Source organism: Oryctolagus cuniculus, chromosome 2 (genome assembly GCF_051225735.1).
Source record: "Oryctolagus cuniculus isolate XC-2025 breed Fujian yellow rabbit chromosome 2, ASM5122573v1, whole genome shotgun sequence".
NCBI lineage: Eukaryota > Metazoa > Chordata > Mammalia > Lagomorpha > Leporidae > Oryctolagus > Oryctolagus cuniculus.
In genome coordinates, this window is record NC_142868.1 from 11,285,741 (window position 1) to 11,428,150 (window position 142,410).

Below are 142,410 nucleotides of genomic sequence, written 5' to 3' on the forward strand. Positions count from 1 at the left end.
TCCAGATTTCTCTCCCGTCCTCTCTTCCAAGCTCTGGATGACTCACCATTGTAAGCTGTCGAGTGCTTTGGGTTATCCTTGGAAACGAAAATCCTCACCGTACAGGGATGTGGGGCCCAGCGAAAGCAACGGAGACCTTATGAGAAGCAAACTTAATGTGTCACGGTGATCATGTCATAGTGAATGCTTGATGTATATGAGGGAGCTTTTACAAAGGTTATGGAAAAATGGGAAGGTTTGTTTTAGTATTAAAAAATCTGAAATTCGAGCAGTTCTTTCTAATACTCATTTCCATGAACTTTTGGAAGACCCATCATAAAAATGGATATCACAATTTTTTGTGCCAACATAAGCTTATCTTTCATGCTATTTTCCACGAACTTTTTGAAGCCCATGCATATTTTTTGGAAGTTCATCTGCAGCAAACTTCCTCTGAGCCCCCGTCCAACAGTGCACTGCATCTCCTCTGTGTCATCCCACATGAAATCGTAGGGTCCTCTTGGTCTCCACCACTTCGGTGAGCCCCTGGGAGGCGGGATCTGGTGTGTTAGCTCAGTCTAGTGCCCGGAGGATAGTAGATGACAAATGAGTGTCTGTACCTAATGTACATAGAGACTCCTAGTAGTTCTCAACCCAGGTTTCACACGAGAATTCCTTGCAATACACTCCCGAGATTCTGATGTAACTAATCTGCAGCAGTGTTTCCTAGCCTGGGCTTCACATTAGGGTCACCTGGGGAAATTTAAAATCCGACATACACTGGCCTTATCCCTGACAGGTTACATCACAGTGTCTGGTGGGGGAACCTGGGCATCAGTGTGTGTACTAAGTTCCCCCAGGTGACTTCATTGTGTAACTGGGACTAGGCACTAATGATTAGGTGAAGAGACGACTTGTGTACACAAAAGTGAATTACTAATACATTCTTGTACAAAGACAAAAATAAAATTAGGAGGAGAGTGAGTCACTTTTTTGCTATGACTAATAAAATTTTATACTCTGCCCTTTCCAACTTTGTTTATTTAATTGAAAGCTGAGTTTGCCGGGTGGCCCCTTTCCAAGTGCACTTCTCTGACGTCTTGGCTCTTTGTTGTTGCTATGGGGTGATTGTGCCAGGTTGGATAGCATCCTCTCAAAATGCATGCCCACTAGAACGCGTGAAGATGACCTTATTTGGAAATAGGGTATTTGCAGATGTAATGCAATGAAGACAAAGTCTTTCTTATTTAGGATGGGCCCCGGTCCAGTGACTGGTGTCCTGATAAGAGGAGGGAAATTCGAATAGACACACAGAGGAACACGCCAGGTGAGGACAGAGACAGAGATCTGAGTGATACCTCTTCAAGATAAGGACTGCCAAGGACCATCAACAAGGGTAATGCATGAGGGGAGGGGCAGGGGATGGACCCTCCCTCACGCCCTCCAGGAGGACACCTTGACCTCAGAGTTCCAGCCTCCCTCACTGAGCGGGGGCGCATTAGTGCTGCTTCAAGCCTCCTGGTTTGTGTGATTCCTGAAGGCAGCCCTAACAAAATAAGAGTGACTCAGTTTCTACCTCTAGCACCAAGGTATCACATCCATTAAGAGGGCTGAGTTACAGTTCTACAATCATTCTTTTATTTCTCACATGCATAGCTGATGTTTATTGAGCTTTCTCTAATAACAAGCCCACGTTACCCCACACGAAATGAGGCCAATCCGGGTCTTGTTCCGAAGGCTCAACTGGAAAAGAACGAATGTGTGAAAAGTTTAAACATTCACAGGAGGTTCGGGCCGGGAGAGCCAAACTTCTACGGGTGAATTACAGCTGTGCGTGCTTGTCTCTCTTGCTGCTTTAGCACAGGCTGCCTGTGCTGCCATGGAAACCCCCACACTTGAGAAAGGCCGTGTCTGTCCCAGTCTTCGGAGACCCGGTGCGTCCAGACCCGTGTGGCTGGGGCTCGCTGGAAACCAATGACTCCAGGCGAGAGCCCAGCAGCAGGGGACCACGGTGCTCTGTCGGGGAGAGGCCAGCTCTAAAAACAAAGTGTGAGAAGGTCACTGTCAAGTTGTCATGGGCTGGGTTGCGTCCCCCTCCACAGTCCCTATTGAAGCCCTAACCCCCAGCACCTCACAGTCTGCCTGTATTTGGACAGCGGCTGTAAGGGAGGCGGTGACGGTGGAATGGGGTTGCGAGTGTGGCAGAGAAACCAGTACGACTGGAGTCCTCACAGGAGGTTAGGATGCAGAGAGATCGAGGGAAAGCAGTGAGCAGGCGGCCGTCTGCGAGCCCAGGAGAGAGAGAGGCTCAGAAGAAACCAAGGCCTTCGCCACCCTGATCGAAGGCTCCCAGCCTCCAGAATGGTGAGAAAAGAAATTTCTGTTGGTGAAGCCCCCCTTGCCCACCGCACCCCCCAGGCCTGTGCTGTGTCGCCGTGGCAGCCCCAGCAAACGAGTACAATGTCAATGTCCGGCGCAGCTCTGCTGCAGACTGGAGGCGCCGTTTGGCGCTTGGGCGGCCTGTGGAGCGTGTTTGGAAAGGCCAGCGTGCTGGTGTGCAGGCAGGCGGGTGAAAGACACCACTCATCTCGGGCTGGGGACACTGTGGGTGTGGGGTGTATGTTTTGAAAAAAAGTCATTTTCGGTTGTATTTTTTAAAATTACTTATATGTAAGATTTGGTTACATTTTAAAATACGCTTTCAAAGAAAAGAAAATCAGCACAGATCTCTGCTCAACAGGGATGAGCAGTTTCTGGCTCTGGCATTCCTTTGCTCCTCTGGGACAGAACTGGAACGTCACCCAGGCAGACTGCCTCCAGCCAGAGCAGCAAACCCGAAACCAACTCTGACGTAACAGCACTTCCTGCTGCGAATTTATTCTATGGTATTAGTTATCCACGTGACTTGTTATTAGGAAATCGGCTCTCTTTTGCCCTATTTTTCTTCCATAGATAAAGTGAAAACCCCCAGAAGCTCTTTTTTAAAACAAAAAGTGCAGAAATAAGCATAGAAATCTGGCTACACTAACTCCTTTCTGGTGTCTAAAATTAGTGCAAGGCACTGCTTTTAAGGAGAGAGGTGAATCCTTATTTTCACAGGAGAGGAAGTTTGGTCTCCAGGAGGCAGTATTTGGAGGTGATTACACCTGTTATTAACTTGATCTCTTTTGCAGTGAAGGCTTTGAGAGCTGTGGGGGAGACTCAAGGGTGCTCGCCCCATGCCTTCCTGCCTGCAGGGCTCCCCCACGCGAGAGGGACACGGGCAGCTAGAAGTCTCCCAGGGACTCCTGCACCAAGGCCCACGAGCTCCGCAGGGCTTGCACCCAAGTCTCCGGTCACCCACGAGCTGTGTCTCCCTACGCGGGCTCCAGGACACCCTTCTCTTCCACAGTCCCACTCTGCATCAGATCAGGTGTGGCGAGTCCCACATCTCCCTGGGCCCTGACCCCTGTGCTGTGTACCTAGTAATAGCGCTGAAAACAATTCAAGGCGTGGGGCACACACCCTGAACTGTGGCAAAACTCGGATGCCCCACAGGTAACCTCTGGTCTCTCTCACCCTGGCCCCGCCCGGCGCGGTAGGAAAAGCCTCCACCCCGAATTCCAGCCTTCCAGGTTGGCGCTCTCGCCACGATTCTCAGCCTCAGAGGCACATTCAGGTCACTTGGGAAGAAATTCTTTTTCAGGTTCACGCTCCTGTACCCCCACCGTGGCGACACTGGTAAAATGGCCGGGGGGAGGGGGTGGGGAAACGGGCCTGGGCATCAGCATTTTTAAAGCTCCCAGGGTCAAGTGCGACTGTGGTCTGTGATGTCCTTAACCTACCTCCTCCGCTCTGCAACTGAGAGCCTCAAACCCACCCTCCAGTGCATGCTGAGCCCCCGACATGGTCAGAACAGCTGTGAAGGCAGCTGGGGGCCCCTTACCTATCTCTGTAAGTGAGTTACCTGCGAGGGGTCCTTCATTCCGTCACCCTCGGAAGAGACTGATGAGAAAGGCAAACACGGCCCGAAGGGGCTCCCAGAAGAGCTCTTGGGCCATCTTCCCGGCTTCCTTGTCCCCTCTGGGCCTGGCTTCAGGCTGGGTGGCCTTGGCTGTGGGCTCAATGGTGGATTTGGCTTTTGCCAGCTTTTCCTCCGAGCCCTGTCCCAGCAGCATTGCGTTAGTGGGTTTCACAGGGACCACGGGCTTTGGGGACGGCTCCTTGGCCTCAGCTGTCTGGGGGTGCTGGCTGGGAGCTGGGATGCTCTGCAGGCTGGAGGCCATCTGCTGCAAGTGTGCCTGGGGCCCAGCCTTCCGGCACACGGGTGGACTCAGCACCGGGGCCTCCTGGCAGGCGTGGTTCAGGTGCTTCAGCTCCTGCAGGGCTTGGGTCCAGTAAAGCTTGGGCTTGGCAGTGAAGGCTGGACACAGGCCTGGCTGGCCACTCCACTCACACCAGTACACCTGGCCTTGGCCTTGGCAGTCGACTCGGAGCTGGAATTCCCCAGCGCCTTGCCCCAGGCTGCTGGTGCGCATGGTGCAGGAATCTCGCCCTCGGGTCTGGAAATGGAGTTCCTCCTGCGTGTGTCCTTGCGTTGGCCTCGGGGACTGTCCCCAAGTCCCCAGGCTGCACAAGGCCAGCAGCAGGAGGCAGAGGATGGACTTCATGGTGAGGAGGCTCCAACAAACCCGCCTGCAGCTGGAGAGCCCAAGGGGGGTGAGCCGCCCTTTAAAGGGTGCTGCACAAAGGGCCCTCTGTGGGGCTGGGCAGGGTGCCCTGCAGAGAAAGGAAAACAGGACACAGACCTCAGACCTGTCGCATTTGACGTGGGTGGAGCAGCCACCAGGAGCCACCCACCATAGCACAGGCAAAGGGACCAGCTCTGCCAAGCACGTCACGGGGCCCTGCCACAACAGTGCCTGTGTGACACACAGAGCACCACCCTCAGGCCTGGGGTGGGGGTCGGGGGGCTTATGTGTTTCCACACTTAGGGACCTTGCTCTATACTTGGCCCTTGTACAGGAATAGCCTTCTTTGTCATCATGGGGGATGTGCCACCGGGTGGCAGTGGAGTTCTACAGACAGGTGTGTGGCTTGGAGCCTGGGGCTGCTGCCTTCTTCCCCTTGGGGGCCCTCATTGGGCGAACATTAGTTTTGTGCATCCAAAGAATGCAAGAGTCTTGGGAGCTTAAGCCTTGTGAGATGGACTAGCAAACATGAACGAGACTGAGACTGACAAAGCCAACAGCTGTGTGTGTGTGTGTGTGTGTATACACAAGGGACACAAACAGCCTCATAGCCACGGGGCTAGCGGGTCACCTGGCCTGCCTCTGGGGCACGCCCTGCCACCTCTGTGGTCACAGCGTCCACCACCCACTGAATGATGGTCATGAAAGCCAAGGCTATGTTGACACTGGTATTTAAAGTCTACTTCAGACCACACATTCCATTTTCAGTTCAATTGAGAAACCATTGCATTTTAATTTATTGCAGGGAAAAATGGTTTTAAATATTACCATTATATGAATAAAAAGCACAGGAAGTTAAAAATAACTCAGTTCTATCTCAAGAATCACACGTTGGTACAGCCGTAGCCGTCTTTCTGTGACCCCTGTGAGGGCACGGGAGAGCAGACTCAAGGTGACCGCTTAATGCGGGGCAGGGTTAGGTTAGGGGTGGGCCGGCACCGAGCACCCAGGCTGAATAAGAGAAACTGAGTCTTGGCCTGAACCCTGAGAAGAGACAGTGGGGCTCAGCCAAGTCCAGGTGAGTGGTGCGATGGGTCTCCCAGAAGAGGGCGCCACCCCAGCCTAATTGGGAAAGGGGGCAGATGCAGGGAAGAAGTCAGTCACTCGGGAGGCGGGGGAAGGTAACGTTTCCTAGGCAGCGAGAACACTGGCTGCAGAGCAAGGTGTTTGGCTCAGCAGTTAAGACGTGGCTTGGGATGCCCACTTCAGATCCGGCATCGTGCTAACGCACACCTGGGAGCAACAGGTGATGATGGCTCAGGTACCTGAGTTCCTGCCACCCGTGTGGGAGACCTGGGTGGAGTTCCTGGCTCCTGGCCTCAGCCTGGCCCAACCCTGGCTGTTGTGGGCATCTGGGGAGTGAACCAGTGAATGAGAGCTTTCTCTCTCGCTCTCCCCCACCCTCCACTCCATTGCTCTGCCCTCCAAATAAATGTTTTGAAAAATTATTTTTAAAAAAAGGAGGGAGAAGGAGTGTGTTCCTGGAGTATGGGCTTGTGGATGGCAAGATGTCAAGGGGCAAAGAGGCAGTGGCTAGAGACGGGCTGGAGAGGTGACCGCAGGTGAGGCTCCGCTGTCCCTGCACCCACACACATGGCCTCAGGGCTCAGCCTTAGTGTGCTCCAGGACCCAGGAGCCTGGCTCCCCCTTGTGGCCAGAGGCGAGCAGGGGGTGGTCAGCTCAGATCCCTTTCTCCACGCACAGCTGTCTTGGGCAGGAAGCCACCTGCCTGGCCATCCTCAGCTGCCCTAAGGAGCTGACCAGTCTTTCCTGAGACCCTAGGCAGCTTGATTCTACCCTGCATTGGAAACACACCAAAAGGGAGCTCTAATGTGCTTTTCCTTTCTGCTTTTTGCAAGCCTCGAGGCCTTTGCTCTGTTGCATCCACTGCCTGGAACCCTGTCGTCTCTCATTGTTGCAGGCTGGCTCCCTCCTGCCTCTTCCCTGTCTGTGATGTGAAGGAGCGCTTCCATTATTCTGCCACCTCGACCTGCTTTAATGCTCTTTTTTTTTATTTTTTATTTTTGACAGGCATAGTGGACAGTGAGAGAGAGAGACAGAGAGAAAGGTCTTCCTTTGCTGTTGGTTCACCCTCCAATGGCCGCCACAGCTGGTGCACTGTGGCCGGCGCACCGCGCCGATCCGATGGCAGGAGCCAGGTGCTTCTCCTGGTCTCCCATGAGGTGCAGGGCCCAAGCACTTGGGCCATCCTCCACTGCACTCCCTGGCCACAGCAGAGAGCTGGCCTGGAAGAGGGGCAACCGGGACTAGAACCCGGTGTGCCAGCGCCGCAAGGCAGAGGATTAGCCTAGTGACCTGCGGCACTGGCCCTGCTTTAATGCTCTTAAAAGCTGTGGCTTTTGCTCGTCTTTGCTCATCCATCTTCAGGTGGGGAGTGATATGATCCGACTTGCACTTTAAGGACTTCCCTGACTGCCCGGCTGGAAAAGGACAGGGGATGCCGCAAAGGCTGTGCATGTGGACTTGAGCGGGCAAGCAGGTGAGTAACTGACTTGTATATGCTTGAGCTGCAGTGGCAAAGACCCTCTCTCCTGAGATGGTTGCCATGGTTTCAATGTGTGCCCCACAGTTCATGTGCAAGACACGTAATCCCTAGTGTAACAGCGCTGGGAGGCAGTTAGGGCTCTGCCCCCGTGAGAGTCAGTGTTACTGCAGGAGTGGTTTAAATATCTTGGGAGTGTGATTGTGACAGCAGCGAACAACCTCTTCTTCACTCTCTTCCCAGCACTCCCCCCCCCCAAAAAAAACCCTTTTATTTAAGGAATACAAACTGCATGCATTTCATAAGTACAACTTTAGGAACATAGTGACTCTTCCCACCATACCCGCCCTCCCATTCCTCTTCCTCCTCCCTCTCCCATTCCCAGTCCCATTCTCCACTAAGATCCATTTTCAATTAAAACTTTATACACAGAAGACCAACTCTATACTAAGTAGAGTTCAACAATCTGCACACACACACAAAAAAACTGTTCCTCAACAGTTGAGACAAGGGCTGTTCAAAGTCATTGCATCTCAAAGTTAATTTTACTTGTTTTTTTTTTTTAGAAAATTAACTTTAAAGCACCTAATAATGATCCATTTCTTGTGAGTGCTTAGACATAACTGTAACTTATGAGACATAAGAATATCCTCTACTTAATCCACTAAAATAAAATAAATCTTTGAGAACAAGTTTTACTGTTAACTCTCATAATCCAATTCTTTGAGGACAGAGGTCCTGCCTGGGAAGTTAGTGTACAGAGACTCCCTGTTAACAATTAACACTCTTATGTATGACATCAGTGACCACCCGAGGCTCTTGACATGAGCTGCCTAGGCTATGGGCGCCTTTTGTCTTCTGAGAACTCTTACCTGCTGTTTCCCACCATGGGACAACACAGCAGAAGACTCTCACCAGATGCAGGTCCCGCAGCGTTGGACTGCCCAGCCTCATTAGTGTAAGCATGAACCTCTATTTTAGTTGAACTCCCCAATCTCGGGTTTTCTGTTACAGTGATGCAGAGTGGACTAAGAAACCAGTCTCCCAAGGTTCACACTACGTAGTTCTTCCTACTTCACACACAGCTTCCAAGAGTGGTCTGCTTGAGCCATTTCCAGGAGAGTCCAGGATGAGATATCTCACCCACAGGCCCCTGGCTTAGGTCGAGTTACAGAGCCACAGTGAGCTAGCTGCAAGGGAGGCTGGGACATGTAATGCCTACCCAGGCGGTTTATGCCCGGCCAGGATGCAAGGAGCTGAAACCTAAAAGGGACACGTGGGGAGAATGGCCAATAAAAAGCAGACACTGGGGAACCAGAAAGGAGGTAGCAGCAGTGGGGCTGGAGAGGAGAGCCTGGGACCAAGGGCGAGAGGGAGGGAGAGAAGCAGCAGACCTGGATGACTCCCCTGGCTCAAGTGCCACAGTGAAGGTGGAGCAATTCCAGGTGGCACTGGCCATGAGAATGTGCATGTGTGTGTGTGTGTGTGCACCTGCACGCATGTGCAGAAAGGGTAGGAGCTTCAGGCAGGGAGCACTGAGCTGTGACCCACAGGGCTTGTTTTTGTCAAGTTTTCCTTGAACACATCCATTCCCATTCTCTCCCAGGCTGTCTGTGGCTGCTAGGACCGTCAAAGGAGCTCACCACAGACAGTATAGTCTGGTGACCTCTGGGTCAGGACACACAATGGGGAGGAGGCTTGCAGTGGGCACAGGGGTCGCTGTGATTGGAGAGAGAAGTAAGGAGGACCGAGAAAGGCAGGGGAAGCCAGGCTCACCCAGGAGAAAGCAAGGGATGAAGCAAGAGAGAACCTGCAGGTGCCAACCACATGTCCAGGCAGGAGGGATGAGGGGTGTAGTGAGGAGAGTGGGGCCAGCCAGGCCCAGGAAGACCCAGGGGCATGGGGATCCTGGAAAGAGGCAGGGGTCAGCACAGCAGCAACACTGGTGACCCTGCTGGGGGCCCTTCGAAGGAGTGGTGGGGATGGGAGCCAGATGGCAGCGGTTCAAGAGCCAGTGCACGTGAGGGAGCGGGGGTAGGGTTAGGGTCCAGAGACGCTCCTCGCATGGGAACTGGGGGAGGAGTCTCGCTACCACGCGGCGGTGTTCCGTGGGGAACACTTCAGGAGCGTGAGGCCACTTAAGACCATTTCCCGTCGCCCGTGTGTTTGGCAGTGGCAGGTAATGAAAACAGGTAGACACAGTGGCAGGAGTTAAATGAGGGAATATAAAGTTCCATCTTGAGGGCGGGGAGAACGCCGTGTGGCTCCTGGAACCTGACTGTTCCCGAGGAAACACGCTTCAGATCGGAGATATCGCGGCCTTCACAAGAGCCGGCTGTGAGTGGGGCAGACGGATGTTGATATGCACCTTGCGTTGCTTCCGTCTTATGGACATTTTAATAATGCGAAAGCTGTAGAATAAACGGATAACCTGAGCCCAAACCTCATCATCTACCATGTGATGGTCTGTCTCTGGATCTACTCAAGGAAGCACTGCACAGATCAAATTTGACAAGTTCCTCTTTATTGAAATGGATCAGGATGGTGGCCTGCGCACGCAAAGGCCTGGGAAAATGCCTGCGAGTTGACTTTAAAACAGAGGCTGAATTTAATCTGCCCAGTTTTTTTACTGCTGACCCCAGGTAAAAACCTCAAAGGAAATGGATATTTATTTTGTGCTTTTAAAGACCAAGCTCAAATGACTCACTCACATTGAGTACCAAACCTAAGAATCCCAACAGGACCTTCTTATACTTGCCTTTAGTATCCAGATGTCATTTATGTTAGCTGCACTCCAATCAACGTTTATCCCGATAGATCAGAAAGTTCCATGAAAGTGTACCCCGTAATTGGCATCTGTCTAAATCACTCCACTTTCTGAACAGCATCTCTTTCTCAAGATCTCTCTCTCTCTCTCTCTCTTTCTCTCTCTCTCTCTCTCATTTCCTGGACAGAATAACCACCTTGCTCTGGGACTGCTCTTGTAGCCTGTTTCCAAAGAGAACTTGACACATCATGGGCAAAGTAGATGCACATCCCCAAGAGGAAGCTGACACTGTGGGTTCTGAGCATGCGCAGCCAAAATGGAGTCTTTTCCGCAGCACCCGTAAGTCAGCACTGACCCGACAGGGAGTTCATTGAGAAGAGAAATCCTACAATACTCACTGGTGTAAAAATACTCTGATTGTGGTAACACAAGGTCTATACACAATTTATTAGACACAAAATGCATCTTTCCTGTAAGCCAGATGGTGTTCTGTTGGAAACCCAGCCCCCACAGCTCAGCAGCTGCTGACGCCGAAATGCATGAACAGGATCCCACACCCTGTGTGTTGTAGTGTCTCAACAGGAACCCGGTGTGAAAAAGTAAAAGTACACAGGCGAGGGGAGGGTCAGGCCTGAACAGGGATGGAGACAAGGCTGTAGGTGTGATTATGTTCATTCCCAACAGAGCACAGCCCTGAGACCAAGGACACGCTTCCTGGTGCCCGTGCGTCGCTGCATTGCCGTCAGAGCGCCTCCAGGACTGGGGAGATCCGTGCAGCCCCAGAAACTACGGAAGTCTGCGATGCTCGCCACTTAGAGTGTCTTGATGCTGAAATGGAGGCCAAACAACATTTTAGAAGCCAGCGTTGAACTTTTTAAACATTTTTTTTAAAGATTTATTTCACTAATTTGGCAGGCACAGTGACAGAGGGAGAGACAGAGATCTTCTATCTGCTGGTTTATGTCCCAAACAGCTGCAGCTAAAGCCAGGAAACTGGAACTCCAGCTGGGTCTCCCATGCAGGTGGCAGGGCGCCCAAGTGTTGGATCAGCTACTGCTGCTTTCCCAGGCACATTAGCAGGAAGCCAGACCGGAAGCAGAGCAGCCAGGACTCTAATCAGCGCTCCAGTCTGGGATGCCAGCGTCACAAGTGGCAGCTCCACCTGCTGTGCCATGATGCAGATCCCAGATTATGAAGTGGGAATGGCTTTGGGTTATTACAAAGTAAACCAGGAGTGCAAAATCTGAACGTGGTCCCCAACAGGAACCAAGAACCACAGGGAAGAAAAAATTTATTCAAGAGGCCATTTTCCTGGTCTACTCTTTTTGTGTCATTTCATTATTATTTTAGTCTCTGAAATAGCTTTAAAAAATCACCACAAAAATAAATTGTGAAACTTTTTTTAAAACACAGAAATATATTTTTGAAAACTGAAGACTATAACATTCAAGTTACATGGCTGATACATAGATACCTATATCTGATTTTTTACTGTAAGTAAAAATAAATGCACACACACACATACTTATTGGAGTACTTCAAAAAGTTCATGGAAAATGAAATTAAAAGATATATTTATTATGGTACAGAAATTTTGCAATCCATGCATAGTTTCTTCATAATACACATTTTCATGTACTTTTTGTAGATCCCCTTGTATGCAAGAATTTCAAAAAATGCAGCAAAATAAAATTATATTTTAATTCTACTTTCCATAAACTTTTGGTAGTACCTTCTTTGAGTCATTGGGCATACAAAAGTCATTGTATCATCCTGTAAACATACACACTGACCAAAATTCCACTTAGTATTTAGGATTAGCTATATTTTCACATTCTTTAACAACTAAAGACTATAATTCTATGAATTCTCTTATATGTAAGCATCAGACTTACCTCAAGCAATTTCAACACCAGCTGTCAATAACGTAAGGGTCTAGAAAACAGAAAACACAAACTGTAACTCTCCCGGCATAGCTGTGTGCTCAGAGGCAGGCATGCGGCTCAAGGGAGCAGATGAGCAGGGACCCACACCTCAGAGAGCTGAGCAGGGGAGAGTTTGCAGGTAAAAGTTGTGGTAGGCTGTTCTATCTCCTGTTTGTATTGCTTCTAATGAGAAGAGGAAAGAGAGAGAGAGAGAGAGAGAGAGAAAGAGAGAGAGGCTTTGACGAGGGGAACTGTGACTATTCAGTCCAAGGCTCAGGGGGGTAGGGGTCACTGGGGACACGTGTTGAAGACGTTGGACTCCCAGAAACCAGGCCATGGCGGTACCTGTCTACTGCACCTGTCTACCGCCCACCTCCAGGGCCGGGAGACAGAGCACAGGTGAGCCACAGACGGGAGGCCACACAGTGCACCTGTCCTCTGAGCAGCCCTACAGTGGTCTGAAGTTATCCCATGATCACGGCCTTGGCAAGCGCAAGAGGTGTACGAGCAAGGGGAAGGAGTGACCCCCACCGGGAAGCCCTGAAGGACGCACGGTGCCCGGCCTGCGGTGCTGAGACACAGGACATGGCGAGGAGGTGCGCTGAGGACATCAAAGCACCTGCAGGGCAGGACGGTTCTTCCAATGCAGCGATTTTGCTTCAGGACCCCCGTAACACTCTGTTCTCAGTAAAGACACGTGTGCTGTACAGCAGGGGCTCTGTCCGCAGCACGGGGCCCGGGGCTGCACACTGGCAGCGACTGCATCTCTAAGGAGCACCTGCTTTGCCTGCCTGAGCACAGGATGCTGGGCACGCCAGCTGCACCCCAGGCTCTGCTCCGGTCCCACCATACCGCTCCCGGAGGGACCTCCAGACCGGATGTTCCGCCCCTTCCCAGTACAAAGAGTGCTCTGGAGACCTGGAAATGGGCAAAACGAACCAATCCAAGCAACTAAGCTGATCCTGGAAGCTACTGGCAGGAAGGCAATGATGGCTTCCTAGCTGGGACTGTCGCCACAGGACACGTTTCTTTAGGCCATTAGGATGTGGGCTCTGAACTCTGCAACTTCCTGCCTACCCAACATGCCCAAACAATGAAATAAAAGAGGCTGATGCCCGACAGCCAGGTCACCCTCCTCGCCAGGGCAGACATCACTCCCGAGGGCAACACTCGTAGAGGAAGTTTGGATTCAGCCTCCAGAACTCCATCAACACGGGGCTCTGGGCAGCCTGACCCACAGCCGGGAGGCAGAACTGGTTGGCCACAGATGCACTCTTGCCTTTGGGAGGAATGGTCCTGCCCCGTAAGACCTGGAACAACACTCAGCAGAGAGGGCTCCCAGTACCTTCTGCAAGACCACGCGTGCTGGGGCGTGTGGACCAAGCAGCGGCTGCTCTCTTCTTCCTTGGTGATTCCCTGGTTCCCCTCCCCTCCTTCCAGCTGCAGAGAGCCGGCTAAGTGCAGCCTCCCAGTCCAAACAAAGCATCCACAGGACCCTGCGAGAGAGCGCCCTCTCCAGCAGAGGGAACAAGGTTTGCAGAGGCACAGACCTTGTTGGAACCATCGTATCGCTTCTCAGCGTCATTAACTCTAAAAAGGGACATTTCTGGGGGCCAGCATAGTGGCGTCCCAGATCAGAGTGCTGGTTCGAGTCCCAGGTGCTCCACTTCTGATCCAACTCCAGGCTAATGTGCCTGGGAAGGCAGTGGATGATGGCTCTCTCGTGCTTGGGCCCCTGCCACACCAACAGTGGGATGGAGTTCCTGGCTCCTGGCTTCAGGCTGGCCCAGCCCTGGCTGTTGTAGCCACGGCGGGGGAGATAACCAACAGATGGGAGCGATCTCTCTCACACATCAGTCAAATCAATCAATCAATCTTTTAAAAAAAGGAAAATCCTCGTATTAAAATTGGATCTCCCCATGCCAGAGAAACTAGACTTTCTGGCAACGCTCTCCTCACTGTTCCCCTCTCCGTCAGCTGGAGGGTGTTCAGAGAAGAGTGTGGAAGACTGCTGGATTCCTCTATGGTTCTCTCCACTTCTTTTCCATGCCTGCCGCCTTTGGGGGACCCAGAGGAGGGTGAGTGTGAACCTCAGCTCGGCCCCCCGCTGGCTGTGGAAGCCTGGGAATGCCTCCCCTCCCCCAGCTGTCCTCTAAGAGGGAGGCAGTGTCCTGTAGGGGGGCTGACGCGGGGACTCTGGGGGCCATGAGGGCTGCCACTCACACTGTGCTCTGCTCCCTCAGGGCTCCGTGGCTGTGCCTGAAGCAACTCTGGGTCATGATGGCTGAGGCCAGCGCTACAGAGTTGGTGCCTCTCCACAAAAAATACATAGAAATCCCTAGAGAAAGCACACGACTCTGTGATCCACGAACAGGAGGCCAGCGAGGACCATTTCACGCCCCCCGGGTGGGGGAGCCTCCGCTGGCTCTGCGCACTTCAAGCTGGAGTCTCTGCCAGGCCTCTGCGACACCCTCGCGCCTCTTCCTTCAGACCACAGCGACCGGCCAGCCACAGGCGCTGCGATGGCCTGTAGCGAGGTTTCCAGGGTCGGCGCGTGTGGGAGCGTGTGTGCACACGTGAGTCCGGACTTGAACGGAGACCGGCCAAACCAAACTCACTTCCCACCCAGAAGCGGCTCCCTTCCTGCTTCCTAAACAACAGAATATTTCCAGGGAACTCCTCAGCAGGGGATCTTGGCTGTCCCCGCTGCTCCAGCCCGTCCTGACTGGCAGAAGGCTCTTTGTGCACTGGTGGCTTAGCTCCCAAACCGGCTTCTGTCCTGAGACGCAGCAGCACCAAGAGCTGCCGCCTTAGCACCACGGGAGGCCGCAGCAAGGGCCTGGGAAGAAGGTGAGCGCTGTGGCCGGTGTGCGCAGGGGCCTCCCCCGGGCCTTCCCGACACCTGCAGCCCAGTGGGCCTCGTGAATGGAAGCTGAGGGGGACAGGCCAGGCTGCCAGACCACACGCTGCACTAGCTTCTGAACTGCCCCCAGGGCCCACCAGAAAGTACTAAGGAAATGGAATTAATCCTTATTTTCACGAGCCACAAAGCCGTAAGTAAGGGCTTACACTGGTCAAAGGGTATTTCACCCTCACTACCCATTTAAGTCTCGTAAACATGTGCAAACAGGCCCTCGCTATCCCCCTGTACAAGCGAGGAACCTGAGGCTCCAGGAAATGCGATCAAGTTTCCAGAACGAGGATCTACTCCGGCCTGGTCCTATGGGAGGGTCCCAGTAGAGCAGATGTGATTTCCAGTTGGCCTCAAAACTTCCTTAGTTTCTTCAATTACTGTGCCTTAAAAAGCTGAGTATCTAGAAGATCTGCCAGGGTTCCTACTGGAAGACGGAGTATTCAGAAAGGAAAACAAGTCCTGACTTAACGGGTACTGTGAACACTTTTCAGGAAAACTTTGATATTTTTATCCAATTGAGACAAACCAGTTCGGTTTGCCCTCTGGACTCTACTGTTGGTTATAAAACCCAGGCAGCAGAAGGCATTCACATGTACTGTGGACTACTGATGAAGGGCTTTCAACTTAAAGTCCTCCTGGCTCCACCCCACACAAGCACAGGAAGCCCTTCCCAAGGACAGAATTTCCACCCACTCACAAAGCAGAATTATCACCAAATCACCCTAAAACCTTATTGTATAATACGGCTGGGGTGCTTCATCCACCCTGGATTTTCACAAGAACCACATGGGAGCCAATGTCCGTGAGCAAGCAGGAAGGGTGGCGTTCGCTTTGCAACACCACAGCTGTCCCTGTTTCTCTCACTGTCTTTCCCCTTTCCCTGAGCAACAGATTAAGTCCAAGAGTTACCAAGTCCTGCACTGTCCCCGTTTCTGAGGGTCAAGATGGATAAAAAGGAGAAGCACCCTACGCTTTTGAGGGGTCGTGCACCTGCGGCGCTGAAGGGGGCCTTGCCTGCTTATAGATGCTAAAATGCTAGAAGCAGTAGTCCGCCATCCTCAGTAGCAACGGGCTCGGCCGGGGCATGGCCGACCCTGCTCTGCTGTCAGCACTCAACTCCAAGGCTGAGAATGTAGGGACCCCCTAGCTGGCTGTGATGCCGGCTCATTCCTAAATGACAAAGGGTCCACGCAGTCTCTGTGTGCTGTGAGGTTGCAGGCACCTCAGAGACGGCCACATCGACTTGCAAAGTGACCCCTCCCTTGCAACGCCAGATGGATTTCTTGGAAGCAGCACACTCTTTTGGCCCACCAGCCTTCTCCACAGGAGAGTTGTACTTTCCAGAGTCCCCTGCTAGCAAGAAGGGGAGCCAGCTGTGGGGACTGCGGTCAACGGAGAGTCCCCTGGCCCTGACAACCTTCAGGGTGTGGCTCTGTCCAGGGATTCTGGCACTATGGGAGGTAGCCGTACAAAGGCTGTGTAGCCAAGGAGGGCAACTCTTGAACAGGCGATACTTGCTGCCGAACTGCCCACCAGATGGCCAAGGCTTTGGCAAGCCCACCTTGACTTTTCTCCCACCGTTCACAACCATGGGTACCTGTAAGCAGCTTGCATGTCACATTCTGTCTCAGCACTGCTTCCAGAAAACCCAGCCTTGCCCACCCAGGCTTGCCTCTCTCTCCGGCGTCCTCGGGCAGCCTCAGTGCACTTCTTAATACAGGGAGGACATCTGGAGATTTCACAACCAGGAAGGAAGCACCAGGAACCAATGCTACAAATTCAGAAAGTACTGGGCAGGGGAGGGCTTGGTGTTGTGGCACAGTGGGTTAAGCCACCACCTCCAATGCCGGCATCCCATATGGGTGCTAGATAAAGTCTCAGCTGCTCCACTTCTGATCCAGCGCCCTGCTAATATGCCTGGGAAAGCAGCAGAAGATGGCCCAAATGCTGGGGTCCCTGCACCCACATAAGAGACCTGATGGAGTTCCAGGCTCCCGGGCCTTGGCCTGGCCCAGCCCTAGCCATTGTAACCATTTGGGGAGTGAACCACTGGATGGAAGACCTCTCTCTCTCTCTCTCTCTCTTTCTCAAATAAGTAAATCTTTAAAAATAAAAAGAAGCAAAGAAAGTTCTGGAAGACCTGATGTTAAGACAACATAGGTGGCTGAGAACAGGTCTCCTCTGACCTTGAAATTTTCAATCTATAAATAACAAGACACCATCTGAGCATGCCATTCTGCGAAAAGAAGGCCAGGATTTGACACAGGCAACGATGCTGTCCACTCTGCTCAGAGAAGGCCTGGCTAAGTGACACTTGCCCAGAATCAGTGTTCACATTCCTCACACCGGGGCGCTAGCATCCAGGTCTAGCACATTGGAGGTGGCAAACAACAAGTCAATCTGGCATTTCAGAACTTGGTTTTTCCTGGATTTTATTATTCTTACGTCTGCCAAGGACTGAATAGTCGTCTCCCTGCCCCCAAATTAGATACCGAAATCCTAGTCACGAAGGTCGGGTATTAGGAGGTAGGAATGCTGGGAAGGGATTTGGTCATGGGGGCCATCTCTCCTGAGTGGGATTACTGTGTACAAAAGAGGGCCAGAGAGCCAGCTCGCCCCTCCTGCCACGTGAGAACACAGTGAGAAGGAAGCCGGCCCCCACCTGACACAGAATCTGAGGGCCCCTTGCTCGTAGGCCTCCCAATCTCCAGAACCGTGCGAGAAGAATTCCTGCTCTTTATAGACTACGCAGTTTGCAGCACATTGTCACAGCTGCCCAAACACAGTAGGACAACGCCCCACCCACTAAGTGGTAAGTGAAAGTGAAAAATTCTGAAACTCCATAATACTGAAAGTTGTAAGTCAGGTGAGCCTATATCCTTCGGAAAGGACACATTTTAATAAATTTCTGAGCATTTTTAGAAACCTGATGAGGGTGGCGCATCAGCTGTTAGCAGGCAATACTGCTTAGGACAAGGATGCCCCTGACTGGTCACTTGCACCTGGACCAGGAGGCCCACGACACAAACACCTGCTGGCAGCGCTGGGGCCTGCCCCTGTCTTTCCTGTGGATGTGGCCCATGTGGAGAGAGGCTTCTTGGACACCGTGGCTCACCCTATGCATGCACGCCAGACTCACTGCTTTGCACCTGACATCACGTGGGGACCCAGAGACCACTGACGCAGGGCCTACTGTGTGGACATGAGGAAGGACCATGCCCACTGAAGAGGACGGCCCCAGGTGCATACTGGTCCCACCTCTTCTGAGTGACAGATTCCTGCTTGTGTATGTGTGTGTGTGTGTGTGTGTGTGGAGTTTAAGTGAGCCTGGGAAGAGAGGACCCCTGGCAGGGAATGCTCAGTGCTCACTGATAAATACCCAGAACCAAGAGAAACTCCTTAATCTAGAGACTGTAAATTCATAAAGATTTTGGAGTCAGGGTTGGGCTCTTTTTCTAACTGATTACATTTGATTTAGTAGAAGAAAGATGGAGAGAGAGAAGGAGGAAAAGGTCTGTGTTTATTTGATGCTGAGATGGTAACAGGAAGTATGCATGCATTCAACCCGCAGTGGGATCTAGGGTCCCACGCAGCATTTTAGGGTGACACGATCCCACTGTTGAATAATCTGGTGAACATTTCCCCATGGGGCACCAGGGAATGCTGTGTGGGCGTGACTATGGAGGGCACGAGAAAAGTGAGGGTTATATATCGAGAGCGTGCAGAAGGCTCACTGCCGCAGCTACAGCAGGTCTACCACGGGCAGGCACGCACCTGCTAGACTGTTTACCTGGTCAGCACAGGGTTGTGGACACCATGGAAGTGGTCTTTATGATAACCATTATTACCATGTTCCATACTGTAACAAAAATACGTACAGCGAATACACAATGTTATCTCTAAGGTGAAGACGCACTGACATCGTGGGTCACAAAGACAAGAGAATGACCATGAAAGGCGGGGTTGGTGGGGGGGGGGGGTCATGTGTTAACTCCACAGGAGGCAGAAGGGCACATGTACAGTCTGCTCCCTTGTAAAACCAAAGACTGAAACAACTACGTTACAGGGCAGCGAACATGGCACACGGAATGCCCGCTAGCTCACAAGGGCTTCCTGTGTCTTCTACATGCCAGCCCCCTTTAAAAAGGCACCGCAATTGATTTCCTGCATGTATCTGCTGTTTTATCTTATTTAAGATATGACTGATTTTTAAAGTCCATCATGTAATAATAAAAACTTCCCCTGTTCCACCTATGAATATAGTTAAAATTAAAAAAGCTTACTTTTTCAGGGGTACAGTTTCAACACTATAAAATACAAAAAAGGGAGATACAATTATTATTTTTTGACTATTGAAGCTCAACAATTCCACCCTCTACATTTTTCCACAAATTCAGACACGGACAGTGTGGATTCCAGAGAAAGAGGTGTTGAGATGGGTGAAATGAAAAGCCAAGCACGACACACTGGCCTGACATACAGTGCGGGCAGGCTACAGAGGGGCCATGACAACAGTTATCATAAAGTGAAATGCCAGGTTCCAGAGGGAGCGGAACTGCGAACAAGAAAGAAGGGGGCAGGTTAGCGAGAGAGAAGACCGAGCAGGAGAAAAACCCCAGATCAAACAAGCCCGAGGAAAGTGGCACCAAAGAGAGAGGCCAAGACGGCTAAGCAGAAACAGGCCACTCTTAAAAATACAGAAGGTCAAGTTTAGCAGAGCTCACCCCTGGCAGGCCTTCAAACCTGCACCGCAGAGAAAATGACCCCCAGTTGCCACGGTCAATTTAATGTTTTCACCACCAAAAGTAAAAAAAAAAAATAGTCAGGGGATGGGTCTGTTAATTAGTTGGATTTAATAGATATATAAGGTATATACAGCTCAAAATATCACCCTGTGCCCCATAAACAGACACAATTGGGAGTCGCCATTTAATATTAAATGAAAAATGAAAGAAGAAGACCCACAGCCTGTACATACTTACTCATCGTCATACACGTCCTCTGACTCCATCCGACGATAGTACTTGGCCAGCTTTATACCAAGAATTAGAGCCGGAAGTAAAAGCAAAGTAGCTTTTCCTATGCCAAACCAAAACAAATTCTAGGGAGAAAAAAAGAAAAATTAAATGCTTAAAATATAGGAATTGGAAAACAATAGTTGTTTGCAGAAAAATAATTGTGATTTTGTGCCAAGTTTTCATTTTGCTCATTAATACCATTTGTGAACCTATCATGAACCGGCCACTGTGTGAATTCGTGCCCGATTTTGTAGTTCATTCTTTCTAAAACTCTGCGCAGATCCTATCGTCTTTGGTGGAGGCTGGATCTGAGTCTAGGACCCTCCCAACCAGCTTCTAAGCAGCCCCATTGGGCGGCCTGCCTTTGTCATCCCAAGTGTCCCACAGTCAGAGCAGGGTTGGCCAGCAGGTCCAAGCTGAGTTCTCTTTCAGGAGCTCTTTGATGGTAAGATGATGGATCTGCCTCAGGCAGAAGCAAGGCCTGGTATGTACTAAGATCTAAACAAACGCCTCATGTGAATTCAACCAATGTTGAAGGGCCACCTCGGGCCGAATTCAGCCACTTTCCACCAAAAAAAAGCAACAGTCAAGTATTCTTTTTTCCAAATGGCTGCTAACATTTGTAAGTCAGCCCGTGCATGGAAACCTGGACTTAACACAATTTCTTTAAAAACTAGACGTTCCATCTCGTGGCACTGAACCCTTGGTTCCAAGACAAAGACCAGTAGCAGCTGACCAAGCCCTTCCTGAAACAGGGGCCGTTGTCCTCAGTGTGGCACAACCCACACCACTGGTGACACTGAAGATGAGGTAGGCTTGGGGGCTTAGGAAGCAATCAGAACAGAGGCAGTGCGCCTAGCTCGTATGACCCGGTGGGCACTGAACACAGCCGGACACCACTCTGGCCAGCAGCATCCCCTTGGCCTGCCTTGGAAACCTACAGCCTGCCAGGTTCCTATGGAAGCCCCGGTCTGAGGCCGCTGCCTTAGTGTAGCACTATAAACACCACCATAGCCACTGTTCCCTGCCAGCAGGAGACTGAGTGGGCTGGGACCAACAGCAGCCGTGCAGGCCCTCCCGCCTTGCTCTGGGCTGAGGCCAGTGCTGCACGGCAGTACCTCTTGGTCTTCAAAAGATGAAGTGCTTACCAGAGGGTCGGTGAGGTAGGTACAAAAAATGACTTGGACAGTGGAGTCCAGGGCTGTGGCCACGGGTTTGCAGGATGCCAGTTTCTCAGTGATCTACAGGGTAAGAAACACAGGCAAATTCCAGCTGACCCCTGACCCACACCCGCAACACCCCATGAGAATTAGATGTGCATTTTCCTTTGGCCTGGTTCTAGCAAAAGGATCTCCATGAATGTTCTCTACAATGTGGAGCTGACGGTGGATTTGCCTGGGTGAGATCCACAGCATATAAAATCACACACAGTTATGCGTGCTGAGAAAGGCAACATGGGGTGATGTCATCCCCTCATGACATCACAGGGTACACGTCCCAGACCTGGATGGCACAGCCAGCCGCACACCTAGGCTCCATGGTATTGTCTATTGCTGCTGTGTTGCAGGGCAAACCTGCACGGCACATTGCTGTGGTGATTTCCGCAGGCCGTGTTAGCACAATGGTAAGTGTCTGTGGATCCACACATATCGCCATGTAGCAAAGGCAGAGGGGAAATACAATGTTAGAGCTTTTACGGCTTCATTACAAGTTTATGGGACCACTGTGCCATATGTGGACTATCGCTGACCAGAACGTCATTTTGCGGCTCATGACTGCACTCCAGCGCAGAATCCTCATTGCCCGCGCGTGTCAGGTCCCAGTCTCCCCATCTGTCATCTGGAACCATACAAGCCACACGAGTCCAGCACAGCGTTTCAGTCCTAACTTTCCACCTGACCCCTTTGTTATCCACCCAAAGGATGCAGGAAGCAAGTGGAAGACCCCATCTGATATAGGTGAGTCTTAGAAGTGACAAGGAAGACCGTGGTGGGTGGGGGATGTCCTCACACCTGGTGGTCAGGCCCCGGATGTCTTGGTCATCATCCAAGGATGTCTCCAGTGGCCTTTTGCTTACCTCCTACCAAACTATTACTCAGTTTACTTGCTCCAGATGGTGTTCTAGAAAATGAGACACCCAAGACATGGCGCCCCCTTCTGTTCATAAAAAGATCAACTACTTACAGCATACTCAACCCACTGCAGATAATACTCAAAATGTGATATTATAGTTCTCCCAAACTTCTTAGTTTCCTGCAAAGATATCAAACATTGGTAAAACCATTCAGGTGTTGACAGCATGTTTTAGCACTCTACGTGCTACATTTAATCAGGAAATGTCCCCATGCCCATGCATAGACATCAAAAACTCACTTTAATAATAATAGATGAAATATTTCTTGTGATGAAGTTCTGGGCGTCATCCAAAGAGTAAAGGGTCTTGTTCACTCCCTTTTGAAAACAAAACAAAACAGCAACAGTGGGCAGTGGATGACATGAGAAAAGGATCTAATTAGTGTGCACAGCGGTCTGAGTGGCATTGTCCCCAGGACCCCAAGAACATTCATGGTCCCCGCTGGCTTCACAGCCTTCCCGCACTCACAGCCCCATCCTGAAGCGGCAGCTCCTGCCCGGGCCACCTTGTGCTGTCTTAGAAGAACAAGAGCTCAGAGGAGGAATGGAAATACAGGTGGCCCTGGGAGCGATCCCCCGTGCACCCACAGGGCTGAGAGGCTGGGCACGTGACTTGCTCTGGACAGCGCCACATCAGCAATGGTGGCAATGCGAGGGCTCTGAGCAGTGGCTCCAAGCCCTCCTGTGTTTCCATTCATCCTCTGAGCTCCCGCGCTTCCCTGAGTGAGCACGAGGTGGCCCGGGCAGGACCATTCCTTCAGCCTGGGGAGAAGCCAAGCAGTGACCACGAACCTCTGTGGTGGAAGACATCGAGGTGGTGGACGGCTAGGCTAGGCAGCGTTACCTCCTTAAAAGTGACCCCCTCACATTTTAAAGCTTGCTTCCAACACATCAAGTCACAGGTTTCACCTACGTACCTACCAACCTGCAGAAATAAGGGCTGCAGGAAAGAATCGGTAAGCAGTTTGGTCATTTGCTGAGCCTTGTCTGTTCTTCCGTCAAGTACCTACAAATGTCAATGCCTCCGACTCTGCTGGTGTCGTCTGACAAAATCTCACAACAGCCAAAGGAAGCCAAGGCTTACCTGCAAGCTGCCGCTCGTGCGCTGCAGTGTCTTGACACTTCTGTGCAAAGTGACCTGGAGAACAAACACACACAAAGTTTGCACGCATCAGCAAGACAACCTGCCTCGGGTCCTGGGTCCCCTTTCCCCCCACATAGCCATCAGGGACGACTTTACCTGGTAACCATGGTTTCCTTCTAGAAAAAGCAACAGACACAAGCAGCAAAGCGTGCCTCTGATGTAAAAAGCCTACAGACCACAACCAGGACACACGTTCTCAAGCTCTGATGGGCAGCGCATCACGGGCCAAGCTGTCCAAGAGACCCCTGGGGACTAAGTTTGCCCAGAGGGCAAGGTGCTAAAACAAAGGTTGCCCACAGGGATGGTCTGCCTACATGGCTTAGGTCAGAGATCGGCAAACTTCATCTGTGAAGGGTCAGGCAGTAAAGACTTGGGGCTTTGTAGGCCATGGCTGTGCCAAAGACTCAACTTTCCCTCTGTAGACATAGCAGCCACAGACAGCAAAACTGGCAACATGCTAGAGTTGGCTGCTGGGCTCTGGTTTGTGGGGGGCCCTGGTTTGCCAATCCCCTGTATTATCTTCTTAAAAAATTTTTTAAAGAGTTTATTTATTTGAAAAGCATAATTACAGAGAGAGAGAGGGAGGATGAGAGAAAGATCTTCCATCTGCTGGTTCACTCCCCAGATGGCCACAATGACTGGGGCTGGAGCAGGCCAAAGCCAGGGGCCTGAATTCCACCCTGGTCTCCCACATAAAATGGCAGGAGCCCACGCGATTGAGCCAAGGTTACCCTAGCTCTCCTAAAGTCAAGGAGTCCTGCCTACTTCAAGGTAAGCATTTAAGGAAAATGCAAAAACAGCTTCAAATGGTAACAAACTTGTGCTGGACACAAACAAGGACAGCAGAGAACTGTGAACACTGCACGCAGATTGAGAAAATTTAATAGGAGGACTTTGTGAATACCCTGATGAGTTAGGAAATCAGAGGAGAGAAACCAAAAAAGAGAGACAGAATACAAACGAGATCCAGAAGGTTAGATGTTGCTTCTCTGAACGAGTCACTGACTCAGGAACCCAGTTTCCACACAGCTGTGACCTTGACAGAGACAAGCCACAGGCAAGAAGAATGATAATTCCTCCTACTGCTGGGGCCCTCAGAGGTCAGGTTTGCATCCTCCTGAGCCAGGTAGGAGCCAGGCAGAAATTGTCCCCTCTTTTAATTTTATTTAATTGTATGTTTAGATGAAGAGACTGAGAAGTTGTAATATTTTGGAGAGGCAGGATTTGAAACCAGGGCTGTCTGAATCTAAAACCGCTTTGACTGCATTGAGGCTGGAAGCCAGAGGTGCCGAGACAGGAAGGGACAGGAGAGAGGAGAGGGGAGGCCCAGGCACTAAGACAGCCCCAGGTGCTAATGGGTGCAGAATGAAAAGTATCTGGGGAAGAGTCCCGGTGGCTCCTGCCTGTCCCCATGCAAATGGGATAAGAAAGGAAACAAGAGGCACACTGTGCCATTTAAGTTCTGCCGTCCTTCAAGTTCAGCTCAGTTTCCGAGGCTGAGGCCAGTGGGGTGGGTTGGAGCAGGTGTCCCTGTGCTACGTGCGGGCCAGCTAGGTGCAGGCAGCTTTGCTCGGGGCCCGGTGAAACGCCAGAGGCTGCCAGCGAGCGAGCATTACCAGTGACTGTTCCATCGGAATGACTTGCTGCTCGTGAATTGCTGTAATATTTTGTGCAGCCTCCTTCATGGAGTTTTTCAAATTTCCTGGGGGCTACAAGGAGAAGAAAACACACAGATCAACACCATCCTTCCAGATTCTGAGGGACTCTCTCTATGGTCAGGAGCCCAAGCAGCCACAGCATAAGCATGCACACCACTGTGGGTGTGCAAATCCAAGAACGATGGGCTCTCGGCATCACCCCACACCCACGAGCCCTTCCTGAGCGCCAGAACCCATTCTCTCTCTCCACCCCACTGCAATGTAGCCACTATCACGTTCCCATTTTACAGATGAGGGAAGTAAGGCACAGAGGGATGAAATGTGTTCCCTGTGAAGCTTCTACTGTTAGGGAGAGGCTGAGTCAGGATTCACACTCTGGTCTTCCTCTAGAGCCCGGGTTGCTCTTGACGGTGGGATGCCGCTTCTTGGAGGGGACCACAAGGCCATTTGGTCACCAGCTGGCCGGGGAGTTAATGAAGGGGGAGCTTTGGTGGCTCTGCCCTCTCTGCTGTGGACTCTTGGGTGTCAACGTGGCTGAACTGAGCGATGCTTAGATGGCCGGGTGTGTCTGTGCTGGTGTTTCCAGAAAAGCTTGGCCTCCACGTGGGAGGCCCCGTGCAACCACTGGGAGGCTGCGTGCAAAATGACAAGGGGGAGATAGAGGGAATCCCACGTCCTCACTCCCTCTCTCCCCTGGAGAAGAGAGTCAGGCAGATGTCCTTCTCCTGCCCTTGGACATCAGGACTCCAGGCTCTTGGCCTCTGGCCCCACCCACTTCACCCAAGGCCCCCACCCCTGGGGCTCTCAGGCCCTGAGCCTCTGACTTGGGGCCACACGGTGGACTTCCCTGCTGGGGCTGTCACGCTACAAATTCCTCTGCTCTTCGGTTTGCAGTTGGCCTAATGTGGGACCTCTCATCCCCCAAGACTGTGGGGCCGATTCCCCTAGTAAGTGCTCTCCGTTGTTTCTGACTCTCGGGGGAGTGCTGTCTAATACCCCCACTATCCACTTCCCCTCCGGGGTGCAAAGCTCTGCATCGGAATCGTCCTCCCACATCCCCGTCACTACTTCCTACACGGTGAGAAAAATGTCATGTGTGTGTGCATGTGCGTGTGTGAGCACATGTGCAAGTGTGTGTGCATGTGCATGTGAGCACATGTGCATTTGTGTGTGCGTGTGTGAGCACATGTGCATGCGTATGCAAGTGCATGTGTGTGGGCACATGTGCATATGTGTGAGCACACGTGCGCGTGTGTGCATGCATGTGCATGTGCATGTATGATCACATGTGCAAGTGTGTGCATGTGCGTGTTTGAGCACATGTGCATATGTGTGTGTGTGCGTCTGTGTGTGTGTGTGTGTGTGTGTGGAGGTGGAGGGGCCGTTGTGGTGAACGCAGAGACAGAGTGAAAGCCAAGAGGCTGCCCTGAACACTGGCGTGCTCACAGAGGTTCAGACCACGTAGTGATGCCGCCGGCAGGAGCTGTGGGCGCTCCCAGGGACGCGTTTAGCAAGGAGCCACCTTCACTGCCTGCCCTAAGAATGGCACTGACCTTGACATCTACGACCATGGCAACACGAATGGGACTGTGTGAACTCACCAAATGGTTGGCTTTGGCTTCTAGATCGTATGCAAATGATAAAAGGTTCACTTTTGTGGGAGATTTTCCAGTCTACAAAAGAAGTTAAAAAAAAAAGAAAGGTGTCATGGATACAGGATTTTTAAACATTGACAATTATCTGAAAGGCAACAGATTGACCATGAACCCATACCATAAAGTAATAAAGGAAGGTGAGAAATCATAGCACAGCTGACAACATCTGCATTTTCATTTGTACACCTTATTTTTATTCAACCACATTATTTAACCAAAAAGGGAGAATGGTCACTACAACAAGGATGAAACTTAGCACACTAAGTCAAAGAAGCTGGACACAGAAGGTGACAAAGTGTAGGCCTCCAGTGGTGTGAAATTTCCGGATAGGTAAATCCATAGAAACAGAACACAGATCGGTGGTTAGGGTAGGAAGAAATGGGACAAGTGCTAATGGGCACTGGGCTTCCCAGAGATGATGGCGATGTTTGGGAACTAAACATAGGACAAATGCCACTAAACACTTACTTTAGAATGGCTGACTTTAGGTTATGTGAATCTCATCTTAATCAGAAAAACGGAAAAAAGAAACATACATATCCAGTGTTCTAACTCCCCCCGCCCCTCACCAAAAACGATCAGGCACGCACACACGGGTCATACCTGTGTGAGGTAGCTGGCATAATCGATTTTGTCTATTCCACATTCAGAAAATTCCTGCAGGTTTCTTTTTCCTGAGTCATCCAGCAGCACGATGCCATCAAGATTTATGTTCATGCTTTCAAATTCCCTGACTAGTTTTTGAGTATGCTGCGTGAAAAAGAAAGAATTATAAATCAATCCACTATTCTCCAAGGATATCGCATCCTTAGTGCTTGAGAACAGCAATGAACCTGCGTGGGACAAAAACAAGGATGACAGTCCTATGTGCACACACATAACTGCCATTCTTCCTGGTACTCCCCTCCCTAGCTTTCCTCCCTCCTGGCCTCCCTGTTCCTCCTCGATTATGCCCTAGGGGGAGGTGGGACACAAAACAGCATGCATTAATCTCCACCCTCGCTGACCTCAAAGGGAAGAGGCTGTGTGGTCAGGGAAAAGGACCGCATCAGGACACCAGGGGCGGGGCGGGCAGAGGCCTCCACAAGGGGGCAGGGGAGGACACTCAGGAGCACGGGGCCTGGGCACCCCAGCTCACAGAGATAAAAAATGATGCTCGAAGGAACAGGGTAGGCAGCCACCTGGGAGGGGACCAGCCTCAGGGTCTTAACACTCAAGACTGGGGCAGGGGTCCGGGCAAAGGAGGAAGGAAGTCACTCTGTTCCACCTGTTCCCAACCCCTCTGCCTCCTGCCAAGTGTCAGCTCAGTTCACTGGAGCCCGCCCTGGAGCTCTGGGGGCCATGGCGTGATTCACAGAAATGAGGACACAGTGAGCTGTAGTCTCCACGCCAAGTCCCCAGTTCCAGACCTGGAAGGAAAGAGGGGCTGGTCTTGGAGCACCAGTCTCTGTGGGAAGCAAGTGGGGCTTGTTCCTGTAGGAAGGCAATCTGACACGAGGAGGGGTTCTGGCTGAGACCCTTCGAGACAGCTGGTTGCGAGGAGGGGAGTGAGGAAATGTTTCACAACTCGTAAGGGGTGAGGATTTGCACAACCTTGTGAATGTGCTCAATGCCACTTTAAAATGGTTAATTTTAGGGACGGGTGTTAGGGCACAGTGGGTTAAGCCACTATCTGCCATGCTGGCATCCCATATGGGTGCCAGTTCAAGACCCAGTTGTTCCACTTCTGATCCAGCTCCCTGCTAAGGTGCCTGGGAAGGCAGTGGAAGATGACCCCAAGAGCTTGGACCCCTGTCTCCCATGTGGGAGACCAGAATGTGGCCATCTTGGGAGTGAACCAGCAGATGGAAGATGTGTCTCTATCTCTCACTCTGCCTTTCAAATAAATAAGTAAATCTTGGGGGAAAAAAAGATAATTTTAGCTTACATGAATTTTGATCTCAAATAATAATAATAATGATGATGATGATAAAACCCAGCCAGATTTAGAAAGACAATTTATCAGCTCCAGGACTGGTTCCAGGCACTCACCTGTCCGATGTTGAGCTGCTCGGTGATGTTGAAGCGGTTCTGCAGCTGAAGTGTGGTATAAATGCCTTTATCATCTTTGCAGTCGCTACGGGAAGAAACAGAAATCATGACTCAGGACAGCAGCCGTAGCTACTGGCTACCACCGTCCAGTGCTAAGGACAAGAACAGGCGACTGTTGCCCTCCATACGAACTGGATGGAAAACGAGGGTCACAGGAGTCTCCCTCAGCCCCCAGCCCCTGTCATTCCTGACTTTATTCCCTGCTTTGCCAATGGTCCAATTTTTGGAATAGACATGATAGGATGGATAAATTTCCTTCTGTTCTTGTGCTGTTTCTAATACTGCTGTGCACAACAGACTGAGAAGAAATAAATTCTCATTAAAATCCCCCAAAACGATACTTGGAGGGAAATGTGCACCGTGAAGTAGAGTCACATGTCACTTATTGTTGAGGATTTGTTCTGAGAGATGCATCATAGGGCGATTTTGACATTGTGGGAACCATCAACAGTGTGTGCTCAGACCAGCGACGGCAGCTGTGATGTCACCACGTAATGTGCTCTTAGGGACCACTGGCTGTGACCTCTGTCACTGATCTCAAAGTCGGTATGTGGACCACAACTATGTCTCACTGGCTTCATTAAAAGACTCCTGCAGGTCCTTGACAAAACTGTTTCTCAGCCATATTTCCAGGGCTGGACTTCACTTACTACATAGATGCTTAGACACATATTCTAAAGGTGATGAGGAAGATAGGAAGGGGCCACAGGCATCCAGATGTTCAGTGTAGTTTGGCTGTCAACCCAACTCGGCCACCTGTGTGAAATGGCCTCACAGCTCTGCACCTCCATCCCCTCTCTAAATGCCTGCTCAGCTGAACCAAGAAGGCTGGTCCCCATCTAATGTGAGTCCCTGCCACAAAGACAGGTGCATTCCAGAGCTCCATACTTGGGAGCCAAGAACTCAGTACAAGACTCCCATGTGGGTGGCAGGAATCCAATTACATGAGCCATCAATGCTGCCTCCTAGGGTCTGCATTGCCAGGAAACTGGAGTCAGGAGCCAGAGGCAGGAGTCAAATCCAGGCCATGGGTGGATGTGGGCCATGGGTGTCTTAACCACTAGGCTGAATGCCTAGTGGCATTCTGCCAATATGCTTACAGGTCAAGGATAGAAAAATCTATGTGAATGAACAATCATAAGAATAGGTATTCTTACAATGTGTTGGGCACTGTTAGAATCTCAAGTATCTCACTGAACCCTAAAATACTCCCAGCGTTAGAATGCTATTATCATGATTCCTGTTAACAAAGAAGAAGTGGAGTGGTCACAGGGTCCCCAGGAGTGGAGCTGGGACTGGAGCCCACGTGGTCTGGTTGCACAGAACAGCCCTTTGGCTGCATGGCCACCGTCACATCTGTGATTTGGATCTGTTCAGGGAGTTCTTGCATTTGGCTTTGATCTTGGGCAAGGCAGTTCTTGAACAAGACTTCTCATGGGATCCCATGAATGCTTCTTAGGGTAACCCCCAAGGACAACTGAGAGGAATCCTGAGATGTCAGCATTCCAAGTTCTCGAAGGTTTCCAGTGTAAAGATTCTCTTTTTGGTCAATTTCTACAATCTGTTTTCTTTTTTTTATATTTTAATTCATTTTTTTTGACAGGCAGAGTTAGACAGTGAGAGAGACAGAGAGAAAGGTCTTCCTTCAGTTGGTTCACCCCCCAAATGGCCACTATGGCCAGCGCACTGCACTGATCCAAAACCAGGAGCCAGGCGTTTCTCCTGGTCTCCCATGGGGTGCAGGGCCCAAGCACCTGGGCCATCCTCCACTGCACTCCCGGGCCAGAGCAGAGAGCTGGCCTGGAAGAGGAGTAACCAGGACAGAATCCGGCGCCCCAACCGGGAGTAGAACTCGGAGTGCTGGTGCCGCAGGCGGAGGATTAGCCTATTGAGCCGCGCGCCAGCTTACAATCTCTTTTCTAAGACTAAAGAGCAGCTTATCTCTGAAATTGGAATTTCTTACCACTAAGGTAAAAAATATTTTTGAGGGGCAGGCACTGTGGTGTAGAAGGTTAAGCCTCCGCCTGCAGGGCTAGCATCCCATGTGGGCACGGGTTCAAGTCCTGGCTGCTCCACTTGTGATCCAGCTCCCTGCTGATGTCCTGGAAAGCAGCAGAAGATGGCCCAAGAGCTTGGCCCCTGCACACATAAGGGGGGCCAGGAAAAAGCTCCCGGCTCTCTTGGCTTCAGATTGGACCAGCTCCTGCCATTGTGGCCATCTTGGGCGTGAACCTGCGGATGGGAGACCTCTCTCCCTGTCTCTCCCTCTCTCTGTCTGTAGCTCTACCTCTCAAATAAATAAGTAAAATCTTTAAAAAACTTTTATCTTTCCTATGTCATTAATAGTTGCTTTTCACTGGAACCTTGAAGAGGCCATCTGGGAAGTGAACCAGCAGATGGAAGATCTCTCTCCTTCTGTCTCTGTATCTCTGCTTTTCAAATAAATAAGTAAATCTTAAAAAAAAATACTTTTGAAAGCAAACTTCTTGCCCTGGAACATTTTAAGTAGAAAATGTCATGACTGATACCTGTAAACTTGTTCAAAAGTGAGCTTAATATCTGGTTTACTAAGAACCATGCCAGAGAGGTAGTACTTCCAATCCTCATTCAGAAGATAGGGTGTGTCCAAAACCTACAACACATAAAAAAGTGGGTTCTTTTTTAAAAAAAAATTATTTAAGGTAAACAAATTTCATGTATTTCACATATACAGATTTAAGAATATAGTGATACTCCCACCTTATTCTCCTTCCCACTCACACTCCAACCCTTCCTCCTTCTTCCTCTCTTATTCCCTTTCTTAATTTTTATAGTGATCTTTCAGTATACTTTATACTCACAAGATTAACCCTACACTACGTAAAAAGTTCAACAAGTAGTAAGAAGGAAAAACACTGTTCCTCAACAGCAGAGACAAAGGCTGTGAACAATCACCAAACCTCCAAGTGTCAATTTCACTCCAGTACATGGTTTTACACCTACATGCATGAAACAAAATGAATATTCTGTTCAACTTGTTTTTGAGATGCTTTTCATATGATTTTTCTCATTAATTTCTAACTCAGAAAAAAATAGTGTGGTTGGAATAAATCAATTGACTACTGGGTAACACAAATCAGAATTATTGAAATTAGTTTTACTTCTTGAGAACTCCTAAGCTTTACTTTAGTAAAACAAATACATTAGAAATAGGAGTGCAAGAGGGAGCTTAATTCAAAATAACTAATTAAAGCCAGAGTAGCAGACTCAGCTCCTCTCTACCTGGACATGAGTGAAAACTCACCCACTCTCTGGCTCTGCACCGTATGTATTTGGTGAGAAATTTAGTTCACAACTCTTTATTGTGCTTGAGAAAAACAGGCCGACTCTCGCTTTTCCAAAATGCTTGGGACCAGCATCGGTTGCCAGTCTTGGATTTGTGCAGATTTTGGAATACTTGCATGCATATAGTGAGATACAGTGGGTACGAGACCAAGTCTAGTCAAATTCCTTTGTGTTTCACACACGACTGACACGTGGAGCCCACAGGCTCTTCTCTGGAAGAGTGGAAGGGGCACCCGGGCATTGCTGCTCGATGCTGTTAGCAACATTTGTAAACTACTGTTGAGGAAAATACTGCACCCTCCCTCCCCCAAATACCACAATCCACACCTGAGTGAGCATGCCTCAATCCCTGGCACTGATGATCCTCACCATTCCAAAATAAGAATACCACCTTTTGTGTCATTGTTCTTACGAATACCAAGAATCCCAAGTTAAGGGACTAAAACCAAACTGTTCCCATTTTGGAACTGCCCTGGAAGTAACACACAAGACACAGGGGGTTTCCACAGAAATGTCCTCCCATCCTGCGCAGGAAAACCGCATTTACCCGGAATAGCTTCCTGTTGGCGTAAGGTTCACAGATCAGTTTTTCCATGTTTGCACCAACGATAAAAGCAACAACCACGAGGAGCATCAATATCCAGGAAAAGAGGAAGCTCAATCCAGCCCCCCTGGAAACAAACATAAAGAAGCCAGTAATTCTGCAAGGGATGCGTCAATACCGCCTACCAGCAGTTAGCAGTTCTACCTACTCCGCCTAGGAGATGGACTTGGGGTCTCCCGCAGTTTGCGGGCTGAACAGATCAGCCTACCCAGGAGTGAGGAGAGAAGGGGTTTGTAGCATGATCTCTCAGCATATGCACAGACCATACAGTCTACTCGCTGTCTGGCATGGCTTGGGCTCTGGAGTCAGCTGAACAAACCAATGCAGAGAGTAAAGGATGCAGCAAGTAGGGAGGGTCAGAGCCCTTGAGAAGGGGCTAAAAGGGACAACGTCTCCCTCCTTCCACAGGGATGGCGGGCAGCGGCAGGAAGAACAACTGAAGAGGCAGGCAGGGGTGTGCTGGGAGGGCCTGGGGGCTCCAGGGAGGGGGAGCCTCTGAGGGGCTTAAAGCACAGGAGGAACGCAGCCCACTCTCTTGGAAAAACACGTGGCGTGAAGGCTGGGTTTGACAGGTGCCAGTGAGGCTGGGCTACCCCTGCACGGGCTCTTCCCAGAGCCTGGGGAGGGGGGTGGAGAGGAGTCAGTGGGTGGAGGAGATATAAAAGGGAGGGGGTGGTGAAGGCAAGGCTAGGGTTCAAGGGTGACGCAGGAACACGGCCGCTCTGGGCGGGAGGGGAAGATGCAGCGAGTGTGGTTCACGGCGCCAGCAGCCCATCACAGGGCGATGCGTGGGAGTGAGATGCCCCTGCGGAGCTCAGCCGTCTGGGTTAGAGGCATACACCAGATGACTGCGGAACACTGCGGTGGGAGCTGTCAGGAAAGAAGGGGCGGGGGTGGGCGTTTGGAGCAGCCGTGAAGAGACCACTTGGGATGCCTCCATCCCAGACCGCAGTGCCTGGGTTCGAGTCCTGGCCCCTCTGCTGATTCCACGTTCCCGCTCGTGTGCTTCCGGGGAGGCAGACTGAGTGTGGGGCTCCTGGCTTCAGTCTGGCCCTGCCCCCAGCTCTCGTAGGCTTTTGGAGAATGAACCAATGAGTAGAAGCTCTCTGTTTCTTTGTCTCTCTCCCTCCCTCAAATTAAAAGCATAAATAAATAAATAAAAAGTGAAAAAAAAAAAAAAAAGGAAAGAGGAGCGCGGGTGCAGTTTTGGCTGCCGCAGGGCTCAATAGGCGTTCTGGTTTCTCCAGCGAATAAACCGTTTTCCGGAGGCAGCAGCGCCCTTGCCGACCCTCGGATGAAACTGACTGCGCTTGTGTCGTCTCCCACTGCGCATGTGCACCCGGAGGCCGCTGGAGCCGGAGCAAAGTCCGCCACGCAGTGGCTGAGGGTGGGAGTCCCTCGGAAAGAACTCGGAGCCACCCTAGGGCCGCAGTGCTGCTGAAATGAATCTGGCAACACCTGAATGTTACCAGACTTTCTCCCACTGCTGAGATAAATCGCTAGAGGCCCCAAGCCGTGGCTTTGTCTCTGCGCGTCCGGCCTCTGCAGCAGTAGCTAAACAGGTGCCCCCATCAATTTTTTCATGGCTTCTCCTCTTTTCCTTGAAGCTAGATAGCATTGTATTGGGTTATATTCCTTCTTTTATTATTTTTATTTTTTGGTAAGATTTATTCATTTGTTTGAAAAGCGGCTGGCCAGGCAGAAAAAGAGAGCAGGATCTTCCCTCTGCTGTTTCACTCCCTAGATAGCAACAACTGGGGCTGGACCAGGTTGAAGTCAGGAGCCAGGAGCTCCATCCACGTCTCCATCGTGGGGGGCAGGGGCCCAAACACTTGCACCATCATCTGCTGCCTTCCCAGGAGTGTTAGCAGGAGCCGGATCAGAAGCAGAGCGGCTGGGACATGACCTGGTGCTTCAGGACGCGATGCTGGCATCGCAAATAGCGGCTTAGCCCACTGGACCGCAACACCGGCCACTTCGGGTTAGATTTCTAAAAGAGTATGGACAGAATTTTATGAATTTTTTCAGAGCAACTTTCTCCTTCCTTAAGCAGTTAAAGAGATGGATTGTGTACACTCACCACCAAAATGCTTATAAAACAGTCAAGTATTCAGGATTATTAAGTTCTTAACATCAAACTAATTTTCTACCTACAAAAGGCAACACAAATACATTTTTAGTTGCTAGTGTGATTTCTTCTTTTTCCTTCTTTGTCCAGAGGTACTGGCAGTTAAGTATAAGGGTACTTCAAAACAATTGGTGGAAAAATGGAATTAAAAGATAAGCTTAGTTTGGTGCAAAATTTTTTAAATTCATGCATAACTTTTCATAAGATGCATTTTTTCGTGAAATTTTTGAAGCCATTTTGTCTACGCATTAAAATTTTTCTGTGCCCACATGAACATTTTTAATGCCATTTTCCACAAACATTTGGCGTCCCCCACGGAGACTCAGTTTAAGCCTGTGAGCAGGTGGGCTTCTTCATGAGTGAGGTCCTTCCCAGTCCTGGCAGACCCCAGGCCATTGACGTCACACTTACTTTCTAAGACGTTTGAGTTTGCATTCATGTTAATGGAAGCTTGTACCGCACTGGGGTTCGATTGTATTAGGGAAGGACTTAGAGGTCACGCGAAGTCTAACTGTGACTCCCTGTTTAATGCATGTCACTTGCCCTGTGGCTCCTCCCACCCCACATCAGTGCTACAAGAAGCTAAACAGGAGCACCTGACTGAGGTCCATTCTCTATTCCCTAACCTGCTCGCGCCCCATCAGGCTCCTCTCACTGGTTCTCAATGAGCTCATCGCAAAGGAGACGGCAGACCTGGCGCACACACAGCTTCCTTCCCGTGAAGGCTTGAACACAAACACACCTGCATCCTAGCTTACCTTTCTGGAGCCAGCTCCAGGTGCACCTGGTCCTTGCCTGCCCTGATGGATTCAAGGTCTTTTCATGCCCATGACTCGGGTGTGGACGTCTTTGAAGCAGACACCATGGCTCCAGGGGCATTCCCCACTACCTGGCACCTGCTCTCCTCCTGGACTCAGACTACTGGGCTAAATGCCAAGCTTGCTGGGCTGGCAGCCTTTGTCCCAAATCAGTTCTGGAGTCTCAAGCTAGCGATACTACTGACCATCTGCAGCAGTGTCTGACATGAGGTCAGCTCGTCTTCTGGTGAATGAATGAATGAATGAAAAGAAGGAACGGAGGAATCAAGGACATCAACTTGGGCATGACTCCAGGACAGCCGCTTTATCGAGGGGCCCACTAGGTGTACACAGTGCTTTTCAGCTCGTCTGTCAAACCGCCATCAACTTAGGATTTTCTTTGACTTCCTACACGAGATGAAAGTACGCAAACCAAGGAAGGTACACTCATGTCTACTGCACTGGAGCCCCGAGTGTGGGACCTGTGTGTGACCTTGGTCCCCTCGCTGTGTTCCCGCCCGACACAGGACAGAGAAGAGTGGACACTCACACCATGAGGAAGATGCCTCCAGTGTTGGAGACGCAGCCCCTGGTGGTGGGGGTGGCCAGCCTGTTGTAGCCACATACGCCCAGCAGTAAGCCCAGGTTAAAGAAAATTATGATGAGAGTCAGCAGGAAGCAGATGATCAAGCAGATCAGCCACCTGGTGGAGCAAACACAGTGACGTTACACAAAACTCATCGGGCCACGGCCGGGGCAGCTGAGAGCTGCTTGACAATCTACCCACAGAGGGCCACACTGCTGGGGAAAGTTCCCTACCCACCAGCTCCTCCAACCCAGCCGGAAACAGCCATTGTTCTTGTAGGTTTGAGGTTTCTCTCTCTCTCTCTCTCTCTTTCTCTCTATGGGAATGTCACTATTGCTTTCTTCCTTATCTTGAACCCCAAAAGTATTACATGGGTTCCTTGAATAGGGCTTGGAAGCTTCTCCAAGGCTACAGATCGAAATGCCCCTTCTGACTTTGAAGTGCCTTCCGTGTCCCTGACGCCGGAAGTGCCTATGGGAATGATAACCAAGACGTGGACAGATCACGACTAACCTACAGATAAGGAAATGGTGTGCTCTTTTCTCCTGGGCTTTCTCTCTTTAGTGAACCGGCAGCACTCAATGTGGCGGATGCGTGGAGTATTTAGAATGTTCCGAGCACCCCCAATCAGATGTCTGCAGGATGCAAGGCTCCGTTTCGCAAGGCTCCTGGGAGACAGCTGAGGATAACCGATCCTCCCCACCAAGGCTCCCCGGCATTCCCAGAAGCTGAGGGGTATCCCAGGGTACAAATTAAGAGACTAGAAACCTAAGAATTTGCTTCTGCCCGGTTCCTCTTGACAGAAGTCACCGCTGAAGCTTTTCATTGGATTAAGAGCAATCTTGTAATTACACACTAGCCGTCAGCAGCTGTGCCATGGAGGCTTGTTCCAGATACTGGAGACCAAAATTAAATAAGTCATAGAGCCTGACCTCAGGAAGTCTTTTTGTGTTAATAATAAATCATCTTTTAGTTAAATGTCTTTTTAAAGCAAGTTTAAGCCCTGGGGCAGGAGGACGAGGGTGGGAGAGTGGATGGCAGACAGGGGGACAGATGGCGCTATGGTTCTTTTCCATTTGTAAGACGGAGCTCGAATGAGATGGTAAGGTCATGGACAAAGGGTCTGCTTAGGTCTGTCCTGACACCTGCTGGCGTGGATACCCGGCAGGGATCCAGGGAGCTTGTCGAATACAGGGCAATGGCTCAGCCACAGCTTGAAAACCAACCTCTGCCATGTTCTAGCTGAACTTGACTTCCTCGAGCCCACATTTCCCTGGGGGACTCAGATTTTGGTGAATATTAAATGAGACATCGTGTACAAGGTGCTTGGTGGGCACACTGTAATTCTCCCCAAAACGCTAGCTAGCCATTACTGTTACTTTCTTACTCTTCGTTCTCTTGCATGAGAAAGAACCCCCGTGGGAATGAGTCTCCCCTTCTCATGGGCTGGGGCAGCATGCAGGGTTCTGCTGAGAGACTGTGGGCTGGGGCTTCACAGAGGTAGATGCGACTGAGCTGTCAGGGAGCTCGTCAGTCTCTGCACCCCCCAGTCCTTCCCTCCCCAGCGCTCTGTCCGGGATGTCAGACCCCCCTAGGGCTGAGCCTCGTCTGCATTTCTGACCATTGTGCACAGCAGCCACTCCCCTAAGCTCTCACCCGGGCAATTTACAGCTAGGAAGAGGATGCTCTTTTAGTAAGAACTATCCTCTACTCTTTTTTTAAAAAAATAAAACAACCTGAAGAGAATATTTTTCAAGTGACCCTCTTCATTACTTTTAAGCTTCAAACTCCCATTATATGCCTGAAAATTATAATGAAGATTCTAGAAGCCACCAATGATGTCAACACTGCAGGGCATTAAATAGGTGGCTTTCTCCAGTCTTCAACATTTTTAGAAAAAGGACACTTGACAAACTCACGTGGGGAGCCACACAACTCTGCTCTGAGCCACTCCAATTTCAGTGGCCGTTTTACCTAAGGGACCAGGTATTCTTGTTATGAACATCACCTAGGGCTGCAGGATTTGCTCTCCTAAGATTCTCCTTGGGACACCTCATACGTTTATCCTGTCCCATACACCAAGTTTCATTCTCCTGGTCTACGAGCTCAAAGGAGGCGCTCACCAGTAGGAGTCAGCTTCTTCCACCTTGGGCAAAATGTCGTGCAGGTACTTCTCAGACTCATTCATGTAACCGATGAAATTGTCCAGGGTCTCCTTGATAGGGAGCTGTTGGGTTACACTGTCGATTTCTGAACCAGTGGAATCCAAGACCTTTTTGATCTCTGACAACAAAGGCACCTGGGTTATGCGTTTTTCAAACATCGAAGAAAAGGCAAACTTGGGCTTTTTCCCATGCTGTGTTTGTGTTTAACATGTTAAAGATTCTACAGCAAGCGTCAATACAGCCGAGACCATCGCAAAGCAATGAGTTAACCAGAGAGCAAGGTGGGAGTGAGATGGCAGTGAGATAGCAAAGTCAAGCCAGGGTGTCTTTTTTTTTTTTTTTTCCTTCTACTTACTTTGCTAAAAATAATAATAACACTAAAACGGATCCAGTGGCGAGAACATCTACTGTGCCAGGTGCTTCCACAGTCACAGCTCACTCGTTCTGCTGATGTCAGCATTGCCAGTCCCCCCGGACTCACAGCCACCCGAGGCAGGGATGTCCCATTACCTGCCCACACATCTCTTTTTCAGAAAGCACTGGCAATGGGACTGGAACTTGTGTGTGTCTAACTCGGGGAAGTCCTCGTTCCATGATTTTGGAAAATAAATAAGAGCGATTCCTCCAGGTATGGTCGTATTTTCATTAACATTTCACTTGACATACACATTGGGACTTCTTTAAAAAGTACCTGTGTGGCCCCTACATGCAAAAATCAAGGGTATTCCTGGTCCTCAGACAGGAGACAAGATCAAAGAAATGTCAGCTTTCGGGAAAGTGTCTGTCACCTGTGACAGGCCCTAGCCTAGGATCAAAACTTCCTGGGGTGCACTCACCTACACCAATGCTTTGAGGTTGGCCACACGGAGGCTTTTGATAGGGACACACTAGGACCCCCAGTGGTCCAAAGTCCCTGCTCCTTTAGTGGGCTGGGGCAGGGTGGGGGAGGGTTGGAGCTTTTTGCCTCAGCAGGCAGAGGGCAGAGGAGCAGTTCCCAGAAGCGCCCTGGGCCCAGGAAGATGGCAGCATGGTCCAAAAGGCCACTCGTAGGGCAGGAAGCTGCTCCCAAGTGGGCTTTTCAGAGTCCGTGAAATGGAGGCATCAAAGACACAGAATGGGGTGGCCAAGCCCCGGGGGTTGCTCGCGCTCCACAGTGGTTTGTGTGACAAAGCACCCAAGGACCCTGGGCTGAGACAACTCTGCGGAATTTTGCGAGTGTGATGTGTAGACTCATGGTGGCTGGGGGCCCTTGCTATGTGGCATGGCCGCCCCCACGCACCGCACAGCTCCCCGGCTGGGCCACCCCGGGCTCTCGCGTGTGTGGCTGGGCCTTCCCAGCAAACCCTTTCTACAGGCCTCAGTTACAGGCTGCTTTCCCCACGAAGTCTGCCCTGCCCTCTCCCCACCTTGGCTCCTGGCGTGGTCCATGTGATAATGACATCTGTGGGCACGCCTGGCCAAAGGTCAAGCAGAGGATGCGCCTTTTGCATCCCACATCCCCAGCGCCTGGCAGAACCTGGCACGAAGCCGGCGCTCAGAAAGTGCGTTCGGGGTAGGACAGAACCCCAACGCGGGAGCTGAGGAGGTGACCATGAACGCCTGACTCCAAGGCTGGCGGGGCCTCCCATGTGTTTAGGCAGTGACCCCACGTGCCGTGGGCCTCGCTCACACATGCCGTGCGCTTTGCTTGGTCAGACTTACAAGGGAAGGTGCACACACGGGCAGGAGAAGTCCAGAGAAGGGAAACAAACAAACAAAATGACAGATTAGTAAGCAGGTGGCTACAGCCACACAGCATGCATTTGCCTTCTGATGTTAGCAGGGGAAGTTCACGCTGCGAACTCCGTCTTTAACATCCCCATACTTCAAAGTAGAATCTTACATTAAACACAGACTATCTAAAGCCTATGGAACAGGATAAAGGTCTTTTTCCCAAACTCTTAATGGGGTGAAGGAACACCATTAGAAAAACAACAAACAAACAAACACAAATACTCCTACCTGAATATTTTAAAAAACACTTGGTCAAAGGTAAAAAGAAACAATGGGAGGGTGATTTTTTGACAAACACAGAAGGTAGCTGTACGTAGCTTCAGGGAGTTCTCCAAGCAAACGGCCCAGCCTGGTGCCCTGCAGTTCTGCACTAAGCCTGCGGACACTGAGTTCTCCCTCTGTGTGCTCACTCCGGATACCACAACCGGATGCAGCGCAAAGCCACTATTGAAGGCATTGCCTCTGCTATTCCTGCCCCCAAGCAACCTTGGGAGCCCTAAACACCCTGTAGCAGCTTCAGCAGACAAATGGAAACCTTCCTTAAAGACAAAATAAGTTCTTAGCTACAGGATTCCACAAACAAAACAAAAACAATTTTAAGTTCTTTTAGAAAATGCAACAATGCTTAGCTTTTCCCCAGTGAAAACAGTCAGGCTATGATTCTCTTTTCTATGGCTGTTGTCTGATCTGTAGGAACACACAGGGGTTCACCCCAGTGCAGCCCTCACCATATAGCACTGGCCATTATTATTATTATTATTATTATTATTATTATTATGTTTTTAAAATCTACATCGTTTCTCTAATTGAAAAGCTCTGATGTTCATTTGGTTTTCAAGGTTTAACTGAGAGACCACTTTTTATTTACAGCTTTTCTATTTTGATCAACAGCTTAATTTTTTAAAAATGTATTTGATTTCATTTTATTTGAAAAGCAGAGAGACAGATAGAATGAGATCTTTTATCCTCTGACCCACTCTGCAAATGCCCACAACAGCCAGGACTGGGCCAGGCTGAACCCAGAAGCCCAGAATTCAATGCAGGCTTTTCACTGGGGCCATTGTCTCCTGCCTCTCAGGCATATTGGCAGGAAGCTGAGCGGAAAGTGTGGTAGCCGGGGCCTGACCCAGTGCTCAGATATTGGATGCAGGCATCCCAAGTGGAGACTTCACTGCTGTACCACGTGTCTGAGCCTGACAGTTTTTTTAAGGAGAAAAGAGCAATGCCATCCTTAGTAACACATTTCCGTGTACTGTAGCCATGCGATTCTCAACAGTGAGAGAGACGGAAGGACCTCAGAGTAGGAAGCTCACCTGCTACGACGGCCGTGCTTTGCTGTTGTACCCTCTCAGGTATGTCATTGAAGGATTTGTAGCCCTAGAAAATATTTCAAATAAATGGATGCACACAGGAAAATGAAGACCAGGTGACTTAGTACTCATTTTTCGGCTTGAGATGGAGTAGAGAAGTAAATTCAAAATATAACACTTTTCTTGAAGCTGAAATTGCAATATGGTCATCAAGAATCTAAAAAAGAAAAACCCTCTAGAAATTTAAAAAAAAAAAAAAATTTGAATCAACGATTGTGTTACAAGCTTTCGTACGGAACATCTCCAAAACTGTAAAATCAACACCCAGATCCTAGGAATTGGGACGGATACGCGTATCCATGGCGCTGGTTCTCGACTGGAGGGCGTTTTGTCTGAAGACATTCTGGCTACGGTGATTGTGGGGTGCTGCCAACATTGCGTGGGTCCAGGCCAGGGACACTACCAAAGGTCCCACAATGCCCCGGAGAACCCCACAACCAAGATCTGAGCATCCCCACATCTGAACGTCCCCAGTGCTGGGATGGAGAGGCCCCCACACTGTAGGAAACCCCGTGCAGACAGCAAATTGTGCAAAACCGAATCTTGCTTTCCAGGGCAATCACAAAGTGAAATGGAGACCCAGCCTCACACACACACAATAACGTCCCCAAACACAGCTTCAGAAAAGCTCAAGCATACGAATTAAGGAAGGCTAAGACAGCAATGAAACCAGGCTCTATGGTTCCGGGGCTAAACCCACGAGAGCTAAGAACTCCACTAAATATCGACTCTCCCCCCGGGGGGCACTGATTGTGTCTTGACGCTCTGCTGGGGACAAGGGTGCTGGGAAACACTGCAGGCTTCAACTGCCCGAAGACTGACGGTGACAGCCAGCGTCCACACCAGCACCGCTACTCCGCAGACTTGAACTGCCCGAAGACTGATGGTGACAGCCAGCGTCCACGCCAGCACCGCTACACTGCAGGCTTCAACTGCCCGAAGACTGACGGTGACAGCCAGCGTCCACGCCAGCACCGCTACACCACACGCTCCAGAGGGATGGGTGCGCACTGCCCTGCTGGTCTCCACTTTCCCTTGCCTGACTCTCTGGATTTATCCGTGTTGAGACTTGCAGTGTCAGCGGGCAGGGAGGCTTCAGGCTGGAAGGGGCCGCACAGCTCCCTGGCTCAGGTTCCTTCACTTAACAAAGGGTGACAACAGGGGACAATGACCAAGCCTTTCAAATGCCTATTTTGTCAGGACACACAGACAAGGATTTGATCAATGTGAGATGCTTTTGAGTCAAGCATGAAACTTCCCTCTCCCTTTCCTGTACACCCAGGGCACTCTATTAAACCATAATCTACAAACATGTTTCCTGTGTATGAGGTACCTACTGGTTGCATAAATAGCAACAGCTAGTAAGCTCCTAGGTAAATCATGGTATTCTAGACCATGCTGCCCCTGACTTTTGGGGGCTAACAGCCTAGCAGGGAGGACAGAGATGTTAAAGAAATAATTACAGTTAGGAAGAACTTAGCAGAATAGTTGCAATGCTGCGAGAATGTACTAGAAGAGATTTTGGCCTGGCCAAGGTGCTAGGAAAGGCCTACTTACAGAAGTGATGTAGGAAGCTTTAAAGATTAAGCAGGAAGGCGAAGGAAGAGGAGAAAGAAGAGAGTGCCAGGCAGAGGCATTGCAAGTGCACACGTGTGGCAGCCAGAAAGCAGCGTGGCTAAGGCGTCACAGAGCGAGCAGCAGTTGGAATCAGAACTCCTGTGGGGTCTGGCACTGTACCTGCTAAGTTCCGTGCCCAGGAAAGCAGAGGGTGTTTGGGGTTTTCTGTAGCACATGGGGCTTTGCACTTAGTAGGAGCTTAGCAAAAGTGTCTTGAACTGAAATGGTGAACAAACTTACCTGGAAGATAATAGCTATCCCCCTTCATGGCAACCCTTGGGCAGAATTTCAGTGCTTTGGTGTTTTGTTTTGTTTTGTTTTGTTTTTTTTTGCTGGTTTCTATTTTCTTACGTACTAATGATATAAAACAAGCTACTGCATTTTTCCAAACAAACAAACAACATACCTGTTCAACCATGCCATCCAAATCAGTACTCAGAACATCATTAACTTTGTTAAGTTCTGCATCCACTGATGGGAGCTGGAATTTTATAAAACAAAACATAAGGCAAGGAGGTTATCCACAAAATGATTCCTCATAAAAAAAAGTCCTTTTGCAGCCAAGTTGCAAAGTGACTTTATTACGGAGCAGGGCCTCAGTGTATTTTGTACGAAACAGCATCGTTGGGGGAAATCACTTGGCACTCAGAACGGCCCCGACAAGCAGCAGCCTGTGGCTGTCTGGAGGTCTCTTGCTGTACCCAGCTAGAAATGAGGCAAAGAAATCAGCACAGATGCAACATCTGTGACCTCACACTTGCAAGAACTGCATGTTGTCGGAGAAAGTAGGCTGCAACCTTTGAACGTGACCTTGAAAAGTCACCCAGTCAGTGGCTGTGTTCCTGTGCAGACCGGACTGGGTTTTCCACTGAGGGCTAAACGTGGACCTGAACCTGCAGGGAGCGTTGCAGGGATCAGCAAGACGCGGCCTCTCTCCAGGTGGTGCCCAGGACGCGGCCTCACTCTGTGACATTTCTGTGGCCGGCACTGTATGAGAAACTTCCATCTAATCACGAGAGGACATCAGACACACCTTAAGGGGAAGCTACTCTGCACAACAAATGGCCTGCTAAAAAAAATCAGTGTCACAAAAGGAAAAAGACTGAGAAACTACTCCTGATGAAAAGGAGAGAGAGCCAACTACAACATGAGCCAGGCCTGGAGCCCGGGCTGGAGGAGGAAGAGACCCTTGAAAAAGGCCACGGTAGTGTGGGTCAGTGTTCCGTGCCCTGATCTTGATAACCACATGATGGTTATGTAAAGTGGAAATGCCCTAAAACACGTAGGGGCAAAGAGACGTGAAGTCGGTAACTTATCCTCCACTTATCTTTTCAGGAAAGAACAAAAGGCCTAGCATTGTATGCATTTATGCAGCTTGCAATGGGAGTAGATGGGCAAACAGAAAATGATATGGCAAAGCAAACGGGACGGAGTGTTCCTCCCGCAGAACGTGACCAAGGCTGCAGGCGGGTGTTCCATGTCCTACGCGTGTACCTTGTCTGCATTTTGAAGGCACATTAAAATAAAAAAAATTACCTCTAAACAACTTACCTGCAGCTCAGCGCTAAATAACTGTCTGAGAGGCAGATTGTTAGGGTGCAGTGGAGTAAGCCATCGCTTGGGACACCCACATCCCACATCCAAGTGCCTGAGACGGAGTCTCTCTACTTCCGGGCCAGCTTCTTGGGAGGCAGCAGATAACGGCCCAGGTGGGTCCCTGCCACGCATGTGGGAGACCTGGATTATAGTTCCTGACCCCTGGCTTTGGCCTAGCCCGGCCCAGGCTGTTGCAGGCATTTGAAGAATGAACCAGTGGCTGGAAGATCCATATCTCTCGTTCTCTGTCACCCTTCCTTTCACATAAATAAATAAAACTTTAAAGACTAGATAACTGTTTCAGGGCAGGCATTTGGCCTAGTAGTTACCTTCATACTCAGCTCCTGAATCCAGCTTCCTGCTAACGCAGACCCCGGGAGGCTGCGCTGACGACTCAAGTCACCCACCAATCCCAGCCACCCACCCGGGAAACCCGGATCGAGTTCCCAGCTTCAGCCGAGCCCAGCCTCAGCTGCTGCGGGAATTTGGGGAATGAACCATTGGATGGCAGCTCTCTCTCTCTCTTTCTTAAATAAATAAGTAAATGAACTTAAAAGACCACAAAACTTCAGAAAGAATGAAAAAAAAACCTTAATAATTCCAAAAGGGATGAGAGTGGATTGCAAACCGAGACGTCGCCTAGAAGTGCTTCATAGGAGATCGACTGATGAAATATGAAAGTAAAAAACTATACCTATTTTAAGCATTACTTTTTTACATTAATTCCTGTTTCTATTTTAAATTTAATTATTTTATAGCCGATTCAATTTGTAGATACAATTCTAAGAACGTAATGATTAAATTCCCTTCCTCCCCCTCCCTCCCATCCTCCTTCCTTCTCCTTTTCTTTTTAGTTTTTGAGATAACATATTCTAAATATACAGTAAAAAGGCTTAGTACTTCACCGAATAAGAAGTTCAACAAGTAAAAAGCAAAATGACCCTAGTTTAGTGGGAATACAGACTATGGCTATAAAAAATAATTGAATGGAAAAATGACCATTTCACCTATATACAGTAAATTTTAAATTAATCACAGATCATTAAAACTATAGTAGTATAACATTTTTACTTTTTGAAAGACTTATTGTTTTGGGAGGCAGAGTGACAGATAGAGAAGGAAAGATCTTTCATCTGCTGGTTCACTCCCCAAATGCCCACAACAGCCAGGGCTGTGCCAGGTCCAAGCCAGGCACCAGGAACCCAGAACTTGAGCCATTCCCTGTTGCCTCCCAGGGTGTGCATTAGCAGGAAGACGGAATTGGGAGCAGAAGCCCAGACTCAAACCCAGGCACTGCAACATGGGGTGCAGGTGTCCCAAGTGGCACCTTAACGATTATGGCAAACGCCCACAGCTGTATTTTAAATTTTAAGAATCTACATGAATGTACTCTGATTCCTTTCTTCTTTTCTACATAGCAGGGACTCCCTTCACTTCACTGCTCCTGCTGCAGTAAACCTACATGGTGGTCAGATGACCCAGGGAGGCGTGGGAGTTAGCCCAGTCCAACTCAGCCCACTGCGCCCCTGACAGGTGCACCCACGCCTGGCCCTGCCCAGGGGTCGCAGCACACTGCCCCCAGCCCCTGCTCACCTGACCCAGCTCAGAGTTGCCCTGCAGTTGGCTCAGAGAGGTCTGGATGCTGCTGCAAGTCTCCACGCCCGGCTGCACCAGGCACTGGGGGTCCTGGAGGGACTGCTCCACGCTGGTTCTGACGTCCGTCAGACTCCTGTTCAGCTGCTCGCTGCTGCTGTGCAGGCTGTCCAAGCTGCTCTTCATGCTCTCCAGGGCCTCCTTGGTCTCTCTGATGGCTGTGGGGATGCAGCCTGCCTCAGAGCAGCGCACGCACGCCCAGCACACGTGCCGCCTACAAGAGGGCTCCAAAGGCACTTGAGATGAACTTGGAAATGACATGGGATGGTAGCCAGAGGAGTCCGCTGTGAATGGGAGTGTGGGGGCACTGCTGGCCTCCCACACCAGCTCCCCCACCCAGCCCAGCTCCCCCATACGGATTCCTCTCAAACAAGAAGCAGGGGGCATGCGCCAGCCCAGGAACATGTTGGGGATTTTGGCGCAGCATTAAGTGGCTGCCTGCAGCCAGCAAAGGTGTCACTGCCCAAACTCGGAGAGCTCAGTCCAAACAAGTCCCCATCCCAAGCAGTTACAGCCCACGTAGCCACAGAGCCCACCCGTTCATGTCGTGGCTGGAAGGAAACCCAGAGCAGCGGCTAAGAGCATGGATTTACATCCAGGCTGGTCTTCTGCAGATCCCGCAGCTTGGCTACTTGCAGTGTGACCAGAAGTAGATTCCTGAACCACTCTGAGCTGATTTTCTCATCTTAAAATGCTGAAACGGAAGGCCAGCCTTGTGGCACAGCAGGTTAAGCTGCCCCTTGCAATACCAGAACCCCGTATCACGGTGCTGGTTTGAGTCCTGGCTCTTCTTTTCTGATCCAGCTCCTTGTTAATGTGCCTGGGAAGGCAGCAGATGATGGCTCAAATACTCGGGTCCCTGCCACCTGCATGGGGGACCCAGATGAAGTCCCAGGCTCCTAACTTTGGCCTGGCTCAGCCCTGGCTGTTGGGGCTGGATGGGGAGTGATCCAGCAGATACAAGAGCCACTCTCTATCTCTTTCAGTCTCTGTCTCTGTCTCTGTCTCTCTCTCTCTCTCTCTCCTTTCCTGCCACTCTGCCTTCCAAATAAGTCTTAAATTTAAAAACAAAAGTCTCTGTGGGAAAAGTTGTGATATTTAAACCAGAGGGCGCTATTCTTCTAAGATCTGGTAGATCTCTGCTCTGTGGCCACAAACGTGTGGCACTCATGGGCTGTTACAAGGAAAAGTGGGAGTCCCCTTAAAAAATTGGGTGCTCTACCCTTCCCTGGAAACCACATAAAATCTGAGTATTAAAACGAGACACACAGGGGCCGGTGCTGTGGCGTAGCAGGAAAAGCCACTGCCTGCGATGCCGGCACCCCATATGGGCACTGGTTTATGTCTCGGCTGCTCCACTTCCAATGCAGCTCCTTGCTGATGCACCTGGGAAAGGCAGAGGGAGATGGCCCAAGTGCTTGGGGCCCTGCCACCCACACAGGAGAGCCAGAAGAAGCTCCTGGCTGCTGGTTTCTGGCAGCCGTGTGGGGAGTGAACCAGCGGATCAAAGATCTCTCTCTCTCATCTCTCTGTAACTCTTTCAAACAAATAAATTAATCTTTAAAAATAAATAAATAAAACCAGACACATACATGCATACACACACATGCATGCACAAACACAAATGAACTTCAAAAAGTTTGTGGGAAGATAGCAGTGAAAGATAAATTTATTTTGGTGCAAAAAGACTTTGAAATCCAGAAACAGTTTTGGTTTTTTTTTTTTTTTTGACAGGCAGAGTGGACAGTGAGAGAGACAGAGAGAAAGGTCTTCCTTTGCCGTTGGTTCACCCTCCAATGGCCGCCGCGGCCGGCGCGCTGCGGCCGGCGCACGGCGCTGATCCGATGGCAGGAGCCAGGAGCCAGGTGCTTTTCCTGGTCTCCCATGGGGTGCAGGGCCCAAGCACCTGGGCCATCCTCCACTGCACTCCCTGGCCACAGCAGAGAGCTGGCCTGGAAGAGGGCCAACCGGGACAGAATCTGGCACCCCAACCAGGACTAGAACCCGGTGTGCCGGCGCCACTAGGCGGAGGATTAGCCTAGTGAGCTGCGGCGCCGGCCTGCTTTTTTTTTTTTTTTTTTTTTTTTTTTGACAATATGCCCTTTCTGTGAGCTTTTCGAGGAATCTTTGTTATGTGTGAATTTCAAAATATTTTTGCAGCTTATTTATATCTTTTCACTGCATGTCCCACAGGCTTTCTGCAGCGCCTTCACGTGTGTGTGTGTGCATCCACATACTAGCTGGTGCTGCTCACGGACTCTCGTCAAAAGGAGGCTGAGGGCTCATCCCAGCTCTGCTGCTACCTGGCCGTGGCACCTCTGGCAAACACCTTCACCTCTCAGGAACTCAGTGCCCGTGGCTGTACATTTGGGAGCTGGGGGAGTCACTTCCTCATTACTCCAAGAGTCCATGATTCTAGGCCCCGGCCTAACAGGTTTGGGGGCTGAACTCTCTGGAGATGATGTCACCGTGCTAACCAGGTCTCACCAGGTGGCACAACCCAGAGACCGAGGGAGGCCTCCAGAATTGGGCTGTCTGACCCTCATCTGAACAGAACACCTCCGGATTTGCTTCAAGCAGTCTTTGCTCTTGAACTTCGGTCCAATCATTATGTTAACATTAAGACTACCAAATAGTGATCGGGCATCAGCTTCTCCTGTCTCCTACTGGCCTCCAAGCGTCCACAGCAGAGTGTGAAGCCTGGTGTCCAGCTCACAGTAGAGGCTCCATAAACATCCACCACAGCAACACAAAAGACAAAAGCTCAGCAACCCGTCACCCAGAACGGAACGCAAGTGCACCTGCTGAACTACACCTCACCATACACCTCACCGCACACCTCCCGTTTCAGCGTCCTGAGGTTTACCTCTCGCGGACTTTTCCACTCTGACTCAAGATGAGTAATTTTAGGGCAGGAAATCGACAACAGCCAAGATTAAATAAACCAATGGTCCAAGAAAGTGGCATTTAGGCACCACGCATAGACGCTGTGAGTCACAAGTAATACTTGGTCACGTCCCAGGAAGGATGTCGAGGTAATAAATAGGTACTTTCCAGAAACCTATAAAACATTCACCAGCAGTCCCTCCAGGCCTATCAAAACCACATGTATCAGGAATCTGAACTGAGAGGAAAAGACATTTCAGATTCTCGGTTTTAGTTCATTAACATTTCATCAGCCCAGAGCCCATTTCCTTCTGCACCACCTGCAGCCCCAACACCAGGGGCACAAAGGAACTGGCGCGTGTTTGCCCTCCTCAGCGTCCACTAACTGAGAGCACTTTTAGCAAGACTTTTCTGGGTCACATTATTAAACATACTTCATGAAGCTCTGTCAACACCCAGAGGCTGACCTTTAACTTATTTAGGCTGCCTTAAAAGAAAGAACAAAAATTGGCAGAAAGAAAGGAAAGAGGAAGGAAGGAAAAGAACTTTAATAATAATACAAGAAGCCCTCAGAGAAGAATAGAATCTAATCTGTCTTTTACATAGAAAGTGCTATAATTCAAATATTAAAAATTGTCAGAACATTGGGCAGAAAGGAAAGGTAAATGCCAAGCACAGTGCATTGTTTGTAAGCTTTTTTTTTTTTTTAAAAAAGGACTTATTCTTTATTTATTTGAAAGGCAGAGTTACAGAGAGAGAGAGAAAGAGAGAGAGAGAGAATCTTCCACCCGTTGGTTCACTCCTCAAATGGCTGCCATAGTCAGAGCTGGGCCAGACTGAAGCCCGGAGCCCAGAACTCCGCGTGGATCTCCCACATGGGTAGCAAGGACCCAAGCACTCGAGCCGTCTTCTGCTGCCTTCCCAGGCATATCAGCAGGGAGCTAAGTCAGAAGTAGAGCAGCTGGGACTTGAACTCTTGCTCCGATATGGGATGCAGGCTTTGCGGGCAGTGGCTGCACCACTACACCAGCCCCTGATTGTGTACTTTAGCACAGCCTTGATCCCTGCAGAATATTTGAGCTGGAAACAAATCTTAGATCTTTCACATGCACTGAGGCTCAGGACCCAGGGTGCAGGGATGCTGGCGTCACCTACGGCTGCACAAACCCCAGAGTCCCAGAGTCCCAACTCTGCCAAGGGACCCAGTGTGGCCTTGCCATGGTTGGCACAGCAGCATCATGCATGCAAACACTGCCTGGCATACACAGGCTTTTGGCAGACTGGGTTCTGTATGCCAGCTCCACCACTCCTCCAGATACCCCACTGTCGGGGCTGAATTCAGGGCTTCCACCACCAATCCCTGTGCTGAAGCCCCAGCTCCCAGTGTGAGCGCATTTGGAGACAAGGCCTTTAGGGAGGAAACAGATTAACTGAGGTCATGAGGGCGGGGCCCTGATCCAATAGGACTTGGTGTCTTTCTAAAAAGAAGGGGAAGAGACCCAGGGTTAGTCTCAAACAGGAAGTGAGGCTGGAATGACAGGCAGGGATCAGGTGAGGAGAGAGGGAGGAAGCAAGGGGGAAGGAAGGATGGGTGGGGATGGATGGGAGGGAGGGAGGGAGGGAGGGAAGAAGGGAGGGAGGGAGGGAGGGTGCACTTTTTGAAAATACATGTTTCTATTCCTTATACCATGGCTGTGTAGTTTAAGATACATACAGAGACTCCTTGCTGCTAAAAGCTGTCCTTCCAAGGGGAAAATGAAAAGATAATAATCAAGAAACTCCAATGAGGGCAGCATGGTGGCATAGCAGATCAAGCCACTGCTGTGATGCCAGCATCCCACATGGGCACCCATTTGAGTCTCGGCTGCTCCACTTCCAATCCAGCTCCCTGCTATGGCCTGGGAAAGCAGTAGAAGAGGGCCCACGTGCTTGGGCCCCCACCACTCACATGGGAGACCCAGATGAAGCTCTTGGCTCCTGGCTTCACCCTAGCCCAGCCCTGGCCATTATGACCATTTGGGGAGTGAATCAACAGATAAAAGTTTCTTTCTCTCTCTCTCACTTTCAAATTAATAAGTAAATCAGGAAGGAAAAGGAAAAGGAAAGGAAAGAAGGAAACTTAAAGAACCTAGAATTCTATGGGGGTCTCATCTTCTGTACCAGGGGTCCACAGCTTTTTCCTGCAGAAGCCTTGAGAGCAGACAGTCAGGGCTTGTGTTGTGGCATCCATTATATCCACTCAACACTGCCATCACAGTGCGAAGCCAGAGACGACAGTGGGACAAAGGCACACGGCCATGTCCCCATAAAACTTTTTTTTAATAGAAAGCTTTTATTTAATAAATATAAATTTCACCCATAAAATTTTACTTGCAAAAAGAAGTGGTGGCCCCTAGCGAAAACCGCCACCCTGTTTGAGATGAGTTTCGCACCATCACCACCGCAGCTCCGGCACAAACGTAACAGAAAACAAAGAACGCCAGGTGTCTGCCTGGTCTGTGTGTGGTTGAGACCCCAGCGGTCCCTCTGGCCAGCCCTCTGGGAAACAAGGAAGGAGGACAGTCCCCTGAGGCCTGGGGACTCCTGGGTGGGATATTCTCCATCATTTTTGCCACGGGCTTACCTGTGGCCATGGCCTTGATCTCATCGAGGACTGGAATCACCACCGGCTTCAGTTGTCCACAGATCTCACCTCCCAGTTTTGAGTTAATATCTAGATTCAAAGGAGCAGAAGGCAGAGTGAAGACAGGCTCCAGGGATCCACACAGCCCTCTCCACCTGCTCTCCTCCCACGGCCTCCGAGCTGGGCTTTTCAGTCCAGCCGTCAGCCAGGTGTAGATTCCGGCATGTAGATTTTTGTCTGACTCTTCAAAGTCCCCCCAGAGACTGGGCCCCGTGAACAAGTCGCCACACAGATGGATGGGGTTCGTATTTATAGAGGGGCGCACGGTCGTCTGCAGCTGTGTGTGACTGCTGTGCTGCTGGCCAGGCACTGTCCACTTTCAGACCAGATAGCTCTTTGTGGTGGGCAGGGCTGTGCTTCCTCTCACGCAGGGCGTGAAGGTGCTGTGCCCACAGGAAAGCAAGTGCCTCCCAAGAAACAAAGTCAGGATAATACCAAAAGGCCCTGCTCACCCCAAGACAGCCACTTTCAACAGATGTGAGCTTCTACTCACGGAATTGTAAGCTGTTTCTTTGTTTTCCCCCTCCATTCCCTCTTCTGTGGCCAAAGCAAACAAAGAAGCAAACAAAAGTCCAATGCAACTTGCAATTTCACTCACTGTTCAAATCGGAGAATGCCAGGTCCTTGGTGGTGTTGTACTGGGCCAATATGTACTTGATTTGCTGGGAAAACAAGCCAAAAAATTACATGCAATCTCTCCTTCCAAGGTTGAAAGCCACAGGAGAACGATGAGATTTAACACAGACAAAAGGATCCTGAATCAAACATTTTAAAAAGAAATAACCAGGGGCCGGCACTGTGGTGTAGCGGGTAAAGCTGCCACCTGCAGTGCCAGCATCCCATATGGGCACCGGTTCAAGTCCCAGCTGCTCCACTTCCAATCCAGCTCTCTGATATGGCCAGGGAAAGCAGTAGAAGATGGCCCAAGTCCTTGGGCTCCTGCACCCACGTGGGAGACCCAGAGAAAGCTCCTGGCTCCTGGCTTCAGATGGGCACGGCTCTAGCTGTTGTGGCTATCTGGGGAGTGAACCAACAGATGGAAGACCTCTCTGCCTCCCCCACCCCCCCGCCTCTCTGTAACTCTTTCAAATAAATAAATAAATCTTAAAAAAAGAAATAACCAGTAAAAGTTCTTGGTGATTTTTTTTAAAGTTAAGCAATTTTAGAATCTATATTCTAACTTTTTATGCCAGAATAAAATAAAACAACATAAAAACAGCAAGCCCGAAACAATGCTCTTGATTCTTTTGAAAATGACTTGCGGAGTCTTTACTTCTTTGCCTGGGACATTAGCCAGTAACAGCCATCTACACTGATTCACTGGGCTTCTAGAAGGTTCCGCCTTGCACAGGAACTCTGGACAGCCAAAAGCACAAAGTTCTTGTGGGACACGCAGATCGCGCTCCTCACCTTCGGAGTCTGGTCCAAGAAGGTCCGCAGGTCTCTGAAGGTGCTGTCTGCCAGTCTCCGCGTCCTTTTCACCCGCGTCCTCACCTGGTGGTTTGCCACAAAGCCATAGATGATACCAAGGCTGCGTAAGAGGAAGGGACGAGGGCCGTTACCACGTGATGTGGGGCTTTCAGGGAGCAGGACGCACTCAGCCCTCGTCCCCCGCCCCACCCCACCCCCCATCCACCCTACAAACAGGGCTGCAGACAGGAGCCAGTCCTCTGAGAAGACGAATTTCCACTGAAGGTGACGCATCCTGTTCACACGGACCCTCCTCAAAGGAGCGACGTGCACTGGCAACTCTGGAGACAGAAGTCACCCGGGATTAAGGCACGCGTGTGACCTGGTCCTGCTGGTCCAGGTGCAAGCGTGTGGGTGCATGCACACGCACACGCGTGCACACACACACGCCCACACACAGGTGCACGCGCACACAGAGACGCACACACGTACACACAGAGACGCGCACACACACACACACTCCCCGCACACCTCTGCTCAGCCCCAGAGAACACTCCAGGGAACACGGCCACAAGAGGCAGTGACTGAGGCCTTGCTGGTCTCTGGGTAACTGTCTCCTAGTCTCCGTGTGGCTCAGGTTGAACACAATAGCGCACCTACTGTATTGTTTCACTGACACAAAGCACGAAACAAAAAATTGAGCAACCTGACGATGTTAAATCCAAGTCAGCGGTTACACGCAGAGGAGGGGTGGCTAAGGGGCGGGTGTTCTGTTCACGGTGTGTTCACCTCATGGGAATGCACGCCTATGCACTTGGGAAAAGGATACTGTCCTCCATGCAAAGTGTCCTTCAACCACAAGTTTCCAAACCACTCTATGGAAGGCATCTTGCAGGAAAGACTACCAGATGGAAAAATCAAAAAGCAAATTCTCAAGCCATCTAAAATAGCCATATTTCACAATTTTAAGAACTCCTAATGTTGGCTAGTTACTAATAATCCTTTGACTTAATTTGACTAGTTGCTTTGTTTTTGTGACAAAACTTTGGACTATTGACAGCTAAATTTAAAAGTGCACACTGCCAGGGTCCTGTGGAATTTGGACACTAGAGGGCAGCATGGAACTATACAAACATCACAATATTTTACCTTTAGAGGCAAATAATATAACCAAATCCACATGCTTTGAGAACCAAGTTTTGCAAGTCATGGGCAAACTTTGGGGGGGTGGACAGGAATCAAATGCAAAAAACGAACGCATTGCCTCTTCAGTCGTTATCGTGGGACTTTATGCATGCACACATTTGCAGGGAGAGCGACCAAGTCTCCCATTTTCTGTCCTGGAGATCCCGTGTCCCCAGGCCAGTCCGCAGTCCTGGGTAAAGGTGGACAGCCATTCACCCCCTTGCAGTAGCAGTACATGCCAAGGAGCCCTGACTCTGTTGGTCCCCCTTAGGACATATTTTCCTGCAACAATATTAATAGGTCTGTTAGCTTTCCCCAGCTGATCCATCTGGTGGATGTAACCCAACGCTGAGCCACACCTGCAGGGCTAACAGGCTGCAGAGGAGGAGGTACTGGAGAAGGAGCATGAGGTTTGGGTTCTGGTCGCCTGACTACCACAGCTCACTGTGCAAGCTTGAAAAAGACCCGTCTTCTGTGAGCTTCAGCTAACATCTCAGAAATGAAAAGATCTTTAGCCTTAATTTGACAAATTTAGATCTAATCTAACAGATAAGTGAATCTTTGGGAGGATACTGGGTCTGGCGGTTAATACACTCACATCACATATTGCAGTCTGGGTTGGACTGCTGGCTCGCTCCCCAAGGGCTATCCTCAGGTTCTGAGGCGCATTGCTCACTTCCTGCTTCTCTCCTGCCTGTATGCTGCATTTCCCTGAGATAGAAACTGTTTCTTTGTCAACTTTGCCTAACTCAGTGGTGTCCACAGTGGGTGCTGGTGAAGGTGGTTGAAGGATTAGATTTCAATTTCCTGTGGCCTGTTTAGAAGATTAGCCACATGTCTGAAGAGCCTAAGAAACGGTCTTAGTTCCTTTATTGGACAAATGCCTTCACTCACAAGATGAGCAGTCAATAAAACGAAGTGCAGTGCAACACTGAGCACCAACACTGCATGCTAAAGAAGACTTACAGGGCCTGTGCTGTGGCGTAGCAGGTTAAGCTGTCCCCTGGCCGCACCAGCACCCGACATGGGCACTGGTTCTAGTCCCCACTGCTCCACTGCCAATCCAGATCCCTACTAACGTGCCTGGGAAAGCAGTGGAAGATGGCCCAAGTCCTTAGGCCCCTGCACCCATGTGGAAGACCTAGAAGCTCCTAGTTTCAGTCTGGCCCAGCCCCAACTGTTGTGGCCATTTGGGGAGTGAACCAGTGGATAGAAAATGTCACTCTCCCTCTAACTCTGCTATTCAGATAAATAAATAATAAATACCCACATTTCTGCTGAACAGGGGATCCGGTGAACATGAAAATATTCATGATATTTTTAATGTACCATCCAGAATTCTAGAATGGAATTCAATGACACTGAAAGCTGGTTTTCAGACTCATGCACTGTATATACATTTTGTGTTTGGGTTAAGGATGCAAAGCCAGTGCCTACAGGCGCAGGCTGAAAGCACAGGGAGAGCGAGTGCAGGGTGCTGGGGGCAGCGCCGGTGTGGGCCTCTAGGGCGCCACAGAGCGGGGGGGCCAGTGGCAGAGCAGTGCTGCCCATCATCCCTTAGCCACAAGCACCGGGAAAGCCAGATTCTTATGTGAAGTTCACCGGATCTTGAAAAATCAGCATCTGATAAACACTTTAAATACTATTTAGACGCCCTGTTAATGGTCTCCAATTGTAATCGCTAAACCTTTTATTTACACAAAGAGAGAATAAAGAATTTATCATTTTTGTTACCGATTCAGATACTATCTATTGCCCAATATATTTTTAAGCAAAAAAAAAAAAGCCCATTAATGTTTTTGTTTTTAACAGTCAGCAGCCAACTGTTTGGATGTAAGAATCTTGGCAAAAATTCACATAATCCAGAAAGGAAATAAAATTCTACGACTCTCAGTTCTCTGGCATTTGACATAAAATATGAGCTTTTATGCAGTACCACAAAATCTGTTGAAATTTTTAGCTTTAGGCCGGTGCCGCGGCTCACTAGGCTAATCCTCCACCTTGCGGCGCCGGCACCCCGGGTTCTAGTCCCGGTTGGGGCGCCGGATTCTGCCCCGGTTGCCTCTCTTCCAGGCCAGCTCTCTGCTGTGGCCAGGGAGTGCAGTGGAGGATGGCCCAAGTGCTTGGACCCTGCACCCCATGGGAGACCAGGAGAAGCACCTGGCTCCTGCCTTCGGATCAGCGAGGTGCACCGGCCACAGCGGCCGCGGCGGCCATTGGAGGGTGAACCAACGGCAAAGGAAGACCTTTCTCTCTGTCTCTCTCTCTCACTGTCCACTCTGCCTGTTAAAAAACAAAAAAAAAGAAAGAAATTTTTAGCTTTATAGTATATTAGCATATCTATACTTATGGAAAATCTGACTTTCTCACACACACACTTGTAAAGAAAAAAGCTTTTAAAGAGCAAAGCTAGAACTTTAAAAGTTGCAGCAGTTTTTTCCCTCTAATTTCTACTGTTATTGACATTAATCAATGAAAACCAAATAAATGCTTTCAGTCTGTAACTGACCTCTTATTTTCTAAGACAAAATTTTAATTTAAATTTTAAATAACTGGAACTCATTCTCTTTAAGAAAATCTCATGTGGCTGGCACTGTGGCATAGCGGGTAAAGCCGCCGCCTATAATGCCAGTATCCCATATTGGCGCCATTTCAAGTCCTGGCTGCTCCACTTCCAATCCAGCTCTCTGATATGGCCAGGGAAAGCAGTAGAAGATGGCCCAAGTCCTTGGGCCCCTGCACCTATGTGGGAGACCTGGAAGAAGCTCCCGGCTCCTGGCTTCGGATGGGCACGGCTCTAGCTGTTGCGGCCATCTGGGGAGTGAACCAACAGATGGAAGACCTCTCTGCCTCTCTCTCTCTCTCTCTGCCTCTCCTTCTCTCTCTGTGTAACTCTGACTTTCAAATAAATAAATATTTTTTTTAAAAAAATCATGATTTCCAGGCACTGCTCTCACTCCTTTTACTTTCTGTTTCTTTTCTTTTCTAGAATTTTGTGTCCTACAAAGTGACACTGACACTCACATCCTAACCCAGATGAACGCTGTCTGGGATGCACTTCACCATGCACCTTGTTGGCAAGGCTGACTTAACCGAATTCCGAAACCCAGGACTACGTGGAAGTCAGGCGTAGCTGCCCTTTCTCTTGCCATGAGCTTTCTGAAATTCTGAAAAATGCGGGGATGACAAGTGTGGAAGGAAGGAAGGAGAGAAACCTGGCTTGTTCGGGGCACATCTGCAGCGAGAGCTGGACACTCCGTCTCCTGTGATGACCAAACGCCAAGATTCAACGTGCCACAGCCGCCCAGGGAGGCTCACAGCACAGGACCACATGTACCCCACATTCCAGGGAGTAATTGAAGAGAACAGGTGAAAAATTAACAGTAATCAAGACAAATCTTAAAACCCATTCCATTTCATTGTAGTATTTAAAGCCACAAAATGAAATTGAACCCAATAAAGATATGCGGAAGAATTTTTCAATACCAAGTTCATCTACCCAGAGCATCCAGGTCAAGGTAAGCAGGAGCCCCACACCAGACAAGGTCGCCACCAGTTCCTCTGTCTGCATTCTCTGCTGGTTGACATTCCTCTCCCTCTTCTTTGTATCTGATTTTATGATCTGGCTGGCACACCTGCTTCTCCACTATCAGATCATCGCACAGACACCTCCGCTTTCCCCAGGATCTTCCTGGCCGGCTTTGATTACTTGCCAACATAGAGCTAATAACAACTCACAGTGTTTAAATACTTGCAAGCCAGCAGGGATTTCAAAAGGAAGGCAGCCACACAGTAAACTGAAAAGTTCACAGCAGAAAAGCTTAAGCTGCTCACCTGAGTTTCATAAGCAAAACAACAAACAACTCACATCCTTATTCTCATTTAGATCTAATTATATATAAATATAGTAATATATATAACATAATATATAAATTATATATAAATTCAATGTATTATGAAAATTCAAAACTAGTCATAAACTTGCCACTTAACATCAAATAGTTGCTCAACTTTGGTTTAATTATGCCAAAATCTAAAATTATGATTTTTTTCAAATTAATGTTTTACTCTGATGAGAAAAACTTAACTGAACGTGTAAAAGGCTATAGAGTACAGTATTTTTTTTTTAAAGAATGTTCTCAGGGGGCCAACACGGTGGCGCAGCGAGTTAACACCCTGACCTGAAGCACTGCCATCCCATATGGGTACCGGTTCTAGTCCCGGCTGCTCCTCTTCCAATCCAGCTCTCTGTTGTGGCCTGGGAAAGCAGCAGAAAATGGTTCAAGTCCTTGGGCCCCTGCACCCATGTGGGAGACCAGGAAGAAGCTCCTAGCTCCTGGCTTCGGATAGGCAGAGCTCTGGCCATTGTAGCCATTTGGGGAGTGAACCAGCAGGTGGAAGACCTCTCTCTCTCTCTCTCTGCCTCTCCTCTCTCTGTGTAACTCCGACTTTCAAATAAATAAATAAATTTTTTTAAAAAAAGAGAATGTTCTCAGGGCCAGTGTTGTGGTATAGAGAGTACAGCTGCCTGTGACATTAGCACCCCATAGGGGTGCCACAGAACAGGACCACTTCTTGTCTGAGAACGGGTTCCCAACTTCCAATAAAGTTCCTTGCTAATGTGCCTGGGAAAGCAGTGGAAGATGGAAGTGCTTGGGGCCCTGCATACATGTAGGAGGCCCAGAAAACGCTTCTGGCTCTTGGCTTCAGATCGGCTCAGTTCTGGCATTGCAGCCATTCGAGGAATGAACCAGCAAATGGAAGACCTTTCTCGCTCTCTCTCTCTCTCTGCAAATGCTGCCTTTCAGATAAATAAATAAATCTTTTTTTAAAAAAAAGTTTTCAAAATAGAAGGAAAAAACATCTCAATTTGTTTGATGGGTCTGAATTTTCAAAAATAAAAGTATAGATTACTTATTTATGTATTTTGATATCATGCATTTTAAATAATTATATTCTAAATAATTCAATTAGTTCAGGGTGAACTCTAACATATATAACACAAAGTTACATGTAATGCAAACAGAAGCCCAGTGTAAAAGGAAGAACTCAGCATACATGCCTCATTCAGAAAAAGAAAACTATTGAAAGGTCATTATGACCAAAGTAAACACTGCTCAGGTAAATGAATAACTGCATGCAATAAAGAACCTACAATAAAGAAACTACAGCATAGGCATTTACATCGAGTGAACACTGTGACCTGGCCAGGTAAGTAATGGCTCCAGCCAGGCACCACACGGGCAGTATTTCAGCTGACACTGTCCCCTCTTGGCCTCATCTGAGAAGTCCTGGAGAATGGAGGGGAGAGACCCGGCTCCCTGTTGGGTCGCTGACACAGCTCTGCACCGCTGAGGGTGTAACCACCCGGGCTGTGGGGGTCTGCGTTCCCGAGAGAACCCGAAGGCAGAGCAGGCAGACAAGGACATCTGGAATCCCCAGAGGCTGGGTCCTCAGCTGCCTTTCAGAATCGAATGCGAAGAAACAGCCAGACCCAAGTCACTTCCAGAGACAGAAAAGAGAGGCAGACAGGTACAGAAAGGAGACAGACAGGACGCCCACACCCAGTCTCCCAGAAAGAACAGAGAACTCCCTGGCCAACCCGCAGCCCATAACAGCAGCCAGCACGTTCCTTGGATCCTGCGGACATACGAGTTGTCGAGGGCTAGTATTCCACCATTTCCAGCAGAACCACGTCTGGCTGGATCACCAGGGTCCTGGAACGACTTTGGCTTTTGTCCGCTGTGGAGATTCTGCGCTGTTTAATGAGTAGTTAATTCCACAGGCAACACCTGAGCGTGGCCCAAACCCAGCGCAGGCAAAAAGTCTCTGTGGGGCAGGGAGCGAGAGTCTCCCCGCCTTCCACGGGCCCCCACGCCCTTTCCATAGGAGGACCCCCATGGCTGGCTTCTTGCCAAGCCTTTTACAGACATTGGGCAAATCTGACCTGGTCTTCTCGTCTCCCTCCTTTCACTCTGATCGGAGTTAGCACGTTCTACACTCAGTCTGCAACCTGCTGCTTCCACCGCGTCTTGACCGGAGGCTGTCTCCTAGCAGCCTGGCTGGGGCTGTCCCGTCCTTCTCACCTGTGTGCCTTGCACGCCAAGGACTGGGCACCCCCAGCCACCTCTGTGGTATTGGACAATACTCTCAGATTTCCAATTTCAGGGACTGCACTCCTCCATCACGATTCCATGGGACTCAAGGAGCAAAATGGCGAGCAAGCGCCCGGGTGCTGGCTTCCTCTCAGCAGCGACATGAGAGGGGCTGCTGGCCAGGGAGTCCTTGCTTTCTACAGCCCCCGGGTGTAGGAGGAAATCAGCGCCAACGGGCTTGGCGCCTCACGGAGCTGGGGCAGCTCCCTTGCAGGGCTAACTTCCGGTGGTGGCACCTTTTTGATTCGCCCTAGACCGCACTGGCCATCTCCCTTCCTGCTTCGAGGCACTTTCTTGTTGGCACTGCTGCTGCTGTCATTTTGTTCTGTTTTCAACTCAAGGCTCTGCAGGTGAAACATGAGACATTCCTCACCGCCCTAAAACACCATAGCAAATACTGACAGAGTTTGTGGACTCAAAAGGCTTCCATAGCCTTGGCAGCTCATGTCAAGAGCCTCGGGTGATCACTGACGTCATACATAAGAGTGTTAATTGTTAAGTCAACAACAGGAGTCACTGTGCACTAACTTCCCATATGGGTAGGACTTCTGTCCTTAATGAGTTGTACTATGAGAATTAACGGTAAAACTTGTTCTCAAACAGTACTTTATCTTTTGTGTGGGTGAGTGGGTGGAAATTGTTGAAATCTTTACTTAGTATAGAGTTGGTCTTCTGTGCATAAAGTTAATTAATGAAGAATGGAATGGAAGGGGGAAGGGGAGGTGGGACGAGGTAGGGGTGGGAGGGCAGGTATGGGGGGAAGAACCACTATGTTCCTAAGAAATTTGTATTCATTAAATAAAAGCTTTCTTATAGAAAACAAAACCACCATGAGCTGGCCCCGGAGTCCGCTTGCCTGATGAGGATGCAGATCACCAGGAGGGTGGCGCCCAGGCACTTCCTGCGGAACACCATGTCCTCTTTCTCCCGCTGGTGCATCTTCCCCCCGCACTTGTTGCAGCAGCGACATATGCAGACGAAGCAGCCCACCAGGGGCATCAGGAGGATAAAGAGCAGTCCCAGGAAACTGCAGATGATGATCCCCATCTCGTAGTAGACAACCTGCAGGTCAAGCAAGAGAGTCAGAACACGCCGTCACACGGAGTAGCAACAACACCGCAGGGCGCACGACACTGCAGCGCGCACACGGTTCTTTTTTTTCCAACCTGTTCGCCATCGTGAGCGGAACGGTAGGGTGCATGCACAGATTTTCCAGCTTGCAGCTCCTTCTTGACACAGAGGGGGAGAACTGTGTCATCGGAACCTGGGACACAGTGCTTATTGTCTTCCTTTCAAGTCCCAGCGTGAAGCCCCTCTGCAGGGTCCAACTGCGAATTGTGTAATGGGAACCCCAAAAGTATTCTGTTTGCTTTTCAGTAGTCTAGGACACCCAGGAGAAGCACCTGTACCAACAAGCAGTCTACAGCGGGGGCACCTTACATCGGAGAGGTAGGGCAGGTTGAAGACCTGGAGCACGTTGGGTTGGGTGCATTAGTCACAAATGCAGAGTTGGTTACAAAAGAATCTGGAACATACTTAAATTTAGGGGAAAAAAGGCTTTCTAAGTCAGAGAGTTAACCAGGACCACTGGGGCTAGCACCGTGGTGCAGCAGGCTAAAGCCCTGGCCTGAATTACTGGCATCCCACATGGACACCAGTTCGAGTCCCGGCTGCTACACTTCCAATCCAGCTCTCTGCTATTGTTCCTTGGAAAGCAGTAGAAGAGGGCCCAAGTGCTTGGGCCCCTGCACCCCTGTGGGAGACCCGAAGGAAGCTCCTAGCTCCTGACTTTGGGTCAGCGTAGCTCCGGCCATTGTGGCCATCTGAGGAGTGAACCAGCGGATGGAAGACTTCTCTCTCTGTCTCTACCTCTTCCTGTAACCCTACCTTTCAAATAAATAAAATAAATCTAAAAAAAAAAAAACCAAACAAACAAAACCCAGGACCACTCACTTAGCTTTTCCATCATGCACTGGAAATAATAGTGTGTACTTTGTCACGTCGCTGTGGTAATTAGAGGTGACCTCTATTACAGACAACGCGCCACGTCCAACACCAGGCACACAGCACAGTGGAGGAGTGTGGCCCCTCTGCCACCAGGCCCATGAGGCTTAGGCCTGCTGAAGCACGAGGCTCGGTGCCTGAGTCCCAGACAGTGTTAAGTCTCTAAGAACCAACACAACTTCTAGATACAATCAGTCATGTGACCTGGATGTATTTGCATTATCATTGCTGTGTTTATTCTGGGATAAACGAAAAACGAATGCAATTAGGTGACAGAAGTCGACCTCACTCTAATTCATGCAGTCACATTTCCGAAGGATGGCAGAAAGTTACAGGTTGGTAGTTTGTGACCGATGAACAAGTTAGACAGCCATGGCTGCCCAAGCCCAGCTGAGCAAAGACAACCCAAGTCTTATCCTGCAAATGCATTGTTTTGGAAGACGACCTGAACCTGGAGCCAGAAGACCTGATTGACATCCCAACGTGGGGTGCTGGCTCCCTAAAGTGGGAAGTGCATTGACCTCAGATGCATCTTGTGATGGACAGGTATTAGGAGAGTTGATGTGAAAGCGACTAATCTCATGTCAGCCTGCAGTAAGTATTCCACGAATAGTAGTTAACTCCATGAGCAAATGTTTGCGAGTATTAGATTATGTGCACCTGGCACTTGAGTACTTCAATGTTAAGGCTAAAGTGTTAAAAAGAACAAAAAGTGACTGAATTTTGGTGCATTCATCAAGTTCATATTCTTTTTTTTTAAATTTTTTTTTATTTGACAGGTAGAGTTAGACAGTGAGAGAGAGAGACAGAGAGAAAGGTCTTCCTTCTGCTGGTTCACTCCCCAAATGACCGCTACAGTCGGCGCTGCACCAATCTGAAGCCAGAAGCCAGGTGCTTCCTCTGGGTCTCCCATGGGGTGCAGGGCCCAAGCACTTGGGCCATCCTCCACTGCACTCCCTGGCCACAGCAGAGAGCTGGACTGGAAGAGGAGCAACCGGGACAGAATCCAGTGCCCATGTGGGATGCCAGTGCTGCAGGCGGAGGATCAGCCAAGTGAGCCACGGTGCCGGCCCCATGCTCATTCCTAAGCTAACCCTTGTCTCATGTCCACATAAAGCCATCATGAAAAAACTCTAAGGCTTCCTTAAGGACTAGACAATTAAGAAATCTGTCCAGGGGCTGGCGCTGTGGCATAGTAGGCTAAGCCTCTGTCTGGCGCTGGCATCCCATATGGGCTCTGGTTCTAGTTCTGGCTGCTCCTCTTCTGATCCAGCTCCCTGCTGTGGCCTGGGAAAGCAGTAGAAGATGGCCCAAGTGCTTGGGCCCCTGCACCCACAGGGGAGACCCAGAAGAGGTTCCTGGTTCCTGGCTTTAGATTGGCCTAGCTTTGGCCATTGCAGCCATTTGGAGAGTGAACCAGTGGATGGAAGACTTCTCTCTGTCTCTCCCTCTCTCTGTCTGTAACTCTCTCTCTCAAATAAAAAAAAAAAATCAGTTTAGACACTCCAAACTCATGTCTTTTTTTTAAGGCAGGGAGGCAGTGGTGAGAACGAGCGATCTTCCATCTACTGGTTCACTCGGCAAATGCCCACAACAGCCAACCCTGGGTCAGACAGAGGCCAGGAGCCTGGAGCTTCATCCAGGTCTCCCGCATGAATGGCAGCACCTACGTATCTGAATCATCATCATATGCCTCCCAGGATGCATCAGCAGGAAGCTGGACTGGAAGTGGAGGAGATGAGACTCAACCTGTCTCCCCAGTATTGGAGGCACCTACCCTAAGTGGCAGCTTAACCACTACACCACAATGCCCACCCCACAAATTCTTAATTGCGTATTTTACTATTATTTCTCAAGAAATATTCTAAATTATTTACTATTCTTGAGTGAATTTTAACTTTTTAACAAATTCTTATTCATTTGAGGGGTAGAAAGACAGAGTTCTCATCACTGGTTCACGCTTCAAATGCCTGCAAGAGCTAGGGCGTGGCTAGGGCCAGAGCCGCCAGAAGCTGGGAACAAAATCCAGGGCTCCTACATGGATGCCATGAACTCGGCTCCTCGAGCCACTACCGCTGCCTCCCAAGGTTCCACATTGGCAGGAAGCTGGAACTGGGAAACTGCACGCAGGCCCTCGGATGTGGGATGTGGGCGTTATAACCACTGGGGTAAGTGCCCACTCCCTAAAGAATTCTAAATGTCTGAACTCCAGGATATACTGATAATACATATGACCGTATGAGTGAGCGAGAGGATATTGAAATGCTTTGAATGCACTTTTGAAAACACACATTTTCATCTTTCATGCACAGCTTTTCCAGCGTCACTAAGTACCAGGCAGCGTCAGGAACAATCTGCTCCATTTCAAGAGGTCAGTGCTAGGCTTAAGTCTAGCCAAGGAGGGCAGTTTCTAGAGTTTCTGACGCACCAATATCTTACAGCGCTGTGGAGAGTGTTTGAAGGGCAGATCAAGCCTGAACTGCACAGAGGGGTGCTGCTGTCCACTCGAGCACTATTAAAACAGACAGAGAAGGTTCCAGACAATGGCAGAAACAAAAACGGAATGTTTTACGATCACAGGAGAGCCGACAGAGAACAAGACGTTGTGACAAGTCACGCTGCCACACACTGGCTTTAGACAAAGCAACGCGAAACGGTCAGCGGACGAGGACTTTACCTTCAGAGCCAGGACTATGTTTTCTGGCTGTGGAAGTCAAAGCAACGGACGAGGTAGCGGCAGAGGCAGCATCAAGAAAACAGAGAGTCACATGAGTGATTGACACGGCCCAGGAACGTTCACACCCCACACAGAGAAAATCTAGCGGTGGAAGGACCAACAGAGAAAATGCTCGGGACAGCGTTTGAGTAGAGTCAAGTTCTGGAATCAACACCTGGATTTCTTGCCAGGTTCTCATCAGCGGGCTGATCAGTGTGGACAGAGAATTGGAGTTGGAAAGCGTGCTGCAAATGCTCAACACTTGACCCCTGTGACCCTCATACAACAGAACCAGCTTCTGCCTCCAGCCTCAAGCCATGTCTTCCAAAGTGCCTTTCAAAAGTGAAAATCTGACGGCAGCGTCCCTCCCTTGCTTAAGGGCATTCAGTGGGTTCCCGCCATCTTTGATGCACGCTTCTCAATGTGGCCCTATGTTCCCTGATCACACCCCCACACCCCCGTTCTTCTTGGCTGTCCCTGATCATCCTCGTGCCCAGGAAGCACCAGGCGTTCTCTTCCCCACTCTGGACTCTTCTGCTGCCTTCTCTTCCCCGGTGAAGCTCAAATCTAATCGTAGACGTGACCTCCTCCAGGAAGTCTTCCCAGCTGTCCTGGAGCCATTTGACAGCACTTTACCGGGCTCCCATAGGACCACGTCCTGCCCTGTGCTGTACATCCGGGAAGCAAGACCCACGCCTGTCACACTCACCACTCCCTGGCATGCACCCAGCATGAGACCTGGCACCCTACAGTCATCCAATCAAAATCAGACAAACGGATGCATGCAGGAATGGGAGTCTTCCCCTCGGACCAACGGTCCCTACAGTTCAGTGCAGAGACAGAGGCTGCATGGGCCAAGCCGGCGAAGCGAGTGCCATGACTCTTGTGATACGGCAACGTGAGTTCGCCTCCTAAGCCGGTCCTTCTGTGGCCATCCTGTGTGTGAAGGGGGGCGAGGCAGGGATGGTTGTCGGGGTCGATTTCAGACATTCTTCTGTGGCAAAAGAGAGCCAGGTGGCTCTGGGTCTTTCTCTAGATCACTTTTTTGAAATTTCCTGGTCCAAGAAATGCAAGAGGGTGGGAACCCCTGCTCTCGGACGGCAGATCTTCACCCATGGGAATGAACGCTGCGAGTGATACCAGACGCTCTCACGTGAGGCGTCCCAAAGGCTGGGCGTGGGGGCAGGGAGAGGTCCAGCCTTGGGCATCCAAGCAGCATCTTCTACCCCTCCCTTCCCCACCTGGGCGAGGCTCCCTCAGGCTCTCAAAGGTGCCAACCAGCAGCAGCTTGTGGGTGTTGGAAGGAGCCCCATGTGGTGGTGACGATCAGGTGAGTTTGGGGAACCTGTCCTCTGTGGCTGACAACAGCCAGGGTGGAACCTCCCATAAGCAACAATCGGCCGATTCTTCTGCACTGATTTTCTCCTCCCAAAAGTCAGCCCACTCTGATCGGCTCGGCAGGACCAGGACGCACTTATCCATGGAGATGGGATGTTTTCACTCATCCCTGCGGTGCCCACATAGAAGGGATCTGTGACCTGTGTGAGGCAGCAGCTTGAACCCCAGCTCCAGTGCTTAGCATCCGTGATTTGCTACTCCAGCTGCCCAGGATGGCCACTGGAGGAGCTTTCTAGAAGCAGCCATCACCAGCCGACCCTGACCAACTATTTCTGAATCCCTGGGGAACAGGGCTTAGGTGTTGCCCCCACTAGGCTGGGAATCGACAGAGGCCACCCGTGATGGCGTCGTTGGGAGAACGCCCTGGGAAGCCAGCAGGCACATAGGTCTTGCTCTAAGCACCTTGGTTGTACGTTGCAGTGTATACTGAGTGAGTGTGACGTGCTCAGCGCAGCACCTGCCGGAGAAATCACTCAGTGTGCTTGGGTGTCATGCTTGTCCCCAGCCTCAGAGAAGGACTCCCGGTCACGGGCTACCTTGTTCTTGCCTCTTTCTAAATGTCCTCTGAGAGCCCCGAAATGTACCTTCCTCACGAGGGATGGAGAGCGTGCAGCCTTGCTGGGGAGGGGCAGAGGAGGGACAAGAAGCAAGCAGCTAAGTCACTCCCCTCTCCTGGACATGTAAGTGGGATCCAATCAACATCACAACCACCCGTCCCCCTCTGTGTGATGACCTGGCATTGACTGAGTGCCAGCCTGGCAGGCGTCCAGCGACGTGAGTGGTAGTGGACAGTCAGGTCTGGGGGACAGAGGTGAAGGCAGTGGTGCTGCAGCCTGGAGACGCACCCACAGGGGGGACCCTGAGCACCAGGGACTGGCTCGTGCCGTGCTCAGTGTCTTCTATGGTCTTCCCTGCGGCCGAAGGCACACATGGCTTTTAAATGAGGCTTTCGCTTCAGCTTCTGCCCTCACTTTTCTCTTGAGTTTTACTGCACTGCAAACTGAGAACCCGATGGGGCCCTTCGTCACCTTGGTGACACCGCGTGGCAACGTTAGCATTCAGCCGGGCCAGATGCCGGCCAGTACAGAATGTCCACCTGCACGTCTGTTTTGGGCCCTGGGTGAGCTGCTTCATGGCAGGAGGCAGAGCCAGGCGCCCGACTCAGCCTGCAGTGCTGCGAACCCGGCAGACAGATTTTACCCACTTTCATTGTCCTACCGGCAACACGACCTCTGTCCGTTTGTGTCCTGAGCAACCTGCACACATAACAAACCCAAATCAAAAGATCTGTTCTTCCGTGTAGGTGCTCAGTCACGGAGGGCCATGGGGTGATTAAGCAGTTCGTGGGGTTGTTAAGGAGAGACACGCAAGGCGCAGTGACACTTCCTGGAGATACTGGCCCCTGGCCTCAGTGGGATTGGTGAGTTGCCAACCACCCCACCCCAACCCGCCCGCCCAGACTCCAACTCCGGTTCCTTCCTCTCCCTCTACCAAGGGTTCCCACAGCCTGTGGTGCGCAGAGCGCCCCCTGCCCACCGTCCTCGGCCTTCCTGGCCTTTCTGCAAACCCCCAAGGCACTTCTCTGGGGACAGCTTCTTCGCAGAACTCAAGACTCTGCTTTCTCTGCCTGTAACTCACGGATCTGCTTACTGCACCCCCTCCTTAGAGTCACCAGGTAGCACCTCTGCCACTTGGGGATCTCCACCTCCCTCCCAATCTCAGTACACACACACACACACACACACGCACACATGCACGCGGCAGGTGCACAGTAACCACTCTTCCAACCTGAGGTTAACTCTTACAGTCTTTTAAAAGAAAGCACAGAATCGCTGCTTCCAGGAATTCTCAAACAACTCTACTCAGGGTGTACTTCTTCCTTCCCTAAAAGTTAGTAGCATAATATTTCCTTTTAAAGAATTAAAGTTTTTAAATAACATGCAGTTTGCAAGGTTTTCTTCACGTGCTACTTTTGAAACGTCTGTAGTTCAAATGGGATCTATATGGTGATTCGACAGTCCGTAAAAATCTTACTCAAACAGGATTGCTAAAAATTCAGATTAAACAACTGATGGCTAAGAGATTTATTTTCAAGTCAGTCATAATTGTTCTCATATATCTTATTTTTAATAACAAGTATATCGACAAAAAAATTACCTTTTCATAGTCAACTGAAGGCTCAAACTTCTTCTGTATGATTTTTCTTACAGTATCTGGAAAAAGAGCCGTAAAATAGCAAAATCATTTTTTCAGTAGGAGTATCAAATGCATATTTAGAAAAAGGAGACCTATATATGTTAACAAGTTATTATACCTATGTGTACCATTCTTATAATTCCTACTTATTTTTCTAAAAGTTTATTTAATTTGAGAAATGAAGAAGGACAAGGAGAGAGAGAGAGAGAGAGAGAGAGCACTTCCATTTGGTGGTTCACTCCCCAGATGCCCACAACAGCCCCGGCTGGGCCAGGCCAAAGCCAGCAGCTGGGCAGTCAACTCAGATCTTCCATGTGGGCGGCAGGGACCCGAGCACTTGCGCTATCTATCACCTGCCGCCTCTCAGTGTGCATGTTAGCAGGACTTGAACTCAGACACTACAATATGGAACACGGGGCTCTCAGCCGCTAGGTTAACCACCCACCCCCACCTCCTAATTCTCAGTGTAGGTGAATGATTGCATTAACGAGCCTCTATCCAGAAGCCAAAAAATGAAGGACTCATGTTTTTGATAGGCAGACTAAAGGGTTCTCATATTTAAGAGCTCACAGTTTCTCATCATGCACCTTAATGTTTGCTGGCAAACCATACAGAACTCATTAATAATCACTGATTAAACATAGCATTGAAATCACAAATTCTTAACTATCTGGAACCACACATGCAATTTATTTTTCGATAATCCCGCATTTGCATAATATTGTTTAAAATGAAAGGAATCTTAGAATTGACCTAATTCCATTCGGATCTGGCTGAAAAGCCCATGAGAGTATTTCAGGCATGGAAAGCCAAGACACTCCGGCAAAAAAAAAAAAAAAAAAAAAAATCTCCGCGAGTGAGATCCCAGTGGAAAGAACAGGTCAAAGAAGGAGGTACCTTTCTCTGAAGGGAAGAGGGAACTTCCACTTTGATTGTGGTCTTGTCCAAATATGATCAGAGTTGGCGAACTCAAAAGGCTTCCATAGCCTTGGCAACCCATGACAAGAGCCTAGGGTGATTACTGACGCCATAAACAAGAGTGTCAATTTGTTAAGTCAACAACAGGAGTCACTGTGCACTTACTCCTCATGTAGGATCTCTGTCCTTAATGTGCTGTACATTGTGATTTAATGCTATAACTAGTACTCAAACAGTATTTTACACTTTGTGTTTCTGTGCAGGTGCAAACTGTTGAAATTTTTACTTAATATATGCTAAACTGATCTTCTGTATATAAAGAGAATTGAAAATGAATCTTGATGTGAATGGAAGGGGAGAGAGAGCAGGGGTGGGAGGGAAGTTATGGGGGGGAAAGCCATTGTAACCCATAAGCTGTACTTCGGAAATTATATTCATTAAATAAAAGTTAAAAAAAAAAAAGGACTGACCTAATTCAAGCATACTTATGATCTGAGAAATCCCTCTCTTCCCGTCTGAACAGGGTATGAAAACCCCGGGATGCTGCACAAAATTGGATTTTTCCATCCATGTCCATCTTAAACCTGGACAAATTCTCATGTAGGTTCAGACGTTAGTGTGAGCCAACACCCAAGGCCTGGACAGACTTGAGAGAGGCCAGAGCCGGGCCAGGGCGCCCTCCCGCACGTCATCTCCCCCTGCACGCCGTCTCCCCTCCCAGGAATGAGCTTCTGGGAACAGAGTTCAGATGCAGAGGCCTGAGAAAAAGCACACTTCCTACGAGGTCTTTCCGGAAACCTGCTTCCCTGCTGTGAGGGCGGACATGAGAGCAGATGTCTAAGATTATCTGCAGGACCGAGGGTTTTCCAACTGGTTGATGGCACAGGAACCCCAGACGCTGCTCTGCAGAGGGGACCCAGGGAGAGAAGGGAGCCTGAGGCTGCCCCACCCCTTCAACCAGTCCACCTTGCTTTGCTCTTTTATAGATCAGACTTCTGCTTAAAATTGTTCTGCATGGGGGGCTGGTGCTGTGACACAGAAGGTTACGCCTCCGCCTGCAGGGCCAGCATCGCATATGGGCACCAGTTCAAGTCCTGGTTGCTCCACTTCCCATCTAGCTCCCTACTAATGCACCTGGGAAAGCAGTGGAAGATGGCCCACATACTTGGGCCTCTGTACCCATGTGGGAGACCTGGAAGAAGTTTCTGGCTCCTGGCTTTAGATTAGTGCAGCTTCAGCCATTGTGGCCATTTGGGGAGTGAACCAATGTGTGCAAGATGGACTGATATTTCTCTCTCTCTTTCTGTCTCTCTCTCTCCTCTCCCTCTCTCTCTCTCTCCCCCCTCCTCCCTTCCCCCTTTTCTCTCTCTCTATTTCTGCTTCTCAATAAATAAATAAATCTTTAAGAAACTTGCACTGGGTGGAAGGTTCTATTGTTGACTAAAAGTGATTAAAAATCATGCATTTATTAAGATCCACTTAACACAGTTATGTCCATGACATGTTGCAGTTTGGGATCTTGACCTAGCATAAGAGCTAGCAGGGAAGTCAAGCTCCACCACTTACCAGGTAAGTCCCCACTTGCAAAGGGGACTTAGCTTAGTGCTAAGTGAGCACTATAGGCAAAACAATAATCCAGGCCCCAGTGTACACTGTGGTTGTGACTATAGAAAGGGACTTAGCAAACACAGATTACAGGAAGTATACACGGTAGGTAGCGTAGTTCACTTCTCATTAAAGAACATTATTGGGGCAGGTGTTACAGTATAGCAGGTGAATCCCCCCTTGGGACACCTGTATCCCACACTGGAGTGTCTGGGAAGAAGTCCCACATCCGCTTCCCATCCAGCTTCCCGCTAATGCACACCCTGGAAGGCAGCAGATCATGGGTCACCTCTGATACAGTTAGAGCTTTACAGCACAAGGAGGAGGAGCAGGGTGGAGAGCGGGTGGGAGGGTGGGAAGAGTCACTATGTTCCTAAAGTTGTATTTTTGAAATGCATTAAGTTTGCATACCTTAAATAAGAGGTTTCTGGGGGGGGGGAAGGAGAAAGAAAGAAAAAGCCTAGGAACCACAGTTCTAAAAGAAAATAATAAAGCAAAAATTGGAATTTTGCAAAGTTTGTCTCCACTGTGAAGAGGTGAATAGCATCCCAATACTCACACTTGTCTAATGAGACCAGTGAGAATTAAGGGATTGTTGATATTACACAATGAAACATGTCTACATTTGGAAGATCTATGGCACTCAGGAAATCAACATTTTCCAAAATGATCAATGTACAATGTTACAAAATCCTGCCCAGGAAAAGATCCACCAGAGTGAGAAACAGACCCATGGGCTCCAATGTATCAACGGAGAAAAATTCATTCACAAGGTTCCTTTTTGCAAACAGCCTTCAAAAAAAACCAAAAAGTCAGCACTTGCAGATACAAGGACATGCACACGTACCTAGAGAGACTATTAACATACCCTCTCGTTTATAGCCACACACCCCTGTGAGACGGGATGCTGCTCTTAACCCAGACAGACATCCCCAGGAGAGCCAGCAGACTCCCACCAGGCCAGATGTTAAAGAGATTTGCAAACACATAAAACCCAGGGCTGGTCTTTTCACATTGGGGGGGGGGGGGCGGACGGGCAGAGGGCAGGGAGCCGGAAATGCATGTACCAATACATGTAAAAATGTTCTCCATTTTCCCTCTAATATGGGGAATACTGATAGACACAAATGGAAACCTTTTGAGGCCCACAGCAGCTTTTTTTTTTTTTTTTTTTTTTTGACAGGCAGAGTGGACAGTGAGAGAGAGACAGAGAGGAAGGTCTTCCTTGTCCGTTGATTCACCCCCCAGTGGCCGCTGCGGCCGGCGCGCAGCGGCTGGCACACTGCGCTGATCCGAAGCCAGGAGCTAGGTGCTTCTCCTGGTCTCCCATGCGGGTGCAGGGCCCAAGCACTTGGGCCATCCTCCACTGCACTCCCGGGCCACAGCAGAGAGCTGGCCTGGAAGAGGAGCAACCGGGACAGAATCTGGGGTCCCAGCTGGGACTAGAACCCGGTGTGCCAGAGCCGCAGGCGGAGGATTAGCCTATTGAGCTGTGGTGCCGGCCCACAGCAGCTTTTAAGAGCTAAGGAGGAGGGCCAGTACTGTGACGTAGCAGGTAAAGCTGCAGCCTGCAGTGCTGGAATCCCCTATGGGTGCTGGTTCAAGTCCCAGCTGCTCCACTTCCGATCCAGCTCTCTGCTGTGGCCTGGGAAAGCAGTAGAAGATGGCTCAAGTCCTTGGGCCCCTGCACCCACGTGGGAGACCCAGAAGAAGCTCTTGGCTCCTGGCTTTGAATTGGCTCAGCTCCGGCTGTTGTAGCCATCTGGGGAGTGAACTAGTGCATGGAAGATCTCTCTTTCTCTCTCTCTGCCTCCGCCTCTCTGTGAATCTGCCTTTCAAATAAATAAATAAATCTTTAAAAAAAAAAAGAGCCCAGGAGCTTTCAGACTCACAAGGGATGAGAGCTTCCAGACTGCCCTGCAGTGGACTGAGCCAAGCGGCACATGCCCAGCCCCGGCGCTCTGCCATAGTGCTTGGCACTGGGGCAGGGCAGAGTACCAACTGCAGCTGATGAGAGGGACCCAAGTCTTGGCCCTTCGGGGAGAGAATGCACTCGCTCTCTCTACTCTGTCATCCCTCCCCCTCCCCCTCTCCTGCTCCCCCTACCTCCTTCTGTCTGCCCATTCTCCTCCCCCGGCTGTGGAGGAGAGGCTGATCTGGAGCCACGGCCAGGATCCCCCCAGCCCAAGCAAGAGACTGAGAAGGAAGCGAATCCCTGAGAACCATGCCCAAAGGCCCTGGCTGACGGGACCGGAGTCTCGCTCCGAAAGGACGTTTTCCACTCTGCACTGCCGAGGAGGAGGCATCAGGGACGCGCTGTAGCCCAGGAGGGCACCCAGGCTGTCTTTGCCCAGATACCTGCTGTCCTGAAATGCGGCTGGCTGGGACAGGGTTCCGCGCCTGCCCATCAGCCACACAGACGGGGCCGTCCTCGCTGGTCTCTGCCGCCTTCCAGGGAGTGAACCGCAGGAGCTGAGTCTCTGCAGACTGCTCTAGAAGTCAGGGCCTCTCTGTCTCTCCTTACCCCCCGACCCCTGAGCGTGGGTACAGCATCCACATAAAGTCTGTGGTTTCGCGAGATTCTATCGCATTGTGCTCACTGCACTCTGGCAGGGCTTCAACAAGAACACAAGCAGCAGAAGTGTCTCTCACAGACATCAGAGAACTCAGATCTGGGCCAGCGGGGGCCTCAGGCAGGCAGATGCTACGCCCAGAGTTCCTGTCTTGTTTACCTTGGTCTCTTCAGCCCTGATAAGGAGTGCATAGCACAGCAAAGGGTATAAAAGCCGAGAGGCGCAGCCTCCATGTGCGGGGGAGTGTGCTCTTTGTTTGAACTTGACCCAGGCCTCAAGGTCATTCAACAATATGCAGCCACGTGCCCAGTGCCCATGTTGGGACACAGGACAGGTGGGAGTAAGTCCCAGATGCCATCGTTGGGAAACCAGTCCCGCCCCGCCCAGAGGAGACCCAGCAGTGAGGACCTCCTTCCCGACCCCAGCAGCGCCCACTGAGAAAGAGCTCTGGGCCACGTGGTGTGGAGTAGACGCCGGGGGACGCACTGTCTGGCGACTCACTTCCCGCCGCTCCAATTTTAAGCTCTTTGGCACAGCGAAACAACGGCCCTGAGATGCTTTGCTGGGAGGGCAATATGGAAGCCCAGGGATGAGGACCTAATTTTCCTGGGACAAGACCGTTTCTCAACATCTGGTCTCAGGAAGTCACGAAGGAGCCCCTCCCCAGACAGGGACTCCGTGAGTCACTTTAGAACCACGGTGACCGCTGACCTCTCTCCAGTCACCTCCGTACGTTACAACGTCTCCTCCCCGGGGGTCGTGCTTTAAATCTCACGGGATGAGATACATGAAGAAACAGCAGCAGCAGACGGAACTCTGATCCCGCAGGCTCCCCGTTCTGAGCCCTCGTGTCTGCCTTCGGCTTATGGGGCAGCGTGGTTGGGGTTTCTGGCCTGTGTGTGCCAAGTTCCCTCTGAGCTTCCTGAAGTCTGAAGCCACAGAAAAGATTCCTTTTCCTATTTTAGCCAAAGCTCATGTTTGACCAAGACATTTCTGGCCCCTAACCGGCTTCTCCTAGGTATGAGGACAGGTGCAGCCTCTGGCCCGAGTCGGGCCGAATGAAAGTCCACCTCTGTAACGTTTCCTTGCAAAACGCGTGTGCTGAACTTAAAATCCCCAGTTGTTTGCGGTGTTGTGTGGGGCTCGTGCCAAGCTGAAGTGCTCTTGGAGAGATCGTGCTGGTCGTATCTGTCGTCGGGGCTCCTGGGCTCCTGTGTTGATTCGGAAATGCGATTCATCAGGAACAGGAGCAAGCACCTGTCTGTGCAGGGCCCGCAGGGCCCCTCTTGTCAGTGGTTCATCCTAAACACACAGGGTGGGGGTCTTTCGGGGAGGTGCTCCCAGCACATGGCTGTGGGCTAAAAAGTCTGTCATGTGTTCACTTGTATGTTACGTGTAACACTGAGCCAAGTGAAAGAGATCATTCGCATTTTTACTAAAAGAATGTTTGGGAAATAGAGTGACACTTGAGTTCAATTTAGAGACTTGCAAATGCTAGGTTTGTACCTGCATAAGTTTAGTAAATAAAATGTTAATTAAAACCCAACCATAATTATTTCTTTTCTGCACACAAAAGGCTTTTTACGGGCACTTAGAAATAAATTTGAAGAGCTGGTGCTATGGTGCAGCAGGTTAAGCCAATACTTGGGGTACCTGCAGCCCACATTGGAGGGCCTGGGGCTGAGGCCCACCTCCGCTTCCAATCTAATTCCCTACTAATGTGCATCACTGGACATCAGCCAGGTGTGGGCCAGGCCAAAACCAGGAACCAGGAACTGCATCTGGGTCTCCCACATGGGCGGGGTGGCGAGCATCCAAGGACTCAGTCATCGTCTGGGGGCCTCCCAGGGCTGCATGAGCAGGAAGCTGGCAAGGAAGCAGAGGCAGGACTTGATCCCAGGCACGGTGAGATCGGGCACGGGGTCCTGAGCAGTGGCCTAACCAGCTGTGCCACAAGGCCCGCCCCTAACCTTTTGTCTTCTAGCAGACAAATACACATTCACTTGGCAATCGCTCATTTGAGACATAGCCAAGTCATTTTTTGAGACTGGATTTTCTGGTTACACTAGAGATGAGCTAAGATAGCAACTATGGTGAATGAAAATTACTGACTTATTTAAAGGTAGATTTGTGCCCTCAGCTGTTAGATAAAACTGGAGGCCATTGTTCGAGAGTAAGTTCCTGTCATTAGGCCCCTACAGACCAGGCTAAACAGTCAAGACAGAGGGTGGGCCTTTGCTGCTGTAGTTCAGACACCACGTGGAACGCTGGCATCCCACATCAAAGTGCCTGGCTTGGCTTCCAATTCCAACTCCAGCTTCCTGCTGCTAATGCACAACCTGGGAGGCAGCAGGTGACGGCTGGAATGCTGGGCCCCTGGCACCACAGGGGAACTTGGATTGAGTTCCCCGCTCTCAGCTTCGGCATGATCCAGCATCAGCTGTTGCGGGAACCTGGGCTGCAAACCGGCAGATGTGAGATCTTTCTCTGTCCATCTATCTGTCTCTCTGCCTTTCAAATACATATTTTTAAAAATATCTAAGTAGGGTAGAGCTTGCTAAAGTTCTGCCGTACCAAACTGAAACTAACCTGCTTATCTGATCTCCCAAAAAACCAGGAGAAATGAGAGCCAACAGCCAGGATGATCATAGTTTCCTGTGCCTTTGAGCCTTAGAGAAACTAACCAGGGATAACCTGATGTTAGCCAATCGGGTATTTTTCTATTGTTCTTACCCTGCCTCACACGGAAAATTACTGAAGTGTCCACTGCAATTTTTGTTCTTTTGTTTCTGCTTTCTTTAGCCTCTCCGTCTGCATAAGCAGCCCTGTCCACCCAGCTACCCAGTGCTTTTTCCACCTTATGGAATGGAGTGGTGCCAACTCTATAATGGACAGCAAAGCCCACTAAGATCTAGAAACCCAACATATCTTTGGACACACCCCATCTCCAGACTACAAGCTCAACACAGGTAAGGATGGCCTCCCTGGCTCCCAAGGTCACAGGGTCTACCGTGGTGTCGGGGACTTCCCAGGACGCACTGGGTGATGACAGAGCCTGCTTCAAGACCCAAGGACTTTGCTTATTTGACAGCTCAGTGACTGGCGGTGGGCCAGGCTGCATGGCCTCTCCCCACCCTAATCCCCAGACAGTGGGAATAACAGCCCATGTCTGTCAGGTTCTCCAGAGACCCAGACCAATAAGGCACAGAGGCCAGCAGACAGGGACAGAGGCCAGCAGGCAGATACAGGGCCAGGTAGACGCTCACTTTTAGGCACCACAGAGGCCAGCAAGCCTGGAATGCACGGGACAGGCTGGCGACTGGAACCCACGCAGGTGCCAGTGCCACAGTCTGGAGGCAGTTTTTTCTTTCTCCAGGAACCTCAGTTTTTGTGCCTAAGACCTTGAACTGATTGGACGAGGCCCACCCACCTTGTCAAGGGCCACATCCTTCATCTGAAGTCAGTTCAGTGTAGATGTTAGACACAGCGACCAAACACCGTCACAGCAACACCAAGAGTAGAAGTGGATGTGACACACAGCCTGGCCAAGCTGACCGAAAACTAGCCATCACTCTCCCCAAGCTAGTTCAGGCTGAATGTCATGGCCAGTAGGTGTGTCAGAGCGGCCCTGTTTCAGAGCAGGTGGGTAAAGCCTCAGTAATGACAACCTGGGCTCCAGACACAGGGACTGGGCCCAGCCCTGGGCAGCAGCGGGGCCCAGTCAGGGCAAGCACAGAACACACAGTGTTGGAAAGCGGCTGACCTTGAACGATGCCACTTGACCTGCCCCTCAGGAATCCGTTTAAGTTTGACGTGTACTAGATTAAAGGTCGGCAAATACGCGCCTTTTGAGAAGATGTCCGTGGAAATTGACAGAGCTAAAGAAGTCTTGTCACTTGAAAGGTTAGGTGTCACTTCTCAGAAAAACTACTCACCACCCCATCATCTTGCCGCAGGGCCGCTGTGCACTGAGTTCAATGCCATTTGAAACAGAACACCACAGTGTGCCTGATCCTGGGCTCATACTTCCCTGAGGCTGGTGTGGGTGAGGCTGAGACCAAAGAAGAGATTTTGCTGGAGGAACTCAAACTGCACACAGCCTTGGGTCCTGGAGGCCACCAGAGGCCTTGGTTGGACGGACACATTTCCTTCGGATGTGGCCCAGCTCAGCCAGTCTGAACTGAACACCTGAGTGACACGCACTTCCTGCCGCGATCATCAGATTCTTGGAGGAGTTTTCACTGAAATGTTCAACTCCTCATGTAGACGAATTAAACTGGTTTTTGAAGGCAAGTTGGTTTATCAAATCCTTTCATTGATGGGGAAAGGCGCCCTGCAGCTCTGACACACACACTGGCACTTTTTTTTTTTTTTGACAGGCAGAGTGGACAGTGAGAGAGAGAGACAGAGAGAAAGGTCTTCCTTGTCCGTTGGTTCACCCGCCAGTGCCTGCAGCGGCCAGCGCGCTGCAGCCGGCGCACCGTGCTGATCCGAAGCCAGGAGCCAGGTGCTTCTCCTGGTCTCCCATGGGGTGCAGGGCCCAAGCACTTGGGCCAACCTCCACTGCCCTCCCAGGCCACAGCAGAGAGCTGGCCTGGAAGAGGGGCAACCGGGACAGAATCCGGTGCCCCGACCAGTACTAGAACCCGGTGTGCCGGCACCGCAGGTGGAGGATTAGCCTAGTGAGCTGCGGCGCCAGCCTGGCTTTTACTAGAAGGAAAGGCAGTACTTAGCACGGTACTCACACGCTCAGGGAGGAGACGCTGCCCGGGAAATTATGTTGTGAGACCAGCCAGGGCCAGCCTGGCCCCCTTAGCCTTCTGCCAGCCACGTGTTCACACCGCCCGATGCCTGTGGACACGCCACGTGGTATGGTCCAACCTCTGAGTGGGCAGGTCTGCCCTTCAGTCATTCCCATTCCTAGGGCTGCACAGGCCCAAGCTGATAAGAGCTGGGGCTCAGGGGCCCCCCTGATGCTGGGCTGGGCTGGGCTGGGCCGAATGGTGAACCCAGGAACAGCGAGCAGTGTCAAGGTCATTGCCAAACACTTGTGGATTCCCAAGGTGTTGCCTCCCCTGAGACATTCCTGGAAAGTGTGGATTCTGTTTTCCACCTCTGTCTCTGCTGGGGCCTGGGGGCAGATGGGGAGAATCCCAGTTTCTGGTCTGTACTGGAGATCCCATGTTCTCAATGACACTGCTATGAGGACCAGGGTCAATTCAACCCAGGTTTGTTTGCCTGACAAAGGTTCAGCTATGGGCAATGGCTTCCCTGGACAGCAGGACTGGACCACAGGGAAAGGAAACTTTTTTTTCCTGTATATAGTTTGAATTCACTTGGTTTTTTTATTATTTTTATTTTTTTAAATAAAATAATTTTGTTGCTGTATGTTTCTAATTCCCACCCCTCCCTGCCAAAGGGTACCTGAGAAAGACATTTCTTAGTACAAAAAAGTGACACACCTGGTTCCTCTAAATGTAAATGTGTAGGATGTATGACCAGAGCAATTTTGGTAGCACTTCCACATGTGGTACAGTATTTGTCACAGGGAAAAAAACTCTACAAACACCTGGCCTTCACCGTATTGAAAAGGAGGGCCACTCCCCTTAAACTAGTCCATACATACAAAGGGCTTCAGACGGTTCACGGAGAATGCACGTCACCTTTTAGTTCTGTCTCCACAAACTGTCAACCACCATTAGTCCATTACAACACCCTGCCCTGCTCTCCAACCTATAGACTGAGTTTCCTCCTTCTGTGTCTTTCTCCTAGTGCTTCAGAGGAAGCTGAGTGGAGAGGAAAGAGAATTTGCTTCCATGGTAAGTCGCCCACAGAGCCAAGTACTTAGTGCCCTAGCTGAGTGGCAGAGGCAGAGGGGAACGCGTTTTGGAATCTGGGAGGACTGGCTCCCAGTGCTGGCTCCAGAACTAAAGGGCTCTGCCATTGGTTTGAATACAGGTCAAGTCACAGAAATTCTCTGGCCCTCAACCTCTTCATCTGTGACCCGGAGAACCAGCAATCACTCCCTTGCAATCTTACCAGAAAGAAAAAAAATGACATCCGGGGGTCCCTTCCCAGAAGGCTCCAGCAATCCTGCAGGGGAAACTGAGGCTCAGGACGGGTGAAGGAGAGGTGGAGATCATTGTCAGTGACGGGTGGGAATGCAAGATCTTTTTTCATGTTTATTTGAAAGGCAGAGAGTCAGAGACGGATAGAGATCTGCCATCCACTGGTGTACTCCTCAAATGCCCACAACAGCTTGTGCCTGGGCAAGGCCAAAACGAAGAGCCAGGAGCACCACCTAGGTCTCCCCTATGGGTCCAACCACTTGAGCCATCATCCACTGCTGGCCAGGGTGTGCACTGGCCAGAAGGTGGAATCAGGGTGGAGCTGGGACTGGAACTAGGCGCTTCGATGTAGGATGCACGTGTCCCAAGCAGCATCTTCAACGCTACACCAAACACCGGCTGCAGGGTCATGACAATACCAGTGCTCACAGCTCATTCCCCTGTGCATTCGATTCTGCCCTTGTGCCTGTGTGCGTGCGTGAGGAGTGACAGATTTTACTTTCTTCTCTGTACTTCCACCTCTCCATCTATAGAGCGTGACAGTACTTAACATCGCAGGATTAGTCTAAGCTATGAAAATAACTTGTGTGCAACACTTAGGACAGTATCTGACCCAACAGGAACCTAAAGTGATGGTGGTGGTGGTGGCAGCTACACTGGCAGGTCAGGAATCGAGAATTCTCTGGACTTCTCAATCTAAGACCAATATTGGCAAAACATCTGTGCACGCAGGCAAGAGGGTAAGACTGGAGGTGAGAGCTTGGGGTTTTCGCTCTGGGTTTCCATTTCCTGGTTCCATTACAGTGGGCAAGTCACTTACTCTTTAAGGGGTCTGTGTCTGCCTACACACACATGAAGGGAGAGCAGGCTGTATATCCAAAAACATTTAATAGGCATGAACACAAGTACATCCCAGACCTGTGCTGGGAAACAAGGACCCCAAAGTGAAGATGCAACCCGTGCTGGAAGTGGGCTCCTGGTCTACTGGAAGACAGAGAAGGAAACAGACGTAGACGGGCTGTGTGGGCGATGCACCACACAAGACTCAGCATCAGCGGGCTAAATGGGAGTTACAAGAGCACAGGACATTGGAGCTGTGTCTTAAAAGAGCAGCAGCGGGGGTGCTGTCGTGGTGTCTGGGTTAAACCACGCCTGCGAGGCTGGCGTCGCATACAAGCAGCGGCACGAGTCCCAGTGTTCCTCTTCTGATCCAGATCCCTACCAACGGCCTGGGAGAGCAGAAGAAGATGGTCCAAGTACTTAGACCCCTGCCACCCACACGGGAGACCTGGATGGGGATGCCCTGGCTGTTGCTGCCATTTGGGGAATGAAGCAGCAGATGGAGGATCTCTCTCTCTCTCTCTCTCTCTTTTTAAATATTTATTTATTTATTTGAAAGTCAGAGTTACACAGAGAGAGGAGAGGCAGAGAGAGAGAGAGAGAGAGAGAGAGAGAGAGAGAGGTCTTCCATCCGCTGGTTCACTTCCATCCGCTGGTTCACTTCCCAACTGGCCACAAGGGCTGGAGCTGTGTCAATCTGAAGCCAGGATCCAGGAGATTCTTCCAGGTCTCCCATGTGGGTGCAGGGACCCAAGGATTTAGGCCATCTTCTACTGCTTTCCCAGACTGTAGCAGAGAGCTGGATCAAAAGTAGAGCAGCCAGGACTTGAACCGGTGCCCAACATGGGATGCCAGCACTGCAGGAGGAGGCTTTATCCAATATACCACAGTGCCAGCCCCAGAAGATATCTCTTTATCTTTATCTCTCTCTCTCTCCCTCCCTTTCAAATAAATAAATAAATCTTGGAGAAAAAAGAAAGAGAAGTAGAAATGCCCAACTATTAAGGGATGGGAGGAACTCCAGGGAGAACAGCAGGTGCAAAGTCAGAGGCAGGAAGTGAAATGACAGGCTTAAGGAGCTGCTTAAATAAAAAGTCCAAAATAGACGAAGAAAGAAGGAAATGAGCACAGCGGCTAAGGACAGAAAACTCCAGCCCTGCTGTTAAATGGCTGTGTGGCCTTGAGCAGGTGCCTTGGTTTCCTCATCTGTAAATGCCAAGCCATTATTGTCAGTGACATGCTGTTGAGTTCCGGGGACCATAAACAAAGGATTAGCTCTGCACTCTCCAACAGTTCTAAATACCCTTCACCCCGTGAAGTGGTGGGTGTCCCTACTGTGTGATGGATGCCCTACTGTGTGTCCAGCCTTCTCTAAGCATGCACTGAATGCATTCTGTCCTAAAATGCTAAGTGCAGGGCTTTGCACACAGGCCAGGTGGGTCATGGATGACCTCCTCAGGATGTGCTTTGGGAGTTCAGACTCCAGCCTGCGCCGTGGTGACCCATTGTGGCTGACGGGGCAGGTGGCCAAGACCCAAGGTTGTCTTTGGACACAAAATTACTTTTCGCCCAGACAAGCAAACTCGGACCAGGCTTCTGACCGTGGCTTAGTGAGCCAGCATTTTAACGAAGTCCTCCAATTATTCCTTATCATGATGATGAGAGAAGAGGCAGAAACTCAGAATGAGGGGACTGGCATTGTGGCAAAGCAGGAAAAGCCGCCACCTGCCATGCCGGCATCCCAGGTGGGTGCCGGATTGTGTTCCGGCTGCTCCTCTTCCAATCCAGCTCCCTGCTAAGGGCCTGGGAAAAGCAGCAAAAGATGGCCCAAGTGCTTGGGACCCAGCTACCCACACGGGAGACAAGGAAGAAGCTCCTATGTCCTGGCTTCAGCTTGGCTCAGCACTGGCCATTGTGGCCATCTGGAGAGTGAACCAGAGGATGGAAGACTGCCCCCCGCCATCTCTCTCTCTTTTAAGCAAATAAATCTTTATCAAAAAGAAACTCAGATTGAGACTGGGAATTAGTAAGAGCCTGGTAGTCCCTGACTTCCTAGAATCCAACACAAATATGACTTCTTCCTATTGTCTTTGGCTCTTTCCTACTTGAAGCTCTTTAATGTTAGGACAAGGAAGGGTGTGGAATGCCCAAAGGCCACTTTCTCTCCATGTAAACACAAAGCAAACCAACTTCTGACGGACTTCTATCCATGCCTCTCCATGGGCTGTGGGATCAGAAAGCCTGCTGCCAGTGCAGTCAGCATGGAACACTTTCTGACAGCTCAGCCTGAAGCCCTGTGAGTGCCCACGGAGGCTGCCCGGGCTGAGCAAAGCCACAGAAGAAGCACGCGGTCTTTCCTCCCCTATGCTTCTGCATCCTCACGCCTCTACCCTCCCCCAGAATCCAAATCCCCGAGCTCTCCTGGATCATTCACAAAACCAGCAGCTTTGAGAAAGGCTGCAATACGCAGGTTTTCCCAGACCTGTAACACAATAGCAGATGCCCCTGAGAGAGCAGAAAGACTACCAACAAATGAAAAAGAAAGAGTAGCAATAGAATATCACCATTTTGCAACCAGTATACTGATGGTTTATCAAGGCAAGAATAGTCTACGGCTGCTAAATGCAGGAGGCATATAATTGCTGGACGACAGAAAAATCCAGAAGATACCACCTTAATCTAATAATCCAACTTAATTTCACCAGTAATGGGATCAACTGGCACTGTGTACCTCCTCAGGGTGACACACTGAAAGTATACGACATTCATGTGATACTCCTATTTAATCTGAACAAACACTACGAAGAACATTAATGTGAAAATTCAGAAGTGTACACGTGGACCATAATATAGATTATAGTGTTGTCATGGCGTTAAGCATCCTCAGTGTCGTATCTGCATGTGGTTATCCAAGAGAAGGACTTAGGTGATCATGCTGGAGTATCCAGTAGGATAGCAAAATATTAACAATGGATGAATCCAGGTATACACAGACAAGCGTTCATTTGTACCAGTCTTGCACTAGTTCTAAAGGCTTGAAATTATTCACAATAAAGACTTGACCCCCGCATGCATCTTTCTCCACACTTTCCCTTGAACTCTACTTCTAAGACTCAGTCATCTTGTTGATTTTCCAAGGTTTTCAAACTCAAAACCTTTCGACTCGGTTTTTGAAAACACAGTGTTTCATGGTTTCTTCTAACTCAAGGAAATATGAAAAAAAAAAGTAAAAAGATAATTGAGAAAATGTGGGCATTAAGCTTAATAAATATAATGATAAATATTAGGATTGTTATTCATTTTGATAGGTTGATAATGAGATTGGGGATAGTAAAAATATCTTCATTCTTCAGAAATGCATATTATGGTAGAAGGGGGAAATGAAATCAAGCTAGGTTTGCTTTAAATGCTTCAGCAGAAAAACTAGAGGAAAAAAAGAAAGACAAGAGATGAGGCGAATACGACAAAACCGGGTCATTCTTCTCGTCCAGGCAAGCAGCATACAGGGGTTTATTGTATTCTTTCCGGTTTTAAGTCAGTTTGACGTTTTTCATGAAAAACAATGGGTAGGAAATCTTACCTCCCTTGGACTCCATCAGTCAGCTCAGCTCTCCATCACCACTAATCCACCTTTAATAAAGTCACCTCGAGGCCAGTGTTCTGGAGCAGGGGTTAAGCTGCTGCCTGCGACACTGGCATCCCATGTGGGCGTACTGGTTTGAGTCCTGGAGCTCCTGATCCAGCTGCCTGCTAATGCGCCTGGGAAGGCAGCAGAAGATGGCCAAGTACTTAGGATCCTGCCACCCATGTGAGAGACAGCGCCGGCTCCAATACATCTTCTAAGAAATAATAACAGTCACCTCCTACTAATTCCTTAGGCCCTCATCTCCCTTCCACTTCCTTCTGCTCTATACAGTGCTGTGAGATTAATTAGCCCTATAATCACTTTCAGAAGGAATTTACCAATTATCTTTAAAGCTACTTTTACTGTGACCCTGCCCTTCGAACTTGAACTCAAATCATAGTGATATGAGCTTTGGAGTCAGGGTGACCAAGCACATGTCTTGGTTTGCCCAAAGAATCCTGGTTTAAACTCATCCTAGTGTAATCATTACCGATATTCTCTTTTACTCTCAAAATCTCCTGGAGATATTATATATATATATATATATATATATGTGTGTGTGTGTGTGTGTGTGTGTGTGTGTGTGTATATATATATATATGTTACAGGATAAATGATATGATTGTGATAAATTGAGGGATCCCAAGTTCAAGTTCCTAGTACTCAAGGCTGTGTAATCTTGGCGAAGTAATTAACTTCCTTGGGCCTTAATTTTCTCATATGTAAAATAGAGGTAATAATACCCATCATTAAAAAATAATATAAAAAGCCCTTATCAAAATGCCCAACACATTAACAGACAGTTGCTATAATTACGATTCCCTTCAACAAGACCTCACCAGTCTAGCCAGATCCCCGACCCCTAAAACATGCCTCGTTCTTGACCCCCTGTGCTTCCTGATGCTATCCGCCCCCCCCCCCATCAAAGCCCCTTCTGTCCACCAGAGTTAAAATCCGAGTTCCTCAGCTGTCCTCTCTCATTATCAAATACCTCTAACTCATCACTCACTTGCGACATCAAATGATCCAAGGGCTTACTTGTTCCCAGAAATACTTATGCTATGTAATCTATTTGCTCTCTTCCAGTAGATAAACTGTGCATTCCTTCAAGAAGGAACTATTTCCCCACCCACATAAATCCCATACCCCCTGGCCATGCCATGTGCCTCTGGCAAGCACTCGTCTGCATGCCCTAAACAAGACACCTCCCTGAGAGCTAAGAAGCCAGTATTATTCTAGGCAGGGATATTTCCCTTGGGAAAAAAATCTGAAAATACAATTATGCCATGGTCTTAACATGTTTTAAGACCTTTCTGCATTTGCTACACCTCAGTGCCTTCATTTAGCACCAAAGCAGCGTGGGGTGGGAAGTCAAGGACTTCTTACCAAGGAACACACAAATCCCCAGTCACCATTTTCAACTGTAAAACCCCAGCCATTCCAAGGGCAGATTAAACATCAGATAAAACCCAATTTCCCTCAGCTGTAAGTGTATCATTCAGGCTAATTTTTAAAGGCTAAACTCAGCTTTTAAAAAGTCTCATTGGGCCGGCGCTGCGGCTCACTAGGCTAATCCTCCGCCTGTGGCGCCGGTACCCTGGGTTCTAGTCCCGGTCGGGGTGCCGGATTCTATCCCGGTTGCCCCTCTTCCAGGCCAGCTCTCTGCTGTGGCCAGGGAGTGCAGTGGAGGATGGCCCAAGTGCTTGAGCCCTGCACCCGCATGGGAGACCAGGAGAAGCACAAGGCTCCTGGCTTCGGATCAGCATGGTGCGCCGGCCACAGCACGCTGGCTGCAGCAGGCATTGGGGGGTGAACCAATGGACAAGGAAGACCTTTCTGTCTCTCTCTCTCACTGTCCACTCTGCCTGTCAAAAATAAAAAAAAAAAAGTCTCATTGGTGCTGTGGTGCAGCAGGTTAAAGCCGTGGCCTGCAGTGCTGTCATCCCATATGGGTGCCAGTTCAAGTCCTGGCTGCTCCTCTTCCAATCCAGCTCTCTGCTATGGCCTGGGAAGGCAGTGGAAGATGGCCCAAGACCTGGAAGAAGCTCCTGGCTCCTGGCTTCCGATCAGCGCAGCTCCGGCCATTGCTGCCATCTGGTGAGTGAACCAACGGATGGAAGATCTCTGTCTCTACCTCTCTCTGTAACTCTTTCAAATAAATAAATCTTCTTTAAAATAAATAAGCATTATAAAAATAACTAAATATGGATTTTAAAAAAAGAAAAAAAAGTCTCAGTATAACAAAGAACCATTAGATGCTCCTGTGCCAAAAGCTCTTGATAATCTGCATTCACAAGAGACCCGGGGGTAAAGGTTCAAAACCAGACCTGATCCAGAACTCTGCTTTTCCTCTGGGTCATACCTTTGTGCTTATAGTATATGTGGGGAACAGTGTGAATTTAGCCATGAAAACTAACAAGAGCAACAGAAAACCCTTTGTCTGGGCAGGGGAAGAACTCTGGAAAACAAAAGACCAAAATGTAAAGAAGAAGTTACCTTTGGGTAGGGATGGACGCTTACATTTCTTTCAGTGCGTCTTATTTGAGCACTTGCCACTTGTAAAATAGAAATAAATAAAGGTTTGCATGTTCAGGATCACTAGCAATCAGGGAAATGCAAATCAAAACCACAATGAGGTTTCACCTCACCCCGGTTAGAATGGCTCACATTCAGAAATCTACCAACAACAGATGTTGGCGAGGATGTGGGGGAAAAGGGACACTAACCCACTGTTAGTGGGAATGCAACTATGGAAGTCAGTCTGGAGATTCCTCAGAAACCTGAATATAACCCTGCCATTCAACCTAGCCATCCCACTCCTTAGAATTTACCCAAAGGAAATTAAATTGCAAACAAAAAAGCTGCCTGTACCTTAATGTTTATTGCAGCTCAATTCACAATAGCTAAGACCTGGAACCCACCCAAATGCCCATCAACAGTAGACTGGATAAAGAAATTATGGGACATGTATGCTATAGAATACCATACAGCAGTTAAAAAAAAATGAAATCTGATCATTTGCAACAAGATGGAGGAATCTGGAAAATATTAGGTTGAGTGAATTAAGCCAGTCCCAAAGGGACAAATATCATATGTTCTCCCTGATCAGTGACAACTAACTGAGCACCAAAGGGGAAACCTGTAGAAGTGAAATGGACACTATGAGAAACAGTGACTTGATCAGCCCTTGTCCTGACTGTTGATGTACAATGTAATACTTTATCCATTTTAGTATTTTTTTGTTCTACTTAATACTATTGGTTGAACTCTGTAATTAACATACAATTATTCTTAGGTGTTTAAATTTAACTGAAAAAGTGATCCCTGTTAAATATGAGTGGGAATAAGAGAGGGAGGAGAGGTACAATTTGGGACATGCTCAATTGGACTTGCCCCAAATGGTGGAGTTAGAAATGTGTCAGGGGATTCCAATTCAATCCCATCAAGGTGGCATGTACCAATGCCATCTCACTAGTCCAAGTGATCAATTTCAGTTCACAACTGATCATACTGATAGGTCTAAGAGTCAAAGGGATCAGATAAACAAGACTAGTGTCTGCTAATACTAACTGGCAGAATAAAAAAGGGAGAGAATAATCCAACATGGGAAACAGGATACACAGCAGACTCAGAATGGCAGATGTCCTAAACAGCACTCTGGCCTCAGAATCAGCCCTTAAGGCAATCGGATCTGGCTGAAGAGCCCATGAGAGTATTTCAGGCATGGAAAGCCAAGACACTCTGGCAATAAATAAATAAATAAATAAAACCTAAATGAAAGATCTCTGTGAGTGAGATCCCAGTGGAAAGAATGGGCCATCAAAGAAGGAGGTACCTTTCTCTGAAGGGAGGAGGGAATTTCCACTTTGATTATGGTCTTGTCTAAATATGATCGAAGTCGGCGAACTCAAAAGGCTTCCATAGCCTTGGCAACTCATGACAAGAGCCTAGGGTGATTACTGACACCATAGACAAGAGTCAAATTGTTAAGTCAACAACAGGAGTCACTGTGTACTTACTCCTCATGGAGGATCTCTGTCCTTAATGTGTTGTCCAATGTGAAGTAATGCTATAACTAGTACTGAAACAGTATTTTACACTTTGTGTTTCTGTGTGGGTGCAAACTGTTGAAATCTTTACTTAGTAAATCTTTACTAGTAAATCAATCTTCTGTATATAAAGAGAATTGAAAATGAATTGATGTGAATGGAATGGGAGAGGGAGCGGGAGATGGGAGGGGTACAGGTGGGAGGGAAATTATGGGGGGGGGAAGCCATTGTAATCCATTAACTATACTTTGGAAATTTATATTTACTAAATAAAAGTTTGAAAAAAAAGCACTGAAATGAAAAATGAAGCAAGGTAAGGGAGGCAGGAAGCAGCACGTGGGAAACAATCAGAGGAGATGACACAGGAGTGGAGTGAAGAACAAGCGATGGAGAAGAGTGGTCCAGGCAAGGGGAAGAGTGAGATACAAAGGGCCTGAGGCAGGGCAGGACTCAGCAGGTTCTGGGAAGCAGAAGGAAGCCAGCTGGTGCAGCTGTTATAGGTGCTCAGAGGCTACTGTGCACCCCTCTTCATTCTCTGTACGTTAGGAGGCCCCGGCCCTGGTCCAGGGGACTGGCAGCCTCAGCTGGGAGGGCAGTCCAGCCGGAGAGAAGGGAACTTTCACAGAACAGCTGACTTCAGGTAGCAAAGACTGGCCTGCTCCCCCTTACAGCAATGCGATGCACACATGGGCTGCTCTCCTCTCTGAAGTCAGTGAGCCCTTCCTTAAATGTCAGACGTAGAATATTCCATCTGCTCAGCTTTATTTCTGTGCACAAGTTATGCTGTAAAGAAATGCAGTGCCTTGCTAGGCAGGCGTCTGGGGATTGACAGCACAGTGGATCTGGGGAGTTAAATGCTGTGTGTCACAATCAATCAGCCTTCTAGAAGCCTGCTGTCCAAATCTCATTAGGCTGAGCTTCTGGGTCAGCCAATTTCCAGGAGGGTGGTAAAAGATACACAACCTCCTCTCCCCAGGCACAAGGCTACCACCTAGCAATCAGGTTCCAAGGGAGCCTTCATCTCAAGGAACAAATACAGTCACATTTAATCTGCGGCAGCAACAAATTGAAACCTTTTATAATCGTGATAGTCCTGCCGGCACGAGGGAATAAGAAATGGTAAGAAAATACTAAACAGGAACAAGCAGCCACATCACCACCACGTGGCTCCCAGGACCGACTTAGAAGATTGTCGCCACCGGATCACTCCCCAGAAGCGGCTTCCTGGAAACTCAGCCCCACCCTCTGGGCAGAGCCAAAGAAACCCCGTCGTGCAGGCAGCTGCTGGAACAATCAGTCTTCTCCCACCTGCTCCTCCAGCTTGAAATGATCCACTCTTTTTTCTTTAAACCCACTTTGTTCTGCCTTTAGGATTTTTTTTTGTTTATTTACAATTTTTATTTTATGTATTTATTCTGGGGATTTAAAATTTTTATTCATACCTCCCAAGGCTGATGGGATACCGATTGAGATAACATAGATGAGAAAGAGACAAAGAGTAGCAAGCTCCAAGGACCTCAGGGGGAAAGCCCAGAGCTCCATGCAGGCAGACACCCTGGGATCCACAGTGCCATCCCCCACCGTACTCTCTGAATACCTGTTTGCCCAAAGGGGGAGACATAGGGCGGGTGCTTGGCGTAGCACCTACGACACCATATCACAGTGCCTCGGTTCAAGTCCTGGTTCTGTTCCCAGTTCCAGCCCCCTGCCAATGCATTTCCTAGGAGGCAGCAGGACATGGCTCAAGTGGTTGGGTTCCTGCCGCCCAGGTGGGAGACCAAAATGTAGTTCTGGCTCCTGGCTTCAGCTGGGCCCAGCGTGGGCTGTTGTAAGCATTTGGGAACTGAACCACTGGATGGAAGATCTCTCCCTCTCTTTCTCTCTGTCTCTCTCTCTCTCTCTGTCTTTCAAATTAAAGGGATAAATTTATATATGTGTGTGTGTGTGTGTATGTGTATATATATAAATTTATATATATATGTGTGTGTGTGTGTGTGTGTATATATATATATATATATATATAGCGCACAGGGCACACCAGAGAGTCCCACACCAAGCTCAGGGTGAACCATTGTCCTAAAATTTCTGAGCAGCATTATTCAAGTCATTGTCCAGGAAAAACTGTAGACTGCAAAGTAGATTTTACATTTCATTTTTTCCCTAGGGCTGGCTTTAGCTCAGCAGTTCCTTCGTCTACTGAATCAGACCTAATCACCAACTCATTTTCTCCCAAGTGCTCTCAAGGAATGGAAACCCTGCCATTACCAACCGCCCCAACAACGTCCCACAGGTAGCTAAGGGAACTCTTCTCATGAGTGATTCCAGACACAAGAAGCAGAAAGAGAGACCAGAGGGCACCAGCGAATCCCTCTCCAGGTGTGACCCCTGGCTCAGGACTGAGCCCAGGTTGGCTGGATTTACCTATCTTTTATTTTTATGTGTTTATTTGAAAGGCAAACAGAGAAAGAGACAGAAAGGGAGAGACACGAGCATGAGAAAGATCTCCCATCTGCTGGCTCACTACCCAAATGCCCACAGAAGCCAGGGCAGGGCCAGGCTGAAAACTCCATGCCAGTCTCCCATGCGGGTGGCAGGGGCTCAAACACTAGAACTATCACTTGCAACCACTCCGTGCGCATGTTAGCAGGAAGCTGAATGGAGAGTGGAGCCAGAACTCGAACCAGGTACTCCAATATGGGACGCAGGTGTCCCAAGCAGTTTCAATCACTGCGCCAAACTCCTGCTTCCCAGGTAAATCTAAGAACATATGTTTGGAGGCTGGCACTGTGGCACAGTGGGTAAAGCCGTCGCCTACGACTCCAGCATCCCATATGGGTGAGATATAGATATAGATATAGATATAGATATAGATATAGATATAGATATAGATATAGATATATTCCACTCCCAGGCACTCCACTTCCAATCCAGCTCCTTACTGATGGCCTAGGAAAAGTAATGGAAGATGGCTCAAGTACTTGGGCCCCTGCCACCCACATGGGAGACCCAGAAAAACCTCCAGGTCCCTGGCTTTGACGTGGCCCAGTCCTGGCCATTGCAGCCATTTGGGGAGTGAACCAGTGGGTGGAAGATCTCTGCCTCCTCACCCTGTAAATATTTTCTTAAAAGAACATATGTTTGAAGAGATTAAAATTTTAAATAAAGTGAACATCCCAACTTATACTGATTCTTTCTCATTACCTTTGGAAAAGGTAAAATTTGCTCAATTGGCATTAGTCGCATCAAGAAAACGGGAAAACTGAAGTGATCAACTATTAGAAATAAAAAATGATGGGGCCGGCAACTGTGGAGCAGTGTGGGTTAACGCCCTGGCCTGAAGTGCCGGCATCCCATATGGGCGCCAGTTCAAGTCCTGGCTGCTCCACTTCCGATCTAGCTCTCTGCTATGGCCTGGGAAAGCAGTAAAAGATGGCCCAAGTCCTTGGGCCCTTGCACCCACGTGGAAGACCCGGAGGAGGCTCCTGGCTCCTGGCTTCGGATCGGCACAGATCCGGCTGTTGCGGCCATCTGGGGAGTGAACCATCGGATGGAAGACCTCTCTCTCTGCCTCTCCTCTCTCTGTTTAACTCTTTCAAATAAATAAATAAATCTTAAAAAAAAAAAAGAAATAAAAATGAGGACATTTCAAAATCTACAGGATGAAGCCCAACTTGTTCTCAGGAGAAATTTCTTAGTCTTAAAAGCATTAATTAGGAAATAAGAATAAAATTGAAAAAGATATTTAACTCAAAAGGCTTATTTAAAAATAGTTAAATAAGCTTCTAAAAATAGAAGAGAATTTACTGAAAGCAGACTGAACAAATGGAGGGAACTAATTGTTCATCTAAGCCGCCTTCAGGGCTGGTGAAATCCAGCCCGCACACTGGTGTCTGCTCCTGGTGCAGCCCGAAGACTTATTGGGAAAGCAAGCAGCACAATGTCGAGAAAGGCACCTTGGAAATTCTCAAAAATCTTAAGGGATGGCTGACAGAATTCTTTTGGTAAAGATTTATCTATCTACCCGGAAGGTACAATGACAGGCAGAGACAGAGAGGTCCTCCATCCACTAGTCCACTCCCTAAATGCCTGCAACAGCTAGGCCTAGGCCAGGCCAAAGCCAGGAGCCAGGGACTCCAGGCAGGTCTCCCACATGGGAGGGCGGGGGGCAGGAACCCAAGGACTGAGCCATCAGCGGCTCCCTTCCCAGGCACATTAGCAGGAAGCTGCGTGGGAAGCAAGGGCTCAAACAGGCACTCGGGAGTGGGACGCGGGTGTCCTTAAGTGACAGCTTAACCTGCTGTGTCACAATACCACCTTCACAGGTTTTTTATCAGAAATGCAAGGGGCCAGCGCTGTGGCCTAGAGGGTAAAGCCGCTGCCTGCAGCGCCAGCATCCCATATGGATGCCAGTTCAAGTCCCGGCTGCTCCTCTTCCAATCCAGTCCTCTGCTATGGCCTGGGAAAGCAGTAGAAGATGGTCCAAGTCCTTGGGCTCCTGCACCCACGTGGGAGACCCGGAAGAAGCTCATGGCTCCTGGCTTCAGATTGACACAGCTCCAGGCCAATTGGAGAGTGAACCAGCGGATGGAAGACCTCTCTCTCTCTCTCTCTCTCTCTCTCTCTCTCTCTTTGCCTCTCATTCTCTTTCTCTGTAACTCTGACTTTCAAATAAATAAAATAAATTTTTAAAAAAAGAAATTGGAGATCATTCGACTTTGTCCTGTCTAGACTTCTATGGCGTACTACAACTTACACAGTGTTTTCCATGAGGTGCATTGCTCAGTTCCACTAAAGGTGTGGGGAATTAGGCACTTCGGACCCATTCCATCCTCGTTTGGGTGGACTAAGACCCTGCAAAAGGCACTGTGTCATAGCCTGGCCTAAAAACCTATGGAAAAGAGCAAGGTTCTGAAGTCAGACAGATCCGAGTTCAAATGCCTGCTCTGCACACTCACCACTCTGCTACCCTGCATGTGTCGACCTCTCTGGGCCTCTACCTTCACGTACATAAAGCAGAGATTATGTTTACAAGATGCCGAACAAAATTCAGTGAGGTTTCTCTGTATTCCTGATGTAGGAGTACATTGGTTCAGCTTTTAAGGAGTGCAAATGAAGAAAGAGCTATGAAAGCCCAAATTCACAACTTTATAAATTGCCTTGGCAATTCTATTTCTTGGAATTTATTTTAGATAAGGACGCACTTGCATATCTGTGAGATAAAGTTATTTATAACGGTATTCGTAACAAGAAAATGGTGGAAATGAACTCATAAACTGTTTTGAAATAACAAGGAAGCTTTCACGGAGTAGCAAACGTAACGACAAGTTATACATCTAAAAAGAAAACAAGGGTGCCGGTGTCGCTGTGCTACTTGGGAAGGCCCGCATCCCATCCTGGGGTGCCGGCTCAAGTCCTGGCTACTCCACGCTTCTAACCTGGCCCCTGCTGGTGTGCCTGGGAATCAGTGGAAGACGGCTCAAGTACTTGAGTTCCTGCCACCCTGGCTCCTGGCTTCAGCCTAGCCCAGACCCAGCTGTTGCAGCCATTTGGGGAGTGGACCAGTAGACAGAAAATAGATCTCTCTCTCTCTTATATATATACATACAAATATATATGTACACACACATATATGGATCACTCTGCCTTTCAAATAAATAAATTTTAAAAAAGAAAAAAAAGCTGCCAAGTAATATATATACAAAATGCTATCATTTGTAAAAAAAAAAAAATCTATACACACTGGAAGTGTAAGCATAAAATATGTCTGAAAATACAGACATATGTATATACCCAAAACCTGGTGAACGGGGCCAGCGCTGTGGCATTGTAGGTTAAGCCTCAACCTGAAGTGCCCTATGGGAGCCGGTTTGTGTCCCAGCTGCTCCACTTCCGATCCAGCTCTCTGCTTATGGCCTGGGACGGCAGTGGAAGATGACCCAAGTGCTTGGGCCCCTGCACCCATGTGAGAGACCCAGAAGATCTCCTGAATCCTGGCTTCAGATGGGCTCAGCTCCAGCTGTTACAGCCATTTGAGGAGTGAACAAGTGGATGGAAGACCTCTCTCTCTGTCTCCCTCTCTCTGTCTGTAACTCTACCTCTCAAATAAATAAATAAATCTTAAAAAAAAAAAAAAAAAAGCAAACTGTTGACTGATTGCTTTTAGTTGGGTGCCTGAGAATTAAGACAGGGACAGAAGCTAGAAGCATCTCTCTGCATATCCTCTTGTATTTGTAAATTTTGAGTCATGTAAATAGTTTACCTACTCAAGATGTTAAGTACTTTTTAATTTTGATAATGTACTGGAACAAATCAAAGAGGAAAATATCAGTAATTTAGCTGAAAACTCAGCAAAGGAAGGACACTCTTTGAAAAAACAAACCAAAAATGAATCAAAGGATGACTTATGATTAAACACGGCCAATTTATAGAGATTTATTTATTTATTTGAGAGGCAGAGTTAGAGAGAGAGAGAGAGAGAGAGGTCTTTGATCTGCTGGTTCATTCCCCAAATGGCTGAAATGGCCGGAGCTAGGCCACTGGAAGCCAGGAGCCAGGAGCTTCTTCTAGGTCTCCCACATAGATGTAGGGGCCCAAGCACTTGGGCCATCCTGCGCTGCTTTCCCAGGTGCATTAGCAGGGAGCTGGATCAGAAGTGGAGCAACTGGAACTCGAATCAGTGCCAATATGAGATGCCAACATCACAGGCAGAGGCTTAACCCACTGTGCTCTGACACCAGCCCCCTAACTTTTTTCTATAACAGGTCATACTGACAATAGTAAAAAGGTTTAATAACCAGAGCTGAAGAATGCTGGGAGAAAGCATTTCTGTGAACTAATTCTGGGAGCACAAATCAAATTATAAAGCAGAAAGCAATTTGGTAACAGAAGTGGAAATTCTGAGTGCCATTTGCCATGTTAGCTTCATTTCTAAAGACTCCTTCTCTTTGGTTTTACTCACCCAAGTACACAAAAATAGGAGTCAAATCAGTCTTTGCAGCAGAAACAACAAAGAGCTGAAAGCAACCAAAATGTCATCAAGAGTGAAAGAAATTGCCTGGGGGTTGGCACTATGGCACAGCGGCACAGCGGTTTAAAGCCCAATATGGCACAGCGGTTTAAAGCCCAATATGTGGGGCCAGCGCTGTGGCTCACTTGGTTAATCCTCAACCTGTGGCGCTGGCATCCCATATGGGTGCCGGGTTCTTGTCCTGGCTGCTCCTCTTCCAGTCCAGCTCTCTGCTGTGGCCTGGGAAGGCAGTGGAGGATGGCCCAAGTGCTTGGGCCCTGCACCTGCGTGGAAGACCAGGAACAAGCACCTGGCTCCTGGCTTCAGATTGGCGCAGCACCGGCTGTGGCGGCCATTTGGGGAGTGAACCAACGGAAGGAAGACCTTTCTCTCTGTCTCTCTCTCTCACTGTCTATAACTCTACCTGTCAAATTAAAATTTTTTTTTAAAAAAAGCCCAATATGTAGCGCTGGCATCCCATGTGGGTGCCGGTTCGCGTCCCAGCTGCTCTACTTCTGATCCAGCTCTCTGCTATGGCCTTGGAAAGCAGTAGAAGATGGCCCAAGTCCTTGAGCCCCTGCACCCGCATGGGAGACCTGGAAGAAGCTCCTGGCTACTCTTGGCTTCGAATTGGCACAGCTCTGGCTGTTTAGCCATTTGGGGAGTGAACCAGTAGATGGAAGACCTCTACCTCTCTCTCTCTCTCTGCCTCTGACTCGCTGTAACTCTGCCTTTCAAAAAAATAAATAAATATTTTTAAAAAGGAAGAAGAAAGAAAAAGAAATTACCTGGTCAATAGAGCATTATGCAGCAGTTAAAAAATAGAGGGATGGGGGGCTGGTGCTGTGGCGGGTAAAGCCACCACCTGCAGTGCCAACATCCCGTATGAGCAGTGGTTTGAGTCCCAGCTGCTCCATTTCCACTCCAGCCCTCTGCTGTGGCCTGGGAAAGCAGGCCCCTGCATCCACATGGGAGACCTGGAGGAAGCTTCTGGCTCCTGGCTTCAGATCGGTTCAGCTCTGGCCATTGCAGCCATGTGGGGAGTAAACCAGCAGATGAGAGAGTTTCTCTCTCTCTCTCTCTCTCTCTCTCTGTGTGTGTTATAACTCTGCCTTTCAAATAAATAAACAAATCTTGAAAAAAAAATAGGGGGAAGAACTAAAAATCATCACAAAGTAACAGGATACACACAGTATGGGCTGGCCTCATAGGGGGACATCAGATCACGGTTCAAATGAATGGACTGGATCCAAGGATTTCAAGGTGGAGAGAAAGCAAACACATTTCAGAATCAGACAGAAAGCCAACATTCCAGCAGGAGTGAGTCTGAGTCATAAAAGCAGGCACTGCAGGGCTTCCTCGCTGCTCCCCTTCCTGCACAGCTCCCTCAAAGGCTGAGAGGATGGCCCAAGTCCCGTGGAGACCCAGATGGAGTTCCTGGCTCCTGGCTTCAGCTTGGCCCTGCCCTGGCTGTTGTGGCCATTTGGAGAGAGAGCCAGCGAATGGTAGATCTCTCTCTCCCTCCATCTCTTTCTCTGCCTTTCAAGTAAACCAGTAATACATCTTTGTAAAAACACAAAGGCACTGGAGGGGTCTGATCTGTGGAGCAGGACACGAGGGCAAGCAGAGGGGACGGAGCTCAGGGACGGCAGGCGAGGGCTTTCCCACTTGTCCATGCTTGCTTGCTTTTTCTTTTAATTCTCCAGCTCTGATGTTGCAGAATTAAGCTTTTCTGCCTCGTTTCTTTATTTGTGCAACATTTTAATTGATGCATATCTATTTGTATCATAATACTTTGACATACTTACACAGTACATGGCAGCATTGACATACTTACATAGAACATGTTTATACAGTACGTGGTGGCATTTCAGCACATGTACACAATGTATCCTGGTCATATCAGGGAGATTGTCCTGTCCATCACCTTAGTACCTCCTCATACCGGGGACACTCAAAATCCTCTCTACAAGGTATTTTCAAATATTCAATTGGCTTTTTGTGGTCAACCAGTTATCCTGCTATGGGATAGTAGAAGGCATTCCTCCTCTCGAACCGTAGTCCTGTGATAATGTTTTACTGAAAACAACCCGACGACGTGTTCATTCTGGGGGGATGAGCACACAAGCAATGTCTGAGGCAACTGCTCTCTGCCCTTCTCCATATTTTTTCAAATTAAAGAGAAATGGAATGGACGTTCAGAATTACCTCCCAGACATCTCCCCGTATCTACTCATTATCTTCTTTTGTCTGCCAGATTACGTTTTAAAAGCAAGGTGCAGAAGAGCATGTCAAATAATTTCTTCTGAAAAATAAAAACAAGAGAGTGCGTGTGTGTGTGTAAAACATTTTGTGTTTATTCCCTAGAGCTTGGAACAGAGCCTGAGCTGAGTAAATTCTCACTAAGTATCTACTAAGTGATGATTGAATCAGTGAATCAGTGAGCAGTTCCACACAACCCTTTGAAGCTCTCATTACTTCCGGTCCGGAGAATGGAGTGGGGTGGTTGTACTTTTCCATTATTTCCCTTGAAATGCTGTTTGCTTTTCCCCTATGACGTCCATATCAATATGCTTAAAAACAAATTTAATTTGAAATCACTGTAGTAAACGCTGAGCATGAAAGCAATGTGTGTGACCAAATTCATCTGATGATTCTGCCTCGAGTCAATGCTTGTCCCTGTCTCGGTAGGCAGCTCCTTCACCCTGAGACACACCAGGTGACCCTCACATCACAGCTGATCCCTGCCCTGAGCCCTTCACAGAGACTTAACCACTGCCAAGTTTGGGAATCCCATTGGCTAAGAGATGATAAACTTGAATTTCCTCATGGAAGTAAAAGGCAGTACTGTTGTAAATAAGTATTTCTGTCCCTAAACATAAATAGCATCACAAAGTCCACGGACTTTGAATTGTACAGGAAAAGCGGAGCCACTCATAGGCAGTCATGCAGAGCTGTACAAAACGAATCCTTAGGCTCTGAAGAAAGGAGAGGTGTGTTAAAAGCTAACAGCAGAAAAACAGGAAGAAAAAAAAATGTCAAACCGCACAGTAAGTTCTAGAAGAAAATGTAAGGGCAGAGCAAGAAGCCCCAGAAAGGATGTGGGCCCCAGGGGGTGTCCTGTGTGGTGGCTCAGGCTCTGTCCTGATCACGAGACGCTGCTATTTGTGGAAGCTACACAGAGGGAGCCCTTGACCTTTGTGGGGTGGCTACAGAACCAAACTGTGTGGGTTCAGAATTACCTAATAAAAGAGAGCGATGATGGAGGCTCTCCCAGGTCCATGGTCCTGCTGGCTTCCAGGACTGCAAGCTCTGGCAAGGCTGAGGAGGTGACATGACAGGCACCGCAGCCAGCGCACGTGAAAGCTGCGGAAACAGGACCAGCTCTCCCTGTCTGTACCACACGGGGAAGCAGCCAGAGTCCGCCAGGAGGCGAGGAGAGGAGAGGAGGTGAAGGAGGTGGGTTCTTCAGGCCAGGCACGGGGCGGAGAGCAGGCGAAGTGCAGGCGGAGAGGAAGCATCCCTTTAAGTCCCCAAGTCGCTTGGTCTCACCCGCCAAGACCTGCCGGGGTGGCGGCCTCTCCCGCTGAATACCACGCGCACAGCTGCAACAGAGCAGCAGGAGCCACGGGTGCTGTTACTTCTTTCATTCCTTTCCCGCACACGGAGGAGAAATGGTGTGAATTTAATACGCGGATGATGCACCTCTGCTGTAGGTGGAGACCCTGACGCTTTCTCAGCAGACCAGGTCACCTGGCCATCAGCTCCTCCCTCGGCAACACGGCTGCACCTGTCCCTCAAGGAGATGACCATTCCGTCCAGTGCCCTGGGACTCTGCCAGCACGGGCTCACTGTCCACCTATCAGATGCATGCTCTGGCTTGCGCCATTGTAACCAAGAACCACCAACCAAGGGGCTCACAGCGGCAACCCAGAGCTCATGACGCCCAGGCCCTTGCCCACCTCAAGGGAGCTTATGGTCAGGTCTCGCCAGCTCCCAGCACTTGCTTGCCTTGTGGCCGTGTCACTCCAGTCTTCTCCCAGTTCATTCGTGTGCGTGGGCACCTGCGAATTTGCCCACCTGAAAGGACACCAGTCCTTTCGGGGTATGACCTCATCTTCACCAACTGCACCTGCAGTGACCCTTTCTCCAGAGGTATCTCCACATAGGAACTGTGCGAGGACACAACTCAGCCCCGAACACGAGGACGGCTCCTAAACTGCTTTCTACCTTTTACAACTGAATGTAAACAGAATGAACTTTAAAAATTAAGTCAAATCTATACAGACTGAATAAGGGCCAGTCATTTGGATGAAATTCCGTGTGGGTAAATGCTAAAACTCTGAGGATAAGGAAAACAAACTAAATATCAAGAATGCTCCACTCCAAGTGTTTTAGTTTTTGCTCAACTTCAAAGAAACCAAAATAAAGAAGTCAAAAATTATAAAGGATGCATTTTGTGTGTGATTTATATGAGAAACTCTAAGTTTGAAACTTCAAACAATTAGCTCGTGATAAAAACAAATTTTTAAGCCTTGGCCCTACATCAAAAGATTGGTGAGTGACTGTTTTAAGTGCACACTTAAAAGACGTTTTAATTTAGGGAACACTGTAATAGGAACTTCCATGGAAAAATGCCTACCCTATAAGGTTAAGTGAAAAATTCAAGTAATGAAATATGCAAAGTATCCTGTTTTTTCCTTAGAAGTTTCAACATTTTTTTGTTGTTTTTGACAGGCAGAGTTAGACAGTGAGAGAGAGACAGAGAGAAAGATCTTCCTTCTGCTGGTTCACACCCCAAATGGCTGCTACGGCCGGCGCGCTGCGCCGATCTGAAGCCAGAAGCCAGGTGCTTCCTCCTGGTCTCCCATGCGCGTGCAGGGCTCAAGCACTTGGGCCATCCTCCACTGCCTTCCCAGGCCACAGCAGAGACCTGGACTGGAAGAGGAGCAACTGGGACAGAATCCCATACCCCGACAGGGACTAGAACCCTGGGGTGCTGGCGCCGCAGGTGGAAGATTAGCCTAGTGAGCCGTGGCGCTGGCCAGTTTCGACATCTTTGAGAGCATGTTTGTGAATGATTTTGAAAGCACTGCACCCTTTGCGAATGAATGAATCTAAACAGTGACTGTCAGTAATGCTAACATCACACAGAGAGACAACCAGACATTATCCGTTCTCCTTTGCAAATGAATGACGTCACCTATAAACTAGTTTTGCCCCCAAAATAGACCCGAATTTGATCTCTTTATTCACGGTTCCATATGTTCCATATCTGTGGGTTCAACTAGCCACAGACTGAAAATATTCAGGTAATGCCTTTTACTTTCCTGTCATCATTCTCTAACAAATGCAGTGTAATTATTTACATAACATTTACATGAAAAACAAAATTAAGATAAGTTTATTTTGGTTCAAATCCATGCATAGTTTTTATAAAATATGCAATTCCTAAGAACTTCTTGAAGGCCCCTCATATGCAAAGATTCAAAATTTTTTGCAAAATAAACTTTTAATTATATTTTTCCATAAACTTTTAGCACTACTCTTTTTTTAAAAAAAGATTATTTATTTATTTATTTATTTGGCAGACAGAGTTACTGACAGAGGAAGGGAGAGACAAAGATCTTCCATCCACTGGTTTGCTCCCCAGATGGCCACAACGGCTGGAGCTGAGCCAATCTGAAGCCAGGAGCCAGTTTCTTCCAGGTCTCACGTGTGGGTGTAGGGGCCTAAGCACTTGGGCCATCCCCCACTGCTTTCGAAGGCCATAGCAGAGAGCTGGATCATAAGAGGAATAGCTGGCACTCAAACTGGTGCCCATACGGGATTCCGACGCCACAGGTAGGGGCTTAGCCCACTATGCCACAGTGCCGGCCCTAGCACTACGCTTGTAGTAGGGAAATGCAATATACCATATTTTATGAGGAACTTAAGCATGGATGAATTTTGGTAAGAGAGAGAGCCCTGGAGCCAATCCTCCATGGACACTGAGACACAATGGCGCCCATTTATAGGAAACACAGAAGGCGGAGGCCATGATTAAGAACACCATGAAGATGCAATCAGCAAGTTCAGCCTATGGGCAGGAAACCTGGTTCTTCAACAAATAAACTGCAAAGGGGAAAGACCTGGAGAGGCATCCGCTCAACTGAAAAGAAATGTTATGAAGCCCTATCAGCTGCAAAATATGATCATTATTTAGATCCTGATGCTGAATCAATGTGATAATCAAGAATTATGAACACTTCCTGAATGTTTAACATTGAAGAACTATTGATAACTTTGTAGAGCATGATAATAGTAGTAGGTCTTGGGGTTGGCACTGTGGGGTAGCAGGTAAAGCCGCCACCTGTAGCGCTGGCATACCATATAGGCACTGGTTCAAGTCCTGGCTGCTCTACTTCCAATCCAGCTCTCTGCTATAGCCTGGGAAAGTAGCGGAAGATGGTCCAAGTCCTTGGGCCCCTGCACCCACATGGGAGACCCGGAAGAAGCTCCTGGCTCCTGGCTTCGGATTGGCACAGCTCTGGCCGTTGTGGCCATCTGGGGAGTAGACCAGCAGATGGAAGACCTCTCTTTCTTTGTCTCTACTTCTCTCTGTAACTCTTTCAAATAAGTAAAATAAATCTTTAAAAAAATAGCACTAGATTTTCAGTTTTAGAGATCTGTAATGACTTACTTAAAGATAAAATGATAGAACAACTGGAATTTGCTTCCAAATAAAGGGGGGAGATGGCCCAGAACTGAAAGTCGCTGACGCTGGGGGGTGAGAAGATGAGGCCTCTTCCCCTTACCTTTGTACCTATTTGAAATCCTCCCTAATAATCTTTTAAAGGATCTGGCTGGCATATTCACTCAGGAGCCCCATGGGTTAGCGTTAAGAACGCTGAAAGATGCAGTCCCCAAGGTGCAGCAAGTCACTCCTAGGTACACACCCAACAGAAATGTGCAAGCATCGTCTCCAAAAGACACCCAGTAAAGTCTCCATAGCAGCATTACTGCCCAGATTGGAAACTTCTAAAATGGCCATCCAGGAGGCTGGACGAAACCTTATGCCATCTTTGCAGAACAGAATGGTAGGCAATGCTGAGAATGAATATTTATGATGACACAGAGCAATATGGACACAAATAAAATTGTTGCACACAGGAAGCCAGAAAACAGAGAGTAGATGGTGCGATTTCACCGAGAATAACTCACCTGCACCTCTGAAATCCAGGTGAGTGCACCCCGCGGAGGAGCTGGATGGCAGCAACAGGAAGTGAGGAAATGCTCCTTGGGGACTCGTCCCTTGTCTCAACCCCAGTGCTACGTACACAGATGCGTGCAGTTTATGAAGAGGCCACAAGCCGGACCGTTACGTGCATTTTTCTATATGAAGACTAGACTGAACACAAAGGTTTCAAAATATTTTAAATAAAAAATGTGGGAGATTATGATTCAGTAGTTATGGGAGAGGGCCCAAGAATCTGCATTTCTAACAAGCTCCCAGATGCCACTGAACCTGTTGGCCCAAAGGCTACACTTTGAACAGCACTGAGCTAGGCCTCTAGCATCCAAACATACGTGAGAGTTTTCAGAAACAAGTTCAGGTCAAGTTCACCCTCCCCACAGCCTCCTTGCCCATAGCGTAGGTGAGGGTTACAAGAGTGTGACGGCCGCAGAACCTGCGACAGAGGTGTCAGCATGATGTCCAGAGCCTGTCCCCCTCTCTGTCCCAGCTCAGGTCCTAGGACCTTGCAGACATGCAGGGCTCCAGCCTCCCTGCTCCCCGGGCCGTTGCCTGCGCCGCATCCCTCAGGTCCCGGCCTGTGCGCTTTGCTCTGCCTGGAAAGCGCCCTGCCTCCTCAGTCCTTCCACACACTCACAGCTCAGTTCAAAGGCTGCTTCCTAGAATCTTCTGATCCGTAGACGTGCTATCCATTGCGCCACTGGCCCACCCACTACAGGCTGCTTCCTTTGCCGTAAGCGTGGGAGGTCCCCTCAGCCCAGTGTCAGCCTTTGGAGAGCCAGGCAACACCAGGCCATGGCTCCCAGGAGGAGCTCACTCCGTGCAAAATTTAAGTCAGCAGGCGGAACCAGCTTGAGCTTGGGCACATTGCCTATTATCTTTGAGTGGCACAAACTTAGTGTCCCCCCCAAATGATACACCTAAGTCTTAACCCCCATAATTTGGGAACGTGATCTTATCTGAAGTCAGGGTCTTTGCAGACTTAATTAAGCGAACAATCTTTCAGGTGAGATTATTCTGCACTGACTGGGGGCCCTAAACACGCTAGCGGGTGTCCTCACAAAATAAAGGGTGGGGAGATTCGGGCCAGAGACCCAGAAAACGGCCGTGTGAGGCAGCCAGAGATGGGCTGGAGGCTACCCCAGCTAGGAACATGTGGAGCCACCAGAAGCTGAAAGAAACAAGGAAGGATTCTGCCCCCAGCTTTCAGAGGGAGCAGGACCCTGCCCACAACTCGCTCTGGGACTGCTGGCCCCTGAACCAGGAGAGAATCCGTTGTTGCTTTCAGCTACTCAGTTTGAGATGATTCCTTACAGTTGCTGGGCAACAGTGGGGGTCAAAGAGACACTTTGGTGGCCATGTGATTACCAGCACCTGAGGTTAATTCAAAGCTTTTAGGAATGGATAAGCCATTATCTACTATTCTATTTGACAAACACTGGCAGATAACTCTTAATCTCCAACAAGTGCTATTGGGAGTGCTTGATAAATATTCTCTATTTAAATATGATGATGACCTGAAAAGCAGGTATCATTTTACAAAGGGAGAGCTACAGAACAGAGAGGTTAAGCAACTTGTCCAACATCATGGAGCTAGCCAGTGTAAAACAGGGATTCAAACGCAGGCAGTGGTGCAGGAGCAGGCTCTTCACCGTCACTCAGGGGCCAGCAGCTGTGGTCATCTCTCCTGGTAACGTGCATTCCTCGCTACGGCTCTGGCCTGGCACCGCCCTGGCTGCTCAGCCAAGTGCAGGCCTGAACACTTCCCTTCTGCCCAACCCCAGCAGACAAGAGGGACGGCTCACGCCGCCTGAGCTTCATCCAGCGGCTGCTCCAGAGGCTCTTGGTTTACATTCACATTTAATCTCCCATTTCCGTCGTGTGTCTGAGAGCCTCCCGGACGGGCAGACACCATGGCAGGGATCAGCAGAGAAGGAAGCCCTGTTTCCGGGGCCCTCAGCAAGACGCTTCCTAACAGCACACAGCCTGCCCCTGCTACTTACTCACGCAAGCGGTGGGGCTCTGCAGACAAGGGAGAGGGGTAGCAATCGGCAGACCGAGTATTATCTATTATTTATTTACTCATTCGTTTAAATGCAGAGTTACAGAGAGAGAGGGGGAGAGAGAGAGAGATCTTCCAGTTGCTCGCTCACTTCCCAAATGGCCGCAGCGGCCAGGGCTATGCTAGGCAGAAGCCCGGAGCCTGGAACTCCATCCAGGTCTACCATGTGGGTGGCAGGGACACAGCACTGGAGCCGCTTTCCACTGCTTCCCCAGGTGCATTAGCAAGGAGCTGGGCTGGAAGTAGAGCAGCGGAGACTTCAACCAGCAGCTGTATGGGATGCTGATGTTGAAGGCAGTGGCTTAACTCAGAGTCCCATTGAGGGCCCCAGCAGAAGGAGAGTGACAATTCAGACACAAGAACTGTCCTATGAAGCTGTAGACACTCAAGGAGGATGACGAGTGCCTGTGACAGCTGCAGACCTGCCACTTCCCTCCGAGACCCTCCCCACATCCTCGGTCATTGGTGCTCTATCAGTGCCAGCTCAATAGCAGAACTCCCCCTCTGTGTAGACAACCTCCGTGCTAAGGGGGCCAGGGCCCTGGGTCAAATGCTGACTCCACCTCTTAACCATCAGCATATGCAGCCCTGGGGCACTCATTTGACCCCTTCAGTCTAGGTTTCCCCATCAGAAAAGTACATGTAGTTTCTCATAGTTCCATTTCACTTCAACAGATTTCCCCTTTGGTGCTCAGTTAGTTGTCACCGATCAGGGAGAACATAAGATATTTGTCCCTTTGGGACTAGCTTAATTCACTCAGCATGATGTTTTCCAGATTCCTCCATCTTCTTGCAAATGACCGGATTTCATTGTTTTTGACTGCTGTATAGTATTCTATAGAGTACGTGTCCCATAATTTCTTTATCCAGTCTACTGTTGATGAGCATTTGGGTTGGTCCCAGGTCTTAGCTATTGTGAATTGAGCTGCAATAAACATTAAGATGCAGACAGCTTTTTTGTTGAGAAACAGTGACTTGATCAGCCCTTGTCCTGACTGTTGATGTACAATGTAATACTTTATCCATTTTAGTATTCTTTTTGTTTTGTTCTAGTACTATTGGTTGAACTCTGTAATTAACACACAATTATTCTTAGGTGTTTAAATTTTAACTGAAAAGTGATCCCTGTTAAATATAAGAGTGGGAATAAGAGAGGGAGGAGATGTACAATTTGGGACATGCTCAATTGGACTTGCCCCAAATGGTGGAGTTAGAAACGTGCCAGGGGATTCCAATACAATCCCATCAAGGTGGCATGTACCAATGCCATCTCACTAGTACAAATGATCAATTTCAGTTCACAATTGATCACACTGATAGGTCTAAGAGTCAAAGGGATCACATAAACAAGAATAGTGTCTGCTAATACTAACTGACAGAATCAAAAAGGGAGAGAACGATCCATCATGGGAAGCGGGATAGACAGCAGACTCATAGAATGGCAGATGTCCTAAACAGCACTCTGGCCTCAGAATCAGCCCTTAAGGTATTCGGATCTGGCTGAAGAGCCCATGAGAGTATTTCAGGCATGGAAAGCCAAGACACTCTGGCAAAAAAAAAAAAAAAAAAAAAAAAAAAAAACTAAATGAAAGATCTCTGCAAGTGAGATCCCAGTAGAAAGAATGGGGCCATCAAAGAAGGAGGTACCTTTCTCTGAAGGGAGGAGAGAACTTCCACTTTGACTATGACCCTGTCAGAATAAGATCGAAGTCGGCGAACTCAAAAGGCTTCCATAGCCTTGGCAACTCATGACTACAGCCTAGGGTGATTACTGACACCATAAACAAGAGTGTCAAATTGTTAAGTCAACAACAGGAGTCACTGTGTACTTACTTCTCATGTGGGATCTGTCCTTAATGTGTTGTCCAATGTGAAGTAATGCTATAGCTAGTACTGAAACAGTATTTTACACTCTGTGTTTCTGTGTGGGTGCAAACTGATGAAATCTTTACTTAATATGTACTAAATCGATCTTCTGTATATAAAGATAATTGAAAATGAATCTCGATGTGAATGGAATAGGAGAGGGAGCGGGAGATGAGAGGGGTGCGAGTGGGAGGGAAATTATGGGGGGGGAGCCATTGTAATCCATAAACTGTACTTTGGAAATTTATATTTGCTAAATAAAAAATTTAAAAAAAGAAAAAAAAGGAATTCAAAAAAAAGTACATGTAGTTGCCAGAAACATGCAGGTTTTGGAGCCCAGTTCTACCTGGACATTGGTATAGATGGGCCTATTGGTCTGTCCATCTGGTCAAATCACCCCTTTCCTGGACCCCTCTCTGAGCACCAAATGCCACAGTGACAGTACCCACACCATGCCACCACAGCCATTTTAGGTCAAGGGATCCAAGGCTGGCGATTAGCCCAGGTAGATGGAGGCCCACATCTGCCCCCCTGGTAACTCAGGAATTGAGACTGGAAAGGAAAGAACTGCCAGTCAACTCTCCAGAGAGCTAGCATAAACCTGAGCATACCATGAGACAACCTGGAGTCCCGGTGAGAGACCCCTTGTTTTGATTACCTTGGCTAATGGACCTCTTAGCTGCAAGAGAGGAGCGAGCGAGCCCTTCTACTCGCTCCAACATCCTTAGGGCATCTCAAATTCCACAGAAACCAAGCCTAACCCCACCCCGCTCCTGCTTCTACCTCTTACCCAAACCAGATCCCAGGAGCAAATCAGATTAGTCTGAAATGCTTTCAGAAATAGGTCAACCATCCTAAAATCTAATTTTAAAAATATGCCAAAACAGAGGAGAATCAGAGAATCTCTACAAAACTCAAAGCAGGAGCATTTTTTTTCCTTTGCTTGCTCCATTAGCATGGCTCCAATCTGGGTCATAACTTTGCCAGATTCATCGCAGCCACATTAAATTGAAAAAGGCACTTCTCACCACCAATAGCCAATAACCTTCTGCAATGTGGCAAAATCGCCATTTTTTCCATACAAAACCATGAATCATTTTAAAAGCACCACGGTAAAACAAAAGGCAAACATATCGCATACGCGGGAGCTTTGGAGTACAGGAGAAGTAACTCATCTTAAGACACTGTCGCTCACAAGTGTGTACCTTGGATTTAAACCCAGGCTTTGCGTACTCTCACTTCACACAAATGAGAACTTTTATAAAGCGGGTTATAATTATGATTATGATTCGTGCTAATACAGAAGAGGGTCTGAAAGTTAAACAACGTGACCGAGCTCACCCAGCAGGTCACATGCACAAGCTCCGATATGTCAAGTTCTTTGGACATAAAATCGTCCCCATTACGTTTTGCTACATTCTAAGTTCATTATCACCTCCACCTGGGCCATTGCAGAAGCTCCTCTCAACCCCCCCCGATCTAGCCCACCAGCTATTGTTGGGTCCTTTCCCCAAAGTTCAATTCCACGTCCACCCTCGCTCACAGCAGCCAGCAAGGTGCACCTCAGGAAGTGGTCATCTTTAATAGACGCTTGTCCCGTGAACGGAACCTCTGCCACTCCTTTCTTGCCTCTGCAAAACTCCTTGGCATGGCAGTCAAGGTCCTCCAGCCCTTGCTCTCCTTGACCTTGGCCAACTTGTTCCACCAACACCCACCACGCCCATTGCTGTCCACTGAGTATCAGTCCCCATAGGTTGAAACCCTAACCCCCAGCGTGGCAGCGTTTGAGGTGGCGCCTTTGGGAAGTAATGAGGCTCAGACGAGGGTCCTACCCTCGTGATGATGAGATTGGGACCTGATGGAATTCGAGGAAAAGAGGGAGCGTCTGCCCTGGGTTGCTCACGCTCTCCACAAGCATGCACCAACAAAAGGCCGTGTGGGCACACCTGGTGGAGGAGCAGCCACGATCTGGCCCTCCCCAGACACCAGCACCTTGATGCTGGACTTCTGGCCTCCAGAACTGTGAGAAATAAATGCTGTCTGTGGCACTCGGTCTATAACATTCCATCACAGCAACACGGAGGCACCGAGGCCCCCCAGGCGGGAGCCACTGTCCTCCCGGCCGTGTCCCTCCCCCTGAAGGCCCTTCCTTGACTCTCCTGGGGGTCATCCTGCCACCAACACCCTCTCGTTCGTGAGCTTAAACCCAGCGCACAGCTTTGCTTCTGCAGCCTCAGGCCAGGAGATTTGGGAAATGCCCACGGCAGGGTGTAGCACACATTGTGCCCTGCCACCTGGGTACCCCGGCTCCTGGTCTGAGGAACACTAGTCTCTTCCACTCAAGTTCCAGCCCACAAGCCCTTTCTAGCTCAGGAGACACCATGAACTCTTTTGTGGTTCTTTTTTTCCTATTATCTATTGTAATTCTTTCAAAGGGAGAGAGAGAAAGACCACCCATCTGCTGATTCACTCCCCAAATGCCTGCCACAGTCAGGGCTGGGCAAAACCAAAACTGGGAGCCAGGAAGTCAATCCAGGCTTTCCTGGTGGGTGGCAGGGACCCAGCTACTTGAGCCATCAGTGTTGCCTCCCAGGGAGCCCATTAGCAGGAAGCTGGGAGTGGAGCCAGGACCCAAACCCAGGCACCCTGAGAGGGCACACAGGTGCCCCACGCACTGTCCTACCGCTGTGCTGGATGCCCTTCCCCGCCAGGGGCTTCTTTTATAACTTCAAATGCAAAATCTGGTAAACAATCTCGGCTGGTCACAGGACACACGAGTGAACCGAGTGAACCGCTGCTGCCAGCCAGGCGCCAGAGCCGCCCCTTCCTCTTCCACTGCTGGCCCAGTGCTGCAGCTGCAACTCCTTCATGAAGGAATGACGCTCGGGAGGTATCCTCTATGAAGACTTCACAGACAACTGGTCTTCAAGCTTTGTTCCGGTTCATGGACTAAGCTAGTCAAACTAATAAACAAGAAACACGCACCTCTCTTCCCACCCACCCCCTTACGTGTGTGTGTGTGAGTGTGTGTGTGTGTGTGTGTGTGTTTCTAGTTTCTTTGTATTTTTGTTTTTTTTTTTTCTTTTGGGCTTTTTGTCTGGTTCTGCATCTTCAGTTATGCAGACATCAGTGAAAAGCACTGGCCCCACAGAGAAAAATCCCGATTGTCTCCTATGTGTCATTTAAATTGCAAAGCACCCAGAGATGGCTAAGAAATCTGGAAACGAACTGAGACTATTTAAAAATGGCATGGCAGAAGAAAAGAGCTAACACTCCAAGGTATCACCTGTTACATTCAATATTATGTTATTTAAGCAAACTCACAAAAAAAGAACCCCCCCCCCCCCCGCCATGCTCAAAGGGGCAATACTGGTCCACTCTGGCCTATCGCTAAAACCTTTAGGAATTTCTTTCTCCAAGGAAATAAGTATTGATGAAGGTCAGGTGTGAACTCGACTAACACCCTCAGGTTACATCAGGATTTAAATTCTCCTTACACCTCCTCTTAGACTAATAATGTTGGTGTCCAAAACTTCAGTACACATCAGAAGTCTTGGGTAAAGTTCAAGGATATCTTCTACTTTGACTATTTCAATGAGGACTTCTACAGTACAGTTTTCCCTTGCAAAATAAGTATGAGGAAGCCTTCTTAGGGAAACAGAGAGAGAGCAAAATAGAAGAACATATGGAAAGAGATTATGGGATTAACTAATTAAATGATGTCTTAAAATGAGACATGGGGAGTTTCCCAACCTTTTGGAAGAAGACATGGTAAGTTCATGTTGACCAACTGAATTCTATGCCATATATATACATATTTGTGTACACACACATACACACTCATTTACATATGAAGTAAAGAGTAGAAACACTAGATAGGTATTTGCTTGTCCAATAACACTTACATAAGTATACAAACAAACAGACATCTATTCAGAACAGTAAATTTGTATTCAACATTAAACAAACTCGGTTTATTTTCCACATCCATCTTTGGGATTTCCAGATTGAGTCTTTTAAGCAGTGACATGAACAGTGAACAGCCCAAGTCCAGGATGGTCTTCAACAATAATAAGGGCTCAGAGTGATTGATTTCATGGAACCGAAATCCGAACCAACAACAACCAAAATCTGACAACTACACTTTCACCTGCTTTAACTGCTTAACCTAAGACAAATAAATGCAAAAATTCAATAAAATGTAAACAAATGGTAAGATTCATGAAATGCATTCTTGTTCATTGTCTCTCTCACAGACACACACACACACAAACAGTAGCTGATAGCTAAGGAAAATGATAAAGATGACTACAAATTTTATACTCTGTGATAGTAGTCAAACCTTGTCGCTTAAAGAACAAACCTGATATAGACCTAACATTAAATCATCAGAAATGTAGGCCGCCAAACCTAGCCGCAGCCACTTCCGGCAATCCTGTCCATGCAACGCAAACCGCTCACCCCTGACTCCAGCATGAGTGTGGGTAACCAATGGCAAGAAGGCCGAAGTGGCAAAGGAACAGTACCATGCGACAGTGAGCGACCCCTCCCTGCTTTCCTCCCACCGAAACTCTTAGAACTGAAGCAAAGGGTTAATCAGGGGAGCAGGTGAGGACGGGCCTGCCCATGCCCTGGGAGTGACAAAATGGTATTCTGTGGTGGGCAGGGCAGAGCTAAAATGTTAAGTGCTAACAAGGCCATGGGACACCAGGTGTTACTTGTCACTTGATGATGGAGAGTTTGCATTTTTACGCTAATTTTTACCTTTGGTATCTGTTTTAGAAAACATCATTGCTCTAACCCAAAACAACAAAAAGGTAAAGAATTGGAAAACTGTAACAACACAGCTTGATTCCATCTCTGACCAACACCTGCCCGTCAACCTACCACACCTGGTTCAAATGTTCTTCTGTTCCTATCCCTGCTCAAATCAATCTCTTTGAACCTCATACTTCAAAATGCTGAATACACGGTGAGTTGTTTTGTGGTTGGAAACCTGTGCGTTTAAGGACTCGTCCCGTGTGTCCCTGTGCTGGGCACTTACCTTCAGGGAAGGCATGCGGCTGGACCACGTACAGGAAGACGTGCACCATCCGGAAGAGAGCGCCGATGGGCCCCACTTCGTAGGCTTGCTGGATCCTGTATTTCGCTGTAGGCAATGTGTAGTTCAAAGCCTCCAGAGGGCGTGGGGCTGAGGGCTGCCCTCCTGAAACCAGATCCCCACAGAGCCCCAGCAGCAGCAGCAGGAAGCCGAGTAGGTGTGCCATGGCTAGCGAGGCCCCCCACACATGAGCCAGGACTGGGTGCCTCTCGCCTCCAGGCTCCTGGAAGCCACGGAGCAGACAGGTGTCTTGCTGTGCAGAAGAGGCCTGGGGGGCACGGGGTCTGCCGAGTCTTCCTCCGTTTTCTGGCTGGGCTGGGTCACAGCGAGGGACACGGAAGATCTCTCTCCAAAGCGGTCATTCACTCAAGGCACCATCCCTGGCAGAGAGAAAGAAGGCAGCAATGTCACCCACCCCTGCGACCTCCCCCTGCGACCTCCCCCTGCCCCTCACCCCGCAAAGCTCCTGAGCAAGCCCTGCAGCCTAATCCATGTGGGTGAAGCTGCATACGCTGCAGAGCCCGAGGGGAGGGGCAGGCAGGAAAGTGGGACCCAGAGAGCCTAGAGGGCCAGAGGCAGAAACACCATGCAGCCTCGAGGAGGTCTGGTCTTGGAGACAGCCATGGACTGAGCACCGAACTAGACTCTAGAGACCATTCTGCGTGCTGCATAGTAGGACCTTGTTCACGGCACAAACCCATTTTACACATGCGGAAACTGACGCCAAGAGGGTTTGGGTGGCTTGCCTGATGCCACAGGCAGGTGATGGTGAGGCCGGAATGCACAGCCAGCAGTCTGCCTTCCGGAGCCCAAGCTCTCACGTGACACCAGGACACTGTCCCCACGGAGCCCTGCTGGCAGGCTCCTTTCAGAGCTGCACAGGTCCCCAGCAACAGCCTCTGTGCTTACTCCCCCGCCAACCCCCTGGGAAACAGGAATCCTCAGAACAGCCACCACCGCAGTGTCGGGAGGGCAAGGGGTGCAAAGGGTCCGAGAAGGGCCCCGCCCTACTCGTCTTTCTGTCCCCAGGACCTAACACAGGGAGGGGCACACTGTTGGGGTTGTCAGGAGCCACCCTGGCTTCCATGTGTCATTTTCCAAAGCTGGGGGACTTGGCACAGGAGCTTCAGGTAGGATCCAGGACACACAGTCTCTCTCTCTCTCTCTCTCTCTCTCTCTCCCTCCCTCTCTCACTCTTGCTCTGTTCTGGGTTTCTGGGACAGATGCATGCTATACTTATTAGCTTTCAAGGTAAGTGCAGGGTGCCCCCCAAACACACACTATGAGAAGGGGAGATAGGATCAAGAAATGGCACACCAGAGCCAGCACTGTGGTGTAGCCGGTAAAGCCACTGCCTGCAGTGTGGGCATCCCATATGGGCGCCGGTTCGAGTCCCAGCTGCTCCCCTTCTGATCCTGCTCTCTGCTACAGCCTGGGAAAGCAGTAGAAGATGGTCCAAGTCCTTGGGCCCCTGCACCCACACAGGAGACCTGGAAGAAGCTCTGGCTCCTGACTTCTGATGGGTGCAACTCTGACAGTTGCGGCCATCTAGGGAGTGAACCAGCAGATGGAAGACCTCTCTCTCTCTCTCTCTCTCTCTCTCCCTCTCTCTTTCTCTCTCTCCCCCTCTCTCTCTCTGCCTCTCCTTCTGTGTAACTCTGACTTTCAAATAAATCAATAAATCTTTAACAAGAAATGGCACACCGTATGAGGGGTCAGAGGATGCACCACCTACATTCCAAGTCAGAGAAATCTCGAGACAAGAGGTAGAATTTTGTGAGCTATGTGAATGAAGATACTAACTCATAGCTCATCCCCTTAGCTACGGCCTCATCTTCTAAGTCTCACCCCACTACAGTCGCTGCTGCACAGAATGCCCAGTAGAATGATCCAAATTCTCCCTTCACCACGTCACGGCTGCTCAGATCCCTACGTGGCTTCCCGTGGCAGGCTGGTTCACCCCACGCTTTGGTTTCGACCCTCCGTCACACCCACAATCTACACCACAGTCCCGGTGACTGCTCCCAAACACCTCCCTTTGAGCCCTGCCCCCTACACACACAGGCACACACCTCTCCCACCCCCCACCCACAGCTCATCTTGTGTTTTGCTAAAGGACAGACAGGGAGTTAAACCTCAAGCGCAGCACCTGGAAGGATTAAAGGCTCAACTGCTGAGAAAGGCTCGCTTCCTGGTAATGCCGCCGAGCAGAGAGAGAGAGAGAGAGAGGGAGGGAGAGAGAGAGAGAGCGAGAGAGAGAGAGAGAGAGAGAGAGAGAGAGCGAGAGAGAGCTGGCTCAGGGAGAGCTAAGAATAAACAGGCTTTCAAACTGTCTCAACAGAAAAAGCAGAGGGAGGGAGCTCTCCAAAGCGGTGAGACCTTACTGTTCACCACCACAGGTGGTTGTCAGACAGTAAAGCGAGTGCACGTCCATGTTTCTTTGCATCTTGCTCCAAATTCCAGAATAGCTAAGAAGATACTGACGCCTCACTCACTATGCCATACTACAGAGAGCTGTTTAAAGTCAAGTCCAAGAGGAGGCGTTCATTGGCGGTGCCCAAAGAGATGGGGTGGGGACTTCCCTGCTGGGCCCCACCACCACCAGAGCAGCCCACGGAATCTTCAGCCTGAAACCTAGGAAAGCTGGCCGCAGCAGCGGCAAGTCAGCACAAAATAGGTGCTCACTTAAAACACAGAGCTGCTGGACCTACCCATGGTCCATTCATCTGCATTTTTGACACTGCATTTTTGACAAAGTTTCCCAGTGACTGATTATTAAGACAGCAATGGATGGGGCCGGCGCTGTGGCACAGTGGGTTAATGCTGCATCCCATATGGGCACCGGTTCGAGGCCCAGCTGCTCCACTTCTGATCTGACTCTCTGCTGTGGCCTGGGATAGCAGTGGAGGATGGCCCAAGTCCTTGGGCCCCTGCACCCACTTAGGAGACCTGGAAGAAGCTCCTGGCTCCTGGCTTCGGATCAGTGCAGCTCCGGCTTCTGTGGCCATCTGGGGAGTGAACCAGTGGATGGAAGACCTCTCTCTCTCTCTCTCTCTCTCTCTCTGCTTCTCCTCTCTCTGTGTAACTCTGACTTTCAAATAAAAAAATAAATAAAAAATAAAAATAAGACCGCAATGGTACAAAATGAGCACTGTCCCGGGAGTGTCTATTTGACCCGTCTATGCTGCTTTCCAAGGGCGAGTCAGGCTTCCCGGGCGCAGGACCCAGGTGACACCAGAAAGCTCCCCTCGCACATCTTCCCATCTCCATCCCTGTGAACTGATATATTCCACCTGACTTACATCTTTATCTCCAGGGCCTGGCACACAACAGGCACTCAATTAAAAAAAAAAAAAAAGCATACACACACGTGCTGAAATGAAGTGGTGCAGTGGGGAGCGGGGCAGGACTGGCACGGAACAGTTATTTTAATCTATTTCCATAGATTGCTATCAATGTCCACTGATGTTTCCACGTCAAGCATTTGTTGATAGGAAGCTTCCGGATGGGTGAGTTCTACGCTCCCTAGGAGATTGCTCGTGTCTTTGTCCTCCAGTACAGGCAGCAAGACTCTCCACCCCAGAGCCAGCTGTGGCAGAACAGCTAACTGGTCTACCTTCCCATCTTTGGCAGTTGCTCCCCCCAGGGGCTGTCCTCGTAGGTAGGCGCTTGACGATCAATAAGGCCAATCTCCTGGGCAAAGGGCAGCCGACTGTGGTTTCCACTCCCAAGGCGCGGAATTCCAAGGGGGAGGAGGGCCTGAGAAGGTCAGTTTTAAACAAATACCTCACATGCTTCTGAGCCTGGAGTCCAAAGAGCCACATTTCCGCAGACACCGGTTTAAAAGCAAATAATAAGGTAACCGAGCCACTTCATTTCTTCTTTCCTTGCGATGGAACTTTTGAGATGTTTCTTCCCTAACAGGATCCGGGGGAGCTGTTTCTCACCTGCCGGTGCTTTGAGGGGAATGTGGGTGCTGCCCACCCCCTGAGCCCACCTTTGTGAGTCCTGTGGGAGGCAGCCCTGCCTGTCATTGTGAGGCCAGCTGAGGGGCCCACATGTGTCCTGGGGCTGAGCCCAGCTCCACCAATCAGATGCTTTCTCCTGGGCCTGGACCTGGAGTGCACTGCTGTGGCCAAGGTTTCTTACTCCTCCTAACAATGATGGAGGCAGGGTCAGCAGCCACCTCCAGACTCCCTTGCTGACATCCATAGCCATACACCCATCAGGAGTCCTGCCCCGTGTCCTGGGTTCCTGAGCCTGGCTAGCCAGCCTTCCTGCCACCTCCCTGATCCACCCCGTCCCCAGATTCCAAGTCCTTCTTCTGCCCCAGTCCCACAAAGTCAGCATCTACTGTAGGTAACAAAGCATCCTGATCAGGAAGCAAACCCCAGAGGTAGCCCTTGGCTGCTGGGAAAACCTATTGCCTCCATGTTTTAAACAGCACCAACCACTCACTACTTGGGTTTAAACTCTTGTGTTTTTTTTTTTTTTTTTCTCAATCTGTCCTTTGATGCACCGGTTTACTGCACAGCACTAGAACACAAAGCAACAGCCCAGCACAGAAATCATAAGGAAGTTCATAAAATTAAATTATGGGACACGTTTAAAAAAAAAAAAAAAAACTAAAGGGCACTGCTGTTTAAACAGACAGCTGCCAAGCTCTGGTCCCACCTATCAACTCTGTGGTGGTGACCTTGCTAAGAGTCTGCAGCCCTTCCTCTATTGCTCTGTGGAATGGGGGTTTCCGCGGGATGGGTGGGTTGGAGCTCCCTTAAGCACTGGCACACAGCTGGGATGCAGCGTAGCCCGTGGGCACCGCCACAGCCCCAGTCACATCCGCAGTCTAAGCTCAGCTCCATCCTGGCCCCGGGCTCAACCTCAGTACAACGACACCTCCCTGGGTGCTGAAAGAGGAAACCCACACACGACTGAGAAAAGTCACCTAAGTAACATCACACAGGTTGAATCCGATGAAGTTGACGATATTCGAATCTTTGACGCCCCCCTAACCCTCCCCCCAAATTCACGTGGTTCCTCCTCTAATGCTGCAGCCGTTGTTTGAGCGAGTGTGGGAGTGGGAGTGGGGGTGGCGGACATTCAAGGACCCCAGTCTCGCCCTTGGTTATTTCAGCAAAGGCCAGCCGGCGCCCACGGGAACCAGGCGATCCCGGCCGCACAAAGGCCGGTGGCCGCCGCGGGCTCCGGGAGCAACCTGTAGCTGCTGGCAGCGCGGGGCGCCGGCTTCCCCCAGCCTTCGCTCCGGGCCCCGCCTGCCCTCGCCGCCCCTGGCCAGGACCGTCTCCAGAGCTGTGGGACACAAAAGAATGGGCGGCGGGGCGGGCGCGGGAAGCGCTGTAGCCGGGGGGCGGAGTTGTTGAGCGACTTGGCAGCTCCAGGCGCGTCGGCTCCAGTTCCCGGGCAGGGATGGGGGCGCCGCCACCCCGTCCAAGGGAAGGAGACCCAGGACGACGCTCTCGGCTCGGATCCGACCCTCTGCCCCTGGCAGGACGCGCTCCCCGGGAGACTGGGCCCCCACGGGCTCTCCCACAGCGTGAGCTCTCGGGCTGTCCGAGCTCCCCTTTGTTGTCCAGGTCTGCATGTACTGGCTGAGTGCGCGCGGAGCAGCCCAGATATCCACCCCGCGACAGCCCAAAGTCCCCGGGCTGTGCACCCAGAAGGGCCTGGGGGTGGAGGCGTAAGGCCAGGGGTGCGGGCTCGCTCACCGACAGACACACGGGGAGACGGCTGCCCTCTGCACCCGCCAAGAGCCGCCTCCTGTTCCGCTCCATGGCACCGCGTAGACACTGGGCAAAGCTGAAAGCTGGCAGCTTTTAGTGCTTGCCCGGAGAGTTCCCAAACCCTGGGAAGCCTCCCCTACCCCGCCCGCCCAGAGCAACCCCGGGCCTCGGGGACCCGGTCCCAAGGGCGCTCCCGGCGTCTGCTGGAACCCCGGGATCGCAGGAGCCACAGCTGCCAACTTCCCTCCAGCGGAGGGAAAGCAAGCCCGAGAGACACGCGCGGCGGCGCGGGCCACCACGCAGCTGGAAAAGTTTGCACTCTCCGCCGGGATCTCCCAGAAAGGCGCGGGATCTGCCGCGGGCCGGGCACCGCGACCACCGCTCTCAGCCCGCGGCTGCGCCAGCTCGCAGGCCGCAATCTGGGCTCGCACCGCCTGGCGGGGCCGGGGAGAGGGTGCAGAGAGGACCCCTCCACTCCGCGTCCCCTGACCCCAGTTCTGGGAGAGATGAGCTCAGCCCCGGGCCAGTCCACAGCCGCGTCCCGCGCTCCGAAGCGAGGACGCAGCTACTCACCGTGCGCACGGCTCCCACTCCTGCCCCTCTCCCCGCGGCCACCGCCCCTTCCCCTTGCAGCTCCGCTCACCGGATCCCGGCTCATGAATTATTTATGATCTGGCTTCGGGGACCACCCGGTCGGCTTCCCGAGGGCCCGCCCCACGGCACCTCGCCGACCTCACCTCGGGGCGCGGCGGGAGGCGGGCCAGAGAGGCTCAGGGGTGCCCGCAGGGACCTGTTGCAGCCTCTCCGATCCTCCGGCCGGGACTTGGGGCTAGAGCCACCGCCGGGGTGGGAATGATTCTTTAATCGTACTCACCCGCGTCAGGAGAGCTGAGCGCGAGGCCAGGTACGGGTCAGGCTCTGGCTCTGTAACGTACAGCTCGCTAAGCCTGGGGCTCTGCCCGCGCCCTGATTGGACCAGGGCGCTCACCGGGACCTGAACTGCATCTCGGCAGCGGGAGCCCAGCTGACCCCGCACGCCCTCGCAGCGCGCACGCCTGTTTGCAGGACCTGCAAGGCAGCTGCCCTCCCGAAAGCTCGTCTTCGAACGTGCCTTGGCTGACTCCTCCCGGCCACTTTAGACACTTCTGTTTCCTCCTCCAATGCACTTCTTTTTTTTAAACCAAAACAAACACATCACTGGGCTCCTTCGTGTATACCAAACACAAGGCTAGCAGCTGAAGGTTTAAGAACCTGCATACAGCAGTCCTGGCTCCCATAAATAGTACAGGCAGCCCCTGCGGAGCGACGCATCGCACCCCTGAACCACATCCACACTGCCTTCACACCGGCTAGGAGACGGCGGAAACTTTGCCAAAAGTGATCACCCTTCTCCTAGCTCCTTCACCGATGGGCTCCTCACCCCCACGGAGGCACCCAGGTGTCCCCAACTGGGGACAGAAAATATCAGGAGGGGAGGCGATGAGCTGGTACAGAGCATGTATGGACTTCTTTTCTTGCCATTACTCCCTAAACGGCGCGATGTAAGGACAGTTTGCAGAGCACCTACATGGTGTTAGGTGTCAGCAGCCTACAGATGATTTCTCGTATAGAGCAGCAGGGTGTTGTGGGTTACACTACAACATTTTACTGGTATAGAAGGGATCGGAATGCCCCAGATTTGGGTACCTGCAGGGGTCCTGGAACAAAGGATAACTCTTCTGTCTGGTAGGGGGAAAATCAGACAAAGATAAGAAAAGCACCTTCCGGATGGAGTCCAGCACACAGCAGGTGTTTAATTAATGTGTGCAATGGATGGGTGGGTGGTGGGTGGAAGAATGGAAGGGGCTGTGCACAGACCCACAAGTGAGTGATAGGAACATTAACTCAACAGCTCTCTCCCTGACCCCGAGCATAAATCAGGCAGTGGAGAAACAAAGCATTCTTTGGGAAGGTTCGGGTGATCTTGAACTTGCATCTTTCTGGGACAAAAACGTCTGGAAATTGCACTAGGACGTGGCAAGGTCAGGTGTGCCTGGGATTCCCCCACCACTCGGGGCCTCTGCCTGGGTTTCTTCAGGACGTGGGCTCACCTGCCTGGGGCGGGGGCTGCCTGGCAAGGTGACTTCTCCCTCCACGAGCACCCTGCTCTGAGCAGCCTCAGATTCTCGTCCTGCCCCTCTTCTTCACTGTGGTTTTCTGAGGCTCGGTTTTCTTGCTTTGCCAAATGAAGACAGGAGTGACTTGGGGGCTCACTCATTCGTGCTGGAAGCACTATGAGGCACTGTGCCAAGAGCTTTAAATGAATTCCTTTATGTGACCTGCGCACCACCAGCAGGCTTGAGACCCTATTATTGCTACCTCATCATAATGATAAAGCTACAACAAATTGCATATAACCTGAATGTACTCTGAGGTCACACTGCTAGTAAGCGGAGCCCTGAATGAGAACCCAGTACTGGCCTCCAGGACCATGATCACCATGCACCAGGAAGGGTGAAGCCCTCTCTGACCACGGCTGCCCTGGGTGGAAACAGCTGGCCCTTTGCCCTCCTGCTGGGTGCTGCCTGCTTCAACTATTGTTATCCACTTCCATATCCTGCTCCAAAACAAAGCCCGGGAGCCATTGTAGGTGTTCAATAGGCGAGTGACTAAATAATAAGTGTGAGACGCAGTATTAGGCCTGTTCTGATAGGCAGACAATGGCCAGTCCCAACAATCTGTCCTGTCCAATCTGCTCCGCACCCTAAGAATCCCACCGTCCCCTCACTTATTTGCATACACACTCACAGTGATTTGACGCACAAATTCAGTCTTGCTTTCTGGAAAGCACTTCCTTGCTTTTTACTGCCCCAGTGACATCTGAAGATGAGGCAGTGAGGCGTTCTGGAAAGAGCACTGGGCTGAAAGTTGGGAGGTTTGTCCAGATTCTGTTACTAATGGCCAAGGTGGCCCCTACATCATGAGATCCCTCTGGGCCTCACCCCCCTCCTCGGACCCATCAAGGTGCTCAATGACCACCTCAGTGACCAAATGGTGACCACCGATTTGGGCATCGCTGATATGGGACATTTCTGTCATGGCACAAAGCTCTATTGGGGAGTGCTAGGGTAATCACAGTAGGTAAGACAGTCCATGATAGTCACAATAGAGGAAAAATTATAATGAGACTGCAATAAGAAACCCCAAGTTTCCACACAAGTCACATTAGAAATGAACCGTTAACTGGGATTGATTAGTGTCCGGACACAAATGTTGATTATTCAACAATCTCCTCTCCCTGACAAGATGTCTCTGCTGAAGGGTTTCAGACGTTTCTCTGAGTCCTGAAGACGAAACAAAATCAGTTTGAGGACAATATTCTGCTTCACCTGTCAATTTCCATCATGGATAAATATGCTCTGAAACCAGAAGCATCTGTGTGCATTTGCGTGGCAGCATCTGACCCCTCCGTCACATCCTCTGAGCTCACAGGGCTCTGCCCTCTTTAGACCGAAACTTGCATAAAACAATAGCCAGCAGAGAGAGAGAAGGCAGGAGAAAGATGGGGGGAAGGAGTGTGAGATCCCACAGACCCAGGCCCTCCTGTCAATTTGCTGTCCCTCCTGCATTTCTCTCCCTTGCCTCTGGGCCCCAAGACCAAAAGAGCATTGCTGGTGTTTAATAACCAAAGGCCAGGAAAACATGCTTCCAGTGCTTCGAGCACCTTCAGGTCCGGTCGGTACCTCATCCGTCAAACCCACTGCACACTGATTCAAAGCAGGGGACAAACGCTTCAACCCAGCTGGAGCAAAGGCAGCTGGGGGCCAGGGGGCCAGCAAAGACAGGGTCTCAGAGCTTGGATTCTGAACATGTAGCTGAGAAGTTGGAAAAAATCAAGCCACATTTTGATGAGGGCAGTGTGGGGTTCATTCTTTCTCTCTTTCTTTTGTTTGTTTTTGCACCAAAATCTGTCTTCTGACAACCATTTCAAATCAATGCCTCCACGTCTAGAGTCAGCTTTCATCTGGGCCTTCCCCTCTGATGCACTTTTTAAAATGCACCAACTCTAAATGGACACTGTAATTTGCCTTTAGTAATTATGTGGGCGAAAATGAGAGCAACTAAAAGCAAAGACCCTCCATGTCACGTTCTCAAGGAAGGCCCGGGCTCCCTCCTCCCCCAGCTAAATGCAACTCTGAAGCTGCTGAAGGAGGCAGGAAGGGAAACTGTAATTTTTGATTGTGTGGTTGTCATTTTTTTATCATAACCTATAAAAGCTTCACATGTAGTTTATGCAACAGGCAATAGCAGAACTATGCTAACCACTGTTTCAGCCCAGGAGGGATAATGACTCTTATTATCTTCCTCTAAACAATAATTACTTCATTACTTCGCACTTCTTATCATCACTATCAGAAAGCACTTACTAAGCTTCTGTTAGTCAGTCAGTCACCCTCGGCACCTCTGCAGCAGTGAGGATCTCGTTACTGACATGACCTCTGACCCAGCACCTGCTTATGAAAATACAGTTTCTACCAAAGGTTGTAGAGAGACGTTAAGGGGAAAAAAGCATTATTGTGACAGAGTGCCAGTTTGAGTCCCAGGGGCTCTGCTTCTGAGCCAGTTTCTTGCTCATGCACCTGGGAAGATAGCAGAGGATGGCCCAAGTACTTGGATCCCCACCATCCAGTAGGAGGACAGAGTTCCTGCCTCGTGGCTTCAGCCTGGCCCAGATCTCACTGTTGCAGCCATCTGGGGAGTGAAGCAGTGGATGGAAGATCTCTCCTCTCTCTGGCTCTGCCTTTCAAATAAATAAATCTCAAAAAACCAACAAGCCAACAAACCAATCTACCTGTTGCCCACACTACAGCCTGATTGCTAATGAGACCCAGCAAATGTTGTGCTGATCAAAACACTCTTCATTTGGGGGAGGGGGCAGAATAGGGAAGTCAATGAGAAAACACTCTTCATTTTGATCAGAATAATGAAAACTTCCAGCTCTGGTAACCAGTTACTCACACCAGTGTGTGTGTGTGTGTGTGTGTGTGTGTGTGGTTGGTGGCAGGCATGGGCAGTGTGCAGTGGGAAAACATGGACTGCGGGGGCTGAAACAGATGTGAGGATGAGTCCAAGCCCTGCTCCAGACACTCACTTGTTCTTGCATCCTCCCATCCATGCATTCAACAAACGTTGATTGAACACCTTCTGCAGGTCAGATCAAGCAAAGAGATATATATGGCAGAAGAAAACTAAAGAGACCCTTGGTCTTCAGGCCTTCCAACCTGATGGAGGAGATCACTGAACAAGCCACCAGTTGATAAGCATCTTAATGTACAGCTTTGAACAAGGTACTTCCCCTCTCTGAACTTCAGTGTGCTCGCCAACAACATAAAGGTTTTACAAAGATTCCATGAGAAGACATACACCGTATCTACAATGCACCTGCCACACTAGACAGTCAAGAGAAGCTGTTACCTCTGCTCCTTTTATTTGTCTGTCAAACTCTCTGTCACCCCCACCCCATCCTTCTTAAAACTAGTAATTTCATAAATTAGGAGGGTAGCACTATTGAATCCACAAGCTGACGGGTCATTTCATTAACACTTAACATATTACACCCTAGGCCTGCAAAGCTCCAGGCCAGCGAGGTCTAGGCAACTGTGCATATTCTGACCTCCGCTCTGTCAGAAGAAATTGTCCAAGACCTGGAAATGTGCAAAGGAGATAACTGTGTGTCCTTACTGGAGCCTCCTGAGGTGTGTGCCTCTGATCATGTTTCTACATTTTTTAAATTTCTTTTTTTTCTTTGAAAGGCAGAGAGACAGAAAGACACAAAGAGAATGCTCCCAGCCCCTGGTTCATTCCCCCAAAAGCCCACAGCAGATAGAGTTGGGCCAACTGGAAGCCAGAGCCTGGAACTCAATCTGTGTCTTTGCCGGTGCCCTTAATTCAGACTTGGCTAATTGTTGTCAGGCAGTGCTATTTGCAGATGTCCAGGAAATTTCACTCTCAGTGGAAATTCAGGAAGCTTCTAGCAGGCCCCCAGAATAATTCACGTAAACATCAGGCTTCAGTTGCCAAGTTTCTTGTTATAAAATAGGCCCTGCGATCTTGTTTTTATCCCCTTTTTGGCCTCTGTCTTTGGACTGTGCCCTGTGGGAAGGAGTCCGGTTCAGACCTATTTCTGAGACCTCTGGTGGGGCTGGTGATGCTATGCTGCATCTCTCATAGAGCCCTGGATTTGTGTCCTTGCTGCTCCAGTTCCCACCCAGCTCCCTGCTAACACGCCTGAGAAAGCAGCAGCAGACGACCCAAGTGCTTGGGCCCCTGAGAGTCCAGGATGGAGTTTCAGGCTCCTGGCTTTGGCCTGGCCCAGCCCTGGCCATTGTGGCTGGCCAGTTGGGGAGTGAACCAGCAGATGGAAGGTCTCTCTCTATAATGTTCTTTCAAATAGATAAATATTTAAAAAGAAAACAAAAACCCCACCTGGTAGTAACAATCACCTGGGACTCTTGACTAAACCAACAAGGGCAAAATCCGTCTTTTGAAACTGGGGTTCTACAGGCGGGGATGTGGCCAAAGTAAACATCCTTAAGAAACAACGCAGGGCCTAGGAGATGCTGTGGTCAGAGGAACTGGGGAGCACTTGCAGAACGTTTACAGTGCTGTCAGATTTGGTTTTTTAAAGATTTACTTTGAAAGAGTTACAGAGAGAGAGGGAGAGAGAGAAAGATCTTCCATCCACTGGAAGATAATCCACTCCCCCAGTGGCTGCAAAGGCCAAGGCTGAGGTCAAGGCTAGGATCCAGGAGCTTCATCTGGGTTTCACGTGTAGGTGGCAGGGGCCCAAGGACGTAGGCCATCCTCTGCTGCTTTCCCAGGCCATCAGCAGTGAGCTGGATTGGAAGTGGAGCAGCCGGGACATGAACTGGTGTCCATATGAGATGCTGGCCTCACACTGCAATGCTGGCCCTATGCTGTCAGATTTTTGAGTGCATGCACCCGGCTTAAGTTCACCTGACGGTGTGACCTGTGTTTGGTGATTTGATGCCTGCCCAGTGTGAGGGGACCTGCAGATGTACCAAGCCTAGTTGGCCAGGTCTGCAGGGGATGGGGTGGACTTCCCTGAGAAAGGACTCCAAGTGTGACAAAGTGGAGGCGAACTTTGCAGCCGTCAGGGGACATGTGCAAAGGCCAGGTAAACATGAGAACGAGGTAAGCCGAGAGAGCAGTCGGAGGGCCGTGGCGTAGTAAGGAACCAGCGCCCCCTGCAGGATCCTGTGGGCATGCACGTGTGCTCTTCCTAACGGCCCAGGGAGGCCAGCCAAGGATTCAGGACAGTCAGGGCACCGTCAGCTTTCGGAGGCACGTCTGTGAGCCTCAGAATCCTCATGTGAAAACCAAGGGTCCTGCACTAACCTCAACTCCCACCTCCGCTCTTTCTAACCAGACACCAGCCACGCCGGCCTCCCTGCTGTCCCCTAGCACTGAGCACCCTCCTCTTGGGGCCGCTTGTGCAGGTCACCCCTGCTGCCTGGGAGGCCCAGACAGCCCCAGCTCCAGGCTGCTCCTGCCCGTCCAGCACTCGTGGCTTCTTCAGGTGGCTCCACTTCCCCTTGCAGCACTTAACACCCATGCACTGGTTTGGCCCCTTCTTGCCTGTCTGCTCCCGCCCTGGACCGTGGGTGGCAGTGAGGACTGTCTGTTTGCAGCTGTGTCCACTGTGTCTGGCGCAGAGCCGCAAGCCAGCAATGGCTGTTGAATCAGTGGCTGAACAACACCCACCTTGTGCTTTTGTTGTAGAAACTGGAAGAATAGAATCGAGGCTTTTGCAGCACCACATATAGCGCTCAGCGAGTGGAACCTTCTTCAGCTCTTACTATTCCAGACTCCCAATTACAAGTTCTTCCCAGGACACTGTTCTCCCGTGGGCCCCCAGGTGGCCCCTGTCACTTGATCCTCCAGCACCCTACTCTGCACCCAATGAGCTTGCCTGGGAGTCAGCCGTGCGGCGTCCCTGGAGAGCAGGCAGAGGTGCACAGGCACCCCTTGCCCAGCTGAGGGGCTTTGCAAGTTGGCCCCTCTTGCATCAAGTCATTGTCTGACCACCGTGGGGGTGGTCAGGGCCCAGGCGTGGCCATCACACCCAGGCGGTGTCAGAGGCAAGCCAGAGCATGCAATGAATGAAGACCATGTCGTAGGGACGGAGAAAACAAAGGCTCCCCTGAGCCCTGACTGCTGCATCCTGCTCCCGTGACCCTGACACAAATCCACTGTGCTGGCCGGGTCGTCCTGGTTGTGTGCACCTGGGGCCACGTGCCCAGGCCCGCCTGCCTCCCTCCCTCCAGTGCAGCTTCAGGACTCTCAGAGAGGGCGCCAGCGCTGTCGGTGGTGCAGAGGCCCACTCTGGGCAAGGACATTCTCCTTGTGATCCCAGGGACCTGAATGGTAAGCAGAGACCCTGGCAAGCGTCCCTGACGAGGCAGAGCTGCACACTGTCGGGGAGCCTTTTAAAAAAACCACCTGGTTAGGGCTGGTTCATCTGAGGCTCCAGGATTTATAAGAGGTTGGGACTTGGGCCATGAACTTGGAAGCAAACAGGTCTGTGGGCACCTGTGTGGACAGAGAACCTGCTGCCCTTTTTCAGACTCTCAAAGCCAACCTGCGTACTTCTCTGGCCCAGCCGTGAGAAACGACTCACCTACGTGACAGCGTCAGTGGCAGCTCAGCCTCTGCTACCAGATCCTGTGGCCGCTGGTGACCTCCCTCCGCAAGGTCAGTGGCACTGTTCAGAGCAAAACAGGAAGCAAATAAATAACAGCAAATACAAGGGCTATGGAAACCAAGCTTAGATGGGAGAAGGAGTGCGTTGGCGCGGTAACCAAGACGGTCTCCATGAGCACTAGGGCAGGTTTCTTCCCTCCTCTCTTCTTAAGTCTTCATGTTTGTTTAATTAAAACCATTTGATCTTGGGGGTTTTTGTTGTTTATTTGAAAGGTTGAGAGAGGGAAAGAAAGAGACAAAGAGGAAGAGAGAGATCTTCCATCAGCTGATTCCCTTCCCGAACACCTGTACCAGTCAGGGCTGAGCCAGGCTGAAGCCAGGTGCTCAGAACCCCACCCGGGTCTCCCACATGGATGGCAGGACCCAAGTGCTTGCCCTCTCACCTGCTGCCCACCCCCAGGGTGCTGCATTCGCAGGAAACTGGAATCGGACGTGGGACTGGGACTCTAAGCCAGACACTCTGATATGGGCTGTGGAGTCTTAACTGCTGTGCCAAATGCCTGCCCCTGCTCTTAGTTTTAAGCTTTATTTATTTATGTGAGAGGGAAGAGAGGAGAGAGGGAGACGAATAGAGAGGATGCTCCGTCCTCCAGTTCACTGTCCAGATGCCTAAGACCTGGCCAGGCCAAAGAGGAAATAAGAGGTCAAGTCAGGTGGAACCCGATGACTTTAGTCATTGCTTCTGCCTCCAAGGCTCTGCGTTAGCAGGAAGCAGGAGCCAGGTACGGAACCAGGAGTCCCAGTGTGAGATGCTGGCCTCTCAACCAGCATCTACATGCCGAGCTAAATGCCTGTGCCCTTTTTTTTCCTGTCTTTTCCAAATTTGCTCTGCAGGGGCATGTAGAGGAGTTACGAGAAATGCTCTGAAGGGTGATGTTCCCGCCCCACAGGCTCCATCCTGTGGCAGACTGCACTCTTCAGAAAGGCGCTCCTGATGCAGTGTTGAGGTGGGAGAGACTTCAGTGCGTTTGGACTGCTGTAAAGTTTTGCTTCTTTGGGGACCAAGTGCAATTCAGCGAGCTAAATTTTCCCTGAGGGCCCCCTACCCCCACCCCAGGACATCCCTCTGTTTTTCTATTCTCAGCTTCTGTGGAGGTTTTAAAAATATCTTTCAACTGTTGCTTCAGCTGAGGAGCCCAGGATGCCTGCGATGAGACTCCCTATTCATAGGGTTTCCTAGAATAAATTTAATTGGCATGAAAATACTTGGAATCAGCTGTGAGTGTTGCTGTGAATACCCTCTTCCCTTTTCCAGTCCTGGGTGAGCCAACTGCTGCTTCTGGCCTCAAAAACAGAAGTTAATTAAGCAACACTAATCCATAGGACCTCAGTGTAGCCAATTGTTTTGCTCCATGGGGCAGAAGTCTGTGTAGTTTAGGATGTCCTCACACAAAAATGCTGTAGGAAGTTGTCCTCATGCAATGGGAAATGGATGCATCGTTTCGATTTACCCACAGTGAGTTAAAATCAGGTGTACAGGGGTCGATGTTGGGGTGCAGTGCGGTAAGTCACCACCTGCAATGCCGGCTTCCCATATCGAAGTGCCGATTAAGTCCTGGCTGCTCCGCTTCTGATCCAGCTCCCTGCTACTGTGCCTGGGAACACAGCAGAAGATGGCCCAAGTACCTGGGCCTCTGCACCCACACGGGAGATCCAGATGGAGTTCCAGTCTCCTGGCTTCAGCCTAGCCCAGCTCTGGATGTTTTAGCCATTTGGGGAGTGGATCAGTGCATGGAAGCTCTCTCCTTCTCCATCTCTTCTACTCTCTGTCACTCTGCCTTTCAAATAAATCTTAAAAAAAAAAATTCTAAGAAAAAGCACTTACAATCCATGCCAGTTTATCTTCTAGAATTTTTTTAAGATTTATTTATTTGAGAGGCAGAGTTATAGGGAGGGGGAGAGAGTAAGAGAAGAAAGGAGGGAGGGAGGCAAGGAAGGAGAGAGAGAGAGAGAGAGAGAGAGAGAGAGACTTCTATCCACTGGTTTACTCCCCAAATGGCTTCAACTGCCAGAGCTGCACTGATCCAAAGCCAGGATCCAGAAGCATCTTCTGGGTCTCCCACACTGGTGCAGAGACCCAAAGACTTGGGCCATCTTTCACTGCTTTCCCAGGCCATAGCAGAGAGCTGGATTGGAAATGGAACAGCCAGGACTCGAACTGGCGCCCACATGGGATGCCGATGCCGCAGGCAGAGACTTAGCCTACCCTCTTCTAGAACTCCATACTGAATTTTGTCAGGATAAAAACAACTTAAATGAATAGGAGATGTTCTGTCCTTAAGTATATGTGTGACTCCAAACCCTGGTTCTAGCTTTTCCTTGCTGTGTAGGCCTGGGCAGCTCACATCACCTCTCCGACTCTCATCTGTAGCACCTCTGGTAAGATCTGTCGTGAGGATTTCCAGAAACAAAGAACGCCATGGCATTGTCAGCACAGTGGACAGCACACGGCACACGTGTGCATCCACTTCTTTTTCCTCAACTAATTCTCAAAGGATAATGCCCATTTTATTCAACAGAGCACACATCAGCTGGACACTTGATGCGTGCCTTCGAGTCCCACCATCTTCTGGGGAGGACAGAACCTGGTTATGTCCCAGTGACATCAGCCTGTGAAAACTGCTTTAACCGGAGCATAAGGGAAGTGCTCTCCAACCCAAGGGGAAGGAATATGAGTTGGGATTTTACCAACAGGTTAAGGAGCCTCCATAGTCCTCAAGGGATGAATTCTGTGCTTCTGGCCTTAACTCATTGGCAAGAGTTTGGAAAAGCTAAGAAAAAAATCCTTGGAAGTGTCCCTGGCAGAGCCCAGGCCCCGGGAGTGAAGGTGATGTGGTCAGAGAGTCCCGCGAGGAGCACAGCCCCTCGGGAGAAATGACCAAGTTCCAGGAGGGGCTGGGGGCTGAGTGCCGAGGGCCAGGTGGGAGTCTCTGGGGTGCTTCCGCATCACCTCTGCCGTGGGCCCACCCTGGAAGCCAGCCTCACAGCCCACAAAGGCAAGTCTTAGAAATGCAGCAGCAGCCAAGCAGAGACACTGCTGACAGCTTTACCCATAAGCCCAGCACACTGCTTATAAGAAGCCCCTGCTGGGTAGCACGCTCTGCTCCAGGCCCTGGGGAGTCAACAGGGAGCGAGACACAGTTCCTTCTTCATGGGCTTACGAGCTACTGGGGCATTAGTCAGAGAAATGGCAAAAGAAGGCAAAGTGGCAGGTGTCTGGTGCAGCATTTAGGGTGCTGCCTGGCACGTCTGCACCCCACATTGGAGTGCCTGGGTTCAAGTCTTGACTCTGATCCTGATATCAGCTTCCTGCTGCTATCTATGCACCTTGGAAGGAGGCTGTGATGGTTCAGCTACTTGGGTTCCCATCACCTCTACGGGACACTGGGATTGAGTTCCCGGCTCCTGGGATCCAGCCTGTCCAACCCTGGGTTTTGCAGGTATCTCGAGAATGAACCATTAGATGGGAGCTTGCTCACTCGTTCTCTCTCTCTCTCTCTCATAAATAAATGAATTTTTAAAAAAGATATATACTGAGGCCAGTGTTGTGGCACAGTGGGGTAACCCACAGCCTGCGACACCAGCAACCTGACTTGGAGTGCTTGTTTGAGTCCAGCTGCTCCATAATCCAAGCCAACTTCTTGCTAAGGTGCCTGAGAAGGCAGCAGAGGAGGGTCCAGGCTTGGATCCCTGTCTCCCACGAGGGAGACCAGGATGGAGTTCCTGGCCCAGCCCTGACTATTGTGGCCGTCCGGTGAGTAAACCAATGGATGCAAGATCTCTGTCTCCTTCTCTCTGCGTCACTGTGCCTTTCAAATACATAAATTTTTATTTTTAAAAAATACATACTGTAAGATATAATTTAAAGAAATAAGTGTTGTCAAGTAAAAGAAAGTATAGAGGGATAGACAAGAATTGCTCTTTTTCCGTGTGTGGGGGTGGGGTGGGGTGGGGGTGGGCTGACATTTGAGCAGAGTGAGGGGGAAGAAGTTTCCAGGGAAATGCACAGCAGGTGCAAAGGCCCTGAGACGGGCCTGCTCCTGGGGCAGCAAGGAGGCCTGTGGGCCCAGGGCTGTGACAGGAAATGAGTCAAACAGGTTCATGAAGGGCTGGCGCCATGGCTCACTAGGTTAATCCTCTGCCTGTGGCACCGGCATCCCATATGGGCACCGGGTTCTAATCCTGGTTGCTCGTCTTCCAGTCCAGCTCTCTGCTGTGGCCCGGGAAGGCAGTGGAGGATGGCCCAAGTACTTGGGCACCCACGTGGGAGACGGCGGGGGGGAAGCACCTGGCTCCTGGCTTCGGATCGGCATAACTCTAGCCGTGGCGGCCATTTGGGGGGTGAACCAACAGAAAGAAGACCTTTCCCTCTGTCTCTCTCTCTCACTGTCAAAAAAAAAAAAAAAAACAAAAAACAAAAAACCAAAAACCAAAAACCAAAAAACCTCATGAAGTGCACAGACGAATGTCTCCAGTCCCCAAGCTCTGGAACCCATCCCCTGCCCCACCTGCTCCTCCAGGACTGTGAAGCCGGCCTTCCCAGGACCCGCTCTTCGGGCTCCTGCCGGCTCCCCCTGCTCTATGGGAGCCCCCCACTGGCTGCGGCCCTCAGCACACACTCCTTGAAAGCTGCCGAGAAGGGATGCAGTTGCCGGGGTGACCGGGCCCCAGCAACCTGCTCAGCCACACACCTTGGTCCTCCGAGCGTGGCAGCGACAGGGAGGGTCCCACCGCACAGGGCGTGGCAGCTTGCTTCTGAGACCAGCTTCCCTCAGATTGGGCGGCAGTGTCCACACATCGTGGCATCTCAGCCTACACCCTCTGGTACCCCCGAACACAGACCTTCCCCCCACCCCGCCCATACCCGAGCTGCTGGACCGTTCAGCCTACGGCAGGCCTAAATAGAAACAGAATTAACTGACAACTGCCCACCAGCATGGCTGCTCTTGGAACCCTCAAGGCTGTGCGTGGCTGTGCCCTACCTGGCTGACTCCTGGGCAGCAGCCGCCGCCTATAGCACCTGGGCACCCCTTCTCCCTCCCCCTGAACACCTGGGATCCAGGTCTAGGAGAAAGGAACCTGCCAAGAAAACGCCAACTTCTCACCAGCCTAAGTCCCGCCTGCCAAGCCACTTCCTGTCCCAGCAGCCTCCTCTTCCTGCCTGATTGACACTGGGAATGACCACTCAATCTTTTTTTTTTTTTTTTTTTTAAGATTTATTTATTTGAAAGAGTTACACAGAGAGAGGAGAGGCAGAGAGAGAGAGAGAGAGAGAGAGAGAGAGAGAGAGTTCTTCCATCGGATGGTTCATTCCCCAAATGGCTGCAACGGCCGGAGCTGCGCCCATCCAAAGCCAGGAGCCAGGAGCCTGGCAAGGCTGGCTTTTTGTCGCCACTTGCCATCTCGGCGGAGGGACCAATGCTGGGTCTGCATCCAGAGGGCATGGTGGGCTTACGAGGGGTTCCCCATCGAGGGTTCCTTCAGCCCTCCCAGGCTCAGGGAGGCGCGTGGCTCCCTCTCCTCATCCCACCTCACACTGACACACGGGATCGATTCTGATTTGCAAGGTGAAGAGACCGGGCACAGAGCAGCTGCCGAGGGCTGGGGGTACAGAATTAGAAGGCAGATGGGCTGACTCTGGGCTGGGATTTGGGCTCCCACCCAAGGCTGCTCATCAAGGGAAGATGTCAAGGCTGCAAAAGGGCAAACAGGTCTGGAAGAACTCAAGGAGCCCGGGCTTTGGGCTCCTGGGACACTTGACCCTGAGCACATGGCCTGTTTCCATCATGTGTGTGTGCTGGAATCATCCGGAACAGGGCGGGCAGCCATCCTACTCCAGTCTCATGAGTCATTACTCCTGCCTAACAAAATGAGGACAATAAAAATGTCCCCAGGAATGGGGCTGCTATTGTGGTACAGTGTCCCCAGCGTGTGGACAAACTCAGCATCAGGGTAGTCCGATGGCGGAGGTCGGAAGCCACAAGGGAGAAAGGTCCAGGCCGTCAGATTGCTCGGGGCCTCCGAATCCTCCTGCCCTGCTTGGATGCCATCAGTTGCGTGGGATCAGCTTTCAGGGGGCGATGACCACACTCCAGGTGAAGAACCCTGAGAAGGCTCAGAAAGAGGCACCAGGCCATTTGTCCCCCCTCCCTGCTGAGGCCTGGGCGCACTGCTGGGTAGAGGGAAGCCTGGGGAGGGGGCTTCTCTCTCCTGAAGACCCCCTTGGAGGAGGAGGAGGAGGACAGGGACGATCTTTCCAGACCATCAGGTCATTGGCAGAGCTTATCTATGGATCTGGCCCTCCTTTCTTTTTTTCTTTTAAATTGAGGTCAAATTCACTTAAAAAGTCATCGTCTGAAAGTGGCCACTTCAGTAACATTTAGCATATTCCCGATCTTGGCCAAAGCCTAAAGCCTGGAAATCCACTCTGGTCTCCCCCAAAGGTGGCTGGGGCCCAAGCACTTGAGCCATCCTCCACTGCTTTCCCAGGTGCACTGGCAGGAAGCAGGATTGGAAGTGGAACACCTGGGCTTGAACTGGTGTTCACATGGAATACTGGTGTCACGAGCAGTGGCTTAACCCAGTGCGCCACAACACCAGCCCCCACGGTTCTAACATAGTTGCATGAAAAGAAAGTCCAGTTCTCACGCAGAACCCACCCCGATGCATTCCCTTCCCAGCCCCTGGAAACCTCCAGGCTGCTCTCTGCCTCTGTGCGTTTACCTGTTCTGAAATAAATGGAATCACACAGCCCCATTCTCAGCCTGCAGAGCATCGGGATGACAAGGACTGAACGGTGAGCTTTGTGTTTGAGTTTTACGTTTATTTTGTTTGAAAAGTAGACAGACAGATAGGCAGGAATCTTACATCTACGAGTTCACTCCCAAAATGCCTGCAACAGGGAAGGTTGGACCAGACAGAAGCCAGGAGCTTAGAGCTCCATCCTGGTTACCCACAAGGGTGATGGAGGCCCAAGTCCTTGAGCCATCACCTTCTGCCTCCCACAAAGCTGGAGTGGACAGCAGACGCCAGACTTGAACCCTGGATTTATTTATTTAAAATAGAGTTATGGAGAGAGGATGGAGAGGTGGGGCTGGGGTGGGGAGATATCTTCCATCCACTGGTTCACTCCTCAGATAGCCACAACAGCCAGGACCAGGCAAGGCTGAAGCCAGGAGCCAGGGGCCTCCTCCGGGTCTCCCACATGAGAGCAGGGGCCCAAGCACCTGGGCCATCCTCTGCTGCTTTCCCAGGCCATAGCAGGAAGCTGAATCAGAACTGAAGCAGCTGGGACTCGAACGGGCACCTTTAAGGGATGCTGGCACTGCAGGCAGCAGCTTTACCTGTGTATCACAGCACTGAGCCAGACACGCACCCCTCTATCTGGTATATTTTGGCTTTTGCTGCAATGGTTTTGTGTGTAATAGTGAATGTTATATATTTCCTGGTAGAAAACCCAAAAACAGAGGAAGTCCAAAGGAGGAACTTAAAGTTAGCTAAGTCCTATCGGAATAACTACACCAACGTTTCATAGACAAACCTTCCATTGCCTCTGTGCAAATGCGATGGCCAAGCTGGCTGCTGCCTTCTCAGCTGCTCTGCGTCCCGTGCCCTCACCTGTAACAGGCAGCAGCTAACTGTGTCCACGTCATAGGCTTTCTGAGGGGAGAAGAAGCGGAGGCAGGCTGAGCCACGGGGTAAGTGCGCAGCCGGTGCAGTGCCTGTCGGTCTTGCTGTGTTTGTCGCCATGACTCAAGGCCGTGGAGATCATTGTCCCTGCAGAGCTCAAAGCCACAGGTCAGGGAAGTCAGGGAACTCACCAGAGTAAGCAAACATCCTCTCAGTGTGCCTCTGTGTGCTAGCTTATTCTTAACAATTTTATTTATTTTTATGTATTTGGCAGGCAGAGAGAGAGAGAGAGTGAGTGAGCGAACAAGCTTGGTAACTCCATCCTGGCCTCCCACATGAGGGGCAGGGACCCAAGTGCTGGTCTGGTGAGGGGCAGAGCTGGCAGTCACGCAGGCCGTGTGTTCCTCCTGTGCCACGGCAGCCGCTTGTCCGGGATTCAGACTCATCCCACCCAGCACGCACGCCGAGGCCCCTTCCCAGCACGCACGCACTAAACAAGCTGGGACAGAAGCCCTGCTTCACAAATATTTGCCGACAGACAACAGGATTGAGGTTCAGCAGAAACTCGATAGAAAAGGCTCCACGGAGACTGCCCCGGCTAATGCACATCCACTGCACTTGCTCTTGGAGATCACGGGCTCAGGACATACAGATTCCCACGGGCTGCAAGACCTCAGCGGCTCGCTCTCTCCTTCTACAAAGCCCTCTGATCACACTGTTGGGAGCTTCTCTTCTTCTTGCTTAAATAAAACTTCACCTCTTCTGCTCTCACCATTGTATCCTCTCCCGTAAACCGTCATTGAGTCCAGGACAAGAACTTGGACTCACTTCACCAGCTTTCCCGGAACGCCGTGGCCAGTGTCCCTCGCCTCCGCGTGGTTCCAAGTCGCCATCCGATGCTGCCTTCCCCGCTACCCCGGCCAGTTGCTTGCTTCCTCCTCAGCTCTTTACCCGGGCATTTCCTGGCTGTCACTGGTGGTACTCCTGCAGCCCTCCCTGAAGGCAGGGGCAGGGGCCAGCTCTGAGCCACAGGCTTCTCGTGGCTGCATTTCTGCCCGGAGCCACTCAGGCACGGCTGGGAGGCCCCGGGGGCTCCTGGGGCGAGGCTGTGCCACGGTGCAGGGGAGGCTGCTGCCCCCGAGGCTCTTGTAGCCCTGCCTTTGCCCACAGCTCTCCATTAAGTCTCCCAGCTCTGCCCTGGGGGGGAGTGTCGCCCTCCAAGGAGAGGGAGCCATGCCGCAGGGCCTGGCTGCGCGAGGACGCCCCTGTCTCAGGCCTGGCTTTGCCTCCAGAGACGCTGTCTGCTCACAGGTCGGTGGTAAGCCTTGTTACCATAACAGTGTGATGGCACCATGGCGCTTTCTCTGAGATGCCACAGGCTGCCTTTTCCCAGGATGCTAATTAAGCAGCATAAGTAGTTCAGCTTGGAGGAACATTGCACAAATCCCTCCAGAGCCTAGTTCTCACAGGCCGTGGTCTTTCTGGAGAGCGCGCAGAGAGGCGGGTGCTCACGGCAGGCAGCGCTCCCCAACCCCTGGGGACTCCCAGGGCTGGAGGCCCATCTGGCTGCATTGCACTTGGCAGCGCCTGGCACGTGCCCACTGATGGAGCCCACCTGGGGTGCTTCCGGGCATGGGAGACAGTGCAGCGGGTCCAGTGGCAGCAGAGTCTCCTCCACTGGGCACCAGGCCTGGACTCCAGGGGCCTTCGGCTGTCTGACTTACACCCCGCCCGGCACGCCAGCCTGCTGTTGTCACTGCCTGGGCCCGGCAGTCCCCGAAGTCCAGCCGGCACTGTTGGTGGGATGCAAAGCAGCACACGGCCTGGGGATCCTGGATCTTGAGAGGAGTGGAGGCAGGCTGCGAGGCCCCTCCACACTGTTCCGAGTGCCCCGCCACCCGCATCCCCAGCTGTGCTGGAGGCAGGCACTTCCTTAGCACCGCTCTGTGGCAGGTACTTCCCGGGCACAGCCCGTCCTCCTCCTTCCTGTACGCTCTCACGATCCCCATCTTGCAGAGAGCAGCCGGCGTCCACACAGGTGATGTACACTGCCCAAGGTCATCCATGGCTAGTTAGTGCTGGGTCTGGGGTCAAGTTCAGACAGGTTGACTCCAGAGCCCAGTCCTGACAAAGGCCAAGGGAAGTCGCAGGATGGGTTATAGGGTTCACACTTTGTGGTAGGAAGAGGAAGAAATCAGGGGACGGTGAAGAGGAGACGAGGATGTTTCGCTGTGAAGAAAAGCTGCCCCAGCTGAAAAGAGAATGTGCAGAAAGAGGAAGTGCAGGTAATGGCAGAATCTGCAGGGAAACTGAGACCAGGTTTCCCAATGTGGACTTCTCGTATTTTCTTTTCAAGATTTATTTATTTATTTGAAAGGCAGAGAGAAAGAGAGAGAAAGACAGACAGAGACAGAGAGAGAGAGAGAGATAGACAGAGACAGATCTTCCATCTGTTGGTTCACTCCCCAAATGGCTGCAATGGCCAGGGCTGGGCAAGGCTGAAGACAGGAGCCCAGAGCCTCCTCTGGGTCTCCCATGTGGATGCAGGGGCCCAAGCACCTGGATCATCCTCTGCTGCTTTTCCCAGGTGCATCAGCAGGGAGCTGGATCGGAAGTGGAGCAGCCAGGATTTGAACTCGTGCCCACATGGGATGCCACTACTGCAGGTGGAGTCTTAATATTCCACGCCACAGCATTGACCCCGTATGTGGGCTTCTGAACTGGGTGATTTTGAGGCACACACTCAATACACTCTCCTGGGCCCCTGACTGGTCTCTTTCCCACCCTGAACCAGATAGAGAGGATGTGTGGCATTTATAGGTCTAACAATCCACTTATTACCATTTTTCTTTAAGTCTTACTTATTTGAAAGAGAAACAGAAGCAGAGACTGAGACAGAGAGACAGAAAGAGATCTTCCATTCTCTTCCCCATGCCTGCAACAGCCAAGACTGTGTCAAGCAGAACCCAGAACTCAATCCAGGTCTCCCATGTGGGTGGCAAGAACCCAAGGGCTTGAGCTGTCCCTGCACACTAGCAGGGAGCTGGAAACAGAAGTGGAGCTGGGAGGCAAATTCAGGTTCCCTGACATGAGATGCAGTTGTTGTAAGCAGTGTCTTAACTACCACACCACCTGCCTGCCCCTTTCGGAGCCAAGAATTTAAGTTGTGGACGATGGCAGGTTAGACGAGGCTCCCAATCTAAATAATGTTGTGTCACTTACCTAAAAGTTAGCCATGGAACCAAAACCAAGACTCCTTTCCTTGTCAGGTGTGTGTTTAAACCTCATTTCTTTCTTTTGCTTACCATGTATCTCCCCTTATCTTCAAAATACATGAGAGTACTGCAAAACTTTGTGGAAAAAGGAACTGGTGCAAAAATTTTTGAAATCCATGCATAGTTTTTTTTTAAAATAAATATAATACATATTTTCCATGGAGATTTTGGAAGACTTCCTCATATGCATGGATTTTGAAATTTTTTGTGGGTGTGTCTGGTAGAGCAATTAAACAACAGGTTGGGTTGCCTACACCCAAGTCAGAGTACCTGAGTCTAGCTTCCTGCTGTTGGGGACCCTGGAAGACAGCCATGATGGCTCAGAATCCGGTCCACACCATTCACTTGGGAAATCTGGATTAAGCTCCTAACTTCCAACTTCGGCTTTGGCCCTTGTGGACATTTGGGGAATGAATTGGTGTATGGGAGCCCTCTCTTATTTTCATAGCAAGGTGGGGCTGTTGTACAGGGAGAGGCCTTGGCTGGTGTGTGAGCCAAGCTGCCCACTTGGCACACACCTCTCAATGGGGGTGCATAGTCCTCACCACACCGGCAGACATTGCCGTGAAAGATACCAGGCACACGTTAAGAGGGAGCTTACCTGCTGCAGTGACATTCCCTGCCTTGCAACCCATCCGCTGAGAATGTCAGACACCCAGTTGGTGGTGAGGTCAATGAGCTGAGCGAGTATGGGACTGAAACAGGAAGGCTGTGCTGTTAGGGATTGAGCTAGGCATCGGGGAAGGTCTGGCGCACTCACTCCACATAGACCCATGGGTCAGCTCTCAGGTGGCCTTGGCCCTTGGCTTTTCTGAGATGACAAAAAGCTCCCAGGGTGTGCCTTTTAAAAAGATGCATATCTTCCATGAACCATGGAGGATGCCAACACTTGGAGAAGCTCCCAGGAATTTCCACAACCAAGTCCGTGATTTGACTTTGGTTGGTGAGCAGGGTGACAAAGCATCATAGGTGGCGTTCTCTACTCTGGTCTGTTCCCCATTCGCTGCGGGGCATCCCCTCCTACTGTTTCCTACTGCTGTCCCCACCCTCTTCCCTTCCCGGACCAGGCCTGGAAAGTCATTCTTCCACGTGCTTGGGAGAGCGACCCCTCTGCAGCAGCAGACAGTGAGATGAGAGCAGCCAAGTCCAAGGCCGTGCCAAGGCCATGACCACTCAAGTACCGGCATGGGGTGCAACCCAGCTCCAGAGGCAAGAGGAGAGGGCCTGTGGGGGGACCTCTGGGGAACGATTTTCTTCTCTGATAATAATAATGACAACAACGTGTACAGAGAAACTGTCCTTCCCATCTTGACCATGATTGCGTGCAGATCTGTCATTGGGGCTGATGTGAATCTTTCGGGACCTCAAGAGAAACCTGGGGGCATAAGCAGTGAACTGACGAGCAGCAGGGCCCTTGACACATTCTGTTAAACCACCTGCTCCCCCCACCTTTGGAACCCGGGTTATAGCCGATCACAAGGGCTTTGCTGCTACAGCCGCTGGTTCCAAAGGTAGGTGTGCCTAATACTCACTTAGCAGGCTGGTTGGAGAACAGCCATCCTGACGGAGGGTAGGCCCCCAGACGAGGCTGTGGCCGATGCCAGTCCAGGGACCACTCTTTGAGTAGCCGTGGCTTAAACCCATCTTAGCTGCATACTTGAACCCACAGCTTTGTCCCCCTAAGTGCTTGTGGAGGGTATGCGACAAGGACTGCTTGCCTTTGTATTTGCAAAGCCCTGATGCAACACTCATTCACTGGATCCTCACCACAGACCCAGGAAGTAGCTGATTTTGCACAAGAGGAAACAGACGCAGAAAATTATGTGTTGTACACCTTTGTTTGCCAGCGACAGAAACCTGATTCCAGAGGGGTTTAGACACAAAAGGGAAGTTGACAAAGGGTTCTAGAAAGAACGGGACAAGCCTCAGGCATCAGTGAATCCAGGGACTCAGATGATGTTGCTAGGGCTCTGTCAAGTTTATTTTTTTCTTCCTGTTGGCCAGCTTTCTTCAAGTAGCACAGAACTTGACTATGAACATCCTTGGGGGCCCACCATTCACGCTGGATCAGGACTCTGGAGCAGAGTGTGTCCCTGGCACAGGATCCCTGTGTAAAACCCCTTGAAGGGGCCAGTGCTGTGGTGTAACAGGTAAAGCCACTGCCTGCAGTGCCAGCATCCCATATGGGCGCCACTTCAAATCTCAACTGCTCCACTTCTAATCCAGCTCTCTCCTATGGCCTGGGAAAGCAGTGGAAAGCAGTCCTTGGTCCCCTGCACCCGCGTAGGAGACCCGGAAGAAGCTCCCGGCTCTTGTCTCCTAGCTCCTGGCTTCGGATCAGGCCAGCTCTGGCCATTACAGCCATGTGGGGAGTGAACCAGCGGAGGAAGACCTCTCTCTCTCTCTCTCTCTCTCTCTCTCTGCTTCTGCCTCTCTGTAACTCTGCCTTTCAAATAAATAAATCTTAAAACAAAAACACCCCTTGAATACCTTGCAGAAGGTAAGAGTGACACAATGAGACCCACAAGGAAGCAAGCGTGTTGCTGAGTGTGAGATGGTGAGCCACCACTCAGGACATCCATATCCCATACTGAAGTGCCCAGCCAAGTCCTGGCTGCCCTGTTTCCAAGCCGGCTTCTCTGCTACTGTGCTTGGGAAGCTGCAGGTGATGCCTCAGGTACTTGAACACATGCTACCCAAGTGAGGGACCCGGATGGAGCCCCTGGCTGCTGGCTTCAGCCTGGCCCAGCCACAGCTCTTGCAGGTGTTCGGCTAATGACCCAGCTGATGGACACACTGACTTCCCACATGGCTGATGCGGTGTGGTGCCAGTCCCTACCCTGCATCACACATAGTCTCTGACATAACCCCAGGGAAAACAAAGACACTTGGTCGGGCAGAACACCCCGAATCAGCTCCCCGGTGGGAGTCAGGATAGCCACGCCTTTCCTCACACCGATCCCACCTCTCCAGCTGTCACATCAGTTCCTGTCGTGGGAGCCTCTTCCAAGTGCAGGGCTGCCTGGACCCTCTCTGTCCCTCCTGAGGGGGGCACCGTGGAGGCTCTGACCCGTATCTCCCGAACTTGCCGGGAGTTGAAGAACGCAGGTTCTCCCCATGCTCTTGGGTATCCTGGGATCTGACCCAAGGTCTCCGTGCCCACCCAGCTGCCAGGGGCATAGTGAGTCACTGGAAAGGTCAACACACTGAGGTCAGGGCAACGTCAAGGCAGACGTTTGGGGATCTGGATTCTCTTTGAAGAAACCCACATAAGCCAGAGTTGGTCCTCTAACCACATCCTCAGGAGAGACTGCTTTTGTGGATAAATAAAACTTCTGCAGAGTTTCACAAGTGTCCCCAAATGGCCTGCCGTCCTTGCGTTGGGGAAGCCAGCCAGACTTCCCAGCAAACGTGGTGTAGCCAGGGGGTATTCCTACACCCTTGGAATGGAAACAAACCATCAGCACGGGCAGCGGACATCCCTCAGCAGCTGACCTGCACCCTGACCCGGAAGTAAAAATCCTTTGTGATGCGCGAGGCTTGTCTCCCAGTCAGGGGACAACTCCCCCCCCCCCCCAACCCTCTCTGCAGCTGGTCCCTTCTGCCACTGGGAGCTCTGGGAGACAGACGATTGCCAAGGTAACCATGAGGGCCGAAGGGTGGGCAGACGCAGACACAGAGCAGCTGCCACTGCCGGGCACGCGGCCTGTGCTCTGCTCTGGGGGGACCCTGGGGGCCCTCTGCCAGCTGAGGCCTCAGCCTGGAGGGAGCCTTCCTGGTGTTCCTGTTAGACCTTGGAAAGGCTCCCCCGGCCAGGCTGTTGCAACAAATAATACTATTACTATTACAACAACAGAAATTCACTCTCATACAGGTCTGGAGCCCGGAAGTCCAAAAGCAGCACGTCGACAGGGCTGTGCTCCCTCCAAGTTCATGGTGGAGGAGCCTCGCTGGCCTCTTTCAGCTCCTGCGGCTCCAGGGGTGCCTTGGCTGGTGGCTGCCTCATTCCAAACTCCGCCCCCTCCCCATGTGGCCTTCTCTGGGCCTCCTCCCCTTCCTGTCCCTCACGAGGATGCTAGTTGTTGGCTTTAGCACCCGCCTTAATTCAGGGTGATCAGGTCAGGATTCTTAATCATGTCCACAAAGATCCTTTTTCCCAAATCCGGTCACACACACAGGTTCTGACAGACATATCTTTAGGGACTTGGGAGAGACCACTCAACCCACTGCACTCACCACGTGCCAACCACACGTTTCAACAGGAAACGTGCCAGACGGGGGGCCAGCGCTGGCGAGGGTCCTGTGCCAGTGGGGGAGGAGCAAGCCCACAAATCAGAATTCAATGGACTTCCAGGTAGTGCAGATAGCGCTGAAGAACAGGAAGGGCAAAGGTTGACTGGGTGAGGGGTGGGTGGCTCTTTGGAAAAGCCATCTGCAAAGCCTTCTTGGAGGATACCATTGAATAGGAGGGGGGTCTGGGTCAGCTCATGTCACTCACAGATGCACAAATTCCCTCCTACCTAAGTGCAGGGGTCTGGCAGGCAACAGCACAGTGCCCTGCAAACAGCAGAAAGTTTGTTGTGTGTCTTTTATCCCGCAGTCACTGCAGAAGCACCGTGCTTCCTGGAGCCCTTGTGGCCACGAGTCGGCCGGGAGCGTGCATAAAAGGCCACGGTGCTGCAGCACCGGGACCACAGCTGTTGGCACCTGCACGTCCAAGGCTGGCACACTGAGGGCTTCCTGCGAGCCTTTTGTCCCTTAGCCGGGAAGCTGAGTGGGACTTGATGTTGTGAGTTCCCGAGTCCCCAGAACTGAAGACAAGTGGTTTCTCCCGCACGTTCTCAAAAGAAGTGTCAGACACAGGTGCAAAGTCCGGGCTCAGCTGCCCCTGCAGAGAGGAGCAGAGAGTCAGAGGACAGCAATCGCAGAAGGCCAACCCTGGGAAGGGACTCACGGATGCGGGGCCGAAATGAAAGGAAGGAAGGGCGGGGAGGGGAGCCGGGGAGGGTGGCCTCAGTGCTGCCGCTCTCCGACTGCTGAGCGCCAGCAGACCAGGGCAGAGCACAGTGGCCGGGCTGCATGGCGGCGGCACCTCCTGGGCTGTGGCAGCCACAGCACTGCCACAAGTGCAGCCCACTAGCCGGGCGCCGCCCAGCAGGCACAGCGCGGGGAGCAGGCTGCTGTTGAAGGGACTCAGAGAGCAGGGGTGGGAGTGACGCTGCCACGAGCCAAGGAAGGCTTTGATCCACCAGGAGCTGGAAGAGGCCAGGAGGGCTCCTCCCCTAGAGGTGT

At 50.2% G+C, this 142,410-nt stretch overlaps 2 protein-coding genes and 1 long non-coding RNA gene across 7 annotated transcripts; 1 reads left to right on the top strand and 2 right to left on the bottom strand.

The window, feature by feature from the left end:
• Positions 1-1,599: 1,599 nt before the first annotated feature.
• Positions 1,600-4,730, bottom strand: FGFBP2 (fibroblast growth factor binding protein 2). Its single transcript, XM_002709363.5, has 2 exons — positions 3,926-4,730; positions 1,600-2,015 (listed from the first exon to the last, which is right to left on the bottom strand). Exon 1 carries the CDS (start codon positions 4,626-4,628, stop codon positions 3,948-3,950), a length of 681 nt encoding a protein of 226 aa, XP_002709409.3. The 5' UTR covers positions 4,629-4,730; the 3' UTR covers positions 1,600-2,015; positions 3,926-3,947.
• A 4,984-nt stretch (positions 4,731-9,714) lies between these two features.
• On the bottom strand, positions 9,715-118,563 carry PROM1 (prominin 1). 5 transcript variants are annotated; one of them, XM_089326966.1, is made up of 25 exons: positions 118,326-118,563; positions 111,654-112,090; positions 68,725-68,780; positions 61,306-61,511; positions 53,110-53,230; positions 52,298-52,361; positions 51,640-51,729; positions 46,071-46,288; positions 43,288-43,362; positions 41,208-41,271; positions 38,080-38,239; positions 35,921-36,073; positions 32,389-32,512; positions 31,046-31,149; positions 28,458-28,542; positions 27,030-27,176; positions 26,373-26,444; positions 24,730-24,822; positions 23,054-23,107; positions 22,210-22,287; positions 22,021-22,089; positions 20,985-21,077; positions 19,801-19,919; positions 11,875-11,914; positions 9,715-10,807 (listed from the first exon to the last, which is right to left on the bottom strand). In XM_089326966.1, the coding sequence occupies exons 2-24, from the start codon at positions 111,874-111,876 to the stop codon at positions 11,899-11,901; spliced, it is 2,484 nt and encodes an 827-aa protein (XP_089183092.1). In that variant the 5' UTR covers positions 111,877-112,090; positions 118,326-118,563; the 3' UTR covers positions 9,715-10,807; positions 11,875-11,898. The 5 variants fall into 5 exon arrangements, with proteins under 5 accessions (XP_089183092.1, XP_089183093.1, XP_089183091.1 ...); XM_089326967.1 differs by lacking the exon at positions 118,326-118,563 and adding an exon at positions 118,095-118,282; XM_089326965.1 differs by lacking the exon at positions 118,326-118,563 and adding an exon at positions 118,025-118,114.
• Positions 75,750-78,145, top strand: LOC149127689 (uncharacterized). Its single transcript, XR_016229575.1, has 3 exons — positions 75,750-76,333; positions 76,662-76,828; positions 77,816-78,145. It is a non-coding gene; the product is annotated as an uncharacterized LOC149127689 (long non-coding RNA).
• Positions 118,564-142,410: the final 23,847 nt, after the last annotated feature.

What these genes read in the sequence shown, in the direction of transcription:
- FGFBP2 (XM_002709363.5), bottom strand. Translation starts at nt 4,628, where the DNA reads ATGAAGTCCATCCTCTGCCTCCTGCTGCTGGCCTTGTGCAGCCTGGGG.
- PROM1 (XM_089326964.1), bottom strand. Translation starts at nt 111,876, where the DNA reads ATGGCACACCTACTCGGCTTCCTGCTGCTGCTGCTGGGGCTCTGTGGG. An exon ending in CCAACAGGAAGCTATTCCGG is followed by an intron (nt 31,150 to 32,388) that starts GTAAATGCGGTT and finishes TATGTGTTGTAG; the next exon opens with GTTTTGGACACACCCTATCT. An exon ending in TTTCATCTATTATTATTAAA is followed by an intron (nt 22,090 to 22,209) that starts GTGAGTTTTTGA and finishes ATATCTTTGCAG; the next exon opens with GAAACTAAGAAGTTTGGGAG.